General features: G+C 44.8%; 2 protein-coding genes and 1 long non-coding RNA gene across 8 annotated transcripts; 1 reads left to right on the plus strand and 2 right to left on the minus strand.

The window, feature by feature from the left end:
• Positions 1 to 6,670: 6,670 nt before the first annotated feature.
• On the minus strand, positions 6,671 to 72,709 carry LOC116335503 (arf-GAP with Rho-GAP domain, ANK repeat and PH domain-containing protein 3-like). Of its 6 annotated transcripts, none has more exons than XR_005610397.1 (12): positions 72,463 to 72,709; positions 61,392 to 61,539; positions 45,310 to 45,446; positions 44,940 to 45,022; positions 44,293 to 44,328; positions 44,088 to 44,151; positions 43,874 to 44,011; positions 43,735 to 43,773; positions 43,441 to 43,610; positions 13,618 to 13,745; positions 10,658 to 10,778; positions 6,671 to 6,762 (listed from the first exon to the last, which is right to left on the minus strand). XR_005610397.1 is itself a non-coding variant. In XM_039607391.1 (12 exons), the coding sequence occupies exons 1-11, from the start codon at positions 72,607 to 72,609 to the stop codon at positions 10,689 to 10,691; spliced, it is 1,116 nt and encodes a 371-aa protein (XP_039463325.1). In that variant the 5' UTR covers positions 72,610 to 72,709; the 3' UTR covers positions 6,671 to 6,762; positions 10,658 to 10,688. The 6 variants fall into 6 exon arrangements, 3 of the variants coding, with proteins under 3 accessions (XP_039463325.1, XP_039463324.1, XP_039463326.1); XM_039607391.1 differs by having other exon boundaries at positions 13,682 to 13,745; XM_039607390.1 differs by having other exon boundaries at positions 13,682 to 13,750.
• Positions 72,710 to 79,249: 6,540 nt separating this feature from the next.
• LOC120436173 (vicilin-like seed storage protein At2g18540) lies at positions 79,250 to 83,658 on the plus strand. Its single transcript, XM_039606638.1, has 2 exons — positions 79,250 to 81,003; positions 83,202 to 83,658. The coding sequence occupies exon 1, from the start codon at positions 79,266 to 79,268 to the stop codon at positions 80,367 to 80,369; it is 1,104 nt and encodes a 367-aa protein (XP_039462572.1). The 5' UTR covers positions 79,250 to 79,265; the 3' UTR covers positions 80,370 to 81,003; positions 83,202 to 83,658.
• Positions 83,659 to 83,733: 75 nt separating this feature from the next.
• LOC120436502 lies at positions 83,734 to 95,468 on the minus strand. Its single transcript, XR_005610502.1, has 8 exons — positions 95,341 to 95,468; positions 90,854 to 90,915; positions 90,147 to 90,194; positions 88,488 to 88,549; positions 87,761 to 87,808; positions 86,097 to 86,158; positions 85,371 to 85,418; positions 83,734 to 83,777 (listed from the first exon to the last, which is right to left on the minus strand). It is a non-coding gene; the product is annotated as an uncharacterized LOC120436502 (long non-coding RNA).
• Positions 95,469 to 144,179: the final 48,711 nt, after the last annotated feature.

Consider the following 144,179-nt stretch of genomic DNA (forward strand, 5'->3'; position numbering starts at 1 on the left):
GACGGTTGTTCTCCGTTGTCAATAAACTCATCGTTTGATTGCACTTTTCTGGGCCTCCGTCGTTTGTTGTCTGGTCTACAGTTGATCGATCTCGCTTCAACAGCTTCTTATTAATGGCAAGAAAGTGAAATTGCAATAATCTGAAAATACAGATTTATTCTTTCAAGTGAATCTATTGATCTCATTGATCATTCCATTAATCACTCTACTTCCTACATTCTACTAGAGTATTTTGCCTGATGTACAGTTCAAGCTGCACCTTTTTAGTCTCATATTGAGTCTTGAGGCAGGTACTGTACTCAGCTTCAGCTCCTCTCTCTTTATGGCTGCTCTCGGTTTATACTAAATTTATTGTCTCATTGGCTTTGTGACTCTGGTTTTGACTTTAAATCAGTGCAGAAGAAACTTGTTACTCAGTGCCAGCAGGAGTGAAATTTGCTGATACGAGTCAAGAGGTACAAGAAACGAGTTTGTGTCAGAACCATGAGGGAGCCTGGAGTGACTGGAGCCTTCCTTTGTACTTCCTCCAGCTGTTACACATCATTTTAATGTTTACATGGTTAAATATGATCTGTAATCTTGGAGTCATTTTTGACCAGGATATGTGCTTCAAAGTGCACATTAAACAAATACGTAGGACAGCTTTCTTACATTTGTGTAATATCTCTAAAATTAGAAACATCCTGCCTCAGAGTAATACTGAAAAGCTTGTTTATGCATTTATTACTTAATGCTTCAATTACTTCTCTTGTAATTTATTATGATCAGGCTGGCTTAAAAACTGTCTGATTATCCATTCACAAAGAATAAATCACATTTTCTAAATCCTTTCCAACTTCGCTGCTCCATTATATATACATTATATCCTGTCACCTGTCAATCTGTTGGACACTTCCTGTAAATTTAGACGACTCCACTTAAACTTGTAACTGATGATCATACAATGTAAACAGATATTCCCTCAGCTGAATGTATGGTTGTGTTGCTAACTTTGAAGAAATGGAAATGCTAATTTGAATGTATAGAAAAAGATCATCCATCCATTAATCCATCAACACACCCTCCATCTGTTAAATGTACTAAATCAGCATTGTCAGCTTCAGTCTTTTCACAGTTTTCAGCTTTCAGGTTGGTTTCTTTGTTTTTAAGATGAGGCGTACAGTTGGGGCTGGATTAGCTGAGCTTGAATCCTCCCTTATTTTGCTGAAGCTGCTCGAGGCTTCCCATGATGCACTGAGTATTTGGTCTTTATTAAACTCGTTTCACTCTGTCTGTTCAACCATGCTTTCCATGTGTTCCAAAATAACATTTTTGTTATTTTGAAACAAAGTTTCAATAATTTATGTATTTATTTTTACTGTGGACCACTTGCTTAAACAAGAAAAAAATGTAGTGTAAAGTCAAGTCAAGTCAAGTCAAAGTTTATTTCTATAGCACATTTAAAAGACTAGTGTACATCAAAGTGCTTCACAATAAAACCGCAATGCAGGCAGAACAAAGAACAAATTACAATTATACTTAAAATTGCATTTACATGGTGTAGTGCAGGCCGAATGAAAGTCAAACTAATTTGTTTCAAAAGCTAAGTTAAACAAGTGCATTTTTAAACGGGATTTGAACGATTTCATTGATTCTGATGTACGGATTTTGACTTGGAGATTATTCCAAAGTGAAAAATATCTAATCTAATTAATTAATTGGTGTAATATGAATGGGAGAGGTCTCTATCAGTGGGGAAATCTGATAAAACTTTAAAATACAGTTATAAGTCCAAAATCTGTGCCCTCCTTCATATATTGATATATTCTAAAGCCATCAAGTGGGCCATATTGGAGTCTTTGCCAGGCCGATTCTGGGCCCAAAGGCCTTAAGTTTGCAACCCCTGACCTACGTGCTTGAAGTACACCCACATCATCTCAAAGCTGGACGTAGATACGGTGACATCATAATCTGGTTTCTGACGTCTCATTTTGAAGCCTCGAGATTTTCACCATCACTACTTTCAAGCAACCGGATGAACATAAATACAGAGTTAACGTCGGAGTGCTGCAGTTTAAAGGGTATACATCAGAGGTAGGGAACATCCGGCCCGGAGATCATTTCTGTCGGACCGCAAAGGAATAGAATGTTTATATTTTATAAATACACTTATAGCATGAATAAATAAAAAGTTCATGAAAAAAAATATCGACAGCTGTTGAGTTAGTTAATATGTACGCCCTCATTTGTCATCTGTCACGACGCTCTTCTGAGTTTGGTTGCTCAACAAGCAGCTTTCACACAACCACAGGCGGACAGAGAGAATATCACCCATGCAGGTTTTGTGGTGAGTGCGTTAATAGCCAAGAAACTGAAACCTCATGAAGAAGTAGAGTTTGTGAAGGAGTCCTCGGAGCTGCCGCAGAGCTGCTCGCCCCCGACAAAGTGCAATTATTTCAAAGCGTGAGTGTCATAGTCCCGGGTGTTTCCCAGTCGTGACAGTCAGCTTGTCTCGAAGAACTGTGTCAGACAGGATTACTGATATGGCACAAGATACTGGAAAAACACGGAAGGACACTGCAAGAAACTTTTTTGTGCATGGGATTACGGGCGACTGTGGAACGAAGGAGGAGTTGCTGTCTTTGCAAGCTATGCACGGCACTACTAAAGGTGAAGATTTGTTTGAACAAGTTGTTGTGGCCATGAACAAATTTGAACTGCCATTTGAAAAGTCGAGTGGGCTCGCCACTGATGGAGCACCCACAATGGCTGGCGCGCAGAAAGGATTGACTGCATTAGTCAAAAAGAAACGAGCCATCTGAGTCTGGATGCAAGTGATTTAGTTGTATGCCACTGCGTCACACATCAAAGAGTCTGTGTGCACATTCGTGTCCAAGACAAACAAAAGCAGAGGGCTGAACAACCGTCTGTTCAAGGAGCTACTCAGTGAGCTCGAGTCAGAGTACAGCCATCTGGTTTATCACTGTGAAGTGCAACGGCTGAGTTGTGCAGATATGCTTGCACGGTTTTATACACTGTGGGAAGAAGTCAGGCACTTCATGAGGGGAAACCTGTCATTGAGCTCATTGATGGCAAGTATCTCAGTGATCTGGCTTCATGGTGGACATCACCAAGCACATGTCAGAGCTAAACATCAAGCTGCAAGGTCCCAACCGGCTCATCAACTCTCTGCTTTCAAATGTGGAACCATTTGAAGTGAAGTTAAGGCTGTGGCAAGGACAACTGGAAAAGGGAAACACTGTACACTTTCCCACCCTGCGAGAGCAAAAGCCTGACGTTACATCTGAATATGCCAGTGAGTGTGCAAAACTCATTCACGCAGGAGAGGTTTCAAGCTGTGAAGAATATCCAAAAGGAACTGAACATGTTCGCTACGCGGTTTAATGTGTAACCATCTGATGTGTCAGACACTTTCCAAATGGAAATAATTGGGCTGCAAAACAACCACGAGCTCAAAGCTAAGTACAACATCCTCTCTCTGCTGGACTTTCACAAACTGTATGTTCATGCCAAGGATTTTCCCATCCTGAGGACACCTGCCCTGAAATTTGCATCTCTGTTTGGGACAACGTGCCACTTTGAACAGTTCTTTTCAAAACTGACTCTTGCAAAAAGCCGCTTCTGCTCAAGACTAACTCACCCAAACTTGGAAAAGCAGTTCCGAGCATCATCATCATCATCATCGTCATCATCATCACAGCCAGCTGACATCACACAAAAGAAACAGTTCCAGCCATCTCATTAGGTGAGTCTGACGAGCAGAAATGCAGCAGTCATGAGGCTTAGTAACACAGTAGTTATAGACTTTTCTTTTTGGAATTCCTAGGTATGTGTTCAGAGAACTATATAAAACTTGGCCCTTCATATGAAAAAGCTTCCTCACCCCTGGTATACATGAACCTGTCGTGTCAAACTGCTCTGCCTAGCGAACTGTTAACCAGGACATAAAGAGCGTAAGCACCTGTAACCTTCTATATTACTAGATGTGTCGATGTGCAGAATATTGGCAGTATGAATGTATTCATGAGGATGTTGAGTGAATGAATAGTGTGTTAACCAGACTTCTTTAGTGCACAGACAGCCTGCAGAATGCAGCCGCACTGAACTCTTACGCTTGTGTTTGTGTGTTTGTAGCGCTAATGAGCTACTAAAATAAGTTATTTCAAACTTATGCACAACTCAAAGTGCTTTTGTGTCCAAGTGAAATGTTGGCGGCATTTCTGAGGTGATTCATGTATAATGGATTGCATTTATATAGTGCTTTTCAAGGCACCCAAAGCGCTTTACAATTCCACTATTCATTGACTCTCACCTTCACACACTGGTGGAGGCAAGCTACAGTCGTAGCCACAGCTGCCCTGGGGCAGACTGACAGAAGCGAGGCTGCCATATCGCGCCATCAGCCCCACTGGCCAACACCAGTAGGTGGTAGGGTAAAGTGTCTTGCCCAAGGACAGAACGACCAGGACAGAGGGCCCGGGGATTGAACCGGCGACCTTCCCAAACCTCTGAGCCATGGTCGCCAATGTAGTGGGCAACATGACCAAAATGGAGAAGTGTTAACTTTGATGGAGATACACCGACTCAGAGGTGTTGAAGCCAAAATTCCAGGTGGAATTGTCACAGCATGCCAATCATTAATCAAACTAATTACAGGATACATGGAAAATTTTGCTAATGATAAAGTGCACTATTTAAGGAAAATGTTCAACTGTGGACCCAACAACAGGTAGCACTGATGAGAGTGAAGTTGAAGCAATGGCAATGGTGGAAAACAATCTGTTTAGCTGAAAGATACATGTCGAGAGAAATAGGGGAGCTCTGCAGGGTGAAATTAGCAGGGTGTGTCAAAGAAACAGAACATGGCTAAGTCAGCTGACAGCTCCATAAAATGTGTTTCCTACAGCAGCAAACAGGCTTCAAGAAGTAAGGAGAAGTTTCAAGATCTGTGGGCCAGTCAGCCTCTTGTGTAAAGGACACAGTGATGCTGAAGTCATAGAGGCTGTGGTCAGTTCAGTCAGCCCAGGTTTCAGTATTCCTGACATGCGTGAGATAAAATGTGACCTCATTCCCCCTTAGTTAAAGGAAATAATGAAAGCGCATCAAAAATCTCCTGACTTAACTCTTTGTGCTTGCATTGGGATGGCTCTCAGGAAGGGATCAGTGCAGCACTGTACCACTGACAGTGAGGAAAGCTGCTCATCATTGATTATGGGTCAAGAACTGCTCCAAAATCTAATCACCACCTCCATTCCTGAAAAGCAGGCAATTTATGAAAGATTTTGAGAATATATGTATATATGTATTCTGCCCGTTCCATTATTTCCATTAGTTCCAATAATTTATGAACCCTGTCTGTGTCTATCCTATGAATTCTAGCCAAAAGCACCTGAGAACATTCACATGATGGGGTGAGCAACCAGTGTGCAGAGCGCAGCGATGAAGACGGAGAGGAACAAGTTTCAAGGAAGAGGAAATCGCTTCTGACCCTCCAGGTGACTGCACACAGATAAACTGAGACATATGTGAAGCATACAGTGGGTCTGTGCGATGGTTTATTGGGTAGAAACAGGCTCTAAACCACGGCTGTTTTATACTATTATATTTGGCCTCCGAAATAAGTTAAGTTTTACAGCTTTCCTAGTGATAAAAACCTCCTTTATTGTCATTCATGCTACTGTTGGGATTAAATTATTTGAAGTGCCTCAATTCTATGCTTTGGATTAACTAAAATGCCATATAACCATATAGTGTAGCCCTGAAAAATAAAGGCATCAGACCATGTGTCCTTGGGGGGTAGAAAGCTGCAGACTCTCGCTCACGCTTGCCTGGGAAAATGTAGATAAGAGGGGACCATCTCTAGTGGAAAGTTACTGAGACACTGTTGTTTAGAGTAGAATGAGAGAGCTTCTGTAATAAAACTGTCAGGAGCACACCACCATTTTGAGATCCACGGCAGCGTGTCATGCAGGACGCATCTCCCTTCTACAAGTAATAAAGTGTTAAATGGTCTACTGAGCAGTGTTTTGTCTTCCATCAGATGCCTCTGAGGAATCAAAAAAACACGGTGAAGTGTTGATATTTAACACTACACAAAGTCATCAAGCAAATAACAATTAAATGACAGAAAAGTTTTTACTACAGAAATTTCTGTTTTTTACGACTACAGTTTAAAAAACGAAAGGAAAAACTGTCCAGTCTGGGCAGTGAGCTGTCAGGGATTTGTTTCTGTAATTTTACACATTTATTTCTTACGATTTAAGTACAAAGAGTCGTGCCAACAGATTTCTGTCTTTGTCACAGCAGCTTTTTCTTTATCATGTAGAAAAACAGTTAAATATGTCACTTCTTTACACTGACAGAAAGGGGAGTTTCATTGGTCCAGCCCACTGAAGTTTAAAGTGGGCTATATGTGGCCCGCCATGTAAAATGAGTCTAAATCTTCATGGTCTGAGAGATGTAGCCCACAAGAATGACTGAGGAATCAGGGCTGGACTGGGAGGAAATCGGCCCTGGAATTTTTGGTCTAGGTGGCCGATCATGATCACTCCAAAGAAAGAAAGAAATGCATAAAAAATCAAATCAACAGTGGTGTCAGAAAGTGTCACACTGTTCAGATCATCACATTTAAATATTACACAACAACAACACAAGTAAACACAAAATGCACTTTCTAAATGAAAATGTTTATTATTAAGATAAATTAACTGTGGTGTGTCACAGACCAGAAGATCCTCAGAAGCCAGACATCATGCCGGCATCCTAAGAAAATCAGACACAAATGAATTGAGATCTGTCAGTGTGGAAAAGGTTATAAAGCCATGTCTAAAGCTATGGGACTCCACCAAACCACAGTGAGAGCCATTATCCACAAATGGAAAACATGGAAACAGTGGTGAAGCTTCCTAGAAGCAGCTGGCCGTCCAGCCACGACGCATCCAAGAGGTCACCAAACAGCCCAGAACGAAGAGCTGCACGACCCACTCGTCTCAGTTAAGGTTCATCACAAGGGGGAAGTAACAAAGTACAAATACTTTGTACTTCTACTGTACTAAAGTATAACTTTAAGGTATCTGTACTTTACTGGAGTACTTTTTACTTTTCCTCAATACATTTTAAACACATGTCTGTAATTTGGACTGCTTACATTTTCTCGTTACTTTTGGTTTAACACATTTGCAGGGAGTTATTGTTTTTGTCACTCTGAGCCTTCAGTCCTCTTTGAAATAATCACCAGGGGACGTCACATACAAAGAGATGACGTGTGCCATAGTAAAGGGTCCAAGTGGGCCGCTGTGTGGTTTTGGTTTTTTGGCACAGCTGGTTGCTGGGGTTAGGGTTAGGGGGGTAACCCTAACCCTAACCCTTGCTGATTTCAGTTGTGTAAATCTACAAAGAGCCACTATAGCTGATTTTAGGGTTCCCCCACCTGCTAAATCACACTGTAAGATGGAAACCCTGCTGAGCAAAAGGAACAAAGGCTGCTCTCAGTTTTGCCAGAAAACATCTCGATGATCCCCGAGACTTTTGGGAAAATACTCTGTGGCCTGTTGAACTGTCTCTGCTGCTCGTCTGCAGAAGTGACGAGTATCTCAGCCACACACACAGTTAGCCTTTCGTTCTCATTCAGATTGTATCATTGACTTTAGGATCTGTTGTTTGATCTTTTCCTTCCATCTTTCCTGGTTTATTTCTCACCGATCTCACTTGCTACAGTGACTACAATAAAAACATCCCATTTGTGGAACAGCATATATGTGTCTGATCACTCTGCACTGCATGCTCAACACAAATCTCACCGCCAGAAAGGACCTCAGTCACAAAGAGAAAACCTCAACACATAATATATACAATACATAAATCCCAGCTGTCATAATGTGCACCAAAAAGGGATTAATACTGTTTTTTCTCAGTCCTTACAGCGCTTTCTGTCACTTAGAGCCAGTTAATGTCTCCAGACCAGCCCTAAAGCAGTGCTCCCTGATCTCTGAAAATGAATCCACTGTGAGTGTGTGAACAAATGTCATTGTCTTTAAGCCCCACAGATACAATCATAGTCTAACTGTACAATGCAATGTAGTCCAAATAATCCAGCACATATACAGCAGTTAAGAAAAGAGACAGAGGGGTCAGTGAGCAGGAACCTTTAACAATGCTACATTTTAGGTTTTATCTTTTACCAGATTCACACTCTTATTTTCTGTGTTCATGTATTTTAAATGAAATTAAAGCTAATTATAGCTTAATGGCAAGAAAATGAAAGTGGAATGTGCTAAAAATAGAGAATTATCCTTTTAAGTAAATCTAAATATTTTCATTCCTCTGTCTAAAAGAAGCTTCATCTCCTCTCTCTGTTTATACCAACTCTACTGTCTGACTGGCTTTTGGAGACTCAGATTTGAAGCCAAACAGAAAAATAGATATTGTTTCTACTGAATGTTTTCTAACAGTAAATATTTTTCTAACATTTGTTTCCAGTTTCCGTCCTTCCATGTGTTGTCCCTTAATCTGAACTGGAACCAAATGAAGCAGAGTGTAATCACCTCCTACGAGCCATCCTGTCACAGTGAGTGGAAGCTACAGTATCATATACTGGCTCTTTGTGATTTACAATGTGAGCTCTTCATGGTGGCCTAAACAAACTGTGTGCATGCTCTTGTTGTTAAAGGGAATCATCCTGCAAAGCCACAAGTCAGCGTCACCTCTGTTTCCTGCTTGTCCAAAGTGAACAGTCATGAAAAGATCAATTCATATTCATCAATTCAATTCATACAGCAGTGAAGTGCAGTGGAAGCAGCAGGATCAGTCATGGATGCACAAGTTTGTTTGTTTTGTGGAACCACAGGGGAGTCTGGAGTGACTGGAGCCCCACTGGATCATCACCAGTAGGAAGAAAATAAAAACAACCATGTGGAACATTTTTGTAGAATTGTTGCAAATTTTCCAGCACACACTGGATGTGATCTGGGAATGTAGTTTCTTGCAACGTGTACTCAGATATTTATGCAATACTTATGTAAGAATGCTGTTTGTTGACTTCAGCTCAGCATTCAGTACAGTTATTCCCTCCAAGCTGGTCACCAAACTTGTGGATCTTGGACTCAGCAACTCCATCTGTACCTGGATCATGGACTTTCTGACCAACAGACCCCAGCATGTTAGGCCAGGCCATAACTGCTCTACCACCATCACACTCACACTGGCACTTCACAGGGCTGTGTGCTGAGACCATTCCTCTATGACTGCAGACCTAGGGTACGGATCCAACTCCATCATCAAGTCTGCAGATGACACCGCGGTGACTGTCTCATCAGTGACAACGATGAGACTGGCTACAGGGAAGACGTAAAGCACCTAGCTGTGTGGTGCTGACAATAACCTGCTCCTGAATACCAGCAAAACCAAAGACCTCATTGTGGACTTCAGGAGGGAGAAGCGAGATACCCGTGTCCCCATCTACATAAATGGCACAGCTGTTGAACGGGTCTCCAGCTTCAAGTTCTAGGGGACCCACATCTTTGAGAATCTGTCCTGGTCAACTAACACCTCCAGCCTGGTCAAGAAGGCCCATCAGCGCCTTTTTTTCTTTAGGATACTGAAGAAGAACCACCTGTCTACTGACATACTGGTTAACTTCTACCGCTGTGCGATAGAGAGCATCCTGACCAACTGTGTCACAGTCTGGTATGGGAACTGCTCTGTTGCTGACCGCAAGGCACTGCAGCGGGTGGTGAAAGCCGGCCAAGGCATCACAGGGACTCCACTTCCTGCCATTGAGGATGTCCACAAGAAGAGATGTCTACGCCGAGCACGCATCATTCTCAGGGACTCCTCTCATCCTGCCTCCAGCTCCTGTCCTCCAGAAGGCGCTACAGGAGCCTTCAAACTAAAACCAGCAGGTTTAGGAACAGCTTCTTCCCCACAGCTGTCACCCTACTGAACTCAGTCCCCCGCACGTTTCCATCCACACTCACTGAACCCTTCTACACTCCTCCTCCCAGTGACCGTGATCATTTCATTCTCAACCTTCACCATATGCTCACATTGGTTACTGCTATAGTTTTAGGACACTGACAGAGTATAGTCTCTGTTATAGTGTCTATTATAGTCTGTTCAGAGAGCTATGCTTCCACTGCTGTAGATATAGTCATAGCACTCTGTAGATCTGTTTAACTCACACTGATATATCTGTATATATGTAGCACATCTGTATATTTGTTCATGGTACACCTGTATATCTGCCCGTCTGTACAGCAATATAGAACATCTATATGCTATACATTTGTCTGAACTTCAGCTGTATATTTGGTCTCTCTGTTCATAACTATTTCACCATTCTGTATATATCAGTACATCTGTATATTTGCTCTTATTGCACTTACTGATTAGATGCAAACTGTATTTTGTTACCCTGTATTTAGACATGTGTAATGACAGTAAAGTTGAATTCTAAATGCTATCCTAAACATTTAAACAAAAGCAGCTACACAGCTACAGGAGTTTTTAGAAGTGATTTTTAGAAGGCCAGTAAAGAGAGCATGGAGACAGATGGAGGATGCCAAATCCACTGAATCTACACACTTCCTGTTTCCACCTCATCCTTCCGGTGCTCTACTATACTCTCTGCTCTCTCTACCACAACTGCCTTTGAACTTGCCTGGGCCAGGTCTGAGTCCAGCTTTGCCAGGTCACATGACACAGGGGTGTGCTCTGATGTCAGCAGGCAGGTCAGTGGAGCCCTCTGGTGATGGATATATGGCAGTGAAACAGGAGGAGGCCTGAGAACAGACAGCAGACTTAACCAGCAGGACAAAGTAGCATGTAGTACTTGAAGGACTCATCACAGCCAATCAGTTCTCAGGAAAATGGAACATCACATAAATGTTTCTCTTCTTTGATTTTCATCAATATATTTCCTTTGATATATCTTCTGTCAATATTTATTGCTTATTAGAAGCTCATAGGCAGTTCCTGTCACTCTACAATAAAATACTGTAAAGGCTGCCCTCTCTGCCCTCCCACTAGCTGACCTAACTGACACAAGTAAACCATGCTAAGATACCCTACAAGGACTAAGGTTCTTGGCCACATACATATAGATTTGCGTGGCTGTAGAAATCCATGCCATGAAGCTCCCAGTGCACATTTTTGATGCTTCTGTCTGTGGCAGAGGAGGTTTGGAGCTCTGCAGAGCCTTGGTGACTTTTACTGACTGTGCACCCCTACCCATTTATTATGAACAAACAGCACAACTGTTTGTGCTTTTTTCTATATTACACATGCATGATTTAGATTTATACTTATGTGGCAAAAACAATTTTGAAAACACTGGAAAGACCTCAAGACATTTTTTATTTTGCTTTCTATGCTAATAGGCTGATGGTGTATATTTTACCCTGGGTGTGTTTAATAAAATTAAAAGTGTTGCTCACACACATAAAGAACATTAAGGTTAAGTAAAGATTAAGTAAAGGATAGAGCCCAGAACATGATATTTTGAACCAACTTTGAATAATTAAGGGAACAATAGATGAACACAGTAGATTATTGAGGTGTAGCAGAGAGAGGCGTTTTGTTTTCTATCCTTTACAGGAGAAGATTCCAGAACCACAGCGACCACAGGGGTGGCGAGAATCCAGGAAGCCTCAGACCAACCGGAACCAACCAGAAAAAGAAGCGCAGAGCACAGAGAAGCACAGTTCCAGAAAATGTGTTGTTTAGGAGACTAAAAGCTTGTTAGATACAGGTTAAATGTGACCATAAAATAATAAGGAGTAATGATAGGGACTTTAGTAATAGTTTGCAGGATTTCTATGTTATGTAAATTGCCCACACACAGTGTTCAGGCCGGATGTGCGCTACCCGTTAAAGGGGGCGAAGAAACCAGGCCTAAGTTTTAAAGAGGAAACAGGTTAACTTTATAGAGGCTGTTTCCAAAGAGTGACAAAAGTAATGTAGGCCCGTTTACCAGAAAAAGTTAATTATATTTGATTGGATTCTACCGTGAGCAGTGAGGGAAGTCAGAAGTGGGTTTAAACTGGGATTCTACTTAAAAAGTAGTTTACAGCCCAGCGCAAACATGAGGTGCTGTCTAAGAGCTTGATCTTTGTTATATTTTAGCTATTATTGTCACATGAAAGTAAAACTTAATGGGATAAATTAGGAATTATGTTGTGTTTCTTGGGGAAACACAAAAAGGGGGTGAACTGTCATGTAATTAATATATATTCTTAATGCTTATTTTCTGTTTATATTGTTTTATAGAGCCCAGTGTAGGAAAACGCCCTTGTGAGTTAGAATGTAGGCCAAAAGTCACAGAGTAGACTGCACGTCTTGTGCAGAGAACAGGAAGTTTCAGTGCACAGGCATATTAATAAATCAGACACAGAAAAGAGGAACTTGTTCCATATAAGGGTTTGTTTGTATCGAAACTATGGGTGACGTGTTGAAAAATATATATAGCGAGACAGGCTCCTGATGCCCCAGACGTGAGCTGGCGTTTCCATGTGTGCTCAGTCTCCATTTTCCGGAAAATGTAAAATTAAAGATCATTTTTTGAGTTAGACCATTCGGAGCCGTGTCTCTCTTTGCTGAAAAGAATACAAAGAACTGGAATTTAATAAAACAAAAATTCCCACCAAGGCTTTTCAGTGTGAAATTTAGTATGTAGAAAAAATACCTGTGCCAGGTTGTCTCCATCTAGTGGTGAACATGGCCTTACCACTACATCAGGTGAGTTTTTCTCTGTGCACAGTAACACAAAACTGTGTCGCTGTGGCTCAGGTGGTAGAGCAGATCAGCTTCTGATTGGAAGGTTGGTGGTTTGATCCTTGGCTTTCCTAGTCTGCATGCCAAATATCCTTGGGCAAGATACTAACCCCAAGTTGCCCTCTGATGCGTTCATCGGAGTATGAATGTAGTTTAGTTTGCACTTGAGTTTAGAAGTGCTTGTATGAGTGGGTGTGAATGAGGCATGTTGTATAGCGCTTTGAGTACTCCGGGAGAGTAGAAAAGCGCTATGTAAGAATCAGTCCATTTACAAAACTCATTTAACAATGCAAACTATTTAAAAAATGATGTAGGCAGATCAAGACAATGTTACAGATTCAGTAAGAACGGAAGTTTATCGCAATCCTTCAAATATGCAGGGCGTCACACTAACACAGCTGCTTATGTCCAGCATCGCTCTGTTATTATCAATTTGATTCAAAATGTGTCCAGCTTAATGTCTTAAACTAAACTGGCATTAAAGTTTCAATGAACTAAAGTGGTCCCCCTGAGTCAGCACCCAGATAGCTCGTATCTTTGAAAAATGTGGCCATAAATACGAGCGCTGCTAGGATCTTAAAACACTGGGACTACATCCAGATCTGAAATCTTTGGAAGTTTCACTCAGTAACAGCACCTTTTTAATATTATTGACTATATTTTATAGTCACATTTATATAAAAAGTCAAACATTATACGTTAGCTAAAGGTTGAAGTCACAGAATTATACTGAACAATCAATGCAATTTGAGTTCTTCTTGTTTGTATTATATATTTGATTTATTGTAAGCAGTGGGAGTAAAACCTAAAGAAAAAATAGTAAAAATATGAATGAATCTCTGCTCTTACAGCTTTTATTGTGCCATAATGTCTCCTTTGAAACTGTCCTCTTGCTCGTCTTTTGGATGCTCACCTCTTCTTCACCTTTCCTGTTCCTTTCACCAAACTGCTGCACTCTTGTTCTCTGCTCTCGCCTCCTGTTCTGGTTAGAATTAGAAAGCAGTCAGCATGTGCCAAACAAACTCCCCCCAAATCGATCATGTTTGATATGATGATGAGGTTTTTAACATCTTATTTATCAAATTATTTAATACACTGTACCAATCAATTATTAAACAAATATCATGCCATAAGAGCTAAATGGCCATCAAAGAAAATCCTTAATGCCTAATACAGGACAGGCCAACATTTAATGCAGCCACAGATGGACATCAGTCAGCTTTCTGCACTTTCCATCTGATCACATCTGTCCTCAAAGTCATGTCACTTCCTCTTTGGTTCATTTATGTTTACTTTTAAATTTGCAGTTAAAATAACTTTAGTGACATGGTGCACAAATTATTTGCTGTGGACTGCTGGCTTATCTTGGTTACTTAAGTTAGTATTTTTAAAGGTGCAGTCAGTCATTTTTTAGGTTATTTGATAGAAAAAAAGGATCTTGTACTCATAAACAAACACAGAATAGTAGATAACAATGAGACATTTTTAAACGTGTCACTGGTCACTGCTTAATTCCTCATTATTTAAGCATTACTCATCCTTAGGATGTCATTTATAAATACAGATATACATTCTTAGAAAGAACCACTTCTGAGCCTGATCTCCTTACTCCAAGGAGCTTTTCTGAGTTATCATTGTGCCAGAGGAGGAGGGCATCCACTACTTCTTTCATTTCACCTGAGTTCACCTGTGGGAAAGCACAGGGCCCAATCCCCTGAATATTTATTTGAATTCAGGAGTACTAGGGAACTAATCTTGGGTGATTACTGACTTATCTGACTAAAGCCAATGAACCAGAGAAATTCTAAACTCTTAAACATCCCAGGGATATCTGAACTTACGTCTGCACCTTCAGACTCCAGATATGAAGGATCATACCTGTTTTACCTCCAGCGTTGTGCCAAAAAGTCTGACAAAAACTGATTTCCAATGTCTTCACTTATATTGGTAAATAGACTTTAGTGAGCATGATTCACAAAAGGGTATATATCAAATTTAATAACGACCCATTTTTTCAAGTATATTTATAACTCTGTGTTATTGTAACTACATTAAAACCAACCCAGTCCTTTTGGGACACTTAAAATATGTTTACAAAACTATTATTATATTTGTTGCAATTTCTGCTGTCCTCTTGGCCAGACTGCTCTTTAAAAGAGCCATTTTAATGTCAAATGAATGAATAAGAAGTAAAAATCACTGCCAAAAACTGATTGCAGCTTCTACCTTGTGACAGGAATGTTATTTGTGGCACAAGATAACTCAATATCACTCATGAGGGATACATTTGACATGTTTCACATATTATAGACCAAAAAGTTGTCTATAGCAGTTTAAATATGATCAACTGGTTTTTGACAAATACCAGAAATTAGTTTATGGCAGATATGACTTTCTGACACAACAACAACAAACAATGTCGGACTCTGTAGTTTTCTCTGGTCCCCTCCCCAATCAGACCAGGAGTGACATGTTTAGCCGCATGTTCTCCTTAAATTGCTGGCTGTCTGAGTGGTGTCCCAGAAACGATGTGGGCTTCATAGATAATTGGCAAACCTTCTGGAGGAAACCTGGTCTTGTTAGGAGAGACGGCATCCATCCCACTTTGGATGGAGCAGCTCTCATTTCTAGAAATATGGACCAATTTATTAAACTCCCCAAAATATGACTATCCAGAGTTGGGACCAGGAAGCAGAGTTGCAGTCTTACACGCCTCTCTGCAGCTTCTCTCCTCCTGGTACCCCCCCCCCAAAAACCCATCTCCATAGAGACTGTGTCAGCTCCCAAACAGACAAAAACAAACTAAAAACCAGCAATAAACAACTTAAACATAAAAATCACAAAGAAAGAACAATACAGTATCCACATCTGAACCAAAGAGTAAAACAGTGAAATGTGGATTATTAAATATTAGGTCTCTCTCCTCCAAGTCTCTGTTAGTATATGACTTAATAATTGATCAACAAATCGATTTACTCTGCCTTACAGAAACCTGGTTGCAGCAGGATGAGTATGTTAGTTTAAATGAATCAACACCCCGAGTCATTCTAACTACCAGAAATCCCAAGCACAGGCCGAGGGGCGGTGTGGCAGCAATTTTTCACACCAGCCTATTAATTAACGAAAGACCAAGACAGACTTTTAATTCATTTGAAAGCCTGATGCTTAGCCTCGTCCACCCCAGCTGTAAAACTCAGAAACCAGTCTTACTTGTTATCATCTATCGTCCACCTGGGCCTTACACAGAGTTTCTCTCTGATTTCTCAGACTTTTATCTGATTTAGTGCTCAGCTCAGATAAAATAATTATTGTGGGTGATTTTAACATCCATGTAGATGCTAAAATGACAGCCTCAACATCGCATTTAATCTGTTATTAGACTCAATTGGCTTCTCTCAGAATGTAAAAGAACCCACCCACCACTTTAATCACACTCTAGATCTTGTTTTAACATATGGCATAGAAACTGAACATTTAACAGTGTTTCCTGAAAACCCTCTGCTGTCTGATCATTTCCTGATAACATTTACATTTACAATAATTGATTACACAGCAGTGGAGAGTAGACTTTATCAAAGTAGATGTCTTTCTGAAAGTGCTGTAACTAAGTTTAAGAATATAATCCACCCACTGTTATCATCTTCAATGCCCTGTACCAACACAGAGCAGAGCAGCTACCTGAACGCTACTCCAACAGAGGTTGATTATCTTGTTAATAATTTTACCTTCTCACTACGTACGACTCTGGATACTGTAGCTCCTGTGAAAACTAAGGCCTCAAATCAGAAGTACCTGACTCCGTGGTATAATTCTCAAACACGTAGCCTAAAGCAGATAACTCGTAAGCTGGAGAGGAAATGGCGTCACAAATTTAGAGGATCATCATTTAGCCTGGAGAAATAGTTTGCTGCTTTATAAGAAAGCCCTCCGCAAAGCCAGAACATCTTACTATTCATCACTGATTGAAGAAAATAAGAACAACCCCAGGTTTCTCTTCAGCACTGTAGCCAGGCTGACAAACAGTCAGAGCTCTACTGAGCCAACAATCCCTTTAACGTTAACTAGTAATGACTTCATGAACTTCTTCACAAATAAAATTTTTATCATTAGAGAAAAAATTACCAATAATCATCCCACAGATGTAATATTATCTACAGCTACTTTTAGTACCATCGATGTTAAGTTAGACTCTTTTCTCCAATTGATCTTTCTGAGTTAACTTCAATAATTAATTCCTCCAAACCATCAACGTGTCTTTTAGACCCCATTCCTACAAAACTGCTCAAAGAAGTCCTGCCATTAATTAATTCTTCAATCTTAAGTATGATCAACCTATCTCTAATAATCGGCTATGTACCACAGGCCTTCAAGGTGGCTGTAGTTAAACCTTTACTCAAAAAGCATCTCTAGACCCAGCAGTCTTAGCTAATTACAGGCCAATTTCCAACCTTCCTTTTATATCAAAAATCCTTGAAAGAGTAGTTGTCAAACAGCTAACAGATCATCTGCAGAGGAATGGCTTATTTGAAGAGTTTCAGTCAGGTTTCAGAGCTCATCACAGCACAGAAACAGCTTTAGTGAAGGTTACAAATGATCTTCTTATGGCCTCTGACAGTGGACTCATCTCTGTGCTTGTCCTGCTAGACCTCAGTGCTGCATTCGATACTGTTGACCATAATATCCTATTAGAGCGATTAGAACATGCTGTAGGTATTACAGGTACTGCACTGCAGTGGTTTGTATCATATCTATCTAATAGACTCCAATTTGTTCATGTAAATGGAGAGCCCTCTTCACACACTAGGGTCAATTATGATGTTCCACAGGGTTCAGTGCTAGGACCAATTCTATTTACATTATACATGCTTCCCTTAGGCAGCATCATTAGAAGACATAGCATACATTTTCACTGCTATGCAGATGACACGCAGCTCTATCTATCCATGAAGCCAGGTAACACACACCAATTAGTTAAACTGCAGGAATGTCTTAAAGACATAAAGACCTGGATGTCCGCTAACTTTCTGCTTCTTAATTCAGATAAAACTGAGGTTATTGTACTCAGCCCTGAAAATCTTAGAAATATGGTATCTAACCAGATTCTTACTCTGGATGGCATTACCTTGGCCTCCAGTAACACTGTGAGGAACCTTGAGTCATTTTTGACCAGGACATGTCCTTCAATGCACATATTAAACAAATATGTAAGACTGCTTTCTTCCATTTGCGCAACAACATCTAAAATTAGAAATATCCTGTCTCAGAGTGATGCTGAAAAACTAGTTCATGCATTTATTACTTCCAGGCTGGACTACTGTAATTCTTTATTATCAGGATGTCCTAAAACTCCCTGAAAAGTCTTCAGCTAATCCAAAATGCTGCAGCAAGAGTCCTGACAGGGACTAGAAAGAGAGAGCAGATTTCTCCTGTTTTGGCTTCCTTCATTGGCTTCCTGTTAAATCCAGAATTGAATTCAAAATCCTGCTCCTCACATACAAGGTCTTAAATAATCAGGCCCCATCTTATCTTAATGACCTTGTAGTACCATATCACCCTATTAGAGCACTTCGCTCTCGCTCTGCAGGCCTACTTGTTGTTCCTAGAGTATTTAAAAGTAGAATGGGAGGCAGAGCCTTCAGTTTTCAGGCCCCTCTTCTGTGGAACCAGCTTCCAGTTTGGATTCGGGAGACAGACACTATCTCTACTTTCAAGATTAGGCTTAAAACTTTCCTTTTGCTAAAGCATATAGTTAGGGCTGGACCAGGTGACCCTGAATCCTCCCTTAGTTATGCTGCAATAGACGTGAGGCTGCCGGGATTCCCATGATGCATTGAGTTTTTCCTTTCCAGCCACTCACTATGTGTTAATAGACCCTCTGCATCGAATCATATCTGTTATTAATTTCTGTCTCTCTTCCACAGCATGTCATTCATCCTGTTTTCCTTCTTCACCCCAACCGGTCGCAGCAGATGGCCGCCCCTCCCTGAGCCTGGTTCTGCCGGAGGTTTCTTCCTGTTAAAAGGGAGTTTTTCCTTCCCACTGTCGCCAAAGTGCTTGCTCATAGGGGGTCATATGATATGATTGTTGGGGTTTCTCTGTATTTATTATTGTGCGATCTATTGTACAATATAAAGCGCCTTGAGGCGACTTTTGTTGTGATTTGGCGCTATATAAATAAAATTGAATTGAATTGAATTGAACACCGGCTAACTGACAAGACCTAGTTATAAACTAATATTACAGTTGAATATTATTGCACCTAACCTTAGGCTCCAGTATTCTAAAACTCACACTTCCCCTCAGATAAACAATATGATTATGTAACCAATATGTCAGCTTACCAAAGAACAGAGGACAATTTATTCAGGATGTGATGGCACTTTACCACCTGTGTCCAACATATCATACAAATTTCTGGACTGGAGCACGTACATCCTTAAAAACTCCAGGACTTCATCACAGCCTCTCTCACATCCGCTTTACTTAAATAACACTGGGTGAATATGTTTGTAGCAGGATAAAATTAGGGTCCCTTACATGAATGGGATTTAAACAGGGAGAAAGAAGAAAAACATTGGCATCAGTTACCAACACATCACTTAATATCAAATTGAGACTCACTTTTGTTTAACCCTGGAATATGTGAACATATGACTTATTGAGTCCTTTCTCAGTCCATGGGTTGTAAAAGTGCAACATCCTCCATCCATAGTAAGAGAAAGTGTCTGTGGCAATAACCAAAATGTCTCCATACAGCCTTTGTGAATAAGAAAATAGCTGGCCAAGAAAATATATATTAAAAAAAAAATTTAAAAAAATGTATAGAGCTAAATATGAAACGTGTCTGTGAGTCCTTCAGTCCAAATACTCGAGGTCGAGAAGAATATGTAGCAGCCGCTGATCCCTCAGTGGCACCAGTAAGACGGCAGGACAGCAGGGCTAATTCCACAGCAGAAAAGTCTCCTCCACTGCTAGCAGGAGAATGAAACATGAGTATTTTAAAGGTACTGCGTGTACAGATATCACCGCTGGCTCACAAAAGCTTGCTCTGACACAGCTACAGACCATGTGTGCTCATAGCCCCTAAACAACAACAGTGCAGTCTGCTAGTTCAAATGCACAACATGAATGACAACTTACTGTACACTGAACACACATTGCTCACTGAGTTAGGTCCTTCTTGCACCTTTTTAAAAACACATCCCTTTAGCTTACATCTTAAAAGTAGTGCAAGCCATATGGGTTTATATTCCAAACAGTGACACACGAACTTGATCACCGAAGTCCGCTTAACATGGCTGCTAATTTTCAAGCTTACTAGCTTATTCACGATTAGCACACTAATAATCATCATTAACCACACATCATAACATAACCAAACGATAACATATAGAAAGAAACAATGTACGTATAAAACACCAATTCTTACCTAGCAGGAGAATAAATGTACAGATGTCACTGCTGGCTCACATGAGCTACCTCTGAGAACCGCCACAGTTGACTGTCGCGAAAGAGTCGTAAATCAGCGGCATTGTAAAACTTAAACTTTTTCCAGGGCATGTTAAAAACAAAACACCAAACAGATGTACTGAATATTAAACGGTATCAAACGACTAAATTAATACAGGGTTACAATTACATTCTACCATCGTCACATCGAGAGTTTATTCATTAATCATCAGAGTTCAACAATGTTACATCCAGTTGAAAGCAGCTTCACTAACGCCAGCCAAAACAGGCTAACAGTATATAAGAGCACAAAAACAGCCGTGCTTATCAACAGCTCGACATATCCTCAACAACTCACCTCAGTATGGCTGCCATCGGTCACCTGTCAACCTCTTCCATAAAATGAACTCTTACGCGGTACACTATACACATATACAGTATATTGATTTTATTTGGATTTAGAGTTTAACCTGAAATCTTCTGTTGCTGAGCAGCAGAGCTCCAAAGCGTCCCCCTGTAAACATGGTTACGCAGAGGCGTTAGTGTTCCAACTGTGACGTCACAGAAGAGAACCTGTGTCAAACTGATACCTGGATGAGCCTGCAACGTTTATTGGCACTTCTCTGCTGAGATCCGGAGTACGAATCCCTGGCGCCCAGGAATAAGATGAGTTGCTGTGTTTTTCACGGGGAAAACTAATTAACATGGAATAACGTCAGTCTTAGATGGAAAAAAAAAAAGATGCAAGCAAAAGAGGACAGCAGATTGAGAAGAGATTTCTTCAAACGGTAAGGAGCTTCTACCAAGTGACATAGTTGGACTCATTATCGGGCATACCGGCATTTGCCCGGTGAGCCGATGGTCATTTTTCTTTTTTATGGGCCGATGGGGTTTTTTTTGGTTGTTGTTGTTGTTGTTGTTATTTGTTTTTTTCGTAACGGTATAAACGCTGAAAGGTGGTGGATTGGCCAGATGCTGGGAGATGTGTAAAAATAACTCAATTGTTTGGTAGTGGCTATTGCGGAGCTTTCACAAATTGAGTAACATTAGCAAGTGGTGGAGGCCAGCAGGTGCAACAGGCAATCACTTTTTGGCACAACAACGGAAAGGGGAGGCAGGGGGAGGAGAGACCCGAGGCGGCCGCAGGTGTCGGTCCCAGTATCAGGGGAAATGAACTTCAGGTGAGAACTTATGACCTGCAGTCTATCTGGGTCAGATATAAACCAAATTTAAGTGTAGTTTATTTTCCTTATGCTGACTTTTTACAGTCAGTTACACCAGGGCTGGACTGGGACAAAAAATCGGCCCGGGCATTTTGACTGGAGACCGGCCCACCAGGTATTATAGGAAAAACCATAAAGCCTTTGAATGAAAACAAACGCTGTTGTCACAGTGATGTACACTGTCCTGTTGGTATATATGTATCAATCTAATAAACTACACCATCCTCCCTATTCTGGTATTCTAAACAATACTTAGCTGAAACCCAAAGACTGCTTGGTCAAGTTAACCTCCTGAACTATCTACAACACATGGTGGAAACCTGAAATTAAGACAGAGAAGACTAGAGGTGAGACATGATCATAACTAGTGTGATCCCACCCCCCCAATTAGAGTCCAGGCCTGGGCAGAAGAAGTTGAAGCCTGGGCCTGGACACGCGATGGTGAAGGAGAGAAAGAGTGATCGCCGCCACAATTAGAGTCCGGGCCTGGGCAGAAGAAGTTGAAGCCTGGGCCTGGACACGCAATGGTGAACGAGAGAAAGAGTGATCCCGCCCCCCAATTAGAGTCCGGGCCTGGGCAGAAGAAGTTGAAGCCTGAACCTGGACACGCGATGGTGAAGGAGAGAAAGAGTGATCCCGCCCCCCAATTAGAGTCCGGGTCTGGGCAGAAAAAATTGAAGCCTGGGCCTGGACACGCGATGGTGAAGGAGAGACAGAGAGATCCCCGCCCCCCTAATTAGAGTCCGGGCCTGGGCAGAAGAAGTTGAAGCCTGGGCCTGGACACGCGATGGTGAAGGAGAGACAGAGTGATCCCACCCCCCCAATTAGAGTCCAGGCCTGGGCAGAAGAAATTGAAGCCTGGGCCTGGACACGCGATGGTGAAGGAGAGACAGAGTGATCCCACCCCCCCAATTAGAGTCCGGGCCTGGGCAGAAGAAATTGAAGCCTGGGCCTGGACACGCGATGGTGAAGGAGAGACAGAGTGATCCCACCCCCCCAATTAGAGTCCAGGTCTGGGCAGAAGAAATGGAAGCCTGGGCCTGGACACGTGATGGTGAAGGAGAGACAGAATGATTCCACCCGATGGTGAAGGAGATACAGAGTGATCCCACCCCTCCAATTAGAGTCCGGGCCTGGGCAGAAGAAATTGAAGCCTGGGCCTGGACACGCTGATGGTGAAGGAGAAAGAGTGATCCCCCCCCAATTAGAGTCCGGGTCTGGGCAGAAAAAAAATTGAAGCCTGGGCCTGGACACGCGATGGTGAAGGAGAGACAGAGTGATCCCGCCCCCTAATTAGAGTCCGGGCCTGGGCAGAAGAAGTTGAAGCCTGGGCCTGGACACGCGCGATGGTGAAGGAGAGACAGAGTGATCCCACCCCCAATTAGAGTCCAGGCCTGGGCAGAAGAAATTGAAGCCTGGGCCTCGACACGCGATGGTGAAGGAGAGACAGAGTGATCCCCGCCCCCCTAATTAGAGTCCGGGCCTGGGCAGAAGAAGTTGAAGCCTGGGCCTGGACACGCGATGGTGAAGGAGAGACAGAGTGATCCCACCCCCAAGTAGAGTCCAGGCCTGGGCAGAAGAAATTGAAGCCTGGGCCTGGACACGCGATGGTGAAGGAGAGACAGAGTGATCCCACCCCCCCAATTAGAGTCCGGGCCTGGGCAGAAGAAATTGAAGCCTGGGCCTGGACACGCTGATGGTGAAGGAGAGAAAGAGTGATCCCGCCCCAATTAGAGTCCGGGTCTGGGCAGAAGAAATTGAAGCCTGGGCCTGGACACGCGCTGGTGGTGAAGGAGGGACAGAGTGATCCCACCCCCAATTAGAGTCCGGGCCTGGGCAGAAGAAATTGAAGCCTGGGCCTGGACACGCGATGGTGAAGGAGAGACAGAGTGATCCCACCCCCAATTAGAGTCCAGGTCTGGGCAGAAGAAATGGAAGCCTGGGCCTGGACACGTGATGGTGAAGGAGAGACAGAATGATTCCACCCGATGGTGAAGGAGAGAAAGAGTGATCCCGCCCCCAATTAGAGTCCGGGCCTGGGCAGAAGAAGTTGAAGCCTGGGCCTGGACACGCTGATGGTGAAGGAGAGAAAGAGTGATCCCACCACCCAATTAGAGTCCGGGTTTGGGCAGAAGAAATTGAAGCCTGGGCCTGGACACGCGATGGTGAAGGAGAGACAGAGTGATCCCGCCCCCCAATTAGAGTCCGGGCCTGGGCAGAAGAAATTGAAGCCTGGGCCTGGACACGCTGATGGTGAAGGAGAGACAGAGTGATCCCACCGGATGGTTAAGGAGAGACAGAGTGATCCCACCCCCAATTAGAGTCCGGGCCTGGGCAGAAGAAATTGAAGCCTGGGCCTGGACACGCTGATGGTGAAGGAGAGACAGAGTGATCCCGCCACAATTAGAGTCGGGCCTGGGCAGAAGAAATGGAAGCCTGGGCCTGGACACGCTGATGGTGAAGGAGAGACAGAGTGATCCCACCCGATGGTGGAGGAGATACAGAGTGATCCCACCCGATGGTGAAGGAGAGACAGAGTGATCCCACCCCCCCAGTTAGAGTCCGGGCCTGGGCAGAAGAAATTGAAGCCTGGGCCTGGACACGCGATGGTGAAGGAGAGACAGAGTGATCCCACCCGATGGTGAAGGAGATACAGAGTGATCCCATCCGATGGTGAAGGAGAGAAAGAGTGATCCCGCCCCCACCAGAGTCCAGGCCTGGGCAGAAGAAATTGAAGCCTGGGCCTGGACACGCGATGGTGAAGGAGAGAAAGAGTGATCCCGCCCCCAATTAGAGTCCGGGTCTGGGCAGAAGAAATTGAAGCCTGGGCCTGGACACGCTGATGGTGAAGGAGAGACAGAGTGATCCCGCCCCCTAATTAGAGTCCGGGCCTGGGCAGAAGAAGTTGAAGCCTGGACCTGGACACGCAATGGTGAAGGAGAAAGAGTGATCCCGCCCCCAATTAGAGTTCGGGTCTGGGCAGAAGAAGTTGAAGCCTGGGCCTGGACACGCGATGGTGAAGAGAGAGAGAGTGATCCCACCCCAATTATAGTCCGGGCCTGGGCAGAAGAAATTGAAGCCTGGGCCTGGACACGCGATGGTGAAGGAGGGACAGAGTGATTCCACCCCCAATTAGAGTCCGGACCTGGGCAGAAGAAATTGAAGCCTGGGCCTGGACACGCGATGGTGAAGGAGAGACAGAGTGATCCCACCCCCCCAATTAGAGTCCAGGTCTGGGCAGAAGAAATGGAAGCCTGGGCCTGGACACGTGATGGTGAAGGAGAGACAGAATGATCCCACCCGATGGTGAAGGAGATACAGAGTGATCCCACCCCCCCAATTAGAGTCCGGGCCTGGGCAGAAGTAATTGAAGCCTGGGCCTGGACACTCGATGGTGAAGGAGAGAAAGAGTGATCCCACCCCCCAATTAGAGTCCGGGTTTGGGCAGAAAAAATTGAAGCCTGGGCCTGGACACGCGATGGTGAACGGGAGACAGAGTGATCCCACGCGATGGTGAAGGAGAGACAGAGTGATCCCACCCGATGGTGAAGGAGATACAGAGTGATCCCACCCGATGGTGAAGGAGAGAAAGAGTGATCCCGCCCCCCAATTAGAGTCCGGGCCTGGGCAGAAGAAATTGAAGCCTGGGCCTGGTCACGCGATGTTGAAGGAGAGAGAGAGTGATCGCCGCCACAATTAGAGTCCGGGTTTGGGCAGAAGAAATTGAAGCCTGGGCCTGGACACGCGATGGTGAAGGAGAGAAAGAGTGATCCCACCCCCTAATTAGAGTCCGGGTTTGGGCAGAAGAAATTGAAGCCTGGGCCTGGACACGCGATGGTGAAGGAGAGAAAGAGTGATCCCGCCCCCAATTAGAGTCCGGGCCTGGGCAGAAGAAATTGAATCTTGGGCCTGGACACGCGATGTTGAAAGAGAGAGAGTGATCCCGCCACAATTGGGAGTCCAGGCCTGGGCAGAAGAAATTGAAGCCTGGGCCTGGACACGCTGATGGTGAACGAGAGACAGAGTGATCCCACCCGATGGTGAAGGAGAGAAAGAGTAATCCCGCCGCCCCAATTAGAGTCCAGGCCTGGGCAGAAGAAATTGAAGCCTGGGCCTGGACACTCGATGGTGAAGAGAGAGAGAGTGATCGCCGCCACAATTAGAGTCCGGGCCTGGGCAGAAGAAGTTGAAGACTGGGCCTGGACACGCTGATGGTGAAGGAGAGAAAGAGTGATCCCACCCCCAATTAGAGTCCGGGTTTGGGCAGAAAAATTGAAGCCTGGGCCTGGACACGCGATGGTGAACGGAAGACAGAGTGATCCCACGCGATGGTGAAGGAGAGACAGAGTGATCCCACCCGATGGTGAAGGAGATACAGAGTGATCCCACCCGATGGTGAAGGAGAGAAAGAGTGATCCCGCCCCCCAATTAGAGTCCGGGCCTGGGCAGAAGAAATTGAAGCCTGGGCCTGGTCACGCGATGTTGAAGGAGAGAGAGAGTGATCCCCGCCACAATTAGAGTCCAGGCCTGGGCAGAAGAAATTGAAGCCTCGGCCTGGACACGCGATGGTGAAGGAGAGAGAGAGTGATCGCCGCCACAATTAGAGTCCGGGTTTGGGCAGAAGAAATTGAAGCCTGGGCCTGGACACGCGATGGTGAAGGAGAGAAAGAGTGATCCCACCCCTAATTAGAGTCCGGGTTTGGGCAGAAGAAATTGAAGCCTGGGCCTGGACACGCGATGGTGAAGGAGAGAAAGAGTGATCCCGCCCCAATGGGAGTCCGGGCCTGGGCAGAAGAAATTGAATCTTGGGCCTGGACACGCGATGTTGAAAAGAGAGAGAGTGATCCCCGCCACAATTGGAGTCCAGGCCTGGGCAGAAGAAATTGAAGCCTGGGCCTGACACGCGATGGTGAACGAGAGACAGAGTGATCCCACCCGATGGTGAAGGAGAGACAGAGTGATCCCACCCGATGGTGAAGGAGAGAAAGAGTAATCCTGCCGCCTCAATTAGAGTCCAGGCCTGGGCAGAAGAAATTGAAGCCTGGGCCAGGACACACGCGATGGTGAAGGAGAGACAGAGTAATCCCGCCCCCAATTGGGAGTCCAGGCCTGGGCAGAAGAAATTGAAGCCTGGGCCTGGACACTCGATGGTGAAGGAGAGAGAGAGTGATCGCCGCCACAATTAGAGTCCGGGCCTGGGCAGAAGAAGTTGAAGACTGGGCCTGGACACGCGATGGTGAAGGAGAGAAAGAGTGATCCCACCCCCCAATTAGAGTCCGGGTTTGGGCAGAAAAAATTGAAGCCTGGGCCTGGACACGCGATGGTGAACGGGAGACAGAGTGATCCCACGCGATGGTGAAGGAGAGACAGAGTGATCCCACCCGATGGTGAAGGAGATACAGAGTGATCCCACCCGATGGTGAAGGAGAGAAAGAGTGATCCCGCCCCCCAATTAGAGTCCGGGCCTGGGCAGAAGAAATTGAAGCCTGGGCCTGGTCACGCGATGTTGAAGGAGAGAGAGAGTGATCCCCGCCACAATTAGAGTCCAGGCCTGGGCAGAAGAAATTGAAGCCTCGGCCTGGACACGCGATGGTGAAGGAGAGAGAGAGTGATCGCCGCCACAATTAGAGTCCGGGTTTGGGCAGAAGAAATTGAAGCCTGGGCCTGGACACGCAATGGTGAAGGAGAGAAAGAGTGATCCCACCCCCTAATTAGAGTCCGGGTTTGGGCAGAAGAAATTGAAGCCTGGGCCTGGACACGCGATGGTGAAGGAGAGAAAGAGTGATCCCGCCCCCCAATTAGAGTCCGGGCCTGGGCAGAAGAAATTGAATCTTGGGCCTGGACACGCGATGTTGAAAGAGAGAGAGTGATCCCGCCACAATTGGGAGTCCAGGCCTGGGCAGAAGAAATTGAAGCCTGGGCCTGGACACGCTGATGGTGAACGAGAGACAGAGTGATCCCACCCGATGGTGAAGGAGAGACAGAGTGATCCCACCCGATGGTGAAGGAGAGAAAGAGTAATCCTGCCGCCCCAATTAGAGTCCAGGCCTGGGCAGAAGAAATTGAAGCCTGGGCCAGGACACGCGATGGTGAAGGAGAGACAGAGTAATCCCGCCCCCCCAATTAGAGTCCAGGCCTGGGCAGAAGAAATTGAAGCCTGGGCCTGGACACGGGATGTTAAAAGAGAGAGAGAGTGATCCCCGCCACAATTAGAGTCCGGACCTGGGCAGAAGAAATTGAAGCCTGGGCCTGGACACGCAATGGTGAAGGAGAGAAAGAGTGATCCTGCCTCCCAATTAGAGTCCGGGCCTGGGCAGAAGAAGTTGAAACCTGGGCCTGAACACGCGATGGTGAAGGAGATACAGAGTGATCCCACCCGATGGTGAAGGAGAGACAGAGTGATCACACCCCCCAATTAGAGTCCAGGCCTGGGTAGAAGAAATTGAAGCCTGGGCCTGGACACGCGATGGTGAAGGAGAGAAAGAGTAATCCCGCCCCCAATTAGAGTCCAGGCCTGGGCAGAAGAAATTGAAGCCTGGGCCTGGACACGCGATGGTGAGGGAGAGACAGAGAAATCCCGCCCCCCCAATTAGAGTCCAGGCCTGGGCAGAAGAAATTGAAGCCTGGGCCTGGACACGCGATGGTGAAGGAGGGACAGAGTGATCCCACCCCCCAATTAGAGTCCGGGCTTGGGCAGAAGAAATTGAAGCCTGGGCCTGGACACGCGATGGTGAGGGAGAGAAAGAGTGATCCCACCCGCTGGTGAAGGAGAGACAGAGTGATCCCACCCGATGGTGAAGGAGAGACAGAGTGATCCCACCCCCCCAATTAGAGTCCGGGCCTGGGCAGAAGAAATTGAAGCCTGGGCCTGGACACGCGATGGTGAAGGAGAGAGAGAGTGATCGCCGCCACAATTAGAGTCCGGGCCTGGGCAGAAGAAATTGAAGCCTGGGCCTGTACACGCGATGGTGAAGGAGAGAGAGAGTGATCCCACCCGATGGCGAAGGAGATACAGAGTGATCCCAGCCCCCCAATTAGAGTCCGGGCCTGAGCAGAAGAAATTGAAGCCTGGGCCTGGACACGCGATGGTGAAGGAGAGAGAGAGTGATCGCCGCCACAATTAGAGTCCGGGCCTGGGCAGAAGAAATTGAAGCCTGGGCCTGGACACGCGATGGTGAAGGAGAGACAGAGTGATCCCACCCGATGGCGAAGGAGATACAGAGTGATCCCACCCCCCCCAATTAGAGTCCGGACCTGGGCAGAAGAAATTGAAGCCTGGGCCTGGACACGCGATGGTGAAGGAGAGACAGAGTGATCCCACCCCCCCAATTAGAGTCCAGGCCTGGGCAGAAGAAATTGAAGCCTGGGCCTCGACACGCGATGGTGAAGGAGAGACAGAGTGATCCCCGCCCCCTAATTAGAGTCCGGGCCTGGGCAGAAGAAGTTGAAGCCTGGGCCTGGACACGCGATGGTGAAGGAGAGACAGAGTGATCCCACCCCCAAGTAGAGTCCAGGCCTGGGCAGAAGAAATTGAAGCCTGGGCCTGGACACGCGATGGTGAAGGAGAGACAGAGTGATCCCACCCCCCCAATTAGAGTCCGGGCCTGGGCAGAAGAAATTGAAGCCTGGGCCTGGACACGCGATGGTGAAGGAGAGAAAGAGTGATCCCGCCCCCCAATTAGAGTCCGGGTCTGGGCAGAAGAAATTGAAGCCTGGGCCTGGACACGCGTTGGTGAAGGAGGGACAGAGTGATCCCACCCCCCCAATTAGAGTCCGGGCCTGGGCAGAAGAAATTGAAGCCTGGGCCTGGACACGCGATGGTGAAGGAGAGACAGAGTGATCCCACCCCCCCAATTAGAGTCCAGGTCTGGGCAGAAGAAATGGAAGCCTGGGCCTGGACACGTGATGGTGAAGGAGAGACAGAATGATTCCACCCGATGGTGAAGGAGAGAAAGAGTGATCCCGCCCCCCAATTAGAGTCCGGGCCTGGGCAGAAGAAGTTGAAGCCTGGGCCTGGACACGCGATGGTGAAGGAGAGAAAGAGTGATCCCACCACCCAATTAGAGTCCGGGTTTGGGCAGAAGAAATTGAAGCCTGGGCCTGGACACGCGATGGTGAAGGAGAAAAAGAGTGATCCCACCCGATGGTGAAGGAGAGAAAGAGTGATCCCGCCCCCCAATTAGAGTCCGGGCCTGGGCAGAAGAAATTGAAGCCTGGGCCTGGACACGCGATGGTGAAGGAGAGACAGAGTGATCCCACCGGATGGTTAAGGAGAGACAGAGTGATCCCACCCCCCCCAATTAGAGTCCGGGCCTGGGCAGAAGAAATTGAAGCCTGGGCCTGGACACGCGATGGTGAAGGAGAGACAGAGTGATCCCCGCCACAATTAGAGTCCGGGCCTGGGCAGAAGAAATGGAAGCCTGGGCCTGGACACGCGATGGTGAAGGAGAGACAGAGTGATCCCACCCGATGGTGGAGGAGATACAGAGTGATCCCACCCGATGGTGAAGGAGAGACAGAGTGATCCCACCCCCAGTTAGAGTCGGGCCTGGGCAGAAGAAATTGAAGCCTGGGCCTGGACACGCGATGGTGAAGGAGAGACAGAGTGATCCCACCCGATGGTGAAGGAGATACAGAGTGATCCCATCCGATGGTGAAGGAGAGAAAGAGTGATCCCGCCCCCCCAATTAGAGTCCAGGCCTGGGCAGAAGAAATTGAAGCCTGGGCCTGGACACGCGATGGTGAAGGAGAGAAAGAGTGATCCCGCCCCCCAATTAGAGTCCGGGTCTGGGCAGAAGAAATTGAAGCCTGGGCCTGGACACGCGATGGTGAAGGAGAGACAGAGTGATCCCCGCCCCCCTAATTAGAGTCCGGGCCTGGGCAGAAGAAGTTGAAGCCTGGACCTGGACACGCAATGGTGAAGGAGAGAAAGAGTGATCCCGCCCCCCAATTAGAGTTCGGGTCTGGGCAGAAGAAGTTGAAGCCTGGGCCTGGACACGCGATGGTGAAGGAGAGAGAGAGTGATCCCACCCCCCAATTATAGTCCGGGCCTGGGCAGAAGAAATTGAAGCCTGGGCCTGGACACGCGATGGTGAAGGAGGGACAGAGTGATTCCACCCCCCCAATTAGAGTCCGGACCTGGGCAGAAGAAATTGAAGCCTGGGCCTGGACACGCGATGGTGAAGGGAGACAGAGTGATCCCACCCCCAATTAGAGTCCAGGTCTGGGCAGAAGAAATGGAAGCCTGGGCCTGGACACGTGATGGTGAAGGAGAGACAGAATGATCCCACCCGATGGTGAAGGAGATACAGAGTGATCCCACCCCCCCAATTAGAGTCCGGGCCTGGGCAGAAGTAATTGAAGCCTGGGCCTGGACACTCGATGGTGAAGGAGAGAAAGAGTGATCCCACCCCCAATTAGAGTCCGGGTTTGGGCAGAAAAATTGAAGCCTGGGCCTGGACACGCGATGGTGAACGGGAGACAGAGTGATCCCACGCGATGGTGAAGGAGAGACAGAGTGATCCCACCCGATGGTGAAGGAGATACAGAGTGATCCCACCCGATGGTGAAGGAGAGAAAGAGTGATCCCGCCCCCAATTAGAGTCCGGGCCTGGGCAGAAGAAATTGAAGCCTGGGCCTGGTCACGCTGATGTTGAAGGAGAGAGAGTGATCGCCGCCACAATTAGAGTCCGGGTTTGGGCAGAAGAAATTGAAGCCTGGGCCTGGACACGCGATGGTGAAGGAGAGAAAGAGTGATCCCACCCCCTAATTAGAGTCCGGGTTTGGGCAGAAGAAATTGAAGCCTGGGCCTGGACACGCGATGGTGAAGGAGAGAAAGAGTGATCCCGCCCCCCAATTAGAGTCCGGGCCTGGGCAGAAGAAATTGAATCTTGGGCCTGGACACGCGATGTTGAAAGAGAGAGAGAGTGATCCCCGCCACAATTAGAGTCCAGGCCTGGGCAGAAGAAATTGAAGCCTGGGCCTGGACACGCGATGGTGAACGAGAGACAGAGTGATCCCACCCGATGGTGAAGGAGAGAAAGAGTAATCCCGCCGCCCCAATTAGAGTCCAGGCCTGGGCAGAAGAAATTGAAGCCTGGGCCTGGACACTCGATGGTGAAGGAGAGAGAGAGTGATCGCCGCCACAATTAGAGTCCGGGCCTGGGCAGAAGAAGTTGAAGACTGGGCCTGGACACGCGATGGTGAAGGAGAAAGAGTGATCCCACCCCAATTAGAGTCCGGGTTTGGGCAGAAAAAATTGAAGCCTGGGCCTGGACACGCGATGGTGAACGGAAGACAGAGTGATCCCACGCGATGGTGAAGGAGAGACAGAGTGATCCCACCCGATGGTGAAGGAGATACAGAGTGATCCCACCCGATGGTGAAGGAGAGAAAGAGTGATCCCGCCCCAATTAGAGTCCGGGCCTGGGCAGAAGAAATTGAAGCCTGGGCCTGGTCACGCGATGTTGAAGGAGAGAGAGTGATCCCGCCACAATTGGAGTCCAGGCCTGGGCAGAAGAAATTGAAGCCTCGGCCTGGACACGCTGATGGTGAAGGAGAGAGAGTGATCGCCGCCACAATTAGAGTCCGGGTTTGGGCAGAAGAAATTGAAGCCTGGGCCTGGACACGCGATGGTGAAGGAGAGAAAGAGTGATCCCACCCCTAATTAGAGTCCGGGTTTGGGCAGAAGAAATTGAAGCCTGGGCCTGGACACGCGATGGTGAAGGAGAGAAAGAGTGATCCCGCCCCCAATTAGAGTCCGGGCCTGGGCAGAAGAAATTGAATCTTGGGCCTGGACACGCGATGTTGAAAGAGAGAGAGAGTGATCCCCGCCACAATTAGAGTCCAGGCCTGGGCAGAAGAAATTGAAGCCTGGGCCTGGACACGCGATGGTGAACGAGAGACAGAGTGATCCCACCCGATGGTGAAGGAGAGACAGAGTGATCCCACCCGATGGTGAAGGAGAGAAAGAGTAATCCTGCCGCCCCAATTAGAGTCCAGGCCTGGGCAGAAGAAATTGAAGCCTGGGCCAGGACACGCGATGGTGAAGGAGAGACAGAGTAATCCCGCCCCCCCAATTAGAGTCCAGGCCTGGGCAGAAGAAATTGAAGCCTGGGCCTGGACACTCGATGGTGAAGGAGAGAGAGAGTGATCGCCGCCACAATTAGAGTCCGGGCCTGGGCAGAAGAAGTTGAAGACTGGGCCTGGACACGCGATGGTGAAGGAGAGAAAGAGTGATCCCACCCCCCAATTAGAGTCCGGGTTTGGGCAGAAAAAATTGAAGCCTGGGCCTGGACACGCGATGGTGAACGGGAGACAGAGTGATCCCACGCGATGGTGAAGGAGAGACAGAGTGATCCCACCCGATGGTGAAGGAGATACAGAGTGATCCCACCCGATGGTGAAGGAGAGAAAGAGTGATCCCGCCCCAATTAGAGTCCGGGCCTGGGCAGAAGAAATTGAAGCCTGGGCCTGGTCACGCGATGTTGAAGGAGAGAGAGTGATCCCGCCACAATTAGAGTCCAGGCCTGGGCAGAAGAAATTGAAGCCTCGGCCTGGACACGCGATGGTGAAGAGAGAGAGTGATCGCCGCCACAATTAGAGTCGGGTTTGGGCAGAAGAAATTGAAGCCTGGGCCTGGACACGCAATGGTGAAGGAGAAAGAGTGATCCCACCCCTAATTAGAGTCCGGGTTTGGGCAGAAGAAATTGAAGCCTGGGCCTGGACACGCGATGGTGAAGGAGAGAAAGAGTGATCCCGCCCCCCAATTAGAGTCCGGGCCTGGGCAGAAGAAATTGAATCTTGGGCCTGGACACGCGATGTTGAAAGAGAGAGAGAGTGATCCCCGCCACAATTAGAGTCCAGGCCTGGGCAGAAGAAATTGAAGCCTGGGCCTGGACACGCGATGGTGAACGAGAGACAGAGTGATCCCACCCGATGGTGAAGGAGAGACAGAGTGATCCCACCCGATGGTGAAGGAGAGAAAGAGTAATCCTGCCGCCCCAATTAGAGTCCAGGCCTGGGCAGAAGAAATTGAAGCCTGGGCCAGGACACGCGATGGTGAAGGAGAGACAGAGTAATCCCGCCCCCAATTAGAGTCCAGGCCTGGGCAGAAGAAATTGAAGCCTGGGCCTGGACACGGATGTTAAAAGAGAGAGAGAGTGATCCCGCCACAATTAGAGTCCGGACCTGGGCAGAAGAAATTGAAGCCTGGGCCTGGACACGCAATGGTGAAGGAGAGAAAGAGTGATCCTGCCTCCCATTAGAGTCCGGGCCTGGGCAGAAGAAGTTGAAACCTGGGCCTGAACACGCGATGGTGAAGGAGATACAGAGTGATCCCACCCGATGGTGAAGGAGAGACAGAGTGATCACACCCCAATTAGAGTCCAGGCCTGGGTAGAAGAAATTGAAGCCTGGGCCTGGACACGCGATGGTGAAGGAGAGAAAGAGTAATCCCGCCCCCAAATTAGAGTCCAGGCCTGGGCAGAAGAAATTGAAGCCTGGGCCTGGACACGCGATGGTGAGGGAGAGACAGAGAAATCCCGCCCCCAATTTAGAGTCCAGGCCTGGGCAGAAGAAATTGAAGCCTGGGCCTGGACACGCGATGGTGAAGGAGGGACAGAGTGATCCCACCCCAATTAGAGTCCGGGCTTGGGCAGAAGAAATTGAAGCCTGGGCCTGGACACGCTGATGGTGAGGGAGAGAAAGAGTGATCCCACCCGCTGGTGAAGGAGAGACAGAGTGATCCCACCCGATGGTGAAGGAGAGACAGAGTGATCCCACCCCCAATTAGAGTCCGGGCCTGGGCAGAAGAAATTGAAGCCTGGGCCTGGACACGCTGATGGTGAAGGAGAGAGAGTGATCGCCGCCACAATTAGAGTCCGGGCCTGGGCAGAAGAAATTGAAGCCTGGGCCTGTACACGCGATGGTGAAGGGAGAGAGAGTGATCCCACCCGATGGCGAAGGAGATACAGAGTGATCCCAGCCCCCAATTAGAGTCCGGGCCTGAGCAGAAGAAATTGAAGCCTGGGCCTGGACACGCGATGGTGAAGGAGAGAGAGAGTGATCGCCGCCACAATTAGAGTCCGGGCCTGGGCAGAAGAAATTGAAGCCTGGGCCTGGACACGCGATGGTGAAGGAGAGACAGAGTGATCCCACCCGATGGCGAAGGAGATACAGAGTGATCCCACCCCCAATTAGAGTCCGGACCTGGGCAGAAGAAATTGAAGCCTGGGCCTGGACGCGATGGTGAAGGAGAGACAGAGTGATCCCACCCCCAATTAGAGTCAAGGCCTGGGCAGAAGAAATGGAAGCCTGGGCCTGGACACGCGATGGTGAAGGAGATACAGAGTGATCCCACCCGATGGTGAAGGAGTGACAGAGTGATCCCACCCCCCCAATTAGAGTCCGGGCCTGGGCAGAAGAAAGTGAAGCCTGGGCCTTGACACGCCATGGTGAAGGAGAGACAGAGTGATCCCACCCCCCCAATTAGAGTCCGGGCCTGGGCAGAAGAAGTTAAAGCCTGGGCCTGGACACGCGATGGTGAAAGAGGGACAGAGTGATCCCACCCCCCAATTAGAGTCCGGGCTTGGGCAGAAGAAATTGAAGCCTGGGCCTGGACACGCGATGGTGAAGGAGAGAAAGAGAGATCCCACCCCTCAATTAGAGTCCGGGCTTGGGCAGAACAAATTGAAGCCTGGGCCTGGACACGCGATGTTGAAGGAGAGAGAGAGTGATCCCCGCCACAATTAGAGTCCGGGCCTGGACAGAAGAAATTGAAGCCTGGGCCTGGACACGCGATGGTGAAGGAGAGACAGAGTGATCCCACCCCCCCAATTAGAGTCCGGGCCTGGGCAGAAGAAATTGAAGCCTGGGCCTGGACACGCGATGGTGAAGGAGAGACAGAGTGATCCCACCCGATGGAGATGGAGAGACAGAGTGATCCCACCCGATGGTGAAGGAGAGACAGAGTGATCACACCCCCCCAATGAGAGTCCGGGCCTGGGCAGAAGAAATTGAAGCCTGGGCCTGGACACGCGATGGTGAAGGAGAGACAATGTGATCCCACTCCCCCAATTAGAGTCCGGGCCTGGGCAGAAGAAATTGAAGCCTGGGCCAGGACACGCGATGGTGAAGGAGAGAAAGAGTGATCCCGCCCCCCAATTAGAGTCCGGGCCTGGGCAGAAGAAATTGAAGCCTGGGCCTGGACACGCGATGGTGAAGGAGATACAGAGTGATCCCCGCCACAATTAGAGTCCAGGCCTGGGCAGAAGAAATTGAAGCCTGGGCCTGGACACGCGATGGTGAAGGAGAGACAGAGTGATCCCACCCAATGGTGAAGGAGATACAGAGTGATCCCACCCGATGGTGAAGGAGAGACAGAGTGATCCCACCCCCCCAATTAGAGTCAAGGCCTGGGCAGAAGAAATTGAAGCCTGGGCCTGGACACGCTGGTGGTGAAGGAGAGACAGAGTGATCCCACCCCCAATTAGAGTCCGGGCCTGGGCAGAAGAAATTGAAGCCTGGGCCTGGACACGCGATGGTGAAGGAGAGAAAGAGTGATCCCGCCCCCCAATTAGAGTCCGGGCCTGGGCAGAAGCAATTGAAGCCTGGGCCTGGACACGCGATGGTGAAGGAGAGAAAGAGTGATCCCACCCGATGGTGAAGGAGATACAGAGTGATCCCACCCCCCCAATTAGAGTCCGGGCCTGGGCAGAAGAAATTGCAGCCTGGGTTAGGGTTAGGGGGTTAGGGTTAGGGGTTGGAAACTGACTCCTACCCCTTCTTTCGAAGGCAGGAGGACGTGCACGGTCCATCCCCCAGGTGACCCGCTGCTGCTGGAAGTTGGACCGCCCAGGACGCCGCTGGCGCCTCCCACGACGGACCACCGTCCACCCATCCTGATCATCAAAAAAAGCCATCGAGCCCGATGGACTTTTTAATGTGTTGTTGTTTTGTTTATTTATGTAGTGTATTGCTTTTGTTGTTGTGGTGTCGCCTTTGTTATATATTAATAATGTCGCCTTTGGTATATAAGTAATCAAAAATTAAAAGTGATAATGAATAAAATAAAATAAAATGAAATAAAAGTTTTGTTGTGTTTGTGTTTTTAATTAGTTTTGTATTTATGAATTAAAAATAAAATGAATTAAATGAAATTAAATGAAATCAAATTTCAATTTGTGCCGCCGCGACGTTTCGGCCCTGAAAAGGGCCTTCTTCAGGCTGTGGCACAAAAAACAAGCAAAACAAACTTGTGTGTGTTTGTCTAGTCTCTGCGATGTTGCTCCTTCTGTGTCTCAAGGCGAAATGCCCTCTCTCTGTGTGTCAGCTCCTTTTATGCCCTCTGTTCCAGTTAGATTTTTCGATTCGTCTTTTTTTATCTGAATTTCCTTCCTATGTAAATAGCCCTTTCCCAATGATTTTAAAAATTGCTTTCTTCATGAATTATAATATTTCACACTATGTACTCAATTACTGTAGGCCCAAATTATTTTTATATGTAATATTTAAGGTCCAATTTAATATGAAATTTTTAATATTAATTTTTAATCCCAATGTTTATGTTAAATGTTATTACACTTTAAATTTTAACTTATAAATTTTCAGACCCCCAAATCATGTATGCCCCTTGTGTTTATACTACAAATATGAAATTTTTAATCCCATAATACCGTAAATTATTAAAATTAATTTATGAATTCAATCAATACCCCCATGAATTTTATGATATCCTCCCCAATGTTATCAACCTTATTAAGTATTCCAATTGATGACCCCTTGTAAATATTGGACCCCTCCCTCTCCCTATCCTCCCAATAAGGGTTAGGATGGGGGGGTGGGGTAAAATGGGGTAGGGGGGAGAAGGTTAGGGTTAGGGCCGGGGGTGGGGGTGTGGTTAGGGTTAGGGCCAGATGTAAGGGTGGGGTTGTGGTTAGGGCCAGTCGTCATGGTAGGGCTGTCATAAAGATATATGGTTGGGGCTCAGATCGGGGATGGGGTTCCACGCAAGGTGGAATGGTTAAGGTTAGGGCCTAAGTTCAGGTCAGGGGCCGGTAAGACAGGAAGTCCCGCCCGATCACGCCAAACCCGGCCATCCCAATCCACTAATCATCGTCCCCCCATCAATCTAGTCCGTCCATATCCAATTCACCGAAATCTAATGTTTAACCCATCTGGTTCTTTAGTATCCAACCAATAAATCCATCTTCTCTCAACCTTCTTTCTCTCCCAATCCGTCCATAGGGCATTCCTTTCCAAACCAGCAACTCTCAGAGACTTATAGCTATGATTAATAAAGTGTTCCACTAATGGAGTTTGCCTTTCTTTATGATTTTTAATATTATAACGATGTTGTGTCATCCTCAATGAAATCGAATTCTTAGTCTCTCCTACATATTGTATACCACATTTCACACAAAAGATCAAATATACGCAATTTGTGGATTGTGGCGTGAATTTCTGCCGTACAGGAAAAATTGTCTTCTTGACCCTGTTTTTGACAAAGGTCAAGGAACAGAAAGTGCCGAACAACACTGTTGGCTTCAAAAATTGCTGACTCGTCAGCCTTGCTCTGACCAAGTAGTCTTTTAAGTTTTTATTTCTCCTGTACGCCGAAATCACTGTCCTATTTGGCAAAACTCCAGTGTTTATCATTAAAGAATCGAAGTTTTCTTTCAGCTTCTTATGCATTTGAACATTAAATAACGAATAAGTGGTTATAAGTGGGATACGGTCCCCTTCCAATGCTTCTTTCTGGTCCAAAAAGGATCTCAAGCACTGTCTTAAAAATTGACGAGAGTATCCTCTCTTTCTCAAAGCGACAAACAATTCCTTGACTGCTTCCTTGAAGTCGTCCTGTCTCGTGCAAATCCTATGAAATCGAAGTAATTGAGCCTTTACGATACCTCTATACGTATGACGGGGGTGGAAACTAGTTTTGTACAATAGTGCATGTGTGTCAGTCTTTTTAAAGAATACTTTTATATCTAACTTATTATGTACTTCGAAATTTGGTCCTTTATACACCGTAGTGTCCAAAAAATCAATTTTTTTATCATCCAATTCATACTTACATTGTATCGACCAATCATGTGCATTTAAAGTCCTAATAAATTCTTCAAAATCAGGTTTTGAATATGGCCACACCCCCCATATGTCATCGAGGTACCGTAAATAATGGAGAGGCTTCTTCGGGCACTTCTCCAAGGCCTCCGCCTCCCACTTAGCCATAAAAATATTCGCATAAGCGGGCGCAAACCGTTTCCCCATTGCCGTCCCTTTAATCTGCAGATAAAAGTCTCCATCAAACTCAAAATCATTACGTCTAAGATTAATCTCCAGAAGTTCTAAGATCTCTTTATCCGGTCTCTTGGCATCCGGATACTTCTGAAATATCTCTCTTACCGCCTGCAATCCCGCTGCAATGTCTATGTTAGTGTATAGACTATCAATATCAATACTAAAAAGAAAAGAGTCAGCTGGGATTGTCAGGGATCTAACCAAATCAATGAAATAATAACTATCCTTAACATAGGACGGATGCCTAATAGAAAGCGGATTCAAATAAAAATCAATAAACTCCGCGGTCTGGTAGGTCTCGCTACCGCAGTCAGAGACAATGGGTCTGCCTGGCGGGATTTCATGGGGAACTGTCCACTTTTCAGGTTCTTTGTGGATTTTAGGCAAAATGTAGAACCTTCTGGGCCTTGGTTGCCCCTCTCCTTTGAGGTATGAACTCTGTTTTTTATTTATTACCCTTTTATTATAAAGGTCATCTAAAATCCTACTCACCACAGGAACCGTCTGTAAATAAATTGGCTCTTTTAACTTTTTATAATAAATACTATCTGACAACTGTCTTTTAACCTCTGTCACATACTGCTCTCTAGACAATATCACCACTGCGCTCCCCTTATCAGCTGGCTTAATGACAATAGTCCTGTTGCCCATCAACTCTCTCAAGGCTTTCACCTCTGCCACTGATAAGTTCGGAGCTTTTTTAACAACTTTGAACCCGGAATCTAACATGTTTTTATCCTTATCAACTAATAAACCAATCTCAGGTGGCAGCTTGTCTAGTGGCGGTTCCCAAGTAGATGTACCCACAAATGGTGGAATCGCTCTGTTCTGTGAGTCTTTGAAGTAGGCCGCCAATTTGATACGCCTATGGTAGTTCTGAACATCCAATTGAAGTGTTGTCTTCTGATTTTTGTGAAGTCCAATCATTGGCACGAAAGACAGGCCTCTGTTTAACAAAGCAGACTGTGCCCTCGTAAGGGTGAAGTTTTTGGCCAGATTGACCACATTTTGTGACACAAGGGGCTGGAGCCCCTTCTGCCCCCCCTGAGCCAGGCTTAAGGGGACCTCAAGTTTAAAAACGAGACCCAGTGTCTAAACATGGCTCTCGCTGTAGTCCTGGTCCAATGGATGTCATCCCTCTCTGTCCCGAAATCGTTCTCTGACAACTTGGGGATGAAAGGCAAATTCCTAGAAATGTAGGCGTTCATGGTCGTGAGTGTCTGGATTTCCTCCCTGCTCAAGCCTGAGGAAAAATTAATGAGAGGAATCCAGATTTCCGAGAAAGGGAACCGGTTCTTCGCTGCTCTGACGGCCCCTAACATCTGCTTGATCGCTGTTTCTTTTGCACCTTGATTCTTGTTATTCAACCCGAACGCCAAGACCACCTTCTCTACATTGGAATGAATGGTGGCCTTTCTAACCAGTGCTTGAGCATGTCGGAAGTTGGCCCCGGGAAAGCTGTCTATCTGCAGGTCCGGCAACACATGTGCGGGAAACCTTGCAAGATTCGAGTCCCCCAGGAAAACCCACTTTTTCCGAATGCTCAGCCCCCAATCAATCATCTTTCTCTCCGTGTGAATATGCCGTTTAACAGAATAGTATTGCTTTGGGGTTGAAGTCAGGTTCCGCTGCTCAGATGAACTATCCATGCCCAGGCTCCTCCCTGCATCATCCCGTGCATTAGCAGGAGACCCTGGATCCTCCCTTGACCTCTGTGAGGTAGGTACTAAGATGGGTGTTCTGTCCTGTCTAACCTCATCCTCTCTCTCTTCCAGCAGGGAATCACGTGGACTCTCCCCTACGACCAGAGCTGGCTGTGAACCCTGACCACCCTCGTGTGAAGAATCAAGCTCCTCTAACTCCAACAGAAAATTGGACTCAGGAATCACACAACCCTGTCTTGCACCCCTGGTACGAGGCGGTCTCTGCTGCAAAGGAGAAGCCGGCCGGGCTTCCTCCTGTACCTGAGCTTCCTGCTGGATTGCCTGACTCGGAGCTGGTGTCCAGTAGGATCTCTCTTCTGTCATTGTCCCCATATCCTGCCGCAATTCTGCAGGCCTGAGGACTTGGACCGAAACCCGCTGCTTCAGGGGTTGAGGGTCTGTCTGTTGAGCCATCTCAACTGTCCCTGGAGGAGCCCGTGCTTCCTCATGCACAGAACCCCTCTCCACGTCCTCTGTTGCCTCCCTGCCAGCCGGCTGAGGCACCCTTTCCGTAGCTGTGGCCGCGCATGCCGTCACCAGGGCCTCTGCGTGGTCCAGCACTTCTTGTGTGATGTGGGGTAGGTCTCTACGAGCTCTCCTCACGGCCATCTGGAAACATTCTTTCCAGTCCAGACTCATCTCCTCGGCCAACTCTCCCCTCATCACATCAATCTGCTTGGAGTAGTGCTCCTCCAAAATCATGAGGGTAGTGTACCCCCAATTCTTAGCATTGCCCAGGATCAAGTCCAGCGTTTCAGGTGTTGGCAAGGCTGGCTTGATCATGGAGGCCAAGTTCTCCACCATACGGACAATCATCCGCGGTTCCTCTCTCCCGTCCTTGGGAGTCACATTCTGAAGGTGATGCACCAATCTGATCACCGTGTGCAGCTTGCGAACCAATTGCAGCTTTTCCTGGTCCATTGGTTCCTGTTGCTGCTGCCATCTTGGCTGCGGTCTCCACTGGCGTCCCCAGTTTAATCTGGGTCTCCGGTAGTAGGAAGCAGTCACTCTCGGTTCATCTTGAGGTCGTCCTCGGCGAACCACATCAGCATAGGATCGGGCTGGAGGACCAGAGCCACGGAATCGAGAACCCGAGGGAGGCACAGGCCGATTAGGGATTGGAAACTGACTCCTCCCCCCTCTTTCGAAGGCAGGAGGACGTGCACGGTCCATCCCCCAGGTGACCCGCTGCTGCTGGAAGTTGGACCGCCCAGGACGCCGCTGGCGCCTCCCACGACGGACCACCGTCCACCCATCCTGATCATCAAAAAAAGCCATCGAGCCCGATGGACTTTTTAATGTGTTGTTGTTTTGTTTATTTATGTAGTGTATTGCTTTTGTTGTTGTGGTGTCGCCTTTGTTATATATTAATAATGTCGCCTTTGGTATATAAGTAATCAAAAATTAAAAGTGATAATGAATAAAATAAAATAAAATGAAATAAAAGTTTTGTTGTGTTTGTGTTTTTAATTAGTTTTGTATTTATGAATTAAAAATAAAATGAATTAAATGAAATTAAATGAAATCAAATTTCAATTTGTGCCGCCGCGACGTTTCGGCCCTGAAAAGGGCCTTCTTCAGGCTGTGGCACAAAAAACACTAGTCTAGTCTCTGCGATGTTGCTCCTTCTGTGTCTCAAGGCGAAATGCCCTCTCTCTGTGTGTCAGCTCCTTTTATGCCCTCTGTTCCAGTTAGATTTTTCGTTCGTCTTTTTTATCTGAATTTCCTTCCTATGTAAATAGCCCTTTCCCAATGATTTTAAAAATTGCTTTCTTCATGAATTATAATATTTCACACTATGTACTCAATTACTGTAGGCCCAAATTATTTTTATATGTAATATTTAAGGTCCAATTTAATATGAAATTTTTAATATTAATTTTTAATCCCAATGTTTATGTTAAATGTTATTACACTTTAAATTTTAACTTATAAATTTTCAGACCCCCAAATCATGTATGCCCCTTGTGTTTATACTACAAATATGAAATTTTTAATCCCATAATACCGTAAATTATTAAAATTAATTTATGAATTCAATCAATACCCCCATGAATTTTATGATATCCTCCCCAATGTTATCAACCTTATTAAGTATTCCAATTGATGACCCCTTGTAAATATTGGACCCCTCCCTCTCCCTATCCTCCCAATAAGGGTTAGGATGGGGGGGTGGGATATGGAAAAGGACTGGGGCCCCAGCAAAGCTGGAAACCCACAAGTGCACGGTCCTTCGTGGAATGGGGGATGGTGCCCCCACCAACACAATTGTTCCAAAAATTGCCCAACACGGGGGTTAAGTAGGCCATGAATTTTAAATTGAGCTCATCGCGACGTTTCGGCGCTTTGTACGCCTTCCTCAGGCTGGAGCTCAAATGAATTTTTAATTTTTAAATGTCCCTCTCTGGGTTTTATCTTGTTTGTTATCTCTCTGTTTGTAATAAAGTTTTTATCCCTTGTCTTTGTGTCCCGTGTGGTCTTTTATCCCCTTGTAGGCAGGCTTTTTAAGTGGCATTTATTTATTTATTTATATCCTTTGTGGATTTTTAATTCTTTCTGAGTGCCGATGAATTTGGGGGTTAAGTATGTTTAGGGTTAGAGAGAAGGGGAGTGGTTATGTTTAGGGCAAGACCCTGGGCCAGGTTCCTCTCCTTCTGCCTACCCAACAAAAATTATTTTATTAAATTTAAAATGTACCCAATTGGGGTTTACTGTGTGGCCAACAGGCATCGCGGGGCCCCTTCGCTGAGGGGTTCAGCCCCAAGCAGGAAGGACCACCTCCTCACACACAGGCATCACGGATCTCTTCCGGGGACCAATTTCCAATCTTAGGTCTCGCCAATAGGCATCACGGGTCCCGTTCCAAGACCAATTTCCCATCCTAGGTCTCACCCATGTGTGGATTGGGGAACTCCCTAATCAGGAGACCGACCCCTGAGCGACCAGGGTCCGACTTCCGGTACGTGGTCTCACCTGGTGGTGAGACCACGTCTCACCTGAAGTGGTCTGGCACTTCCTGGGTCTCTGCAATGCTGCTGGACAGGAAGCTGGTCTCCAGAGACTTCAGGACCTGCAGGCCGAAGTCGCCGACCTCCTCGTAGAGCGGCTCAGGCAGGTCAGGAGACTCTGAGCGCTCCTCGAACGAGTCCTGCTGGACCTTCATGGGCTGGAGACACACACGAGACACACCAGAACACAGAGAGATGGGATCGGTCCCAAGGTTAAACCCCGCCCCCCCAGCGTTTACTACAGGCTCACGAGTGAGACGAGAGGAAGTACAGAGTACTTACAAAGTACATGGAGAGAGTTCTCCGGTCGTGTAGTTTCCTCTGCAGGGGAAGACAAAGTACAGATGACGAGTTTGTGCATTTGACCTGTGACAGTTTACTGAGCATGTTTGAGAAAAAGCTGAGAGAGTTGGACTCTAACCAGCGTCTGATTGGCTGACAGCATGCTGCTGTTGCTCTCGTCTCCTCTGATGGAGACGAGCGGCATCGTTCCGAACTTCTGCTTGGAGATGTCAGAGGAGGAGTGGCGGCGCAGCGCCGGAGGACCTGGGTCATCGTTCTGCAACAGAAGCACATTCATGATGGCCAGCACAGGAGCGACGGCTGATCCCAGACCAGCGTGCAGGTAAACGTACCTGAGCTCTGAGAAGGCTCGTGATCCAATCCCACAGCTCGGCCTCGCTGCTGCAGCACAGGTACCTGGTGGAGGGGAGGGGCAGATACTTTTGATGTCATGCAAGACTGAAACGCTCAGAGCTTTTATTTGAATGCACGACGTCAAACATCAGCTGCTGCAGGTGAGTGTGACACTGAGGAGGACAGGTGAGCCCTGATACTTACAGCTGGTGTTTGTCTGACATCACTGTGAAGCCCCACCTGCACAGGAAACACAAGCCATCAGATAATGGCCATCAGATAATGGCCATCAGCCTTTGACGCTCACTGCTCAGTTCAGACCGCAGGAGTGTGTGTGTGTGTGTGTGTGTGTGTGTGTGAGTGTGTATGTGAGTGTTCTTGTCTAGCTATCTTTGTGAGGACTTAAATCTGCATTCTACTATACTTGTGAGAACTGACAGTCACTTGTGAGGACACACACACCAGTCCTCACAAGTTTGAACAATTAGGTTATGGTTAGGTTTAGGGTAAGGGTTAGGCATTCATTTTTAATGGTTAGGGTAACGGGCTAGGGAAACTATTATGTCGATGAAGATCTTCACTAAGAAAGCTGAACGGGCTTGTGTGTGTGTGTGTATGTGTGTGAACAGGTTCTTACTATACTGGTGGGGACCAACAGCCCAGGGTTGAAGGCATTTTTTCACACTCAAAATGTGGTTTTGGTGTGAGGGTTACGTTTGAGTTAGTTTTAGGTGTAGGGTCAGTGTTAGTCATTCATTTTTGATGGTTAGGGTAAGCAGCTTGGGAAAGCATTATATCAATGGGATGTCCCCACGAGGATAGCAAACCAGACGTGTGTGTGTGTGTGTTACCTGGTTGGAGCCTTCAGCTTCTTGCGGATGCCGATGTAGATCTTTAAGGATTTCAGAGCCCACTCCTTCTCAGGTTTGATGCTCTGCAGACACAGATGGAGAGACTTTTGTTTTTTACTGTTCTTTTACTGAGATTTGCTGGTTTTCTGTTCTTATTTTGGTTTTTAATGTTTTCCCAGGTATTACTCGTCTTCTTGTTCTCCAGTATGCGCCTTTCTCTCCTTTTTGTACACATTCCTCCTGTTTGTTAGTTATTCAGCCACAGTTGGTGTGGAGCGCCCACAGTTTCGTTGTCCATGTACAATGACATCTAATATATTCTATTCTTTTTTAACTGTTTGTTTTACTGCTGTCTACTGTTCCCGACTACCTTCTTGTCTTTGAGCAGCAGCAGTTTGTGGTCTCGAATCTGGAACGTTCTCTCCTGGAACCTGGTCCCCTGAAGGAGCTTCGGAGGCTCCTCGCGACACCTCAGCAGACCCACCTTCATGATCTCGCTCTTATAGGCTGACAGGCACACACAGGTGGACACGTTAGCCATTAATACAACATCAGAGGCTTATTATCGCACAGCTCAATTCAATTCAATTCAATTTTATTTATATAGCGCCAAATCACAACAAAAGTCGCCTCAAGGCGCTTCATAGGTACAGAGAAAAACCCAACAATCATATGACCCCCTATCAGCAAGCACTTTGGCGACAGTGGGAAGGAAAACTCCCTTTAACAGGAAGAAACCTCCGGTAGAACCAGGCTCAGGGAGGGCGGGGCCATCTGCTGTGATTGGTTGGGGTGAGAGAAGGAAGACAGGATAAAGACATGCTGTGGAAGAGAGACAGAGATTAATAACAGATATGATTCGATGCAGAGAGGTCTATTAACACATAGTGAGTGAGAAAGGTGACTGGAAAGGAAAAACTCAATGCATCATGGGAATCCCCGGCAGCCTACGTCTATTGCAGCATAACTAAGGGAGGATTCAGAGTCACCTGGTCCAGCCCTAACTATATGCTTTAGCAAAAAGGAAAGTTTGAAGCCTAATCTTGAAAGTAGAGATAGTGTCTGTCTCCCAAATCCAAACTGGAAGCTGGTTCCACAGAAGAGGGGCCTGAAAACTGAAGGCTCTGCCTCCCATTCTACTTTTAAATACTCTAGGAACAACAAGTAGGCCTGCAGAGCGAGAGCGAAGTGCTCTAATAGGGTGATATGGTACTACAAGGTCATTAAGATAAGATGAGGCCTGATTATTTAAGACCTTGAATGTGAGGAGCAGGATTTTGAATTCTGGATTTAACAGGAAGCCAGTGAAGGGAAGCCAAAACAGGAGAAATCTGCTCTCTCTTTCTAGTCCCTGTCAGGACTCTTGCTGCAGCATTTTGGATCAGCTGAAGGCTTTTCAGTGAGTTTTTAGGACATCCTGATAATAATGAATTACAGTAGTCCAGCCTGGAAGTAATAAATGCATGAACTCGTTTTTCAGCATCACTCTGAGACAGGATATTTCTAATTTTAGAGATGTTGCGCAAATGGAAGAAAGCAGTCTTACATATTTGTTTAATATGTGCGTTGAAGGACATGTCCTGGTCAAAAATGACTCAAGGTTCCTCACAGCATTACTGGAGGCCAAGGTAATGCCATCCAGAGTAAGAATCTGCTTAGATACCATATTTCTAAGATTTTCAGGGCCGAGTACAATAACCTCAGTTTGATCTGAATTAAGAAGCAGAAAGTTAGCGGCCATCCAGGTCTTTATGTCTTTAAGACATTCCTGCAGTTTAACTAATTGGTGTGTGTTACCTGGCTTCATGGACAGATAGAGCTGCGTGTCATCTGCATAGTAGTGAAAATGTATGCTATGTCTTCTAATGATGCTGCCTAAGGGAAGCATGTATAATGTAAACAGAATTGGTCCTAGCACTGAACCCTGTGGAACACCATAATTGACCTTAGTGTGTGAAGAGGACTCTCCATTTACATGTACAAATTGGAGTCTATTAGATAGATATGATACAAACCACTGCAGTGCAGTACCTGTAATACCTACAGCATGTTCTAATCGCTCTAATAGGATATTATGGTCAACAGTATCGAACGCAGCACTGAGGTCTAGCAGGACAAGCACAGAGATGAGTCCACTGTCAGAGGCCATAAGAAGATCATCTGTAACCTTCACTAAAGGTTACCTGACTGAAACTCTTCAAATAAGCCATTCCTCTGCAGATGATCTGTTAGCTGTTTGACAACTACTCTTTCAAGGATGTTTGATATGAAAGGAAGGTTGGAGATTGGCCTATAATTAGCTAAGACAGCTCGGTCTAGAGATGCTTTTTAAGTAAAGGTTTAACTACAGCCACCTTGAAGGCCTGTGGTACATAGCCGATTATTAGAGATAGGTTGATCATATTTAAGATTGAAGCATTAATTAATGGCAAGACTTCTTTGAGCAGTTTTGTAGGAATGGGGTCTAAAAGACACGTTGATGGTTTGGAGGAATTAATTATTGAAGTTAACTCAGAAAGATCAATTGGAGAAAAAGAGTCTAACTTAACATCGATGGTACTAAAAGTAGCTGTAGATAATGTTACATCTGTGGGATGATTATTGATAATTTTTTCTCTAATGATAAAAATTTTATTTGTGAAGAAGTTCATGAAGTCATTACTAGTTAACGTTAAAGGGATGGTTGGCTCAGTAGAGCTCTGACTGTTTGTCAGCCTGGCTACAGTGCTGAAGAGAAACCTGGGGTTGTTCTTATTTTCTTCAATCAGTGACGAATAGTAAGATGTTCTGGCTTTGCGGAGGGCTTTCTTATAAAGCAGCAAACTATTTCTCCAGGCTAAATGATGATCCTCTAAATTTGTGACGCCATTTCCTCTCCAGCTTACGAGTTATCTGCTTTAGGCAACGTGTTTGAGAATTATACCACGGAGTCAGGTACTTCGGATTTGAGGCCTTAGTTTTCACAGGAGCTACAGTATCCAGAGTCGCATACGTAGTGAGGAGGTAAAATTATTAACAAGATAATCGACCTCTGTTGGAGTAGCGTTCAGATAGCTGCTCTGCTCTATGTTGGTACAGGGCATTGAAGATGATAACAGTGGGTGGATTATATTCTTAAACTTAGTTACAGCACTTTCAGAAAGACATCTACTGTGATAAAGTCTACTCTCCACTGCTGTGTAATCAATTATTGTAAATGTAAATGTTATCAGGAAATGATCAGACAGCAGAGGGTTTTCAGGAAACACTGTTAAATGTTCAGTTTCTATGCCATATGTTAAAACAAGCTCTAGAGTGTGATTAAAGTGGTGGGTGGGTTCTTTTACATTTTGAGAGAAGCCAATTGAGTCTAATAACAGATTAAATGCAATGTTGAGGCTGTCATTTTTAGCATCTACATGGATGTTAAAATCACCCACAATAATTATTTTATCTGAGCTGAGCACTAAATCAGATAAAAAGTCTGAGAAATCAGAGAGAAACTCTGTGTAAGGCCCAGGTGGACGATAGATGATAACAAGTAAGACTGGTTTCTGACTTTTAAAGCTCGGGTGGACGAGGCTCAGCATCAGGCTTTCAAATGAATTAAAAGTCTGTCTTGGTCTTTGGTTGATTAATAGGCTGGTGTGAAAAATTGCTGCCACACCGTCCCCTCGGCCTGTGCTTCGAGATTTCTGGTAGTTAGAATGACTCGGGGGCTCGCTTGGCCACTTCGGGGATGGGGTGCCCTCGGCCTCTCGGCCTGGGGCTCGGTCACTCAGGCACAGCTGGCTGCCGGCGGAGCTCACGGGCACGTCACTGCAACCCCCCCCTGGCTTCTGCTCCGCGGCTGCTGAGTGACCCCTCATCTGGGACTCTCCTCAGCTCTTTCTGGGATAGTGGCGCGGCTGCCCCTCTGTTGGTCTTCCTTGGTCTCTTGTGTTCTGGGGGCCTCTGGATGTCTGGAGTTTTGATCTCCTCCATACCTGCTTCATGCCCTGGAGGACCACTGGATGGAGATGGAGAGGACCTCTACATGCCCTACATGGTGAGCTTGGCGGTGAGCACCTTCAACAGCTGCATCGACCCGTTCATTTTCTACTACGTGTCCACGGAGTTCAGGCAAAAGGCCAAGAGCACTCTGTGCTGCCACTGTGATTCTGAGGATAAAACATACTCTCTGGTCAAGAATGTGTCATCTTTATCGTCAGGCCCAAGGTCAAAGGTCACCCTGCTGTCCATGTCCAGTCGACAGAGGCCACCTGAGATGCCATGCAGCTCCCAGGAGAACAGAGTAACGGACACCTGACTGCAGACTGTCACGCAAATGTCTTCAAATTGTTGGACTGCTCCTTTAAATGGGGAGCTACAGTATATTGATCTCTTATTGGCTCTGGTCACGTCAGCTGATGTCACATGTTAATGATTTGTTTTTTCACTAGGACCAATTCTGTTTACATTATACATGCTTCCCTTAGGCAGTATCATTAGAAGACATAGCATAAATTTTCACTAGTGATGCGCGAATCATGAACGAATCGTTCAATACTCGAGAATCACTTTACTGACTCATGAATCATGATTCACAAGCCCAACTGACTCACTGACTCATCCCTGTTGCTGTTAGCAGCAATATATCAAGCTTATAATTAAAATTGTGGAGAAAAACACAACATCCAGTATCTTAACAAAAACATTTCTGCTCTGAACTGGAAGAAAAAACCCTGAGTAGAATTCAATTCAATTCAATTCAATTTTATTTATATAGCGCCAAATCACAACAGAAGTCGCCTCAAGGTGCTTTATATTGTACAGGAGCTCGCACAATAATACATACAGAGAAAAACCCAACAATCATATGACCCCCTATGAGCAAGCACTTTGGCGACAGTGGGAAGGAAAAACTCCCTTTTAACAGGAAGAAACCTCCAGCAGAACCAGGCTCAGGGAGGGACGGGGCCATCTGCTGCGACCGGTTGGGGTGAGAGAAGAAAAACAGGATAAAGACATGCTGTGGAAGAGAGACAGAGATTAATAACAGATATAAGCTCACATCAAGACAATAGCTCCTCGGTTCACAGTAGCATCGCTCTGCTAACATGCTAACAGCACATTTGAGCTACTCACCCCCTCCCTCCTGTTGTTTGATCTTTTCTCCTATATATATATATACATAGCAACTCACTAACAATGTATCAGTCTATGGCCACTTGTAAAACATTTTTAGCCAGGACATCATTAATTAGTGGGTTTTATGAGTATGTTATATCCAAATGTCTATCTCATTATCATCTTCTTCATTCTGTGGTAGGGTGATGTTGCATCTCTGAGTTGTCTAAGTGTGTTCAGAGCATCAGTCATGTTCGATGACTGTAAATATGTGTGTGAATGCCAGAGTCTCCACAGACTACTAAAGATCAAACTTCTATCTATCTGCAACTAATTATAAAACCCTAAGCATATAAGTAGATATCTGTAAACATAAATGACAATCAACAATACAAATCTAACATTCTCCCCTTTGGCAGTTATGCTAGAAAAGTCCCTAGTTATGAATACCTCATGTCTGGTAGTGTTAATGCAACCATTTTTATACTCAGCATATGTAAACGTACACAGTTTCACAAATGTATTAGCAGTTACCCAATTTCTCATTGATCTCATTCAATGGTAAACTGCATCCTGCAAGCAAACAAATGAATTGTTAATGGTCAAAAAGAAATTAACATTTTCAAGATCACTCCAGCTTGGTGGTGCTCCTCTGCAAGACATGTAAATCGCACGTCTCTCTGCAGAGTGGTTTAAGTTCTGCAGGGTGCCATAAATGTCTCTTCCAGTTGTTTCCATCACTGTTCATAGGACCAGAGTCCAAATGTATGTAGAATAGACATTCAAACATACCAGTTGAGTTTGTTGTTTGTCAACATGGGTCTCAGCTATCTTCAAAGCTGTAGACCTCGTCAACACTTGAGTTTTGTGGCCTCTACCAACCCCCATCACCTCACTTCAGGCCTCTGTCCTGTGGGGGATACATATGACTCCTCCATTGTCCATCCTCTGCAGGAAAAACCCTCTGTGGAAAGGGTGCTGGATCCAGTTATCTTACTGCTGTTATGATCCCAGCAGTCTTCAGTGTGCCAACGTATGCACAGTATAGTGACACAGCATTGGGTGATGTTCACTGGAAACTGCTGTCATCACCACCATAGCTTCTGGTTCCTGTGCTTTTCACAGAATCACGATGTCATCCTTGGACTCCCCCTGCGCTGTCGTTGGAGCTTGGCACGCTCCCCTCATCCTTCAGGTGCCCATCTGTTGTCTACAATCTCCTCTGTTGGCCTCTGGAAAGCCCCCTTGGCACAGCTCTCATTCCAACGCAGCTTCATGGTCCTTGCTGTGGCTGTGGAATCTGATCTCATGATGGGCCCCAAACAGCTCGACCTTTGACCTCAACCACTGCCTGGGCTGTCAGCTCTGCTTGGAATGGGTTCTCGCTTCTCACTGGGCCTCTGAAGATTTCTCAGGAGATTCCTTTCAGCAATACTCTGACTGCTGCTGCTAGGAGGAAAAACTCCTACTTGGAAAGCATGTCAATCATCATCAAACCACATTCTTTAGTTCAGTGAGCTTCATTTATGGACCATCAAAGCCTCAGCTGAACATGGATGCCCCACTTTACATAGGTTTAATACCCGTAGATGAACTGTTAAGCACACAAAAATCATAAAAACATAGTTTAGAAAACATAGAAAAGATAGTTTCATGTAACTCTTTAACTCTGGACCCCTCCTCTTGACGCATGGACACTCCGATGAGTCAACTCATCCAACCTAGATTCCTGTCTGAAAGAAAAAGATTAGCTAGATCATGTCCCAGGCACCCTCAGGGCTTCACCTCCTCTGGAGTAGCTCCGTAACCCTGCAATAAAAGATGTTAGTGTGTTTTGCATATTAAGTTTGCTTAAAACCCCAGCTCCGCCAGGAGCCTGCATACACACCATCATGGCCTGGAAAACAAGATCTGGAAGTAAAATCAAACTTCACACTTATAAACAATTGTATCATAAGAGTAATAGAGCACTCTTAGAAAAATAAACATTGCAACACACATGGACAATCCTGGAGGTCAGGCAGAAGTTGACAGGTTCCAGAGGTGCTATAAAAAGGCCATAAAGTTACCCATCCATATCTGTGGACAGAAGTGACACAAGTTTCAACACAGGGAATGATTCACATGTTATCCACATCGTCAAAGTAACCTTCACATTTTCCCAACAACACAGTGTAACAGCATCACCAACTCATAACCTGTAAACACAGTTTTCCTCACACATAAACCCAGAAATCCTGTAGTAGAAAACATCAACCAGCTATCCTGGTATAAATCACATGAAGAATTGTAATGCTGTAGAAATGTTAGCGCTGCGCAGGTGTACACACTTTGTCACAGTTACCTCTGTGAGCAACACAAGGTAGTGAATAACACCCCTGGTAGATGCACAGACACAGAAAGTGACATTTAAAAGGTTAAATCATCATGCAACCTCGATGTTGTTGTCATCTTTCTGCTCCTGTAAAAAAGAAACACACATAGATTCATCTGCACCTTTGTCAGGTGGGGGTTAACTTCGCACAGTGATGTCAGTCAGTCAGTTTTATTTCTCTTCCACTCATTCATTCATCCTTTCTTTGCTGACAGTGGAAACTGTCATTGGATTTCGTTTCCACTTCTCAGCAAAATGACGTCATTTCAAAAAGAAAAAGAAGAATTTTTTAGATCGGATTATCTCGCTGAATCCTTTTTTGGGTAGGGACCTATTTTCTAATTGTCCCATATAAGTGGCTTTCTCCAGAGCCCATTGTAATCTTTTGGAGAAACTCACTTGCAACAATTTTCTCGACGACGCGTCGTATAGCGCTTCTGTTCTAATCGTGCAGATCTGCTTCAAACGAGGTCATCAAACAAACTTTCAGTGCACTGTGAAAGTATCAAAATAAAAAGGCCTCGTTAAGTCATGACACACACTTCTCATCTCAGGAGGGTAAATCATACCATTAGCATGGTTCATCATACCATCATACTAATTGGCAGGCTCAACTTCACAACAAAAGAAAAATCATCAGCTAGATTAATTCAAAACCAAACCAACCATTAGCCGCACAACACACAACATAAGCCTCATGTCTCATTAGCTATGAATTTTAATCCCCAGGACTGTACTTTTCACTCATTTAGGCCACAGATTTTATTTAGTTTTCCTTTTTCCCCGTCATCATAAAACATGTGACATGTCGTCATGCATTTCACAAAAGACGTTTGTTCTTATATATTCAGAGTTGTGTATCTGGGTGCAAGATTCACTCACACATCACAACAGGAAACTCAGTGTTTAGAGTCTCCACTCTAACAAACTCCAACACATCCCATTCACTCGTGCTAGAATTCAGCCACCTTTACTTAATCTAAGAACCATCAACTAATTTGCATATCAGCTATTAACCCACTAAGCTGACAGGACAACAGAAATGCATGTTCAAAATATTATCACAAAAATAGAATTTCCCTCATACAGTAAATTACTTGTGCTGCACCAGTCAAGCAGAAAGCATCTCCCAATTTACTATATTACCAACTAAATTTATTGTCTGATCACTGGTTGATCTGTTTTTTCCCACAAAATTAAACTGTTGTCCTGCAACCTAGAGAGTTAACTGTCAGCATTGGATAAATTCAGCATTTGATAACAAGTGTCTGCTAAATTGACTCTATTTTAGCACTGATGAGAGATAACAAGCTGATCTTCATTGCATGTGTGTTTGTGTTATTAGGCAGGTTTAATCGATGTCTGTGGAGCTGCATCTCCAGCAGGGCATGTTCTTAAAGCTGCCTTTCCTACACACTTCTCTGCTATTATTTGATCATTTTCAACTAATGTGCTATGAGTCCACTGATTTTTTTTCTTTTCATCACACGAGGTGACTTGGACAAGATGATAAACAGACTCACATGCTTAAGATGGTGTCTAATCTTCATGAGCTCTCTTGTGTTTGTGTTAGTAGGGTTAATGCATGTTCTGCTTGTGTGTGTGATTTTGTATATGTTTCTTTTCGCAGTGTTTCAGACTCCTTCACAACTTTCCACTTAAGCAGTCAGTTTTCTTTTCCCCAGGCTGGCTAACCCAAATTTTGATTTCCCACATTAAACACCAGCTTTCCTCTGTGTTCTCACCTGCTCTCACTCTGTTGTCCTCTCCCACTTCAACAGTCCAATAGCCGGCAGTTCTTCTTCAGCTTTGTCCTGTGTTCCACTGTCTCTTCTTGCCATTTTCTCCAAAAGCGGCAAATGTCAAACTCCAACAGTCTCCTCAGTTCTCCTCAAAAGTCCTTTTCACAAGCACAATGAAGTTGCAGCTTGTTGGAAACAGTGTCATTCATCCAGTCAGTCAGGATGATGGTTTACTCTTCTTCTCTGATGCTGTTTGTCCACACTGCTGCTGCTTGCTGGGTCTCTTTGCTCAGGACTTTGCTGCTGTCTCTTCATCTGCCATGTTATTGCTCTTGGAACTGCATTCTTTGTCTTCAGGGAGGAGTGAGAGCTCACTTGTGAGGATGAGGGACACATGGAGCTGTAAATAAGTTAGCCAAAAACTTGGCCCGAATGTTCCCAATGATGTTAAACTATAATTTCCTTCTGACTGCTGCATATGGGAAATTGATCCGGGTCTGCTCCTCACCTGCAAGTGACACACTGAGACATTTTGATCATTGTTCTCATTGCTTAACCGACACACAGAACTCTCTCTCTATTTTTTGTGAACTCTCCTTTCTTAAAAGTAGAAAATGAGATTGTAGTTGTTCTTGGCTGATAAACTCAAAACCTTTTTCCCTATGTATATTTCTCATCTACAATGTAGATTTTTCTCCTTCTTACTCTCTCTCTCTCTTTTTTTTTTTTTTTACACTAGCTGGTGACCTGCAGAATCACCACTCTCACAATGGGAGACAATTACGTTTTGTTTTCTGTTTTGGATTCTTTTCAGTATTTATTTCTGCTTGGAGGGTTTCTTTTAATTTAGTCAATGCGGAGGGGCTACATTTTCCCTCCCATGTGGGGCATTTAGTTCTTTTCTCTTGATTTCTCCATCTACATGCACTAATTTGTCCGGCGCCTGGACATTTTTTCTCTAACCACTGCTCGTCAGCAGTGAGTTTTGAAGCTTCGTTACCCATTTTAATCCTTTACAACTACACAACTGCGGCACCTTCTCTGGTACGAGAATCGAGAGAGGTAGTTGACACGGCCTTCTACTTTCAAGCTATTCTTGAAAGCGGTGTCATCTTTATGTGATGCCTCCTTATTGTGCTGTAAAATCAACTTATTCCATCATCACAAAAACAAAACAATAAATACCTTTATGCGCGCGCTAACTTTACCCACTACGGGGAGCTACCAGTCCCAGACGAGCTCTATCTTTATTTTAACCCACTACGGGGAGCTACCAGTCTCAGACGAGCTCTATCTTTATTTTAAATGCTACCAGCCTTCTTCAGGCGAGCTTACACGATTTTACGCAACGTGTCTCAGAGTGTTAATATTCACCTGCTTGTTAATTCACTGCCGGTCTCTCAGGTCCACCTCATTGACCCCCACCGTCGTGGACCACTTCTAAGAACGCTGGCCAGAACCCGAATTCACGTCTCTGGTCTTTTATCCTGTACCTAGACAGGAGCTGTCGACAGACTTCAGCGCGGGCTTCTCACGACGTCAGGACTCGATGAGGTTTTCCCGTAGGATCACACAAAAGTGTTATGTTAATCCGGCTCGAAGGACCAAAAAAATGTCAGGAGTTTTCCTGTAATGCAACTCAGATTGGAATAAGTGACACTCAGACAGGTTTTACAAATTAACGTGCACGGGAGAGAACTGGACAGGCGCCGTTCCTTCGCTTGACCTCAGTTGCTCTCATCCGTTCCCCCGTAACACTGCTCTTTTATTGTGGTTACATGAATATGCATAGTTTCATTAAACATATGACGTATACCTTGTGTGTGTGTGTGTATGTGTAGCAGTGTTGGGTAAGTTACTTTAAATTAGTAACTTAGTTACATTACTAGTTACTTCTCTAAAAAAGTAACTCAGTTACTTCAAGTTACTCGTTACTTTCAGAGTAACTAGTTACTAGGGAAAGTAACTTTGGTTTTACTCAGAATTCTCTTGTTAATGTGTTGCTTCCGTAACTGGATACCCAGCAAGAGTGCCAGTCTTCTAGCTTGCTTACTTGCCACAAGTGCACTGTGCCACCTACCAATAGAAAGGAAAAAATAATGTGCACATTTCCACGAGAGAAATCCCACGCCTGGACCGTCGTTGACCGCCGCCATGATTCTAGCCTGCTTTTACATCCAACACAAAAACTGCAGTCGTGGTGCTTTTGATTGTACTCAGAACTTGGAAATTCTGCCTTCTGAATAGGAAGATGTAGGTAACACCAGACTGCAGATGAGCTGCATACAGAGCTGGACTGGGACAAAAAAATCGTCCCGGGCATTTTGACTAGAGACCGGCCCACCATTATAGGAAAAATCATAAAGACTTTGAATGAAAACAAACACTGTTGTGACAGTGATGTACACTGTTCTGATGGTATATATGTATCAATCTATCAATCGTTTGTTGTAAGACTCAGATAATTATTTTTTTTAAAAGCGAGACATTTTAAATGAAAATAATAAAGAAAAGTATTTCCTTGTGCCCCCTTTCCCTGTTAATGCCCTACCTGGCCCCTGGCAACACTTTGCTAGATCCGCCCCTGCACAGTTACCAGCTGTCAGCTATGTAGAAAAGGATCCTGGTGTTATTTGTCTCTCAGAAACAGTTCATAACTTCCCTTCAACTCATTCATGTCACCTAAAAGGTAAACCTGTTTCTCCATCACCTGTTCAGCTCTGATGATTCAGTAAGGACATCTCCAGGTTTCATCTTCATGTTTCCCTCTCACCAGATAACCAAACCGATATCATGACCAGCAGCTTTACAGCTGTGGCTCCAGCAAACATCAGCTGATACTAGAAATTAATATTAAATAAATTCTAACAACAGCTGATCAAGCTTAAACGTGCTGCTGTTGTTTAACGCGACATCCGCTGGTTTCCTCTTTCTGGCGCAAAGTGGGCGATAAATAAACAAGAGAGAAAAGCCGATCAGCTGATCATTGATCAGTTTCGTGATTGAAGTAGAAACAGGAGAGGAGAGAATGAGAGAAGAAGAGGCAGCTGTGCAGCTTCAGCTTTGTGTCTTTTTCATTGTAGCTGAAGTCCGGGACAAACTGTGTTCCTTTTCACCTCAGTGCGAAACGCGTAATATTTTCTCTGAATACCAGACGATTCTGTTTTTTACGGGGACGGTTGGCAACTCTAATAATTAACCGTATGAACAAAATAAAGTTCAACATCAGTAACATAGCACCCACCCAGCTGTATAGAAACTCCGTCATGCTAGCTAGCACGCAGTGTACGAAAAAGTCATCATACCGAAAATAAACTCCACCTAAACTTGGTTTATATCTGACCCAGATAGACTGCAGGTCATAACTTCTTACCTGAAGTTCAGTTCACCTGACACGCGGACCGGCGGCCGCCGGGTCTCTCCTCTTGCCTCCCTTTTCCTTCATCCACCTGCTGGCTTCCACCACTTGCTAATGTTATTGAATCTGTGGAAGCTCGCGATATCCACCACACTAAGTAACGAGTAACGAGCCTATCTAAATCCCAGTAACGAGTAACGCGTTCCTGGTTTTGGCATAATAACTAGTTACCGTGCTCGTTACCACAATAATAACGTAGTTACTGTAACGCGTTACTTAATAACGCGTTAGTCCCAACACTGATGTGTAGTGAGATATGATCCCGTGAAGACTCCCCAAAGCTGGTGCCAGGAGTCTAGCGGTCCATCTAAACAAAACAAAACAGATACAGAGTAGGTGTCCTCCTATACCATAAATCAGTAAGAGAAGGTACAACCTCTCTCATGCTCCCAGGATGTGTGTGTGAAAGTCAGAGAGCTCTGGAATGCACACAAAGCTTGCACAACATAACTTCTCTAGTAAAAAAGTTCACTATGACATCATTAGCACAATAGAGACTGAGTAAAGTTTTAGATGCTCCAAATCTGACATTTACACATGAAGGAATCAATATGGCAGATTTAATGGGATCAGGGGAACCTCATAATTGTGCTAAGAAAGCAGAACTTGAAGGGAAAGTCAGGGAAGATTTAAAAGCAGAACCTATCCCTGGAGCTGAGGATTGGTTCATAGATGGCTGCTGTCATCGTGATGAAGAAGGATCGAAAGCAGGCTATGCTATAGTCTGCAAACAAGGAACTGACTTTGAGCATCAGTGGAAGAAGCCACGCTGGATGGGTCCTTACGAGGTCATTGCCAGAACAACTACAGCAGTTCAACTAAAAGGGAAAGGTGATACCTGGTATCATTGGTCGCAGTGTGCGCCAGCACATGAGAGTTTGGTAGAGGAAAACTCCTCTACACCCAACACAAGTGGTAACGAGCCGAGGCAGAATAAATCCTCTCACCTGTGCAACGGGCCAACCAGTAGTCCACCTGGGAGGCCGAAGAAAAAAGAGGAGAAGCGCAGAAGGTCGCCACGCCAGCAGAAAGGAGCAGTGACAAGTTGAGGACTTCACAAAAGCAGGGGAGTTTCATTCCAGGATACAAAGTTTATATAACATGATGCAAACACACGAATCAGAGACACGTAATGAGAAGAAACTTATTAAAATGTTCCTTACAACTACATGTTTATTGTATACAATGATATTGACTATGGCTGTGTTGTTTATTGTCTATATTTTGCAGGGCACTCCGGACCACTTGTCTGAACACGGAGGCCAGTCCAGCCCAGCACTTCCTGAGACTGTAGTTGCCAAAACGGGATCGGTAAAAAGACAAAAGCGCGAGGTGTCAGGTAAAGGTGATGAGTGTCTCAGCATGAATAATGGCATAGAGTTGAACTATGTTAAAGGGTCTACCAGCTCATTCATGTTTGATTTGTGTGACGTCATTAAGTGTACAGGAGCCAGTAGTAGCTGGAGAGTGTCAAGAGGAGAAATGTTTTGTTGCTATTGTTTGCTGCTATTTTTATAATCATCATTATCATTTCATTATTAAGAGTGATGTTGCATTCAGATGTTCAAATATATTGGTATTATATCAGTCTTTATTACAGGTCCAGTTATAACCACTTCAAACTGTTAAGTTGAATTTATAATCTTAAATGTTTCTGTGTAGACTGCAGGGACAGGAAGTTACATGTGTTTGAAGTGGCAGGCTTTGCAAAAGTGAAACTGAAAGCAGAGTCTGAGTGTAAGCCAAGAGTAGGGTGTTTTATTTTGCATTAATATCTTTGATTAAGCTTTAAGTAGTTGTATTAGATTGAAACATTTGTTTTATATATTTTACATGTAAGTCATTACACACAGGATGGCCTTAACCTGGTTGCCTAAGTTGAGGTCAACTAAGGTTCAGAGAGCACATGCAAACTCTGCACGCACAGACAGACGAGACATACACACACAGAGTTTCAGTTGTGCTGGCCTTCTGTCTAGTGGAAAGGTTACAAGGTGTAGCTGATGAAGTGAAGGGTGAAACAAAGGGCAGCAGAAGCTGACACATACACACATATTAGATAGACTCCTTTGAGTAGGTAATCATGTTTTGCTTGCATCTGCAAAGTGGGGGTGCGTACATGTTAGTCTGTTCCAGGAAGTACACCAGATGTCCCAGAGATAAGCGACAGCGAAGACAAGCTGAGGGGAAGCACCGAGCCGAAGACGATGTTCTGTGGACTGTGTTCAAAGTTAACTGAACGGTTGTGGTTTTGGAGTGACGTATGCTTTGTTTGAGTCTGCCTGACAACAGAAACCCTATAAAGCCTTTGTCTGACTATTGTAAGGTAGTTCGATGCTGAAATCTGCACAGCGTTCGGACTCCGCGCGCGTGTATTCTTCTTATGGCCTCTGACAGTGGACTCATCTCTGTGCTTGTCCTGCTAGACCTCAGTGCAGCGTTCGATACTGTTGACCATAATATCCTATTAGAGCGATTAGAACATGCTGTAGGTATTACAGGTACTGCACTGCAGTGGTTTGTATCATATCTATCTAATAGACTCCAATTTGTACATGTAAATGGAGAGTCCTCTTCACACACTAAGGTCAATTATGGTGTTCCACAGGGTTCAGTGCTAGGACCAATTCTATTTACATTATACATGCTTCCCTTAGGCAGCATCATTAGAAGACATAGCATAAATTTTCACTGCTATGCAGATGACACGCAGCTCTATCTATCCATGAAGCCAGGTATCACAGACCAATGAGTTAAACTGCAGGAATGTCTTAAAGACATAAAGACCTGGATGGCCGCTAACTTTCTGCTTCTTAATTCAGATCAAACTGAGGTTATTGTACTCGGCCCTGAAAATCTTAGAAATATGGTATCTAAGCAGATTCTTACTCTGGATGGCATTACCTTGGCCTCCAGTAATGCTGTGAGGAACCTTGGAGTCATTTTTGACCAGGACATGTCCTTCAATGCACATATTAAACAAATATGTAAGACTGCTTTCTTCCATTTGTGCAACATCTCTAAAATTAGAAACATCCTGTCTCAGAGTGATGCTGAAAAACTAGTTCATGCATTTATTACTTCCAGGCTGGACTACTGTAATTCATTATTATCAGGATGTCCTAAAAACTCACTGAAAAGCCTGACAGACACTCTCTCTACTTTTAAGATTAGGCTTCAAACTTTCCTTTTTGCTAAAGCATATAGTTAGGGCTGGACCAGGTGACTCTGAATCCTCCCTTAGTTATGCTGCTGTAGGCTGCTGGGGGATTCCCATGATGCACTGGGTGTTTCGTCTTCACTCACTATGTGTTAATAGACCTCTGTGCTGAATCATACTTGTTATTCATCTCTGCCTCCCTTCCCCTAAAAGGGAGTTTTTCCTTCCCACTGTCGCCAAAGTGCTTTCTCGCAGGGGGTCATATGATTGTTGGGTTTTTCTCTGTATGTATTATTGTAGGGTCTACCTTACAACATAAAGCACCTTAAGGCGACTGGCTACCCAGCAGCCACAGTGCAGAAGCCACAGGGGGCTGGGGTGACGTGCCAACATCGCACCGAGCCACAGGCCCAGAGGCCCGAGGTCCCCCCATCCCCCGGAAAGGGCCCAACCGAGTGTCTTTTATACCTGTCATTTCAGTGTAATGTTAAATCACATCACTGGGTCTCCCTACTTCCACTTACACAACATCAGTTGCTACTCCCTCTTATTCCCTTCGGTCTTTGTCCACCATTCACCTTATTGTTCCCTCTGCCTGTCTCACCATTCTGGTGCTGTGCTGAAGTGTTTTATGGCGTGTATTACATCACCGCTCAGTAAAGGAACTAACAGGAGTAATATCCCACGTCTGCGTTGACCGTCAGCCTGCCGATGTCATACGTATCGATCATGTTGGTGTCCCACTTCTTCCGGTAGCTGGTGTCATGGAGGACGTCGTACAATGTCTCTGCTGTCACGTCCTTACAGACTATCCTCATCTGAGACACAGAAAGAGAGAGGGAGAGAGTCAAGCAGAGGTTAGGACCGATCACGCTCAACTCTAACCACCAGTTTCCATGCTGGTGTACTGTGACATTTAGGTGTGCCATGGGATTTTATTACTGCAACTGCATGAAATGTTAGAAACATACATGTGTTTGGATTGTAGGAGGAAGCCGGAGAACCCAGAGGGAACCCAGAGTGATGACTCCTAAGAAAAAAGTTCATGACTTTGAGTCACCTGGTGTCCAGGTTTTCACTGGTAGTGCTATCTTTAAGGGGAGGGTGTGATGACCCATGAAACAGCAGGTGTGCTGTGTTCTACAGGAGCTGATTGGAATCCTGCATGAGTTTCTTCAGTGGAACAGCCTGTCTTGGAGATTCTTTACACCCTTTAGTGCTTCCCAGCACAGGATAATCCCGTAGTCACAGGAGCACACTGATGATGAAGAAGGGAGGTCTAGCTCACGATTAAGGAAGCAAATACAATACAATCGTATTCCCTTGCCATTAATATTCAAGGCTAATGCAGTCTGAGGAGTAAATGAACTGCATTTGAATGTCACACATTTATGTGACTTCAGGGATGCATGTCTAATTGCATTCACAGAGACTCACAGATCTTTTAGCTCATAAACTTCTTAAACACTTTAAACTTGATTTTAATCCTGTTGGTTGAATTTTAGACTCTTTAACTAACAGATCTCCATGTGTGAGAGTCAGCATCTGTTTTTCTAATCAGCGGAATTCTTCTATTGGTTCACTACAGGGATGTTGTCTCTCTCCCCTACCATATATTTTGTACACTAATGATTGTCGTAGCACACAGGCTAACAGGCATTGTAAGCCTCCTCCATGGTGAACAGTAAAATGGTAAATGGCCTGTATTTATATAGCGCTTTAATAGTCCCTAAGGACCCCAAAGCGCTTTACATATCCAGTCATTCACCCATTCACACACTGGTGATGGCAAGCTACATTGTAGCCACAGCCACCCTGGGGCGCACTGACAGAGGCGAGGCTGCCAGACACTGGCGCCACCGGGCCCTCTGACCACCACCAGTAGGCAACGGGTGAAGTGTCTTGCCCAAGGACACAACGACCGAGACTGTCCAAGCCGGGGCTCGAACCGGTAACCTTCCGATTACAAGGCGAACGCCCAACTCTTAAGCCACGATCGCCCCAGTAGTAAAGGGTGCAGCCATTGATGGTGGTGGATAGTTGTATTTGGGGATTGGTCTTGATAAGCCTTTGTCCTTTGAGTCACATCTTGCTGTTCCAACAATAATTTTACTTTTTACTGAGATTGAGAGTTTTTAACATTTCATTTGAAATGACCATTTATTTAAAAAAGCTTTGTTTAGTATCATTGCCTGGTTACAGTAATCTGTCCTTGACCAACCAGACCAGACTTGGTAACCTGGCAGGGCTCTAGAGTGCGACCAATTTTTTCAATAGTGTGACTAAAAAGAAAAATCCTAGGTCGCACCGGTGCGCTGAAAGTGTCCGTGTGGTCAACAACAGACACACATTATGCTTCCACACAAAGACGTAACACAGAGCAGACCCGACGCATCAGAATCAACTTTGTCTTTCTCGGCTTTCTCACCCGACAGCCCGTAGACGGACACGCCGTCGGGACTCTGCGCTGTGTTTCTGTCTTTTTTGCGCTCGAGTCTGAGCTACAGGTTTTGTCTCTCTCCAACCAAAATTCACTGAACCAGCAGCAAAGGAAGCGGCAAACTACACTTCACATTTGATCAATGTCGTCATGAATTCCCTCTGACTTTTGCTGTTTTGCTTCTACCACAATAAAAATCACACTTCATGCACAGCTCCCTCTCTCTCTCTCCCTCTCTGTACTTCAAGAACAGTTTCCCGTCTCAAATCTCTGTTTTCTGCATTATCCATTCGCTTATTACCCACCAGTCTACCGTTGTTTACAGCGCTGTCGGCCGCTGTCTTTTTCTTTTCTTTTTTGTTTTACTTAAATGACCTCGGACAAGAAAGCCTAATTTCTGCTGTTCAATACTGAAGAAATGTAAACTTTTTAAAATTATGCAATATTGCAGAATATTTTTAAGGTTATCTGCTATAAAAAGTCAGGCCAGGAAAATCTTCATGTTTTTCTGTGTTTTATTCTCACTTACTTTGACACAAAGGCATCTGCTGTGATGTTCACAATTCTGATGAAGTCTCACATGTATCAGTACTGATAAAAGATCAGAATTATAACATTTCTGACTGTCTGAGGCAAAATTGAATCGAATCAAATCGGGACCTTGTGAATCGGAATTCAGCCTAATGAGCAGCCTAGGCCCGACAGAAGTGGATGCAGCTGTGGGTAAAAAGAAAAGATGAAAAGAACTATTGATAGCTTTTTTGTTAAGTTGAGGCCTGATCCATCTGAAATTCATAGCCAGTGCTCTGACATGGAGCCATCAATCTTTGAATGCTGAAAAAGCAGTGTATCCAGACAACACAATAAATGCCCAAGTGTCCCCTCTCCCCACTGTCTTTCAGCAGCAGGCAGCAGCAAACAGGTCGTCAGAGGAGCCAAGATGATGATTAAGTTTGTCATTGTCTACAATATTGCCAAAGAGTGCCAACGAACTTTAAGCACAAGCACAAGATTGTTAGTTAATCATTTACAAATGAATACTGTCTGTGTGGACTGCAATCCCCCCCCCCAAAAAAGTGCATATGTAAAACTGCCGTTTTAAGTGATGCAGTTGAAAAATTTGGGTGCGCCTAACTTTTGTGCTGGTGCGCCTAAGAAAAAAAGTTAGGCGCACCAGTACAACTGTGGCAAAAAGTTAGTCTAGAGCCCTGCCTGGTTAGTAAGGTCTCAGGTCCAGCTTCTGGACTCTTATAAACAGACGGGTACTGAGGAAGGAAACCTCTGTCATGTCTGTCTGAAGAGAGGATGGTCTGAACATCCTCTCTTCAGACGAAACCACAGACAGTGTCTTTTGTACCTGCTGCTGTTATGATGGTTATCAACGCTGACCTATAAGCGTTGTTGCCATCACTATTGCACTTTGTTACTGATAAAACTTGGGCTGTTTTTTGTTTTATTTTTAAATGTTTGTGTTGTTTGATGTGTGGACATGCTGCAAATCAGTTTCCCATTGGGGACAATAAAGTTACCAATTAGCAGTCTGACAGACTGTCTTAGGACAATTGGCAAACAATTTTCTGCAGGTTAATGCAGACGAGACTGAGTGTTTCATTAAGCCCCAAATTAGACAACATCCTGGTTCTTTCTCATTGACGGTGAAAGATGCTGCTCACAATCTTGATCTTTGATTTTTGATGCACATGAAGTCTGTGACCCGCTCTTGCTTTTCCACTTAAGAAATGTCGCTAAACTCAGAACTGCTGTCTCCAAAGGTGAATTGGAGATGGTTGTTCATGCCTTCATCTCCTCCCAATTAAAATATTTTGATGCTCCTTTGTCCCGTCTGTCAAAGACTTCTATAAATTACCTTCAAGCTGTTGAAAATGCTGCAGCAACACTTTTAACTCACTCATAAATTCTCACTTCATTGTTAAAGTCTTTGCACTGGTTTCCAGTTTGGTTTGGATACCAGTTTAAACTCTCACTCTTATTTTGACTGCCTTACAAGCGGCTTCATTTAAATGGAAGCCGCTGGTTCTTTTGGCATTATGATATTGGCAAATCACAACAGCGCTGCGTGCTGTAAGGTCAACACCCTACAATAATCCGCCTCATTCAGAGCTCTCGTGTGGTTTCCTGTTGGGTCTTTTCTGGATAAACCAAAGTGAACTGTTAGCAGAGGAAACACCTGATCAGGTGTTGTTCAGAGGCACCTCAGCAGCTAACCTGAGCAGCTTCACTTTCTCTGCTCTGACCTTATCAGGTGTTCTCAGGTTTCAGTGCTTTTGCATCCGGTTTTATCTCTTTGAACTCATCCAGGCTCAGACCATCTTCAAACTCGGACATCAGTCATCCTAAAAGGAGCTTCACAAGGATCTGTCTCAGGTCCTCTGCTCTTTTATAGTTAGACATTTAACATCTGCTCCATTTCTACTCTGATGACACAAAAGATCATCTTCAGCTTCCTTATTTCAGCAGCTTCACCAGCTCAGACCAAGGTTTCTAACAAAGCTCAGCTCAGGTTTGAAGATTTCATCGTTCCCACAAAATCTCCAAACAAACTAATCATGTGTTCTTATCTAACACAGTCGACCAATATTATCAGCCCAAGATTTTATTCCTTCCACAGTGACAGAAACTTCATCTGTCAGTGAGGATAATCCCTGATAATCTGAAGGCTGTGATTGGCTCTGATTCTCTGTAATAACCAGACTGTAGTCGTCTTCATTCTCCCCCATGAGGTTACCTGCTGTATTGAGTTTTTCAGTCCATCAGGGTCGTATTTGCAGTCCTGGTGTTTTGTTGGACCTGATGAGTTTCTGCATCACGTGTGAGACAAACAGAGCTACAGGAGATCACCATCTAATCCAAACCAGCTCCTCTCTCTGCCTGAAACAAACTGAACGATTTGAACATTAATCAGACAGACACCCGCCGCCTCCCCCTGTGAATGATTATGTGGAGCAGGTTATTATTAATGTGGAGCTGACCGTTCATGTGGACCACAGGAAGTTTCTCTGTACCGTTTCCAGCTCTGCTGCTTTGGTCACTGTTTGCATCGTTGTTGCAGCGCAGCCTGAACGATGACAAACCAAAATGTTCATGTAAAATATTCTCAGCCAGGAAAAACCAGACTGTAATTCCCCCCTGTAGGCATGGAGAGATCTGAGCTCCAGATTTCCACCTGTCAGAGTTTCACAGTGGTCATGTGAGATGGTTTGTTACTGTAGGACGTCACTTTTTTCCACTGCTGTAATCGTGCTGGAGCGGCAGTCATTGATATGGTGATGGCGAGCGCTGTAAACTCTCCGTGTAACTCAATCAGCGAGACTCCGCTCCCTGTTAATCATTTATAAAGTCCGGAGTGCCGAGGCTTTGTGTCCGTCACTCAGTCCATCTCTCCTGCAGAAAACCTTTCAGCTCACTCAGGAGCTGAGCCAGGGTCTTCACAGCACATTGGAGACGACGAGGAGAGGTTCGTTTCCTTCAGATGAACTAAAGACACCACAGTTTAAAAGACCCGCATGTCCCCCTCCCCAAAGTTGTCCACTCACCCGCACGTCCCCCTCCCCCCCGAGGTTGTGCACACGTCCCCCTCCCCCCATCATCTCCAGCTTTCATCAGCAGGGCGAGGTCATTTATGGTGCTGGAGAGTTTCATTTACTCTTTTCAGCCTTCAGCAGCAAGAGATGTGACTCGCAAATGGCAGAGACTCCACAGCCAGTCACATGAGATGACAGAAATCACCTGAACAGGTAAAACAGCTGTGTCAGTGCCCAGAATTGCCACAGTGTCCTTCAGCTGGTGATAAAAGGAGTATCACATCCCCCAACTCCCACAGAGATGGACATGAGGAAGCAGCTCTCATGTTTTTGACTGGGCCACGCACACAGCTTACATGGAACCAGTAACCAGTAAGAATGTCCATGTTTGAATCCACATGTGCTAGGAAGTCGAATGTTTTTAATCTTGGTTTTGTGGTTTTCACGTCACGGGAAGCCGTGACTGTGAGGTAAATCAGCAGGTGATCATGTGACCTGTTTGGTCGCTGGCTCCATCAGCAGCTCTGAATTAGTCATGAGGCAGAAGAAGAAGCAGAAGAAATGCCTCGCTGCTTTTCAAAGAGTTCATGAATTATTTACACTCCTCCTCGCACTCACACTTCCTCCCGTCTGCTCAGAGACTTTCTGTGATTGGTCTTGGTTCACCAGAGAAAAGAACACAGTTGATATTTGGTATAAATAAGCTCACCATCAACAAGTGGTTGTATGTTATATTGGACAAACTGACCAATATTGTCAAAGGAAAGGCAGACAAGTTTGAAATTGTATGAAGACCTTTATTGGATTTCCTGAAATACAACAATGCATAATTCAATTTAAATGATTGGACTGCATCTTTTTTCCCCTTGTCTGAACGTGTGGGGGTCCCATTTCACTGCAGGGCAACCTGCATGTGACGAATAAAGCTTTGATTGATTGATTGATTGATTGATTGATTGATTGCTCACTCAGGGTGAGAATTTAAAATGTTGGAAATGTCAATGAAAAAATTTAAAATTAAGGGATTTCAAAAAATAAATAAATTATGGTGTTCCACAGGGTTCAGTGCTAGGACCAATTCTGTTTACATTATACATGCTTCCCTTAGGCAGCATCATTAGAAGACATAGCATAAATTTTCACTGCTATGCAGATGACACGCAGCTCTATCTATCCATGAAGCCAGGTAACACACACCAATTAGTTACACTGCAGGAATGTCTTAAAGACATAAAGATCTGGATGGCCGCTAACTTTCCTGCGTCTGTGTACTGATATTCAGTATTACAAATTATTATCAAGATGTCCTAAAAACTCCCTGAAAAGCCTTCAGCTGATCCATAATGCTGCAGCAAGAGTCCTGACAGGGACTAGAAAGAGAGAGCAGATTTCTCCTGTTTTGGCTTCCCTTCATTGGCTTCCTGTTAAATCCAGAATTGAATTCAAAATCCTGCTCCTCACATACAAGGTCTTAAATAATCAGGCCCCATCTTATCTCTCGCTCTGCAGGCTTACTTGTTGTTCCTAGAGTATTTAAAAGTAGAATGGGAGGCAGAGCCTTCAGTTTTCAGGCCCCTCTTCTGTGGAACCAGCTTCCAGTTTGGATTCAGGAGACAGACACTATCTCTACTTTCAAGATTAGGCTTAAAACTTTCCTTTTTGCTAAAGTTTAACGGCTGGTTCTCCCTGAGCCTGGTGCTGCCAGAAGTTTTTTCCTCCTTTTCCGTCCCACTGTCACCAAAGCAATCATGGGTGGTTTCTTTGTGTAATTGTAGGGTTTTGACCTTACAATATAAGAGACAACTGTTGTTGTGATTTGGCGCTATACAAGTAAAACTGAATTGAACTGAACTGTTTCTCTCCACTTTCAGTTTTTCATCAATTAGAAAATAAACACAACTAAAATTCTGATTAAGATAAAATAACCTTTATTAGTCCCACATGTGGGAAATTTGTTTTGTTACAGCAGAAAGTGGACAGTGCAAAGTTATATAGCAAAAATTAGAGAACAGTGAAAGACAATAAGAATAAGATACTGTACACAGCTGTACAGTATAGAATAAAATAAAATAGGATAAAAATAGAATACAAATGCTTTATACAACTGAGTAAAAATACAACGATGCCAGAAAAGATTATTGCACATGTGTGGATGTGTTTGATCAGTTGAAGGGAGGAAAGACCTGTGAAATCTCTCCGTCCCACACCGTGGGTGCTGCAGTCTCCCACTGAAGGAGCTGCTCAGTGCTGTCAGAGTCTCATGCATGAGGTGGGAGATGTTGTCCAACAGGGATGACAGTTTAGCCACCATTCTCCTGTCACTCACCACCTCCACTGGGTCCAGAGGGCATCCCAGAACAGAGCTGGACCTTCTGATCAGCCTGTTCAGTCTCTTCCTGTCCCCAGCAGAGATGCTGCTGCCCCAGCAGACCACACCATAGAAGATGGCTGAGGCCACCACAGAGTCATAGAAGGTCTTCAGGAGTGGGCCCTCCACTCCAAACGACCTGAGTCTCCGCAGCAGGTACAGCCTGCTCTGCCCTTTCCTGCAGAGGGCGTCTGAGTTATGAGTCCAGTCCAGTTTGTTGTTCAGATGAACACCAAGGTACCTGTAGCTGTCCACAGCCTCGATGTCCATACCTTGGATGTTCAGTGGTTGCAGTGGAGGATGTTTGTGCCTGTGGAAGTCTACCACCAGCTCCTTGGTTTTACTGGCATTGATCTGGAGGTAGTTCAGCTGGCACCAGTCCACAAAGTCTTGAGTCAGTCCCCTGTACTCCTTGTCGTCCCCATCAGTGATGAGGCCGACTATTGCAGAGTCATCAGAGAACTTCTGCAGGAAGCACTGGGTGGAGTTGTGGGAGAAGTCTGCAGTGTAGATGGTGAAGAGGAACAGAGCCAGAACCGTTCCCCGTGGGGCCCCCGTACTGCAGACGACCCTGTCCGACACACAGCCTTGAGTCCTCACATACTTAAATCTAAATCACAAAAGCAATCAATGTACTGTTTTTGGTTGTTTTTTTTTTGCTTTTCCTTTTCAGAACTGAAATGAAAAACTAAAAAAATAAATATAGTTATTAAAAACTAAAACAAATCAAACTAATAAATACAGCAACCCAAATGTATATTTTACCCTTTCCCCCTGATTCTGAAATAAAACTCTCGGTCTGTCAGGACTGAACCTGCTGCACCATCTGTAAAGTCTGTCCTGTCTGATAGAGCCCGTCTGCACAGAAGTGTGTGAGTGAAAGCAGGTCAAACCAATCGACTCCTCCTTCTTGAGTGTGCAGTTTCCTCGGACAATTAGTTTCCACCTGGAGGCCAAACGTATCACCTTTAAACCTTCACAACTCAACAGGAACAAACCTATCATCAGACACATGAAAGGAGGCCTGAAAACGCTGTGGGATGAAGTGGCAGAGGACAGCGCATGGTGGGAAAGGTGTTCTCAGAACAGGATGTCAGCGGCGTGTCCTGTGTGAAAACGAAGCTCTGAAATAACAAGTTTACACAGATGAGAGAGAGGAGGAACACCAAACAGACCTGTGCTGTGTTTACACACCGCCTGCCTACAGCTGGCTGCCTAACAGTCTCTCTCACACACACCTGACCTGTACACCTGGATGGAAACTTTGAGAGCAGGTCAAACACGCCCAAACAGTGAAAACGTGCATGCATGGATATTTAAAAACCTGTGTTTGGTAGCCTTGAGCATGTGCAGTGGACGTTTAATTACAGCTGTTTAGTAACTCATCACGTCACGTTAACATCATCACTGAGCAGTCTGATGCATAAACGTGACCTAACCCCTCATACTGGATCCAGTTCAAACTGGAGATGTTTGCTGGGAATGAGTGAACAGCCTCATTCAACACGGGTTTATGATGTAACCTATGCAAACAGCTGACGCTGACGGCATTTGGCTGGTGTGCCTCTGTCTCTCCGCGGCTCCACTGCCAAACCACTAACTGCTGTTGGAGTTTCTCTCAGAGTCAATTTCAAAAATGGCGGCAGGAGAAGAAAAAGCCAGAAACACACAGGCTAAATCAACTGCACCAAACAAACCAATCACAGTTGCTGTGAGCCACGTGTGGTTAGATGTCAAGGAGGTGCATGTAACTTATGGCGTGGGGTCTCAGGAAGAATCTCCTTCTCCAGCAAGCTATCAGACTTTCCCACTGCAGAAATCCTCAAATTTAGAGTCGCTCTGACTGAAGCCGAGACCTTTGGTTTCACTCGTCACTGTCCCCATGCTGCATCAGCTGCTCCAGCCTGAGGTAGGGATTCAAACCTTCAGTGGGTCGCTGTAACATCAGAGTTCTGTCCCACCCACCCTCACAGAAGTGACTGAGCAAAGCTTTAACCTCCCTCCTTCACACTTTGTGCCTTTAACTTTATGGAAAATGTTCTTTGTGTATTTGAAAACAAACCTTCAGGTGTAACTGCATCCATCAGAGTGATCCAGCTGTACACCATGGATCTGGGCTCAAAACTGATTCAGTTGTATCACTCGTATCGATGTTGATTCAGCAGAGAGCTCAGCATCATCAGCATTCAGCTGCACGTTGAAGCAGCTGTGAGGTCAGCAGCCTTCTGAGGAAGCCACCGTGCTTCACCTTTATTCATATAGCGCCAAATCACAGCATAAAGACCTGGAAGCTTCATGTTGTAAAAGAAAGACCCTACAAAGGACCTCTGACTGTCCTCAGCACCAGTTTGAGGCTACGAGCGGTTTAACAGGCTGAAAGATGAAGGTTACTCCGAGGATCGAAAGAGCCTGTTAGAAACTCTGACTGTAAAAATACTTAAACATGAAAAAAATGCTCGAGTTTGGAGTCTTAAAGCACCAAACAAAACTGCACACACTCCATAAAGTGAATGTAGGCAGTCAGGGGCCCACCGCGGCGTCCAGGATCCGCCCCCTTAGATCAAACAGTGGCTCCAAAGATCTGATTGGTCGTCAATAAGCTGAAACTGGCCGAGCAGGTTCGGGAAGAGAGCCGGTTAAATGTTTGCAGAGCTGCTGCCTCCAGGTACAGGTGACATCTGTCAGGTGGGCAGAGTCACACATGAACCGTAACAGGAGTTCTGATGAAGCAGGCCTGTTAACCCTTCTTTGACAGCTGGCACTTTAATGAGGCTGCCGCCCTGTGACAGTTGTAGATTTCACCTGTTTGTACCAAAGTAACACAGATTTACAGGTTACACCACTTCCAGGAACTTTCAGGTGTTTATACTGAGCAACTTCCTGTTTCCGCCTTAAAGATAAATAAGTAAAAGTCGTCAATCAATTGATCAGTGATCAGATTTCACTGATGATTCGATGGATTGATGGATGTGTTTCTGTAATTACAGTCCGAGTACCTCATTTATTGCAGTAACAGTACTCTGTGAGTACTCTAAATGTGACATCATCTGATTATTACTTCAGATCAGCTTCAGCATCAAATCTTTGTGAGTCACCATGGTGATGCGAAAAACCTCCAAAATAAAGCAACCAATCAAACTTTCTGAAGAGATGATGACACATGATCAAACCCAGTAGTTAGTGACTAACCAACTAACCAACCCACCGATTAACCGACCATCTGCGCTAGCCTGTGCAGTTCTCAGAGGAAACTTTCACCATAATATAAGCCTCCAGAGTAACTCTGGGATGAAGTAGTGGAGTAAATGTACTCATTTACTTTGACTATTGTTTTTATTGTGAAGGAGCGCGGTCCTTTCGCAGTAAAAGCGTCAGCGGTGACGCGGCTCACCTTGAGCTTCTGCACGGTGCTGCTGTCCTCCTCGCGCCCCCACACCGTCACCCCTCCCTTGCTGTAGCGGCTGGTCCAGCCCTCCGTGCTCAGGCACTGCTCTCTGAACGAACAGAAGTCCGAATCGTCCGGGATTTGCACCGGCATCTCTGATCAGCTGCCCACCGACCTTTGCGCCTCACTGTGCCTGCACGCCGCCCTCACACCACCAACAGGTAACTGCTGTCCCGGTGGGGGGATGTGAGCGGCAGCGCCCGATGATGCGGCTTTTATCTGACCCAGCGCACAGATAGGACGGAGAGCAAGAGGTCCCACTCTGCTGCTCAAACACTACAATACCCACAAAGCTCGGCGAAGGTGGGGCCTATTGAGCACCTGCTGGACAGGTGAAGCCACAGTCGAAGGAGTCCAGGTGGAAGGTTCACCAATGAGATGGAGGACAGAAACACCAACGGGAGATGCACAAATACGAATTTTACACGGACACAAAGACACCGAGAAGCTATAAACCAACAAAAAGAGGTAAACACACGAACACACACACACACATACAGCTGGCATCCGATGGGTGTGGCAGTGTGAAATCTCCATGGTGCAGCGAGGAGCTGCAGGAATCAGAGCGGAGGGAGTCATCTGTCTTCGCGCACCACCTTTGAGGCCCTGCAGCGTGCTGCCTTCACGTTCCTTTGGAAATGTGAGCTTCCCCGGCTGCAGAGAGCTACCTGAATCTCTCTCATCTGATCTCCGCTCATTCGTTTCGATTAAAAACACAAGTCAGCGTTTCCACCTGTCACCTGGTACAGCAGATAGACAGTGAGACGGTGTAGTTTGGTAGAAAGAAAATAGTTCCTACATAAAACTGTTTGCCCTGACCTCCTGATGGAGCTGCTGAGGTTTCAGTATATATTTTTGGGAGTCAGCTCCATCACGCTGAAGTAAAGGCAGGCATCTCTGAAAGGTGGAGAGACTGAATATGTCTGAGCGCTTCCTTTAATGCTGACTGTTTGATTTCCAGAGGCTCTTGAAGGCATCGGTAACTGATACCTGTTCTCCAGGTGAAGCAGTGGGCGGAGCAAAGTGTGTGTGAGTCAGATCAGGTGTTATTTTCCATCATGTAACTGAGTCTGTGATGAAGGTCAGAGAGGAGGAGGAGGAGAAGTAAAGCATGATGAACGTCAGAGTGTCATGTTCAGGTGCTGTCTGATCTGTTAGTGAAACAGATTATCTGGATAAGTGAGTGCGCCCCCTGCTGCCAGTGCACCGAAACCTGCAGGACTCGGCTCCAACCTTTAACTTCTGCACTTTCGTTTTCCAGTTCAGGGGTCGTTTCCACGGTAACAAACTCAGTGCAGGGCTGTCTCTAAAAATGCTTCTTTTAGGTTCCCTGTGCTGTCTCAAGCTGCTGTGCTTTGTGCTGTACAAACTAAAGCTGCATGTGATCTGTGTGGTGCTGCAATAAATGCGAATTAATGCCAATTAAATATTGTTCAGATATTAATGTTCCTGTTAACAATGAGATTTCATACTTAGGTACAATTCTAAATATTAACAAAGACGAGGCTTATTAAACTTCAACCCTATAATCGAAAAAACCATTTTAATCAGTGATCATGAAGGATCAGTCTCTGAGAGGCAGAGAGCATCGCCAGGTGAGCTTATCCTGCCGTGGCTTTATAGGTGGGAATGAATCACCGACTCTTCAGCTTTGGAAGAATCAAACTCATTATGTAAAGAAATCTTCAATAATGAACTCTTATGAGAACACTGCTCTTAACTTTCTTTCTTTCTCCTTTCTAAACGACACATTTAAGGTTGGCTGGATTCAACAATTATGCAGGTTTCTACAAGTATGTGTGATGTCATCCTCTTCATATCCTTTCTAAAATCGCAGGCTTAAACTAATGTCTTGTTTGTAATTATGATGTTGACAAAATGTATTTTAAGCTCTCAGGTTTTCATCGTCAGGTTCGCAAAAATCACAATTCTGTGTTCTGAAACACTCCTTGTGATAGACCGACTGTTATAGACAGTTATATGTTTAATTATCAAGAATTAAAGAACACCTCGTCACCTTACTGTAACTCCTGGGAACATGTCTTTGGTGCGTCTCATCTAAAATCAGTGTTTCATCACGGGCCCAGACTGGATCAGCACCCTCCTGCTCTCACGCCTGCTCTGCTGTAGGTGAAGAGGTCAGAGCTCTGTTCCTGGGGTATCCTGTTTCTAACCATATACAGTCTTCTGTTGGAATCACCTCATCTTTAAACATGTCCACAGGTGTGTCCTACCAAAGGTGTCCTAAAAACACTCGTGATGTCACACACGAGTCTGTTCATTTATTTTAGCCGTGCTCACACTTCACACATTTTTATAAAAGAGATGCTATAAAACGTGATTCTCAGTGGTTTTGGAACGGCGTCTTATCTGGACCACATCAGGACAACAGCATAAACTCGTCTCTATCATCTGAACAGAGACCCATGTCCTCACTGTCATGATGGAAATGCACAACTATACTGACACTATCAAACTTTCCTCTGATCATAAAGCAGTTCAGACGTTATTAATCTGCTCTCAGTTCAACATTCAAACGGGTACTTGATACAAAGCTTTGCTTTTTTCTCCTTCTTCGTCATTTTGGAACTATTTTCCTTCTTCTGTGTTTAAGTTTGGTACTGTATATGTGTTATGTAATCATTGTGCTACTGCTCTTGTAGTTTTGTCAAATACAGTTGTTTTTTTTTAAAAGTGTGCTGGGTCTGGGTAAAGGTTAAAGGTTAGTATGTGGGTGTGTCACATGCTTCAGAGCTGCAGACTTCACACTTAGGCTGTGTCCCAATTCAGGGGCCGTTTCTCAATTCTCAAGTACGCGAGTACGTACTCGCCGAGAACGCACAGGAGTACGTACCCGCCGAGAACGCGAGCACGGACTCGCGATTTGTACAATTGGAACACCTGCGTACGTGATGATGTCACAGGTCCGGAGTTTTTACTGCCGTCCCCTCTTAATGTAACTGTGAGTAACATGTTATGAAGCTTAACTGTAATCACAGCCAAACCGGTTTACTCAGGAACAAATAAAACACTGAAATAAACCAAACATTAACATTTAGAAGTGATCTAAGTGACTTATATATCATGTTTAACCTCAGTAGTGAAACCTCTATTAATAAAAATAGTGTACATGTACATACGTGTACATACCTTAATAAAAACAAGCAGGTGAGATGTTAGAACGCTTTTATTTCTATTCTAGTGGACACTCAATACTATAGACAGCTGCTGGGGTTTCTTTAACCTGAGTAGTGAGAAGTCCGCGAGCGGAGGGGGGGGGTTGAAAACGATGTGCCGGGAGTCTGCTGTTGAGTTTTGGACGAAATGCATTCTGGGATATTTAGCTGTACCACACCGATGCATGCTCGATAAAACGGGCGGAGCGAGAACACATCCGGGACTTTTTCGCGTTCTCGGCTTGATGCGTACTTCGAATTGGAACAGTACTTGGTCTCCGACTGATGACGTAACACGAGTACACGAGAACGCAAGTACGCACAAGTACGCATATTGAGGCTGTGTCCCAATTCAGGGTATGCACGCTTGAAGTACGCATTTCAAGTGCGAGTACGTCACCGCCACGCGACGATGGCTGTCCCAATTCAAAGTGTACTTCAAATGCATACTATATGCTTTAGCAAAAAGGAAAGTTTTAAGCCTAATCTTGAAAGTAGAGATGGTGTCTGTCTCCTGAATCTAAACTGGAAGCTGGTTCCACAGAAGAGGGGCCTGAAAACTGAAGGCTCTGCCTCCCATTCTACTTTTAAATACTCTAGGAACAACAAGTAGGCCTGCAGTGTGAGAGCGAAGTGCTCTAATAGGGTGATATGGTACTACAAGGTGAATGTGGAGATGTTATATTGGTTTCACTGGTAAAAACAAATAATTGAAATGGGTATATATTTGGTTTTTGTTAAGTTGCCTAATAATTCTGCACTCCCTGTATAAATGACATGGATTCTACATTGTAACTGATGTGATTGTTCTATAAAGTGGTTTTAATAAAAAAAAAAAAGGCAAAAATTAGTTTGTTTCTTTATTCAACTTTTGAACAGTGGGACTCAGTCTGTACATATTCAGTAAATGCAAATTATTTACATGGCAGTGCACTACAGGCATAAATCTAGATCCCTAGATAAAACATTATGGGTCATTCCCACGACCCACAGCTTTACTGTGTTCCAGCAAAGTATCCAATAGCACGGCTCCTTTTACCTGGCAACACGGATGGTCTATTTATGTTTTGATCAAGAGCCTTTTTTTGGGCAGCTGAAGAGGAGAAGTCCATCTTATGGCCAACCTCTGGCTGTATCTTGGTCATATTACCCAGCAAAACCCAGCATGCAGGTTAATCTGTAACAGTCCTTGTGCCACGGATCCTCACTGTTGCTAAACAGAGGAGCAGCGACATGGCTGCAGGTCTCCACGACTCCGGCCATACAGGTGCAGTGGGCGGCTTCAACCTTCCCTGGCTGCAATGCTGGTTCATTCAGTCTTTGAAAGTGCAGTACGTGAAACACACACAAAGTTCATTTAAAGACAAGAACTAATGAGCCAAGGCCGACATAAATGTGTTTGTTACATGTTTAGAAAGTTAGCGCATACATGTAATTTTTCATTTTTTTTATGTATCCATCTATGGAACGCTCTCTCAGAAACCTGCCTGCAGAAAATGAACCTGTAAAAATTAATTCCTGATCCATCAGAAGTGTAAGTGGGTCAGTCAGAGTTGCTAAGAAAGCCCTCCGTAAAGCCAGAACATCTTACTATTCGTCACTGATTGAAGACAATAAGAACAAGCCCAGGTTTCTCTTCAGCACTGTCCAACCATCCCTTTAACGTTAACTAGTAATGACTTCATTAATTTCTTCACAAATAAAATTTTTATCATTACAGAAAAAATTACCAATAATCATCCCACAGATGTAATATTATCTACAGCTACTTTTAGTACCATTGATGCTAAGTTAGACTCTTTTTCTCCAACTGATCAATAATTAATACCTCCAAACCATCAACGTGTCTTTTAGACCCCATTCCTACAAAACTGCTCAAAGAAGTCCTGCCATTAATTAATGCTTCAATCTTAAATATGATCAACCTATCCTATCTCTAATAATCGGCTATGTACCACAGGCCTTCAAGCTGGCTGTAGTTAAACCTTTACTTAAAAAGCATCTCTAGACCCAGCTGTCTTAGCTGGCCAATCTTCTTGATACATGTTCAATCATCCAGTAAAGTAAATCTCCAAAAGTTGAATTTGTTCATCTGGATGTAGCGTTTTGTGGCAGGTGACTTCTTCAGTCTCAGCTGACTGCAGGTTTCCCCAACCTTATAAACAGTACATTTGCATAATGACTGAAACCAGCCCACGGAAGGAACAACGGGCTGGGAGGTCAGTTCTTTAATCATAATTATGCAAATTCTCATGACCAAAACCCACTGATCAATGGCCATGAGTACCATTCACAGAGAGTTGGGGACGACTGTCAGACGGCGGCGGTCAAAGACTGTCGGACGGCGGCGGTCAGAGACGGCAGCGGTCAGAGACTGTCAAGACTGCGGCAGTCAGAGACTGTCAGACTGTGGCGGTCAAAGACGGCGGCGGTCAGAGACTGTCGGACTGCGGCGGACAGACTGCGGCGGTCAGAGACGGCGGCGGTCAGAGACTGTCGGACTGCGGCGGACAGAGACGGCGGCAGTCAGAGACAGTCAGTCTGCGGAGGTCAAAGACGGCGGCGGTCAGAGACTGTCAGACTGCGGCGGTCAGAGACTGTCGGACTGCGGCGGTCAGAGACGGCGGCGGTCAGAGACGGTGGCAGTCAGAGACAGTCAGTCTGCGGAGGTCAAAGACGGCGGCGGTCAGAGACAGTCAGACTGCAGCGGTCAGATACGGCGGCGGTCAAAGACTGTCGGACTGCGGCGGTCAGAGACGGCGGCCGAAGGCGGCCGAAGACGGTCAAAGACTGACAAAGATGGCGGCGGTCAAAGACTGTCGGACTGCGGCGGTCAGAGACGGCGGCGGTCAAAGACTGTCGGACTGCGGCGGTCAGAGATGGCGGCGGTCAAAGACTGTAAGAAACGGTGGCTGTCAGAGACGGTGGAGGTCAGAGATTGTCAGAGACGGCGGCGGTTAGAGACGGCGGCGGTCAAAGACTGTCAGACTGCGGCGGTCAGAGACGGCGGCGGTCAGAGACTGTCAGACTGCGGAGGTGAAAGACGGCGGCGGTTAAAGACGGCGGCCGTCAAAGACTGTAAGAAACGGTGGCTGTCAGAGACGGCGGCGGTCAAAGACTGTCGGACTGCGGCGGTCAGAGACGGCGGCGGTCAGAGACAGTCAGACTGCGGCGGTCAGAGACGGCGGAGGTCAAAGACTGTCAGACTGCGGCGGTCAGAGACGGCGGCGGACAGAGACTGTCAGACTGCGGAGGTCAGAGATGGCGGCGGACAGAGACTGTCAGACTGCGGCAGTCATAGACTGTCAGACTGCGGCGGTCAGAGACGGTGGCGGTCAGAGACGGCGGCCGAAGGCGGTCAAAGACGGTCAAAGACTGACAAAGACGGCGGCGGTCAAAGACTGTCGGACTGCGGCGGTCAGAGACGGCGGCGGTCAAAGACTGTCGGACTGCGGCGGTCAGAGACGGCGGCGGTCAAAGACAGTCAGTCTGCGGAGGTGAAAGATGGCGGCGGTTAAAGACGGCGGCGGTCTGAGAGTGTCAGACTGCGGCGGTCAGAGATGGCGACGGTAAATGACTGTCAGAGATGGTGGAGGTCAGAGATTGTCAGAGACGGCGGCGTTAGAGACTGTCAAGACTGCGGCAGTTAAAGACGGCGGCGGTCAGAGACGGCGGCGGTCTGAGACTGTCAGACTGCGGTGGTCAGAGACGGCGGCGGTCAGAGATGGCGGCGGTCAGAGACGGTGGAGGTCAGAGATTGTCAAAGACGGCGGCGGTCAGAGAGTGTCGGACTGCGGAGGTCAGAGACGGCGGCGGACAGAGACTGTCAGACTGCGGCGGTCAGAGACTCCGGTGGTCAAAGACGTCGGCGGTCAGAGACTGTCGGACTGCGGTGGTCAGAGACGTCGGCGGTCAAAGACTGTCAGACTGCGGCGGTCAGAGACGGCGGCGGTCAGAGACTGTCGGACTGCGGCGGTCAGAGACTGTAAGAAACGGTGGCTGTCAGAGACGGCAGCGGTCAAAGACTGTCAGACTGCGGACAGAGACTGTCAGACGGCGGCAGTCAGAGACTGCGGCGGTCAGAGACTGTCAGACTGTGGCGGTCAAAGACGGCGGCGGTCAAAGACTGTCAGACGGCGGCGGTCAGAGACGGCGGCGGTCAGAGACTGTCGGACTGCGGCGGTCAGAGACTGTAAGAAACGGTGGCTGTCAGAGACGGTGGAGGTCAGAGATTGTCAGAGACGGCGGCGGTTAGAGACGGCGGCGGTCAAAGACTGTCGGACTGCGGCGGTCAGAGACAGTCAGTCTGCGGAGGTGAAAGACGGCGGCGGTCAGAGACGGCGGCGGTCAGAGACAGTCAGACTGCGGCGGTCAGAGACGGCGGAGGTCAAAGACTGTCAGACTGCGGCGGTCAGAGACGGCGGCGGACAGAGACTGTCAGACTGCGGAGGTCAGAGACGGCGGCGGACAGAGACTGTCAGACGGCGGCGGACAGAGACTGTCAGACTGCGGCGGTCAGAGACGGTGGCGGTCAGAGACTGTCGGACGGCGGCGGTCAGAGACGGCGGCCGAAGGCGGCCGAAGACGGTCAAAGACGGTCAAAGACTGACAAAGACGGCGGCGGTCAAAGACTGTCGGACTGCGGCGGTCAGAGATGGCGGCGGTCAAAGACTGTAAGAAACGGTGGCTGTCAGAGACGGTGGAGGTCAGAGATTGTCAGAGACAGCGGCGGTTAGAGACGGCGGCGGTCAAAGACTGTCAGACTGCGGCAGTCAGAGACGGCGGCGGTCAAAGACTGTCGGACTGCGGCGGTCAGAGACGGCGGCGGTCAAAGACAGTCAGTCTGCGGAGGTGAAAGACGGCGGCGGTTAAAGACGGCGGCGGTCTGAGAGTGTCAGACTGCGGCGGTCAGAGATGGCGACGGTAAATGACTGTCAGAGATGGTGGAGGTCAGAGATTGTCAGAGACGGCGGCGTTAGAGACTGTCAAGACTGCGGCAGTTAAAGACGGCGGCGGTCAGAGACGGCGGCGGTCTGAGACTGTCAGACTGCGGTGGTCAGAGACGGCGGTGGTCAGAGACGGCGGCGGTCAGAGACTGTCGTACTGCGGAGGTCAGAGACGGCGGCGGTCAGAGACAGTCAGACTGCGGCGGTCAGAGACGGAGGCGGTCAGAGACAGTCGGACTGCGGCGGTCAGTGCTCTAATAGGTACTACAAGGTCATTAAGATAAGATGGGGCCTGATTCTTTAAGACCTTGTATATGAGGAGCAGGATTTTGAATTCTAGATTTAACAGGGGGATTTTACATGAGGTTGTTCATCATCAGAGTCTGTGTTGATAACTAAAAGAAAACAAAGAGAAAGTCAGAGACTCCTCTGAGTGAGAGAACTTCTTTTGTCGCAGGCTTGTTAAAGCGGGCACGCTGCAGACGCGTCAACGCGGGCCCGCTGCAGACGCGTCAACGCGGGCCCGCTGGAAAGGCGTCAACGCGGGCCCGCTGGAGACACAAGCGCACCTCCAGTTTGACTCCAGCGACCCCGGGATCGCTGGAGGGTCACTGGAGGCTCGCTGGAGCTGTGTCAACGCGGGCCCGCTGGAGAGGCGCATCATCGCGGGCCCGCTGGAGAGGCGTCATCGCGGGCTCGCTGGAGAGGCATCAATGCGGGCTCGTTGGAGAGGCACAAGCGCACCTCCAGTTTGACTCCAACGATCCCCAACGATCCCGGGCTCGCTGGAGGCTCGCTGGAGGTTCACTGGAGGCTCGCTGAATGTGCGCTAACGCGGGCACGCTGGAGATGCGAGTGCAGAGAAAGAAAATTCTACCCCCCTCGTCCTCTCTCCAGATGCATGCCTCTATCTTCTTGTGACTTCACGGCAAGACTACTCCTCCTGCAAGCATGAAAAACCATTGATCAGGATTATTGATCAGCTCATTCATTACAGAAACAGTAAAAAGTTCCAGTTTGTTTAGATTTGCTGCTTTTCTTCATTGCTCAGTTTCGCCCCCGGTGTCTGGGATACTCAGTTTTGCAGTTAGTGTCTGCTAAACAATAATGATCCATATTATAATTGAACTTAGAGCTGGGCAATAGAAGGATAACGATATATATTCTTGAAATAACTTTTCTCGATGGAAAAATTTTACTATTGCGATAGGCCTCATCTCGCTTGTCCTCTTGAAAAAAAAAAAAAAAAAAAAAAGAACAGCCAATCCAAATTAAGTAGCGCCGCAGCGCCACGTCACGTGACTTGTTACGTGCAGCACAAGTGCCAAAGGCGCACATATGTATTTGTTTGGGAAGCAGCCAGCCGGGCCGCCCGGGTAATGAAGGAAATGAGTTTGCCGACTAGAGAAAAATCAACCGAGAGCGTGAGCGAAGGTTACCGACGAAAAAAACCCAATGAGGGTTCCAATTCCAGATTGTCGAATGGAAGTTCAGTAGTGTGAAGGTATTTCGGCTATTTCAAGTTTGACAAAAACTGTAAATTGTGCCAAAAGCAAGTCTGGAAATACAATAAAGCAGTGCATGCTCAATCTCTGACTGAAAGCGGTAAGTCGACATTCGGCTTTTGTCAGACTAAAGTCACCGTTGAAACTGTTTGAAAAGCTAAGCTATACAACAAGGAGAGGTTGAGAATTTCCTTTTAGTTCTCAGTTTATTTGATATTGACAAAAGTTAGTCAATTTTGTCTGTTCTTCTGAAAAACGAACTAAGATTTATTTTTAGAATTAATATTTTGTTTCTAAGTGGAATTGACAATTTAGTAGTCTGTTTTGTTTGTCCTATTTTGGAATAGTTTGTGTAGTTTGCAATATTTGCCTTTATTTATCTGAAAAAGTCTCATGTTTAAATTAAAACAAGCTGCTAATTATTTCACATTTTACTTGTGAGCAACGGCACATTTAAATTATACAAATATAGTTACTTGGCTTATATCGTGATATATATCGTTATCGACTGAAATGAAAAAAATCATATCGTGATATGAAAAAATTTTATATCGCCCAGCTCTAATTGAACTACAAACATATTTGAGCATAATCAAATGTGTTCAGTCAGGGTATACGGTCAGTTATATTAGAGCAGCCAACGTGGTTCTAGATTATTCTTTTTGAATCATACTGTAGGAATACAAATCTCAAAGTTCAAGGATGAAATAATAATTTAAGTGTATGTCAGCAGAAATGTGCTCTCTCTTGTCTCTCTTTGGATTAACTGAAGGCTTTTCAGGGAGTTTTTAGGACATCCTGATAATAATGAATCACAGTAGTCCAGCCTGGAAGTAATAAATGCATCAACTAGTTTTTCAGCATCACTCTAAGACAGGATATTTCTAACTTTAGAAATGTTGCACAAAGAAAGCAGTCTTACATATTTGTTTAATATGTGCAGGAGGCATGTCCCTAACCAGGACATGTCCTGGTTAAAAAAAGATTAATCTTCTCACACACAGACACAAAAACACACTTAACATTAAAATATTCCATACCTGGTACTTTTACATGAGGTTGTTCATCATCAGAGTCTGTGTTGATAACTAAAAGAAAACAAAGAGAAAGTCAGAGACTCCTCTGAGTGAGAGAACTTCTTTTGTCGCAGGCTTGTTAAAGCGGGCCCGCTGCAGACGCGTCAACGCGGGCCCGCTGGAAAGGCGTCAACGCGGGCCCGCTGGAGACACAAGCGCACCTCCAGTTTGACTCCAGCGACCCCGGGATCGCTGGAGGGTCACTGGAGGCTCGCTGGAGCTGTGTCAACGCGGGCCCGCTGGAGGCGCATCATCGCGGGCCCGCTGGAGAGGCGTCATCGCGGGCTCGCTGGAGAGGCGTCATCGCGGATACGCTGGAGAGGCGTCATCGCGGATACGCTGGAGAGGCACAAGCGCACCTCCAGTTTGACTCCAACGATCCCCAACGATCCCGGGCTCGCTGGAGGCTCGCTGGAGGTTCACTGGAGGCTCGCTGAATGTGCGCTAACGCTGGCACGCTGGAGATGCGAGTGCAGAGAAAGAAAATTCTACCCCCTCGTCCCTCTCTCCAGATGCATGCCTCTATCTTCTTGTGACTTCACGGCAAGACTACTCCTCCTGCAAGCATGAAAACCATTGATCAGGATTATTGATCAGCTCATTCATTACAGAAACAGTAAAAAGTTCCAGTTTGTTTAGATTTGCTGCTTTTCTTCATTGCTCAGTTTCGCCCCCGGTGTCTGGGATACTCAGTTTTGCAGTTAGTGTCTGCTAAACAATAATGATCCATATTATAATTGAACTTAGAGCTGGGCAATAGAAGGATAATGATATATATTGCGAAATAACTTTTCTCGATGGAAAAATTTTACTATTGCGATAGGCCTCATCTCGCTTGTCCTCTTGAAAAAAAAAAAAAAAAAAAAAGAACAGCCAATCCAAATTAAGTAGCGCCGCAGCGTCCGTCACGTGACTTGTTACGTGCAGCACAAGTGCCAAGGCGCACATATGTATTTGTTTGGGAAGCAGCCAGCCGGGCCGCCCGGGTAATGAAGGAAATGAGTTTGCCGACTAGAGAAAAATCAACCGAGAGCGTGGCGAAGGTTACCGACAAAAAAAAACCCAATGAGGGTTCCAATTCCAGATTGTCGAATGGAAGTTCAGTAGTGTGAAGGTATTTCGGCTATTTCAAGTTTGACAAAAACTGTAAATTGTGCCAAAAGCAAGTCTGGAAATACAATAAAGCAGTGCATGCTCAATCTCTGACTGAAAGCGGTAAGTCGACATTCGGCTTTTGTCAGACTAAAGTCACCGTTGAAACTGTTTGAAAAGCTAAGCTATACAACAAGGAGAGGTTGAGAATTTCCTTTTAGTTCTCAGTTTATTTGATATTGACAAAAGTTAGTCAATTTTGTCTGTTCTTCTGAAAAACGAACTAAGATTTATTTTAGAATTAATATTTTGTTTCTAAGTGGAATTGACAATTTAGTAGTCTGTTTTGTTTGTCCTATTTTGGAATAGTTTGTGTAGTTTGCAATATTTGCCTTTATTTATCTGAAAAAGTCTCATGTTTAAATTAAAACAAGCTGCTAATTATTTCACATTTTACTTGTGAGCAACGGCACATTTAAATTATACAAATATAGTTACTTGGCTTATATCGTGATATATATCGTTATCGACTGAAATGAAAAAAATCATATCGTGATATGAAAAAATTTTATATCGCCCAGCTCTAATTGAACTACAAACATATTTGAGCATAATCAAATGTGTTCAGTCAGGGTATACGGTCAGTTATATTAGAGCAGCCAACGTGGTTCTAGATTATTCTTTTGAATCATACTGTAGGGAATACAAATCTCAAAGTTCAAGGATGAAATAATAATTTAAGTGTATGTCAGCAGAAATGTGCTCTCTCTTGTCTCTCTTTGGATTAACTGAAGGCTTTTCAGGGAGTTTTAGGACATCCTGATAATAATGAATCACAGTAGTCCAGCCTGGAAGTAATAAATGCATCAACTAGTTTTTCAGCATCACTCTAAGACAGGATATTTCTAACTTTAGAAATGTTGCACAAAGAAAGCAGTCTTACATATTTGTTTAATATGTGCAGGAGGCATGTCCCTAACCAGGACATGTCCTGGTTAAAAAGATTAATCTTCTCACACACAGACACAAAAACACACTTAACATTAAAATATTCCATACCTGGTACTTTTACATGAGGTTGTTCATCATCAGAGTCTGTGTTGATAACTAAAAGAAAACAAAGAGAAAGTCAGAGACTCCTCTGAGTGAGAGAACTTCTTTTGTCGCAGGCTTGTTAAAAAGCGGGCACGCTGCAGACGCTGGCGTCGCGGGCACGCTGCAGGCGCGTCAACGCAAGCCCGCTGGAAAAGCGTCAACGCGGGCCCGCTGGAGAGGCGTCAACGCGGGCCCGCTGGAGAGGCGCCAACGCGGGCCCGCTGGACACAAGCGCACCTCAGTTTGACTCCAGCGACCCGGGATCGCTGGAGGGTCACTGGAGGCTCGCTGGAGCTGTGTCAACGCGGGCCCGCTGGAGGCGCATCATCGCGGGCCCGCTGGAGAGGCGTCATCGCGGGCCCGCTGGAGAGGCGTCATCGCGGGCTCGCTGGAGAGGCGTCATCGCGGGCTCGCTGGAGAGGCGTCATCGCGGGCTCGCTGGAGAGGCGTCATCGCGGGCTCGCTGGAGGCGCCATCGCGGGCTCGCTGGAGAGGCGCCATCGCGGATACGCTGGAGAGGCATCAATGCGGGCTCGCTGGAGGCACAAGCGCACCTCCAGTTTGACTCCAACGATCCCCAACGATCCGGGCTCGCTGGAGGCTCGCTGGAGGTTCACTGAGGCTCGCTGAATGTGCGCTTAACGCTGGCACGCTGGAGATGCGAGTGCAGAGAAAGAAAATTCTACCCACCTCGTCCTCTCTCCAGATGCATGCCTCTATCTTCTTGTGACTTCACGGCAAGACTACTCCTCCTGCAAGCATGAAAAACCATTGATCAGGATTATTGATCAGCTCATTCATTACAGAAACAGTAAAAAGTTCCAGTTTGTTTAGATTTGCTGCTTTTCTTCATTGCTCAGTTTCGCCCCCGGTGTCTGGGATACTCAGTTTTGCAGTTAGTGTCTGCTAAACAATAATGATCCATATTATAATTGAACTTAGAGCTGGGCAATAGAAGGATAACGATATATATATTGAAATAACTTTTCTCGATGGAAAAATTTTACTATTGCGATAGGCCTCATCTCGCTTGTCCTCTTGAAAAAAAAAAAAAAAAAAAAAAAAGAACAGCCAATCCAAATTAAGTAGCGCCGCAGCGTCACGTCACGTGACTTGTTACGTGCAGCACAAGTGCCAAGGCGCACATATGTATTTGTTTGGGAAGCAGCCAGCCGGGCCGCCCGGGTAATGAAGGAAATGAGTTTGCCGACTAGAGAAAAATCAACCGAGAGCGTGAGCGAAGGTTACCCACAAAAAAAAAACCCAATGAGGGTTCCAATTCCAGATTGTCGAATGGAAGTTCAGTAGTGTGAAGGTATTTCGGCTATTTCAAGTTTGACAAAAACTGTAAATTGTGCCAAAAGCAAGTCTGGAAATACAATAAAGCAGTGCATGCTCAATCTCTGACTGAAAGCGGTAAGTCGACATTCGGCTTTTGTCAGACTAAAGTCACCGTTGAAACTGTTTGAAAAGCTAAGCTATACAACAAGGAGAGGTTGAGAATTTCCTTTTTAGTTCTCAGTTTATTTGATATTGACAAAAGTTAGTCAATTTTGTCTGTTCTTCTGAAAAACGAACTAAGATTTATTTTTAGAATTAATATTTTGTTTCTAAGTGGAATTGACAATTTAGTAGTCTGTTTTGTTTGTCCTATTTTGGAATAGTTTGTGTAGTTTGCAATATTTGCCTTTATTTATCTGAAAAAGTCTCATGTTTAAATTAAAACAAGCTGCTAATTATTTCACATTTTACTTGTGAGCAACGGCACATTTAAATTATACAAATATAGTTACTTGGCTTATATCGTGATATATATCGTTATCGACTGAAATGAAAAAAATCATATCGTGATATGAAAAAATTTTATATCGCCCAGCTCTAATTGAACTACAAACATATTTGAGCATAATCAAATGTGTTCAGTCAGGGTATACGGTCAGTTATATTAGAGCAGCCAACGTGGTTCTAGATTATTCTTTTTGAATCATACTGTAGGGAATACAAATCTCAAAGTTCAAGGATGAAATAATAATTTAAGTGTATGTCAGCAGAAATGTGCTCTCTCTTGTCTCTCTTTGGATTAACTGAAGGCTTTTCAGGGAGTTTTTAGGACATCCTGATAATAATGAATCACAGTAGTCCAGCCTGGAAGTAATAAATGCATCAACTAGTTTTTCAGCATCACTCTAAGACAGGATATTTCTAACTTTAGAAATGTTGCACAAAGAAAGCAGTCTTACATATTTGTTTAATATGTGCAGGAGGCATGTCCTAACCAGGACATGTCCTGGTTAAAAAGATTAATCTTCTCACACACAGACACAAAACACACTTAACATTAAAATATTCCATACCTGGTACTTTTACATGAGGTTGTTCATCATCAGAGTCTGTGTTGATAACTAAAAGAAAACAAAGAGAAAGTCAGAGACTCCTCTGAGTGAGAGAACTTCTTTTGTCGCAGGCTTGTTAAAGCGGGCACGCTGCAGACGCGTCAACGCGGGCCCGCTGGAGAGGCGTCAACGCGGGCCCGCTGGAGAGGCGTCAACGCGGGCCCGCTGGAGAGGCGTCAACGCGGGCCCCGCTGGAGAGGCGTCGCGGGCCCGCTGGAGACACAAGCGCACCTCAGTTTGACTCCAGCGACCCGGGATCGCTGGAGGGTCACTGGAGGCTCGCTGGAGCTGTGTCAACGCGGGCCCGCTGAGGCGCATCGCCGCGCGGGCCCGCTGGAGAGGCGTCATCGCGGGCCCGCTGGAGAGGCGTCATCGCGGGCTCGCTGGAGGCGCGTCATCGCGGGCTCGCTGGAGGCGCGTCATCGCGGGCTCGCTGGAGGCGCGTCATCGCGGGCTCGCTGGAGAGGCGTCATCGCGGGCTCGCTGGAGAGGCGTCATCGCGGATACGCTGGAGAGGCATCAATGCGGGCTCGCTGAGAGGCACAAGCGCACCTCCAGTTTGACTCCAACGATCCCCAACGATCCCGGGCTCGCTGGAGGCTCGCTGGAGGTTCACTGAGGCTCGCTGAATGTGCGCTAACGCGGGCACGCTGGAGATGCGAGTGCAGAGAAAGAAAATTCTACCCACCTCGTCCTCTCTCCAGATGCATGCCTCTATCTTCTTGTGACTTCATGGCAAGACTACTCCTCCTGCAAGCATGAAAAACCATTGATCAGGATTATTGATCAGCTCATTCATTACAGAAACAGTAAAAAGTTCCAGTTTGTTTAGATTTGCTGCTTTTCTTCATTGCTCAGTTTCGCCCCGGTGTCTGGGATACTCAGTTTTGCAGTTAGTGTCTGCTAAACAATAATGATCCATATTATAATTGAACTTAGAGCTGGGCAATAGAAGGATAACGATATATATTGCGAAATAACTTTTTCTCGATGGAAAAATTTTACTATTGCGATAGGCCTCATCTCGCTTGTCCTCTTGAAAAAAAAAAAAAAAAAAAAGAACAGCCAATCCAAATTAAGTAGCGCCGCAGCGTCACGTCACGTGACTTGTTACGTGCAGCACAAGTGCCAAGGCGCACATATGTATTTGTTTGGGAAGCAGCCAGCCGGGCCGCCCGGGTAATGAAGGAAATGAGTTTGCCGACTAGAGAAAAATCAACCGAGAGCGTGAGCGAAGGTTACCGACGAAAAAAACCCAATGAGGGTTCCAATTCCAGATTGTCGAATGGAAGTTCAGTAGTGTGAAGGTATTTCGGCTATTTCAAGTTTGACAAAAACTGTAAATTGTGCCAAAAGCAAGTCTGGAAATACAATAAAGCAGTGCATGCTCAATCTCTGACTGAAAGCGGTAAGTCGACATTCGGCTTTTGTCAGACTAAAGTCACCGTTGAAACTGTTTGAAAAGCTAAGCTATACAACAAGGAGAGGTTGAGAATTTCCTTTTAGTTCTCAGTTTATTTGATATTGACAAAAGTTAGTCAATTTTGTCTGTTCTTCTGTAAAACGAACTAAGATTTATTTTTAGAATTAATATTTTGTTTCTAAGTGGAATTGACAATTTAGTAGTCTGTTTTGTTTGTCCTATTTTGGAATAGTTTGTGTAGTTTGCAATATTTGCCTTTATTTATCTGAAAAAGTCTCATGTTTAAATTAAAACAAGCTGCTAATTATTTCACATTTTACTTGTGAGCAACGGCACATTTAAATTATACAAATATAGTTACTTGGCTTATATCGTGATATATATCGTTATCGACTGAAATGAAAAAAATCATATCGTGATATGAAAAAAATTTTATATCGCCCAGCTCTAATTGAACTACAAACATATTTGAGCATAATCAAATGTGTTCAGTCAGGGTATACGGTCAGTTATATTAGAGCAGCCAACGTGGTTCTAGATTATTCTTTTTGAATCATACTGTAGGGAATACAAATCTCAAAGTTCAAGGATGAAATAATAATTTAAGTGTATGTCAGCAGAAATGTGCTCTCTTGTCTCTCTTTGGATTAACTGAAGGCTTTTCAGGGAGTTTTAGGACATCCTGATAATAATGAATCACAGTAGTCCAGCCTGGAAGTAATAAATGCATCAACTAGTTTTTCAGCATCACTCTAAGACAGGATATTTCTAACTTTAGAAATGTTGCACAAAGAAAGCAGTCTTACATATTTGTTTAATATGTGCAGGAGGCATGTCCCTAACCAGGACATGTCCTGGTTAAAAAAAGATTAATCTTCTCACACACAGACACAAAAACACACTTAACATTAAAATATTCCATACCTGGTACTTTTACATGAGGTTGTTCATCATCAGAGTCTGTGTTGATAACTAAAAGAAAACAAAGAGAAAGTCAGAGACTCCTCTGAGTGAGAGAACTTCTTTTGTCGCAGGCTTGTTAAAGCGGGCACGCTGCAGACGCGTCAACGCGGGCACGCTGCAGACGCGTCAACGCGGGCCCGCTGGAGAGGCGTCAACGCGGGCCCGCTGGAGAGGCGTCAACGCGGGCCCGCTGGAGAGGCGTCAACGCGGGCCCGCTGGAGACACAAGCGCACCTCCAGTTTGACTCCAGCGACCCCGGGATCGCTGGAGGGTCACTGGAGGCTCGCTGGAGCTGTGTCAACGCGGGCCCGCTGGAGGCGCATCATCGCGGGCCCGCTGGAGAGGCGTCATCGCGGGCCCGCTGGAGAGGCGTCATCGCGGGCTCGCTGGAGAGGCGTCATCGCGGGCTCGCTGGAGGCGCGTCATCGCGGGCTCGCTGGAGAGGCGTCATCGCGGGCTCGCTGGAGAGGCGTCATCGCGGATACGCTGGAGAGGCATCAATGCGGGCTCGCTGGAGAGGCACAAGCGCACCTCCAGTTTGACTCCAACGATCCCCAACGATCCCGGGCTCGCTGGAGGCTCGCTGGAGGTTCACTGGAGGCTCGCTGAATGTGCGCTAACGCGGGCACGCTGGAGATGCGAGTGCAGAGAAAGAAAATTCTACCCACCTCGTCCTCTCTCCAGATGCATGCCTCTATCTTCTTGTGACTTCACGGCAAGACTACTCCTCCTGCAAGCATGAAAAACCATTGATCAGGATTATTGATCAGCTCATTCATTACAGAAACAGTAAAAAGTTCCAGTTTGTTTAGATTTGCTGCTTTTCTTCATTGCTCAGTTTCGCCCCCGGTGTCTGGGATACTCAGTTTTGCAGTTAGTGTCTGCTAAACAATAATGATCCATATTATAATTGAACTTAGAGCTGGGCAATAGAAGGATAACGATATATATTGCGAAATAACTTTTTCTCGATGGAAAAATTTTACTATTGCGATAGGCCTCATCTCGCTTGTCCTCTTGAAAAAAAAAAAAAAAAGAACAGCCAATCCAAATTAAGTAGGCGCGCAGCGCCGTCACGTGACTTGTTACGTGCAGCACAAGTGCCAAGGCGCACATATGTATTTGTTTGGGAAGCAGCCAGCCAGGCCGCCCGGGTAATGAAGGAAATGAGTTTGCCGACTAGAGAAAAATCAACCGAGAGCGTGAGCGAAGGTTACCGACGAAAAAAACCCAATGAGGGTTCCAATTCCAGATTGTCGAATGGAAGTTCAGTAGTGTGAAGGTATTTCGGCTATTTCAAGTTTGACAAAACTGTAAATTGTGCCAAAAGCAAGTCTGGAAATACAATAAAGCAGTGCATGCTCAATCTCTGACTGAAAGCGGTAAGTCGACATTCGGCTTTTGTCAGACTAAAGTCACCGTTGAAACTGTTTGAAAAGCTAAGCTATACAACAAGGAGAGGTTGAGAATTTCCTTTTAGTTCTCAGTTTATTTGATATTGACAAAAGTTAGTCAATTTTGTCTGTTCTTCTGTAAAACGAACTAAGATTTATTTTTAGAATTAATATTTTGTTTCTAAGTGGAATTGACAATTTAGTAGTCTGTTTTGTTTGTCCTATTTTGGAATAGTTTGTGTAGTTTGCAATATTTGCCTTTATTTATCTGAAAAAGTCTCATGTTTAAATTAAAACAAGCTGCTAATTATTTCACATTTTACTTGTGAGCAACGGCACATTTAAATTATACAAATATAGTTACTTGGCTTATATCGTGATATATATCGTTATCGACTGAAATGAAAAAAATCATATCGTGATATGAAAAATTTTTATATCGCCCAGCTCTAATTGAACTACAAACATATTTGAGCATAATCAAATGTGTTCAGTCAGGGTATACGGTCAGTTATATTAGAGCAGCCAACGTGGTTCTAGATTATTCTTTTTGAATCATACTGTAGGGAATACAAATCTCAAAGTTCAAGGATGAAATAATAATTTAACTGTATGTCAGCAAAATTAAAAGCAGCAAGTTACCACAAGTCGTTTTATAATTCAGAGCTAAGAACAACCTGATATTTTCTAAATGAGTTGTTCTAACCAGATCCTTACTCTAGATGGCATTATCTTGGCCTCCAGTAATACTGTGAGGAACCTTGGAGTCATATACAGGGAGTGCAGAATTATTAGGCAAATGAGTATTTTGTCCACATCATCCTCTTCATGCATGTTGTCTTACTCCAAGCTGTATAGGCTCGAAAGCATATTAGGTGATGCATATATCAGGTGTGCATAATTATTAGAGAACTTCCTTTCCTTTGGCAAAATGAAGGACTTGACAGGCTCAGAAAAGTCAACAATAGTGAGATATCTTGCAGAGGGACGCAGCAGTCTTAAAATTGCAAAGCTTCTGAAGCGTGATCATCGAACAATCAAGCGTTTCATTCAAAATAGTCAACAGGGTCGGAAGAAGTGTGTGGAAAAACCAAGGCGCAAAATAACTGCCCATGACCTGAGAAAAGTCAAGCTAGTGATGGACAAATGAAGCTTTCTGGAAGCATTGAAGCTTGTATTGAAAAACGGTTCATTACTCGAAGCTTTTCAACAGTCCTCTCTGGTGACATCTGGTGGCCAAAAATATGAAGAGCAGCTTGAATCCACAAAATAAAACCAACTCCTTCATAATGATAGCCCACTCTACAGAGTGGAACTCTGTCTCATATTGGGCTGCTGTTGTGTTGCTTTGAACGTGTATTTTTTGGTGTTAAAAAATGTAGTTTATTTGTTTAATAAATAATTTTGACCAGTAAACTTTCTTTGTTTGAACATGCATTTTGAAAAAAATACCACGTTACATATAACATACATATAATAATGCACATTATGCAGTATGCTTCTGCTGTGAGGTCCTGCCTCCATTTACTTATGCATTTAATCTCTAGACGGGTATATTTATAAATAATATTATATTAGGGAAATTTTCCTATACATATTTTTGACCTGGGGGTAGAATTGATTGTGAAATGGAAATGGAAAATGCTTATGAACTTGCAAATTAAAAACATGATGCATTTAATTTATTTTTGAGTAGTTTTTTTTCCAAGTACATCTATGCTGTATGTTAATAAAAGTGCCTGTGTGACATCTGGGACACAGCTTTGACTAAGAACTCTCTTTTTGTTCTTACTTTATGGCTTAAAAAAAATTATCGAGATATATATCTTATATCGCCATCCAGCTAAAAAATATCGAGATATGAATTTTGGGTCATATCGCCCAGCTCTAGGCTGGAGTGCAGAAAAACTGGTAGAGATGCAGTTATGGCTCCACAAACTGTCAACTAAAGAGAATAAATAAATTAAATTGCTGCACATTTTGTAGACTAACATTTTAAGATTATTTTTTTAAATAAAATACATTAAACATTAAATGTTACGAGTCAAATGGAAGTTATTTAATGATATTTATATTATGAAAAGCAGATTTTTCACATTTTAAGTTTTTCCCATTTTCAGATAAAATACAGACCCACAAAACAAAAGCAAACAGCCAGAACACAAAGCTGGAAAACCCACCCGATTGACCAGAATCAACTCAAAATACTCCCACACAACAGAACCAAATCTCTCAGTAGAATGATCAGTGGTTTGCTATCTGTCACCATCAAGACACTCCACAAATCCCGCAAATGATTCACTTCGTGCGTAATGAAGCAAACGAAGCAAGCCTCAACACAGTTCTTCTGAACCAGTGTGTTGTTTTTTTCGACACACGCTCCGGAGCGTCAGCTTCAAGCGGGCCATCACTAAGTCACTAAGTTTGGCCATATTTCAGAGCTGCAACATCACTGGAGTGCCCAAAAGCACAAGGTGTGCAATACTCAGAGACATGGCCAAGGTAAGAAAGGCTGAAAGACGACCACCACTGAACAAGACACACAAGCTGAAACGTCAAGACTGGGCCAAGAAATATCTCAAGACTGATTTTTCTAAGGTTTTATGGACCAGATGGATGGGCCCGTGGCTGGATTGGTAAAGGGCAGAGAGCTCCAGTCTGACTGGTTTGGGCTGGTATCATCAAAGATGAACTTGTGGGGCCTTTTCGGGCTTTGAGGACTGCCAGTTTCTGGAAGACACCACCTTCAAGCAGTGGTACAGGAAGAAGTCTGCATCCTTCAAGAAAAACATGATTTTTCCAAGTACTCCACAGCGTGGCTGGCAAGAAAGGGTATAAAAGAGAAACCGACTGCACGGTCATATTAGACTGCAGCTCAGCTGTGACTGAAAAGTTTCTGAAATGTTCACCATTACAAGGAGGGAAAACAGTACACCTCTCTGAACAGTGTCTGGGAGGCTGTGGTTGCTGCTGCACGCAATGTTGATGGTGAACAGATCAAAACACTGACAGAATCCATGGATGGCAGGCTTTTGAGTGTCCTTGCAAAGAAAGGTGGCTATATTGGTTGCTGATTTGTTTTTGTTTTGTTTATATTGGTTTCACTGGTAAAAATAAATAATTGAAATGGGTATATATTTGTTTTTTGTTGTAAAGCTAAAAACAAACTAAAAACTACTTCCAAAAACATTCAGCTTTGATATTAATGAGTTTTTTGGGTTCATTGAGAACATGGTTGTTGTTCAATAATAAAATTATTCCTCAAAAGTACAACTTGCCTAATAATTCTGCACTCCCTGTATTAAACAACACTTGCGCACCATCTCCAAAATTAGAAATATCCTGTCTCAGAGTGATGCTGAAAAACTAGTTCATGCATTCTGAGAACCAGTTTGGCCTTGAGACCAGGAGGCCTGGTTTCGAATCTAGCTCATGACAAACTTTTCACACGTGTTCTTTTGTATACGTTATCTTTTTGTATGCTGTTCAATAAACTTCATTTAAAAGAAATAAAAATAAAGAATAAAAAGCTAGTTCAATTCCGGTTTTTGCGTGACATCACACTCTAATCAGGAAATCAGCTCAGGTGCTGATTGCTGTCAGCAGATTAAACTCCAACAAGTCAGCAGGTCCCATGCATACGGCTCTCCCAACATGACAGTGCCGTATAGTATTCACTACTGACGTTTCAACTTGTTGCTATAAATTAAACTGACTCCCAAAATTCAGCCCATGTTGCTCAGGGAGAATGAAAAACTTACCAGTTAACCTGACGGAGGTGGCGACCCGCAGCTAATGTGCATGGTGGTGAAGTCTGGAAAATTATCTTCCTGGTACTGCTTAATGGGCAAGCAAAACTCTTGGCACAGAAATTCCATGGAGCTCAGCGAACAGGTAGAACAACGAGATGGACGACCTTCTTCTTCTTTATATTGGCGGTTCGCAAACAGCAAAATGGTGCATTACCGCCGCCAACTGACGTGGAGTGTGAACTGAAATGTCAAAAAAATCCTTCAAATCCTCCCAAACACCCTCCCTTTCACTTCTCTAGTTCCTGTGGTGTGTCCAGCGGGGTGGCACAGGCCACCCCCCCAACCAGACTGGCCACCCCAGGTGCCACCCCAAAGCGAAAACAATAAAAGTCAATGAAATATCAAATATACGATTACGTTTTCACAGTGAAGCTTAGATATCTGAGTGTAAGTGAATGCAGCATCGGCTTCTGCGCTATGAGCCTCATGTTAGCAAAGGTAGGAGAGCCAGCTGGACTGGCCATCGGGCATACCGGGCATTTGCCAGTGGGCTGATGACTTTTTTTTTTTTTTTGTAACGGCATGAACAATGAGAGGTGGTGGATGTGTAAAAATAACTCGGTTGTTTGGTGGTGGCTATGGTGTAGCTTCCACAGATTCAGTAACATTAGCAAGTGGTGGAGGCCAGCTGGTGCATGACAGAAACGGGAGGCAGGAGGAGAGACCCGAGGCAGCCGCCAGTCCGAGTGTCAGGTGAACTGAACTTCAGGTAAGAAGTTATGACCTGCAGTCTATCTGGGTCAGATATAAACCAAGTTTACAGCTACTGATAGTGAACTTTATTTTATTCAACGGCTCCTTAAAAAATGGAATGGTCCCTCATTCAGAGAAAATATTACACGTTTCATATTGAGCTAGAGAGACAAAGTTTGTCCCGTACTTTAGCTAGAATTAAAAAAAGACACAAAGCTGGAGTTATTCTGTGTCTTTGCTGCACAGCTGCCTCTTCTCCTCTGATTCTCTCCCCCTCCCTCTCCTGTTGCTACTTCAATCATGAAACTGATCAATGATCAGCTGATCGGCTTTTCTCTCTCGTTTATTTCTCGCCCACTTTGCGCCAGAAAGAGGAAACCAGCGGATGTCGCGTTAAACAACAGCAGCACGTTTAAGCTTGATCAGCTGTTGTTAGAATTGATTTAATATTAATTTCTAGTATCAGCTGATGTTTGCTGGAGCCACAGCTGTAAAAGCTGCTGGTCATGATGTCGGTTTGGATATGTGGTGAGAGGGAAACATGCAGATGAAACCAGGAGATGTCCTTACTGAATCATCAGAGCTGAACAGGTGATGGAGAAACGGGTTTACCTTTTAGGTGACATGAATGAGTTGAAGGGAAGTTATGAGCTGTTTCTGAGAGACAAATAACACCAGGATCTTTTTCTAGCAAAGTTATGCCAGGGGGCCAGGTAGGGCATTAACAGGGAGAAGGGGGGCACAAAGAAATACTTTATTACTGTTATTAAATAACTATCTGAATCTTGCGAACAAAGTTTTTATCTGACATAAAATTTATAGAAATCATACATATACCAACAAGACAGTGTACATCACTGTCACAACAGCGTTTGTTTTCATTCAAAGGCTTTATGGCTTTAATACCTGGTGGGCCGGTCTGTAGTCAAAATGCCTGATTTTTTGTCCCAGTCCAGCCCTGCAGGTTAATACTGTCAGCTGACTGTATTTCATCATCAGCCAGTGTTGTTCTTTATACATCAATATTACCAAAGTTTACCATAAGGCAGCATAGAAAGTATTTACTTGCTTTCAGGTTTCATTCAAATGTTAGTCTTTTCATTTGTTTCCCCACTTTTTCCCTGTTTCAAAATCAAACCAGTTTGTGAGAAGATTATCTTCTTTTTTTAATAGGCAGATAAAGTTTTGCATTGGCATTGGCTAATTTGCCAATTGTATGTTAAAAATGTTCGTATTTTAATATTCAAAAATGTTTTTGCCCAAAACATATGTGCACTACATGTCAGTAAAAATACTATGCAAATATTGCTGTCCTTGAATGCTGAGTAAACACTGACAGAGCACTGATTGTATCTCTTGTACTTCATCAGCGCAGTATCTAAAAATTTTGCACCGTAGTGGTTAAAACCTCATTCTAATAAGAGTTAAAAGCGCATATTGAATTATGGTTATGGTTAACAGTTGGTAGAATTTTTTTTTTAACATTATCTGCAAATTACATCTGCCACCCTTCTCCAAATCTGTGCCCCTACCTGGCCCCCCCAACAAAATAAATCAACCAAGTCCAGTTTGACCTTCGTATCACTGAGCTTTTTGATCAACTGTCTTCTTTTAGCATCATATTTCTGACAATGTTCTGTTGTTTCTTCTTCTCTATTGCAGTCACACTTTCCTGTATGGTGTTTTCCTATTTAAAAACAACATGCTATTCAAACCAGTGTGTGCAAAACCAGCAACTACAAAACAAACAAATATGTGAAGAGCAGCTTGAATGCACAAAATAAAAATGAACTGCTTCATTAGGACTGCCTGGAGTTCGGTTTGTGTTGCGTTGACCTGAAAAAATTGTCATGTTGTCATGCTTTTCATGTTTTTGTCTTCAGGCCAAAGTGAAGAGCAGGTGCCTCTGTCGACGGAGAACCCTCGCTACGTCACGCAGGTGGGTGTAGCTGCGTTGACTGCCATTTCCTATGCGTTACCATCTTTGACCGCCGCCGTCTTTGACCATATTCGACCGCCGTCTCTGACCGCCGCCGTCTCTGACAGTCATTTACCGCCGCCATCTCTGACCGCCGCAGTCTGACAGTCTTTGACCGCCGCCGTCTCTGACCGCCGCAGTCCGACAGTCTTTGACCGCCGCCGTCTTTGTCAGTCTTTGACCGTCTTCGGCCGCCTTCGGCCGCCGTCTCTGACCGCCGCAGTCCGACAGTCTTTGACCGCCGCCGTCTCTGACCACCGCAGTCCGACAGTCTCTGACCGCCGCCATCTCTGACCGCCGCAGTGTGACCGCCGCAGTCTGACAGTCTCTGTCCGCCGCCGTCTCTGACCGCCGCAGTCTGACAGTGTCTGACCGCTGCCGTCTTTGACCTCCGCAGACTGACTGTCTCTGACCGCCGCCATCTTTGACCGCCGCAGTCTTGACAGTCTCTGACCGCTGCCGTCTCTAACCGTCTTTGTCAGTCTCCTTACGCCGCCGTCTTTGACCGTCTACGGCCGCCTTCGGCCGCCGTCTCTGACCGCCGCCGTCTTTGACAATCTCTGACCTCCACCGTCTCTGACAGCCGCCGTTTCTGACAGTCTCTGTCCGCCGCAGTCCGACAGTCTCAGACCGCCGCCGTCTTTGACCTCCGCAGACTGACTGTCTCTGACTGCCGCCGTCTCTGACCACCGCAGTCTGACAGTCTCAGACCGCCGCCGTCTTGACAGTCTCTGACCGCTGCTGTCTCTAACGCCGCCGTCTCTGACAATCTCTGACCTCCGCCGTCTCTGACCGCCGCAGTCTGACAGTCTCTGACCGCCGCCGTCTTTGACCTCCACAGACTGACTGTCTCTGACCACCGCCGTCTTTGACCGTCAGAAAACGTCCATGTGGCTCACATGCAACGATTTTTGCACTTTACAGACAATGAACCAGAAAGAGAGCACGTCATATTTGGAGCAAGTACAGGAAATCAACGCATTGAAAGATGGTGGCTAATCTTACGAAGCGCAGAAAATGAGGAAGACGACTTGTTGGAAGATGATTCCCTGTCACAATGCTCTGATATTGTTTCACAAGAAGACCATCAGCAGTCGTATTCCTTAGAAGATATAAACCGCTTTTTGGATGAGACATTTGGCATGCAGTCTGTGGAAGTCACTGACTTTTTTCCAGATGTTGATCTTTTATAAAATCTGTTCTGAAAATAAGAAGAGTTGTTGGTTATGAACAATTGAGCAAACAGAAAAGATTCCGTCTTAAAAGATCCTGACTAAGTTGAGGAGGAAAAACAAGGAAAAACTCCTTTAAAAGCATAGTAAAATGTTTGGAGCACTGTGGGTGTCTTTCCGGAAGTGTCTCACTGTCTTTTGTCTTTTTCTCCTCCTCTTCGCTCTGTCTTATATGGCAAGCTTTGAGAGTAGGTACACTTAACATTAATGGGGGTAGGGATAGGCAAAGGCGGTGCAGTCTTAGTGGAGCTTAGCAAGAACAAACACATTGATGTGTTCTTTTTACAGGAAACACATAGTACTATAGATAATGAGACAGAATGGGGAATGAGTTGGAGTGGGCAGGCTTTCTTAAGTCATGGTGCAGGTGCAGGTGTAGCAATTTTATTTTCTAGGCACCTTCAACTGTCACATGTTTCTATCTGTGAGATAGAGCAGGAAGGGCACAGGTAGTAAAAGCAACCTTTGGCTTTATTTCGTAAAATTAATGATGAGTTATCAAAATTAAATAGTGGTTCAATAATAGTGGTGGGAAGGGACTGAATTGCACGACCCACCCTTCGGTTGACAGAAACACAGGAGAGCCTCACCCACCTTCGGGCTCACTTTTGTCTACAATCATTCTTCAGAATGATTTGACTGATGTGTGGAGAAAGCTCCATCCCACAGCCAGACAGTAAACATATGTAAAAGTTTCTGAGAGCAATGTAAAGGCAGCTAGGCTTGATAGATTATATATCAACCAGATGTATAATAATAGACTGGTTAAAGCAGAGATTTCACCTGTTGGTTTTTCTGATCATCATTTAGTGACTGCAGATATTTCTTTATTGATGCATTCTAACATCTGTTCGCACTGGCACTTTAACGTGCAGCTGATTCATGACAAAGAGTTCTGTCGCTGACCATATTAGATGGTAAGTCCTGTGTTTAAAAGGATTGTAGCGATTCAGTGCATTCCAAAAGCAATAAGAATTGTTTTTATTTTTGGAATGACGTAATATTGCATGCGCGGTTTTCTACTATCAGCAATGACTGGTTCAAATGCATGTGACTGGACTGATGATGTGGACTGCAGTTTTGGCTGATTTGAGTTTTTTTTTTTTTTTTTTAGGATTAGTCACTTCTCATGCCTAAAAAAACAAAGGGTGGATGTATGTGGTTTGTTTGCTTGTTTTGCAGGAGCAGGAGGACGACGGAGACCAGAGGAGGGAGACTGTAGGTTCACATGAGCGCGTGTGGGCCCTGCAGATTTAACCCTTTAGCTGCCACTTTTCTGCGTTATTGATTTTGTGTGAAGGAAGCTGTTTTATTGGCTGCCCGTTGGTTACAGTATCACAGTGTATTGTTGGAAAATGCTACAGTGGGGAAATGTGTATTCAATGTGAAACACATAATGTGTTGAGACCAGTTTCACGTCTTCCACAGAAAAGGAGGACACATTCCACAGCACCTGTGGAATGTGTTGATCCAGACCTGACCTCCGGACGCTCCACTGCTAATGTTTGTTTTCTGAGGCTTTTTGTGGGGGATTCGGCACAGACACAGACAGGCATGAGTGAAGATGAAGCAGGATGTGCAGTGAACACAGAACATCTTAGTGTTGGGCTCATTATCATATCACTGTTGAGCTCATAGTGTGAAAACAAGTGAGTGACCTTGCTTAAGAAAAGTCACTGGTTACAGTAGTTTTGATTAAACACATGGGATGATTCATGATTTAGCCAAATTATGGACACGGTAATGTTTTAATGATCTGGGGAAATAAACTGCACATGGCACACTTGTGTCTGTGGTGTTGGATGCCTTATTGCTTACCCTACAGTTGTTTGCAAGTTTGTATTAACTCACAGATTTTGTTATCTAGGTAATTGTGGTGTGGCCGATGGCTCCAGGCAGAGCCAAGAGTTAGACACACTTAACATGACATTAATACTGATTTTATTCTCTAACAGTTTTACAGGCCTGGAGTGAAGCTCCAGAGGAGAATTTCTGATGTCGGTTGAGAAATTATATTGCTAATCTTTTTCTTTTTCTTCTCCTAATTCTAGTGAGTTGATTCATGGGAGAGACCATGTGTCAAACAGGAGGGATTCCAGGTTTAACATGAAAACAATGTTTTCCATGATTTTACTGTTATTTGTGTGATTAATAGTTAATGTATTCAGTTATTCAAGCTCTGCGTGTTGATGATGGTTGATACCTTTTCAAATGGTTAGAAGTTTTAAAAAGTTTAAAAAGGCCAGCCATATGTGGCCTTTTTTTCCATATGTGCCACGTGTCTGTTCGTAGCCACGGCCCCAAGCACTATTCTCCACTGGAGATCCGCACTTTTCATGTTTCTCTATGGGAGGTTTGTACAGGGACCTCCAGCTACCCCTCGGAGATGACCCCGGAGCCAACACACCTGACCACTTCGACTCCAGAACACCAGCCAACAATCCCCTGTTCAGCACCTTTACAGCCACCTCATATATAGCCTTCTTCGAAACCGCTGACAGGTCACCCAGAACAGGTGTTCGAAAGGTAAATGGCCTGTATTTATATAGCGCTTTTTAATAGTCCCTAAGGACACCAAAGCGCTTTACATATCCAGTCATCCACCCATTCACACACTGGTGATGGCAAGCTACATTGTAGCCACAGCCACCCTGGGGCGCACTGACAGAGGCGAGGCTGCCGGACACTGGCGCCACCGGGCCCTCTGACCACCACCAGTAGGCAACGGTGGTGGTCAGACACAAGGACACAACGACCGAGACTGTCCAAGCCGGGCTCGAACCGGCAACCTTCCGATTCAAGGGAACTCCACCCTAACTCCCAACTCTTGAGCCACGATCGCCACAAATGGTAAATGGTAAATGGCCTGTATTTATATAGCGCTTTTATGGTCCCTAAGGACCCCAAAGCGCTTTACATATCCAGTCATTTACCCATTCACACACACATTCACACACTTTCACACACACATTCACACAAAGGAAAGAAGAGAGCCTCCCTCCTCATCCTGCTCCCCAACTGTGGCACAAACAGACAGTGAAGGAAAGTCAGCTGAACTTGGTTGACCACCTGCAGAGCGAGTCCCCAGGGCAGCCCTTACAAGTCCAGGAAGAACACCCATGACTTCTTCCACCAGCTTCTCCAGAAAGCGCAGAGACCTGATCCCAGTCTCCTGAGCCAACTTGGCAGCCGTTTTCCACTGCCCTGCTGTCCTCAGGCCCGCCAGCTTGGTAAGACCAGCATTTACGAGGAACCTCTGCACACTAGCAGTGCTAAGCATCCTACTTGGCACCAAGGGATTTTAAAAACGAGGCTCCTCACCAACATCACCATAAAATTGAGAACAGTCTCTCTGCACTTTAAAAACAGTCTTCCAAGCAGTCAAAACAGACTGGTAAAAAACAGAGGTCTGCGAAAGGTCCATGCCAGTTAAGTCTGTGAAGCAGCGTAGATGCTGTCTTGAACCAGGGTGGTTGTTGTCTTTGATAAAGATAACGCTGTGCTGTCTGAAGACGGAACGCTGTGATACGGCGGCGAAGGTCAATCAAACCCTGAACCCCCTCTGACACAGCACAGCAGACCTGATCCAGTGAAACCCTCCCCAAAAGAAATTAACCAGTCTTTTTTTGTATCTCCTTGAGAAGAGAGGCTGGAGGCTCAACAACAGTGGCACGGTGCCAGAGTACAGAAGCGGCCAAGTTGTTAACAAGTCCCAAGTCCATCGAGACAACCGGGCAGCAATTTTTTCAACAACACCCTCCCAGTTCTTCCCCCGAAAAGCATCAGTTTCCAAAAACACTCCCAAACATTTCAGTCCCTCCCTGTTCCACTGTAATTCTGCCGGTAACATCAACCCACCCTCCCAAAATGAAACCTTCACACTTTGACCAGTTAACCTTCGTGGAGGGTGCTCGCTCATATAAGTCCAGTGTCTGTCTGAGTGTTTTAATATCACTTTGACTGGTTATAAAACTGTAACATCATCAGCATAAGCTGACAATTGTACTGGACTCCTGCTTCTTCAAAGGTAAAACCTGAGAGTCCCTGTCTAAGATGGTGTAAAAGGGGTTCAATGGCCAGCGTATACAACATACCAGAAAGAGGCCGACTTAACCCTCCCCCCACCTTTAACATGACAGCAGCGTTTGAATACAACAATTTAATCCAAGAAATTAAAATGTTCTAAAGTTTGAAACAAATAGTGGTGATCAACTCTATCAAAAGCTTTTTCTTGATCCAGAGACAAAACCCCACATCCAAGTCCTTGAGCTTTGCCAGATCAATAATGTCTCGAATCAAAAACAAGTTGTCCATAATAGTCCTTTCAAAATGTTAGAAAGACATTTTGCAAGAATCTTGTAGTCCGCACAAAGCAAAGAGACAGGCCTCCAATTTTTGAGCAAGCCCAGGTCCCCTTTCTTTGGCAGTAAAGTAAAAACTGCCCTCGTGCAACTTGTTGGCAAGATCCCAGTGGTCATACAGAATGTGAAAACCTCATGAACATCCTCTCCTAGCAGCAACCAGAATTTCTGGTAAAATTCCACAGGAAGACCATCAACTCCTGATGACCGACCACCGTTGAGTTGTTGAACCGCTGAAGACATCTCCTCAAAAGAAATAGCAGACTCCAACACAGCCGAGTCAGCCTCATCCCACCAGCATCTTCGTCACACATTCAGGGTCACATGTGTCAGCACTAAAGAGGCTGGCATAAAAGTCAATGGCGAGCTTCCTCATTTCTACTGAGTCAGATGTCACCGTCCCATTTGGAAGCCTTAGGTGCAACATTTGGTGTGACTCTCAAGCCTTTTCTCCAACTTAAAAAGAACCTTGTTGGGGCATCTATTTCTTTAATAGTAGAAATCCGAGTCCTTTGCTCTTTCGTAAAGAAACTTTCCCAAAGCCTTCCTCCTACTGTCCCAGGTACTATTTGTATTAACAGTCCTACTTATAAACTCAGTCCTCAAAGCAGTCCTTAACAGTGGCCGTTGCATGTGATGTGTATTGTTGACAAAAAAGCTCAATCTGTGTTGTTGTGGGATTTCTCTTTAGTGTCTTGATGAAATGCTTTCATGTTACTTAGTTTAGTAGGTCTGGTTCACACCTCATTCACGCCGGGAAACAGACGGTGAGAAACTGGTGAATGTCTCCCAGGAGACTGAAGCCAGGAGACGGAAGCTCACACAGGAAGACTTGACCCCAGAGTGGGGGAGATTCACACAGGTGATAGAGAGTCTTTCTGTTTAGAGCCAAGGTGTGAACTGCAACTTCTGAAGAAGAGCAATTTGGATTGTAATGATTTTAATAACTACAGACCTGTATCCAACTTACCATTTTTAAGTAAAATTTTAGAAAAACTTGTTTTTACTCAGATTAATGACTTTTTGAATGATAGACAGATCGTGGAGATATTTCAGTCTGGATTTAGGGTGAACCACAGCACAGAGACCGCTCTCCTAAAGGTTTTAAATGATCTTAGATGTAACTGGGACGCCCAAAAGCTCTCAGTCCTGGTGCTACTGGATCTAAGCGCAGCCTTTGATACAGTAGACCACGCTATTCTTTTAAACACATGGTGGGCCTCTCTGGTGCTGTACACAACTGGTTCACTTCCTATCTCTCAGACAGAACTTTTATGGTGAGTATGGATACATGCTCCTCTAAGATGCCTGCTTTTCACCATGTAAAGCACTTTGTGCTATATTTTTTGCATGAAAAGTGCTTTATAAATAAAGATTGGTTGGTTGGTTGGTTGGAAATAAAGTGTTGGGTTTTAACTGCTCATCGTGTCTGCAGGCTCTGTTAAGAAATTTCCACAACGGTGTTTTCCCCACCTCCCACCACTGAGCCAAATTGCAAAAGTCAGCCAGAAGTCAGAAAAAGCTCGACAGAACTCTTTGTCATGAATCAGCTGCACGTTAAAGTGCCAGTGCGAACAGATGTTAGAATGCATCAATAAAGAAATATCTGCAGTCACTAAATGATGATCAGAAAAACCAACAGGTGAAATCTCTGCTTTAACCAGTCTATTATTATACATCTGGTTGATATATAATCTATCAAGCCTAGCTGCCTTTACATTGCTCTCAGAAACTTTTACATATGTTTACTGTCTGGCTGTGGGATGGAGCTTTCTCCACACATCAGTCAAATCATTCTGAAGAATGATTGTAGACAAAAGTGAGCCCGAAGGTGGGTGAGGCTCTCCTGTGTTTCTGTCAACCGAAGGGTGGGTCGTGCAATTCCAGTCCCTTCCCACCACTATTATTGAACCACTATTTAATTTTGATAACTCATCATTAATTTTACGAAATAAAGCCAAAGGTTGCTTTTACTACCTGTGCCCTTCCCTGCTCTATCTCACAGATAGAAACATGTGACAGTTGAAGGTGCCTAGAAAATAAAATTGCTACACCTGCACCTGCACCATGACTTAAGAAAGCCTGCCCACTCCAACTCATTCCCCATTCTGTCTCATTATCTATAGTACTATGTGTTTCCTGTAAAAAGAACACATCAATGTGTTTGTTCTTGCTAAGCTCCACTAAGACTGCACGCCTTTGCCTATCCCTACCCCCATTAATGTTAAGTGTACCTACTCTCAAGCTTGCCATATAAGACAGAGCGAAGAGGAGGAGAAAAAGACAAAAGACAGTGAGACACTTCCGGAAAGACACCCACAGTGCTCCAAACATTTTACTATGCTTTTAAAGGAGTTTTTCCTTGTTTTTCCCTCCTCAACTTAGTCAGGATCTTTTTAAGACGGAATCTTTTCTGTTTGCTCAATTGTTCATAACCAACAACTCTTCTTATTTTCAGAACAGATTTTATAAAAAGATCAACATCTGGAAAAAAGTCAGTGACTTCCACAGACTGCATGCCAAATGTCTCATCCAAAAAGCGGTTTATATCTTCTAAGGAATACGACTGCTGATGGTCTTCTTGTGAAACAATATCAGAGCATTGTGACAGGGAATCATCTTCCAACAAGTCGTCTTCCTCATTTTCTGCGCTTCGTAAGATTAGCCACCATCTTTCAATGCGTTGATTTCCTGTACTTGCTCCAAATATGACGTGCTCTCTTTCTGGTTCATTGTCTGTAAAGTGCAAAAATCGTTGCATGTGAGCCACATGGACGTTTTCTGTTCCTAGATCTAATCTCACTTGATCAGGGCAACCACCATGATCAAGATCGATTTATGGATGTTGTTTTGACTCTCTTATCTTCTTTCTAGCCCAAACCTGTTCTCCATCTCTGTTAGATGATCACCACTGCCTTCTATATTTCTCCAAACACAACACAAACCTCCCTATTTCATTAATTATTTGTTTGTGTGATTTACTTACTTTCCTCTAATTATTTAAGGCCTGGGTTTTATCCCAGCTATGTATTATTATTAGAATTAGTTTATAGTTGTCATTCTTACTGTTATTAGTTTGGATATGTTACAATTTAGTAACAAAACAAAACAAAAACAAAACTGAAGTAATAGTCTTTGGAGCCAAAGAAAAATGATTACAGGTCACCAGAGAACTTCAATCTATACACCTAAAAACCACCAACCAGGCGAGAAATTTGGGTGTAGTGATGGATGCAGACCTAAACTTAGAAAAACACATTAAGACAGTAACAAAATCAGCTTACTATCACCTCAAGAATATTTCAAGGATAAACGATCTGATATCTCAACAGGACCTGGAAAAACTAGTCCATGCATTCATCTTTAGTAGGCTTGATTACTGTAACAGCATCTTTACAGGTCTACCTAAAAAATCAGTCAGACAACTACAGCTCATTCAGAACTCTGCTGCTTGAGTCCTCACTAAGACCAAAAAAGTGGACCACATCAGTCCAGCTCTGAGGTCTTTACACTGGCTGCCTGTCCGTCAGAGGATAGACTTTAAAGTTCTGATGCTGGTCTATGAAGCTCTGAATGGTTTAGGACCAAAATACATCAGTGACCTCCTGACCCAGTACGAACCTTCCAGATCCCTCAGGTCATCTGGATCCAGTTTTTTATCAGTTCCCTGAGTCAGAACCAAACACGGAGAAGCTGCATTCAGCTTTTATGCTCCATATTATTTTATTGTATTTTATTGCATTCCAGTGTTTTCTAATTTCTGCTACATAACTTTGCACTTTTGCTGTAACAAAACAAATTTCCCACCTGTGGGACTAATAAAGGCCATCTTATCTTATCTTATATATCTGGAACAAACTCCCAGAAAGCCTCAGATCAGCTGAAACACTCAGTTTATCTAAATCCAGGTTGAAGACTCACCTATTCTCAGCTGCATTTGAATAAAACACCAAACCCACACAGTTTTACTTTTGAGCTTAAATTTCAAAACTTAAATTCTAACTACTGATTTTATCTACTGTTCCTTCCTTTTTTTCTTTCAATTTTAAATCATGCTTTTTGTTTTTTAATGTCTCTGTAAAGCACTTTGAATCACCTTGTTGTTGAATTGTGCTATATAAATAAACTTGCCTTGCCTTGCCTAAACAGCCAAGCAGTTTTGCATGAAGAAGTTCGGTGTGTTTTTGAGTTAAGGTGGTCATTGGTGTGACGTTTCTAATCATTTTACAAATGATATGCATTCACACGACTCTCCGAACATCACATACTCTTTTCAGAGTCCTGAGCCTCAGTCAAAGCAAACTTTGCAGCTACTTGAATAATAATTATTTGTACTTTGTGTACATTTTCTCAGGGCAGCGAGACTGTTTTTCTAGCACGTCAGTTGCTGGTGCGTAAGTGCATTAGGTCCTCATTGTCTGAGTAAACATAAGAATAAGAACAATTGTGGTTTCTTTTGACATGTGTGTAACTTAGACACATTGTTTGACACCCTAAAGGTAGGATTTTGGATTCATGACATTTCATTGTGGGATTTTGATAGGCCTCAAACATGCTGGAAGCACCTGGGGAATGAGGTTGTTCTTCCAGAGTTAAATGTGGTTGTTTCGGTTTCCCAATAGGCATCACTGATATGGGGATAGTAAGGGTAATTGTAAATGCCTTTGAGATGTTGTGAACTGTTTAAATGGGTCTACAACAGTGAAAAGTGCATAGATAGAGGCAAGATCGATTACTCTGTAAAATTTAGCTCAGGAGTGTGTGATGTTTGAGGCATGTGTGCCTCAATCCCTAACACCACTGGGGATGAGGGTGCTTTTACTGAAACAGTTAATAAATTGGAAAACATGACTATATGGATTTAATGATAAAGTGAAGTAATATGTCTCACACTAGACACAACTAGTACACAATGGTTCAGTAGTTGGAAAAGAAATCTCCATGTTTGTTTTAATGTGATTCTAATGGGGTTGTATCCAAACGGTGGAATTTCTTTTCTCATGTATTAACCACATATTTTAACCATATGACTTTAGTATAGTAAGAGCACTCCTGTCACTAGTTTGTATGCATGTGGAATGTGATCATAAGTGGGGCCCAGTTTTATTGCACCTTCACAGCAGACTCATTTTCCTCTTGAGGGCTCTGGACATCCTGTTGCAGAGGAGGTGACGGTTGGTCGGGACTGTTCCTAGATGGAAGAGATAAGGATCTGCTAATAATTGATCTGCTGTGGAATGTTCTTTGTTTAAGAGTGTCTCTGTATATGAGATGTAAGGCGGTGGCCACAATTCAGAGATGGTCCTAGTGTTTCACTGGGATGCCCTCTCCACAGTGCAACCCACTTCAAATCAAGCTCACTGGGTGTGATGCAAGTTATTGTTAAATTTTCCACAACAATGACATGGTATGATTTTCTCACCCAATAAAGCAATATTTCATATATCAGTCTACTCTTCATTTCATCAGGAACAGTTATCACAGCTCGTACATTTTGCTTTACACACAGCATGAGCTAATTGTTATTTACTAGCTAAACTTAAAATGACTGTTCAGTACAGAAATGAAGCCCAAGAATCATGATTTTACCATCCCGTGGTCTCAGCCTCAAATATTTATCAATCACACAAAGCTCTTGTAGAAACAAACAAATGAACAAAATATGTTCCCCTTCATTTCTGTTAAACAAAGCTGTGTGCCACATTTCCAGCAGTTAGTATCATGGTTGCTAGGCAACCTTGGTGGCGTGACGGAGGCAAGACAGTCACCTCAATCGGGCTACAGCCTAGCTGTGTCCCAAAACCTAGGCCGCATCCTTCAGGTTGAAAATGACATTATCAGTATTTATGTTATTTTAAAAGTTATTCAGCAGAGACTGTTTGGGATATAATGTGTCACATATAGCCCTTCTGGATGATATCCTACAAGTTTGAACCAGAAATATTGTTTCTGTCACAAGTTATAGGCCACAATCATTTTTGGTAGCCCTAAAACGGCATGTTCTTAGCCATTATTCTGAACAAACAAGAACATGGTGGTACTGGCACAATATGATTAAACTCCCCATTTTCATTTACTACACAAGGGAATAAAAGCCTGGTATATAATCATGTAAGGGAAAAGTATTCCGAGCATGTGAAAATATGTACTCAAAGTGGTTAGAAAATTAATTTAAAAAAAAAAAGAAAGTGTGTGTCTTGCATTTGTTATTCCAGAAAGAAGTTTGAGTCAAAGGAGTGTCTAAAATTACTGCAGTGAGGCAGTTCTTCAAACTAAGATGCAACCTAAAACACTTGTTTCAAATAGAAAAGTCAATATATATTAGTCACCACACAGGGTTTAACCTGAATGATTTCTCATTCCTAACTTATGTTGGCTTCATTCAAATACTCGTTGTGGCAATTTGGGGACGAGATTCATATTAATCAGACTCACAGACCAGCAGAGTTTAAAATTTACGCTTTTATTTTTTTTTTTTTTTTTTTAAAAGCGGCAGTCCCGGCAGGAGCACATCATCTTTGCCATGGTCGTCACGTGTTCGATAAATCCTGAAAAGTTTTCGAATGCGACGACCATGGCGTGGGGTCCATGGGAGGTTCCTATAAAAGTGAGCAAACAGAAGAGAAGAAACAAAATGCATGAGTGGAAGTAAGCATCAGTGGCTTTCAAATAAAACCCTATAAATACCAACCCCTTCCTCTTTCAAAGGAGTCTCCAAACTTACTGCGAGACATTCCCATTACATTTGGCCCACATTCCCTGTCAAAAGCACCTCCAATCCCACAGTCCATCTCTGACAATGCACGAGATGAAACAACCAGACATGCAGCTAAATGTGAAACTGTTCCACGCTTGTTCTGGAGTGCTGAGTAGGTTTCCAAAACGTCCTTACCATTCATTCTGCCCATCCTTAAAGACGTTAACACAGAGGGCACAATGTACAGATAAACTTCTCCTTACAAAATAAATCCCATTGAATAGTGTTTCTCTTTGAATACTCTGTGATGGAGCACAAAACTGCTGCTACAGTTTCACATTGTTGTTCAAAAGTAGGAACAGTCATGTTTCGTGATTTTGGAAGGAATCACATTCTGTCTGGAAAGACCAAATGTAGGTCGACTGAAAGTTTTACTACATGCCGCCTCCTCTCATCAGGCCTCCCATGTTGCCCAAGCCCATAACTACAGGGAAAGCATGACAATGAGCCTCTCATTCCACTGCCGTCTTTCAGTCAACGGATTAAAAATGCATCAGTTACTTTGTTCAGTTTCACGACTGTGCAGTTAGGTACCTCCAGGACAAGAAAAGACATTAAACTCTCCAAACCTTCAATGTACGCTTTTATTCTAGAACATACTCACGGGGAAGAGCAGCTGCTCCTGGTGGTCGCTCACCAGCGTGAGACTCTTCATTCTGTGAAAATAAAAGTAATACTCATGTCATACAGCTCTAATGTACAGTAAAGACTAAGCAGTGTGACCTGCATTGTTCTGTTGAACAGCAGCTGTCCATTGAACATTGCTTTGAAATCATTAAGGAAAACAGACATCTTGAACCAAGTCACTATAATAGCACGTTTCACAGTTTCTCCCCTCTGCAGCCTGTTACTTTCAGGGGTTGGCCACTGAGTGACATCACTATACACAATCGGTTCAACGTTCATCACTGTCAGTTGGCAGTAGAGCATTGGTCACATCCCTGTGCTTCCAACAATAGGCAGATAATCCCCAGTGACAGAGGATTCCCAAAGTTTTCCAGCAGTTCTATGGAATGAGTTTTATTTATCAACCATCTAGCAGCCTTGTTACAACCTCTTGCAGACCGCGTTTCTGTATCTGAACAATGGCCAGCATAGTAAATAAGGAAACCAAAGCTAGTGTGTCTCAGCTTGTTCCTATGCTTCCTTTGCTTTACTAAACTATGGTCAACTATGACAAAACCCCACAACACAAAAACCCATAAGCATGAATCGAACAGATGAGAGAGAAACCTGGAGAAACCTGAAGACAGACTGAATAGTAGGGCTAACACACAGAAGGCAGGAAAGTGGAAACACCTGGGGAGACACAGCTGACACCTATCAGGATGACACCACAGGGGACGTAAAAGAACAAACAAAACACATTGAAAGCCTAGTTTCCATGTCCAAAATAAAACAGAAAACATGGAGCTGTAGACATAACACAACCTTGACATGAAATGACACATAACCACAGAGACATGGATGAAACTAAAACCAGAATAAAACTAATCAAAAGCAACGCATCAGGAGGTGGATACCACACGAGTCCATAACCAAACATTTCTCACCCTCTGCCAGCTGCAAACAAATGCAACCTCCTCAGAGTGCTGTGACTCATTTACTCAAACCCTTAACAAAAAGAAAGGCAGTAGGCCCTGTTCAGAGAAACTAAATAATTTAAAAAAACAAAAAACAAAGGTGCAGATAAAACAAAAAAACTGGCTTCTTTTTTCCACAATAACCGTGTTTTATCACGTCAAAAACATGAGAATGAGTCAATCCCTAAGCCTGATACCTGACCTTTCTCTTTCCTCTGGGCTTTGAGGGCCTGCCATTTAACATCATACAGGATGTTACTTACAGAAAGGCGAGCTCTCTTGGTGACGCGGCGACCACCACGTGTCTTCTGCTTTCTCTTCTTCCTGCGGGCAAAGTTTAGAAAACTTTCTAAGCATACTTTGACAAGCTTTTAGAAGACTTGGAAAACTTTATTGCACTGCCATGTCAATTACATCTTCCATTTTTACGATTCTATATCATGTCATTTTTGAGCATGAAGATCAGAAAGCCCCTAGGGCATTTATCAATAGCAGTCTGCTATCTGCAATGCAGCCACTTAACTAGGCCTCTTCCTGGATACAGTGGGCCCGTGCTTCATTAAAGTAATGACAAAGAAAAAAAAAAGATACAAAGTGACCAAACAGAAAGTGAAATGTGTCCACTTTCTGTTGCAACAAAGCAATACTACATGTACTTCTTATCCCTAACAGAAACACAGTAATGTATAACACAGGATCGCATTCAGTAAATAGACGGGCCCCAAACGCACACCGTCCATTCCTCACAGAACCTTAATGAATGGATTTACCCCTGCTGGTGCTGCTCCTCCATGGATCGGCTCCCATGGGGAAGCTCCTGCCGGGACGCCTCCGATGGGGAGGCCTCGGGAGTGGCCCACACCTGCTCTACCTCAGGTGTGGCGGCCGCCGCCGCCGCCACCGCCACCGCCACCACCTCCTCCTCCTCCTCCGCCGCCGTTCCTTTAGACATATTTATTTTTTTTATTTTTTTATTTTTTTTTTTAAGAGTACAATCAGAACATCAACAGAGCATAACACAAGGCTTAAATACACTGAGGGATAACGAGGGAAATGAGAGACATGAGGGACACACAGCTGGGAGAAATCAGACTTAACGAGACAGGGGAAGTAAAAATAGACACACTGACAAGAGACACGGAACTTCAAAGTAAAACAGGAAACACACCATCTGAACTCTAGACATGAAAGCTTAAATGAGACTGGGGAGACAGAAAGGCACAAAGAAAGCACAACATGGAACACAGGAAGCCATATAACAGCACCTAAGAACTAAAACCATAATAGCTATAACCAATGTTCCCTCTAATATTTCACGTGTCTGAGCGAACACACAAACTCCCTGAGCGTCCCTTGGACCACTGTGAGCGACATCAGACGTGTGCACTGTGGTCACGCCAGCATCTAATCCATCCAAGTTACATGGTTTATTAAAATAATCAAATTACAGCATTTACATTTATGTTCGACTACTTTTAATTAAGTACTTTAGCCCAGTTATATTGAAAATTAAAAAAAATCTAGTCATTGACCTGTGTAGTATGTTAACACTATTGGGAGTAAAAATAACTTGAACTCTAATTTCGAAAACACAGCTTTCTTTTTTTAAAATTTTTTTTTGGACCAAGTCCAGAACCGTTGGTGCTATCGACATGGGGTCTTCACCAGGGTGTCCGGAGGGCCCCAAAACCCCCCGCTAGACACCACTTTCATCCCTCTACCACGCTTACTTTTCCACTTATTCCAGTTTTATTCGGTCGACTACTTGATACCCCCTAACCCTATCCTATCCTTTAAACCTCGTCATGCCTGCAGTGGGCCACGGGGAGACAAAACACAGAGCACTGAAATTCAAATTTTGCCCTGCAGGCCAACTTAGTGTGTGTGTCTGTGCGTGTGTGTGTCTGTGTGTCTGTGTCTGTGTGTCTGTGTGTGTGTGTGTGTGGTGTCTCTGTGTCTGTGTGTGACACAGAGAGAGAGAGAGAGACACTTGCTGTGCTTTTTAAAACCAAACACTCAAACAAACCAAAGAGAATGACAGAGGCAGAAAGACACTGCATTGTTTGTGGCAACCGATGATGTCTTGCTCTCCAATTGTAAGCTGCGTCTTGAAGGCATGTGTGTGGACGAGGAGATGACAGGAAGAGGAATGTTAAGAGAAAACTCAGGAGGCAAGAAACACAGACTCAGCGCTTTTTACATGTACATGGGCGATGCCCGACACAGTCTCCACACAGCAACGTGTACAAGACGTGTCACGGAGGATCGCGCCGAGGCATCTGTGTGTTCTTTATTATATAGGCAAAAGCTTGTATCATATTCTTAGGCGGAGCATACAAAGTATGAAAACAACTCCCAATATGGAGACTTAAGATATGGAGACTGAAGATACGTGAGTTCGGTGAGTTCGTTGGCCATATCTATACGTGGCCTTGAACATTTCTACTTTCATTTGTGCAGCTTCCTCCCTATGGTTTCAATCATAGTCCTCATGTCATACACACACACTAAGTTTAAATGAAGCTAAACACTATGAGAGTACAGACAGTAATAGAAGAATGCAAGTTTCCTTTAACAATATCCCTCCTGTTTTAGCAAATTTAAACTGTATATGAATCACACAGGTTTTATCAGAACATGACCACTTGCATTTTGCATTTTCAGTCTAGTCATCATTATGTGTGTTCAGATCAGTATTTATCCACACTTTTTCATCATCATCATCATCGCCGTCGTCCTCCGGAGGTACATTTACATATGCTGCAATCGAATGGTTAAGCATCCTAGAGATCATTTCTCTGATACATGGGATAATACATGTGATGAAAATAAGAAACAATAATAAAAGCATTCCAACAAATATCAGGCCTTTAATCAACAGGGCCTTCCAGGATCCGCTCATCAGCCAGCCCATCCGGTCTGGTTTGCTAGCGGTCCAATCTGCTACCCGTGCTTGTTGAACATTTTTAAGTGCATCAGTCATGTTGCTAGAATGTACATTATCTGGAATGTAAGTACAACAAGTGGTGTTAAACGGAACACATAGCCCGCCTTTTTCCGCCAAAGAATATCTAAAGCGACCCTGTGTTGCATTACTGAAATTCTGAGTGCATCTATCTCTTCATTCTGCGCTTTATTTATTTTGCAAGAAGCATTCAAAAACAAACCGAAACGATAGTCTAATGTTTCTAAGCGTAATGTGTTCTTTGCTGTTCCCACCCAGGGGAAAAGGGCCAAAAGTACTTTGGTTCCAGTGGACCAGTGTTTAAATTCTTCAGGCACATCACTACCCCATACTGCGTCAGTCACTTTGAAGGTGTGGTCAGAGATGAGAATCGGTGTAGCTGCCTTTAAAAACACCATGTCTCTGTCGCTGCAATTTCCTGTTAGTGCTTTAAACATGATACACATACAAGAGCAAGTGTGGCGAGGAACAGCTTCTTCATGTCGACCTGGCGCACCTGACCCCTCTGATAAGTAGACTAAAGGCAAGAAAAAAAAGGCGGGATATACCCGATCAGCCCTTCCTTCACCTATTAGATTACCAGAGAGTAGGGGCGTCGCGTCTCTAGTTCAGGCTGTCACTCACTTTTTACAGTGGCTTTGGTGGATCCACGATGGGCGCTCTGCTATCTTGCAAGCAGTGGGGGTCACAATCAGGACTTGGTACGGCCCTTTCCACCTCGGCTCACTCCAAGACTTCCTGTTCAGCTCTCGGACCAGGATCCAGTCACCAGGTTGTAGCCTGCAAGAGATTGGAGACACATCGTCTGGCAGTTTATTGTTCAATACTATTTCCTTGTTCTGAAAAAGTTGGGCCATCCAGTCGGCTATCGTCATTTCTCTGGCAGACTTCAAAAGTGGTTCACTAGTTATTGGTAAAGGGAAGGGTCTCCCGTGTATTATCTCAAAAGGTGACATAGGGCCACTTCCCTTTGATATTCTCATCCAAAGTTTCACTAAGGATAAACATTCTGGCCACGGTTTCTTAGTGTCTTCCATTACTTTTCTTAACCTTTGTTTAATTGTACCGTTATTTCTTTCTACCTAGAACTTGTGATACATTTTCTATGACTTCATTCACGAAGTGTGTGCCATTATCTGATCGGATCAAACTTGGGATGCCATAAGTTGGAATGAAGTGATTACATAGACACACTTTCGCTTTCTTTACTGGGTATATTTCTGGCCATTTAGAGAACACATCAACAATGACCAATGCATATTTTGATCCTTGGCATTCATTCAGTTCTATGAAATCCATGTGAATGGTGTGAAAAGGATGTGGCGGAGTAGGGAAATGACCTCTTTTGGTCTTAAGCTCCCTTGAGCGTTATGTTTTGACATATCATGCACGTTCTTATGAATTCTTTTGCTGAATTTTCAAAATTAATCGCGTACTAGAGACATCATCCCTCCAGTTGACAGATGCGTCGAGCCATGTGTCACTAATGCTGCGATTTTCATTATATCATCTGTGTCTAACTGTGCTCCATGTTTCAACCATTGCTTCTGTTCTGTCTGGTGTGCGGTTTTCTGTTCACTTTTTAATACTTCAAGTGGTATGTTTTTAATTTCTGTCATAGCTAATGCATGCATCTTCTGTTGTGCTGCTAATTTAGCGGTTTGGTCTGCAAAATTGTTTCCTCGTGTTATATGTGTGTCATCCTTTTGATGTGCTGCACATTTACACAATGCTAGTTGTTTCGGCAATAGTACTGCTAATAAGAGTTTCTTTAATAGTTCAGCATGTTGTACTGGCGTTCCGCTTGAGGTCACCATTCCTCTGTTGCTCCATATCTTAGCAAAATGATGTACTGCTGAGAAAACATATTGACTGTCTGTATGAATGTTTATACTTTTGTCTTTATGTAACTCGCATGCTCTTATTACTGCTATAAGTTCTGCACTCTGAGCGGAGTGCGCAGATGATAGTGGCTTTGCTTCTATCACCTCAGTCTCTGTGGTTACTGCATATCCTACTTTGTTTTTCCCATCAACACCTTTAGACGCAGAACCATCTACAAAGATGTCTGTATAATCTATTTGTGGCATGCTATAAATATATCAACACGTGGTTTCGTTTCCTCATTTAACTTGTTTATGCAACAGTGTGACTTTCCGTCAAGTTCACTCGGCAATAAAGTGCCAGGGTTCAACTGACCGCAACGCACAATTTCTATGTTAGATTGGGATAACAATACGCCTACATAGGACAGTTGTCGAGCATGTGTTACAAATGGCAACTGTCCTTGCAGGAGTATAGAAGCTACTGCGTGTGGCACTCGTAGTATAAGCTTGTGTCCTAGCACTATATCAGAACATTTTTGAACGGCCTCTGCTGCGGCTGCACAGGCTTGCACACAAGTTGGCAATGCTGCAGCTACAGGGTCTGCTTTCATGTAGCCTGTGTAGGAATGTTTAGCTTATTTTAGAGTTTAGACATGTAGGAATGTTTAGTTTCCTTTAGAGTTTAGAAATGTGTTAATATAGAATGTAGAATTATGGTAGAGACACTGACACTGCCCTGGATATAAATAAAGGCCTGACTGTGTCATGAACTTAGGAGTAGATCTTAGGAGACCCTCCCCAGTTGAACTGTGAAAGTAAGACAAAGAGGAGTTAATGCTGAGTGGAAATTCCCCAGAGGATACCTGTGTGGGGGTCTCAACATTTGTAACTTGATAACTGTGGTTTGGAGGGGAGATGGTATTTATGGCCCCTAGGAAGAGACACACACCCACAGTGTTTTAACTGTTACTCACACATCCACATGCACACTCACTCACGAGCACTCACATAGACACAGACACAGAGTTTGCAGCACACATGGGGATTTATGATGGGGTCGCTCCTATAAAGCTGGGTGGAACTAACAAAGGGGTGAAGATTGTTTCAGAGGGACACCGGCCTCGTCTTCCCTTCTAGAAGTGCATGCTTAAATGAAGATAAATAAAGAATAAGGAATGAGTAAAGATTAAGATGAATAAAGTTCTTGTAAAATGACTACTGGGTCGGTGCATCTCTGAAGGCCGAGGAATAATAAAGAACCGGGTAAAACTGATTTCCCAACACCTGCATTTCCATCTACACTGAGATAAAACGGTTTGTCATAATCAGGCAGAGCGAGAACAACATTTGTTTGTAAAATAGCTTTCAACTGTTCAAATGCTTTTACAGTTTCGGGTGTCCAAGTTATTTTATCCTTTAACGCTAGATTTTTTCCGTAAATCAAATTTTGTAAAGGCTGTGCATATAATGCAAACTCTGGAATCCATGCTCTACAAAAATTAGACAACCCTAGAAAGCTCATCATCTGCTGTTTTGTTTCTGGCTGTGGTGCATTCTGTATTGCTTCTTTCCTTTTGTTTAACAGCTGTTTTCCTTCCCTGACAGTGTATGTCCCAAATACACAACTGATGGGCTCCACAGTTGTAATTTGGTCATAGACACTTTGTGTCCCTCCTGTGCTAGATGTCTAAGCACTGCAAGAGTGTTTTGTTTACAATCTTCCTGTGTGTGTCCTGTTATCAAAATGTCATCCACATACAGTAGGTACATGTTGACATCGATTTTTCCAGTGCTTCTGCATACAGAGTCGGGCTGTTCTGAAACCCTTGTGGCAGGCGTGTGTAGGTGTATTTCTGACCCTCATATGTGAATCCAAACAGGTCTTGTGAGTCTGGATGCAGAGGCACTGAGAAAAAGGCATTAGATAGGTCTATCACTGAGAACCATTGTTCTTTTGGTGTTATCTGGTTCAAAATAGTGTGTGGATTTGCAACAACTGGTGGAATTGTTTCAGTGATTTCATTAATAGCTCTAAGATCATGCACCCGACCTATACTTTCCTGTGTTTGCTTTTTTCACTGGAAATATAGGTGTGTTGCATGTTGTTGTTTTGCTCTGGGTTAAGATTCCTGCCTTCAACATGTCAGCTATTACAGATCTAATACCTTCTCGCTGTTGTGGGCTCAGGGGTATTGTGGCTTAATAGGTCTGAAAGATGAGATTGTTTTCACTTTAACAGGTTCTTGGTTTTTAATTAGACCGACATCTGTGGCATTTCGGGACCACAGGGTCGATGGAAGAGTTTTTAGTTCTTCCTCTTCCTCTTTTGTAAGAGCGACAGTAGTAATATAGCTACAGCTTTTTGCTTTTTGCCTCTACTCCCTCTCCTCCTGACAGGACGTTGAACACGCTGCTCCTGACAGAGATCTCGCAGCAGACATGGAGCAGCTGTTTCACAGCTTCCTTACAGACAGGCTGATGCACGAAAACACGTTGGATATCTGTGCTCATCCTTCACGTGTCTCCCTGCAGCTCCCTCACAGCAGCCTTTCTCCTGGTGCATTCTGGGAGTCTTCGGTGCTGGAAGGCGCGAGGAGGCTGCAGCATTTATGTCGAATGCTGGAGGACAAGCTCAACGCGGATGCCCAGGTTAGTGTTCAGATCGGCTTTCATTCATTTATACAGCAGCAAACCACCTCAGGGCGCTTTACACTGTAAGCTACAGAGCACTATGGGTGACAGTGGACCACTCAGCTGACCTCAGACATGTTTGCTTTGAGCTGATTGGTTACTGCTGAGAGGTCAGAGTAAAAAATATAACAGTGATTTTATCATCCAGTAAACATCCTTTTCGAATATTTAACCACACCGACGCCACGGTGTCACACCAACGCTCCCAGTCTGAGCTTCAGTTTCCTGAGATTGTCGGTGTTCGGTGGGCGGAGTTTGCTGTGTGAGCTTGAGCATCGTTCGCCACCTGTATTTCCTGTTCTGCCGCGTGTTTCGTGTGAACTGGTTCAGCTGCTGGTCCCAGTAAAGATCTGATGTTCCAGTCACGTCACATTTAGCTGGAGGTTACAATACAAGGTTCTGGCTGAAGAATGTGGCGAATCATCATCATATGTCATTCGCGGGCGATAACGAGTCAGAGACGAGGGGGCGCTGTGAATGTGCCACTTCTGGTTCTGCAACTTTGCAGCTGCAGAACCAGAAGTGTCTCCTTCTGAGTCATTGTTTTCATTTCTGAACACCTTCCAGGTAAATTTGAACATGTCTGAGTAATTCAGCAGCCCGGGCCCTCTCTGAGATCTGGCGTCTGCTCGCGTCTGAAGCAGCTAACGGATAAGCACGGCTCTGGAAAGATCTTCCAGGTGATGAGCACGGTCGTGGGCACCTGGGACCTGGACCTGAACTTGACTAAGGGCGAGCTGGTGGCGGTGATCAGCGAGGCCGACAGCCGTGGAGACAGAAGGAGGTGGCTGGTCGATGCAGGAGGTGAGACTTCAGGTTTTATGACGTTTGCACTAAAACCTGAGAGGAAGAACTGTGGCGCCATCTGCTGGCAAGCCGCTGTTATTACAACTGAAACAGACGAGCAGCCAATGGGATCGCTGTGTGAGGGCACACCGGGTTGGTCTGACACTGTGAACAAATAAATGTTAAACTATATTTACGTCTTCACGCGGGGAAGCGAGGCTACGCTGCTGCCTCGAAACTCATTCGCTATCACCAGCCAACAACCCGCCCCCTCACCACACCCGAGCCTGGCAGAAACGTGACCGCACGCAGAAGACACTCCTACAGCCCGGCAGGCAATGCCCCACTGCCCATGAGTCAGCCCTGCTTCCAGGTAATTGAATTCCTCTGCACTGGACTGTCCAGGGAGGCGGAGGCCGCGTGCTGTCCATCAGCGCAGGACTGCAGGGTGATCATCCAGCTGCAGTCAGAATAATAAGTCGCCCCGAGATAATAAGAACAGACTGAACTAATTAAATAACATGTCCTTATCTTGGACAACATCCTCCTCTCCACCTTGACAGCGTCCAGCTCCACCTGTTACTGGCCGTCCCAGCATGCAGCGGCACAGAGGACGGCTCTGGTCACGACAGTAAGACTGAATTTGTTGTTGTGCACAGCAAATGCGACGCTGTCACATCCTCGTAGGCGTTGATACGCTGCTTGATGGAGCGTAACAGTAATGTGACACAGAGCGGCTCTACCTGAGCAGGTGATTTAAAGACAGGCAGCTGTCAGTGTTTACAGTGTTTGGCCCACCCAGTAACAGCCTTCACGTGGATCTGACTCGGTCACACGCTGTGGGCTCCTACGACACGCTGCTGATGCTCCAACACAGCATCCAAGGAAGCTTCACGTTTTCATTCAGTGTTTGCACACGTTTGTAGTGATCAGTAAGAATGACAGATGCAATCCTGTTCCACCCACAGCCCGTGGGTATTCTGTGAGGCGTTCATGGAAAGATCTGCTTTGTGCCAGTGCATGCACACGTCTCCAGCAGCAGGCCTGTGTCCACCTGTCCTCACACGCTGTCCTTCTGTCTCTCAAACCTACGGTTTTTATACCATCATCAGCTGATTGTTTCTTAAACGGTGGAAGAAGATGTGTTCTGTGCTACCCTCATCTTACACGTGACGACGTGTGCTCGGAGTACTTCTTCTTGTCTTCGTGTTGATGCGTCGCACTTCTCTGAGCGTAATTCAGTGCAAAATAAGCGTCGAGCTGCAGTGTGTGCAGCAGAAGTCTCCTCAGCATCTCTCCTCGTCCTCGTGCTGAAGTGAAGGCGTGTCGTCTGCAGACGCTGTCGTGGTCGTTGATGTTACAGTCGCAGCGCCGCTGCTGTTGAGCACGGTTCGTTAGAAAAAGCCGGGTCGGGTGGTAGTAACGACCCCACGCTGGTGTTTACAGCCGAGTGTGTGTGTGTGTGTGTGTGTGTGTGTGTGTGTGGGCTGATGACACACTGATGTGTGTAATGCTGCTATATCAGCCTCTGCAGCTGGAAACATCTGCGACTCGCAGTGTCGTTCTGACCATTTAAACGCCGTCAGGGAAGACGCTGTCGCTTCCTGCCTCTGTTTCCTGTGTGCAGTCTGCAGGTATGAAAGGAGCGACTGAGTGGAGCTTAATCACAGATTGACTCTGTAACGCTGATGATGTTTGGTCCTCCTGACAGCCAGGACGGTGTGGAGGCGGAGACCGTTAAATGCTGCTTTTTTTAATGTTTCCAGGTTGTGGGCGCCACGACTTCACGGCCAGATCCAAACACGAAGTTTCCTTCTGGGCGGAGAACCCGTTCGTGTCCTGGAGCCTCACGACAAACGAGGGAGCCGAGTGGAGCCTGGTGGAGGTCAGAGGTCAGAGAGGCTACGTGCCCTCCAACTACCTGGCAATCATGCCCGTGGGAGCGGGGCTGCCCCCGAACCCTGGCTTCTTCCTTTAGGGGGTGGAAACTGCAGCTGGTGTCGATGAGAGGATGGATGGAAGAGCCTCCCGGGATCAGCTGTTTACAGTCTCAGTGTTAATCCTGCCACTTTATCCTGTTTACGACTGGAAGTGTAAAGTTTCTCCTGTGACGTTTCCTGCTTCCGCTTCCTGTGCAGCGTACACAGGAGCGAAGCTTCAGGAGCAGCAAATGAAGTTTACTGACTTTAGCTTTAATAATGAAGGTTTACTGGTCTGCAGTGATCTCCAAGAATCATCCAAGAACGCTCTTCAAAGATGGCGTCTGTAACGCCATGTAGCTCTGACGGCGTGTCACCTCAAACAGCCTGAACGTTTGGACGACGTTCGGTGTGCGGCGATGACACAAAGCTGTTTTTAAGATGAAGGACGATTTTCATGGCTGCTGTACGGTGAAGCGCTCATTTCCCATGAACCTCAGAGTGATGCTGCATACATGCAGGGTGTGAGCTCTCTCAAGCTAACTGTAACGTGTGTGTGTGTGTGTGTGTGTGTGAACCCTCTTCACCTGCAGCAGAGCTGACGGGTACACGGCACTCTCATCATCTCAGACTGAGTAATGTGATGTGAATGTGACACGTCTCCGAGGCCGAGGAAGAACAAGACTCAGCAGGAGGAGGAGGAGCTGGGAGAGGGGCGAAGGACAGCGGCAGTTTCTGCTTTGCCTATGAGCGGATTTAAATTTTGTTGTGCTTTGAATCCAGAGTTTTACGTAGGAGTGAAATGGGTCAGGACAGAATAACCTCCTCCTGCATTCACCTTCACCTGACGATGCTTGTTGCTATGGATACGGCTCAGGGAGTGCGGGTCACGTCTGTGGCGTTTGCTCGGCCGGACTAAAGCTGCAGCAGCATTTCTTGATTCCCGCGCACTTTTGGGTCAGAATCATTTGAAAGCATCTCTGAGCCTCCTGATTGGCTCTCAGGTCATAGACAGGAAGCTGAGCTCCAGTAGTTTTGCAGATAACAGCAGCTTGAACGTTTGAGCACCACAGACTCTCTCCTGGCCTCCTCCTGTGGGGCTGAGCAGCCTCAGCTGCTGTGAGGGTGGAGCAGAGGGAGGGAGGCCGGGAGTCAGAGCTGCTCAGCTGTTCCCATCAGGCTGAACGTCAGGAGGAGGAGGAGGAGGAGGAGGAGGAGGATGCTTCTCTCCTAAAATACCAGATGTCCTCAGGTTAGTCAGATAGACTGAAACCTCAGCCTGAGAACATTTACCTGATTTCCCCTCCTCAGAGCCCGGTTTAGGATGAGGGGAGCGGTTCATTCCTCAGTTATTTTGGGAAGTTTTAATCCCACAGACGTGCAGATGAAGCTGCAGCGTTCCTTATGTGGAGGAAGTAGATATTTGAACCCATACACACACGGAAACCACAGAGGGAACATTTCTGGCTTTTTCTGTCTGATCAGAAACCAGGTCAGCATCTTCCTCGCATGCTGTTTTTACATTGTCCATAACTCTAAATGATAAGTGCCATACCACCATAAAATCAGGTCTTTTACATCAAAAACAATCCACAAAAAAATTATAATTGTGACCATACACTTGTGGGCGTCACACACTCCCCAACAAAAAAGAAAATGGCTCCTGACATTTAACCTTTTACCCTATAAAACTCATTATACTCATTATTCAAACAATTCAAATCACATCCCCTTCCCACATATCCACATTCCTTGTGTACTAACAGTTATAATATACAGGGAAGGTGTGCACAGTGAGATGTTGGAATGCGATATGGCACTAGGGGGAAGTAAGGTAACAGGGGATATGGTGGCATGGTGTAGTGTGTTGTGTTTGGTGACTCGTGCACTTCAGCACAACTGACTGATGGATGCAACCGGAGAGAGGGTTGGCCAAGGGTGTCATATGTGAAATGTGTAGCAGGTCGTCGTTCTCTAGTAGACCTTCTTAGAACTGATTCATTTGTCGGCGGGGTCACATTGGGTGTATGCCGTGCCCTTTCTGAAAGCGGCAGCCCAACTTCTCCTCCGTTGACTGTGAAAGGCACTTCGGTGACTCCTGATTCCCGTACCATCTCATGTTCCTCCTCTCCCTTGTCATTGTCAAGTTCAGTGCTTTGGTGTCCACCATCTTGTTCCATTCCTGTTTCCCTCAATTCATCTCTTGCTCCCCCAATACTGTTGCCTGTGTGAGGTGCTCCACAGTTGACAAGTGAACTCAGCTGTTCCCCTTGAGGGTCCAACAGTATGGTTAGAGGTATGTAGAGCACCTCTCTTGTTCCATTCCTCAAATCATACCTCAACTCATAATACATTGAACTCTCATCATCATCAGAGCTTGTGTCAGAGTGAGGTTGTTCTCTTTTGAGCTGGTTTTGGTTTCTTTTCTTGACAGCAGATGACCTGTCCCCCTCATTTACAGCAGGCAAGTCCACAGGAAGCTCATTGACAAGATGCAATAGATTGCGATGCAGAACTCTTTTCCCATTTGCCTCAGGCCACTCTGTAGACTGGGCTGTCATTGATCTGTTCCTTCACCACATAAATGGTGTTCTCCCAGTAGGTGCCAGGACCACCCCTCTCAGTCAGGTTCGAACTAGTACTCTGTCACCAGGTTTGAGTACCACTCCTTTCAGGAGTGTTTCTTCCCACGATCACTTGACTTTTGGCTGTTTTCAGATGCAATCCTGTAAGCTTCAGTCATTCGTTCTTTCCATTTCTCAGCATAACCTCTTGCAGTTTGTGGTTCTCCATCAGTAACCAACTTGAACAGGAGGTCTCACGGGCATTCGTGGATGTCGACCAAAAGCAGAAAGAATGAGTAACCCGTTGTTTCATGGCGCGTGCAATTGTATGCATGAACCATCTGTGGGAGAAAAGCCGATCAGCTTATTCCAATTTTATTCGGTCGACTACTTGCTATTACCCCCTAAACCTATCCTATCCTTTAAACCTCGTCATGCCTGCAGTGGGCCACCGGAGGGAGACAAAACACAGAGCACTGAAATTCAAATTTTGCCCTGCAGGCCAACTTAGTGTGTCTGTGCGTGTGTGTGTCTGTGTGTCTGTGTCTGTGTGTGTGTCTGTGTGTGTGTGTGTGTGTCTGTGTGTGTGTCTGTGTGTGTGTGTGTGGTGTCTGTGTGTCTGTGTGTCTGTCTGTGTGTCTGGTGTCTGTGTGTGTGTCTGTGTGTCTGTCTGTGTGTCTGTGTCTGTGTGTCTGGTGTCTGTGTGTCTGTCTGTGTGTCTGTGTGTCTGTGTGTGTGTGACTGTGTGACACAGAGAGAGAGAGAGAGAGAGAGAGGGAGACAAATCACAAAGCACTGAAATTCAAATTTTGTCCTGTCCTGCACCGCTGACCGCTGCCGTCTCTGACCGCCGCCGTCTCTGACCGCTGCAGTCTTACAGTCTCTGACCGCCGCCGTCTTTGACAGTCACTGTCCGCCGCCATCTCTGACCGCCACCGTCTTCGGCCGCCGTCTGTGTCCGTCGCCGTCTCTGACCGCCACCGTCTTCGACAGTCTCTGTCCGCCGCCATCTCTAACCGTCGCTGTCTTTGACCGCCGTAGTCTGACAGTCTCTGATCGCCGCCGTCTCTGACCGCCGCAGTCTGACAGTCTTTGACCGGTGTGTGTGTGTGTGTGTGTGTATGTTTCTCTGGTGAAATTCAGTATGGTTCCGTTAATGTACAATCCTTAATATGTTTTATGTGTGTGTGTGTCGGCGGAGGGGGGGGCGCCAGAGGGAGCCCAGGGCACCAAACAGGCTAGGACCGCCACTGGGTGGCATCGTTCTGATCCCATATGGGAGCAGCCAGTCACTCACTGACTAACACTGCAAAACAGAATTGTTAAAGTATTAATTTTAATTTCAATTCAGGTTAGATCTTTTTTTTGTGCGCAACACAGATTTTCTGTGCACAGAGACCGTGCCAGCACGTGCGCAGCTTAGAGGGAACATTGGCTATAACTAATCCTAGGGTAATTGAATAAACCTTTATTATCCCACGGATGAGAAATTGTGTTGTTACAGAGCTCTTACAGCAAGGGAAAATAAAATATAAAAGGAAGACATTTACTGTATGAAGGAAATTCTCTTTTGTGATGATATTTTGAACATGCATCTCTGTTGTCCTGACAGCTTAGTGGGTTATGAGCTGATATGCAAATTAGTTGATTGTTACTAGATCAGGGAAAGATGACTGGATTATAAAACAAGTGAATAAGATGTATCAGAGGGTTGAGTTTCCTGTTTGTGATGTATGGGTGAAGCTTGCATCCAGATATACTCTGATTACTGAGAACAAACTTGTTTTGTGAAATACATGATGACATGTTACACGTTTACTTTTGGAGGAAAAAAAGGAGAAAGGCTAAATGAAATGATTGGGTCTGTGAAAATGAAAAATAAGTGAAAGAAGCACAGACCTGGGGAAGAAATTCACATTTCAGTGATAAAACATTGCTATGAAGTGTTTAGGAAGGGTTTAATGGAACTGTGCAGCTGCTAATAAAAAGGGGGGACATTTCTGTGTATTTAGCAGGTGGATCTATGTTGGTTGGCACCAGACTTTCCAGAATTGTGTGATATTCTGGGGCACTTGCGGGCAACCAGTAAATATGATGTGGGGAGAATGAACAAAGTTAGTGACTCTTAAGTCAGATTTTGGGATTTTGTGTTTTTGTTTTGTTTTGTTTTTTTACACTTAGGCCATGTCTGATACCACACATGTCTAATATGTGTTTTTGTAACAGTGCACTTAGGGAACAAAACTGCCAGGTATCATCCCCCTGGGGGTGATATTTTGTGTGTTGATGATTTAATAATCAGGTCTCTTTAAGCAGACTGGAAGTAAAAGCGCTACAAAATACCGGTAAGCTTCTCCAAATCACAATGGCATAGGAGAAGTACATCTACCTAGGACGCTGACCATATTAGATGGTAAGTCCTGTGTTTAAAAGGATTGTAGCGATTCAGTGCATTCCAAAAGCAATAAGAATTGTTTTTATTTTTGGAATGACGTAATATTGCATCTTGTGTTTTCTACTATCAGCAATGACTGGTTCAAATGCATGTGACTGGACTGATGATGTGGACTGCAGTTTTGGCTGATTTGAGTTTTTTTTTTTTTTTTTTAGGATTAGTCACTTCTCATGCCTAAAAAAACAAAGGGTGGATGTATGTGGTTTGTTTGCTTGTTTTTGCAGGAGCAGGAGGACGACGGAGACCAGAGGAGGGGAGACTGTAGGTTCACATGAGCGCGTGTGGGCCCTGCAGATTTAACCCTTTAGCTGCCACTTTTCTGCGTTATTGATTTTGTGTGAAGGAAGCTGTTTTATTGGCTGCCCGTTGGTTACAGTATCACAGTGTATTGTTGGAAAATGCTACAGTGGGGAAATGTGTATTCAATGTGAAACACATAATGTGTTGAGACCAGTTTCACGTCTTCCACAGAAAAGGAGGACACATTCCACAGCACCTGTGGAATGTGTTGATCCAGACCTGACCTCCGGACGCTCCACTGCTAATGTTTGTTTTCTGAGGGTTTTTGTGGGGGATTCGGCACAGACACAGACAGACATGAGTGAAGATGAAGCAGGATGTGCAGTGAACACAGAACATCTTAGTGTTGGGCTCATTATCATATCACTGTTGAGCTCATAGTGTGAAAACAAGTGAGTGACCTTGCTTAAGAAAAGTCACTGGTTACAGTAGTTTTGATTAAACACATGGGATGATTCATGATTTAGGCAAATTATGGACACGGTAATGTTTTAATGATCTGGGGAAATAAACTGCACATGGCACACTTGTGCCTGTGGTGTTGGATGCCTTATTGCTTACCCTACAGTTGTTTGCAAGTTTGTATTAACTCACAGATTTTGTTATCTAGGTAATTGTGGTGTGGCCGATGGCTCCAGGCAGAGCCAAGAGTTAGACACACTTAACATGACATTAATACTGATTTTATTCTCTAACAGTTGATGATGAGATGAGATAGCCTTTATTTGTCAGTTGCAGGTCTTTTTTGCCCGCAACCGAGATGACAGACCTTGCCGACCGTACATACATTACACAACATCACATTGGGAAGACAGGTCAGGCTAGGTAGCGAGGAAAAAACATCGAAATGTGTAACACAAAAGGATAATACAGGAATGGACAGATATCAACACACCATAGCACAATAAAACACAGACGAGCAACATGGGAAAGAGTTCCAGTGTGTACATCTGATCTGGGACCGCTGCAATTGTTCGACTGCGCCTCCAGCTGACCCGATGTCCACATCAGAGGGGAGGTAAGCGTTGGAGGTGGCGTTGGATCCGGGGTAGGGAGGGTGATGCGTCGGTGAGTGCTTATCAGTATCAGTATATGTATGTGTGTGCGTGTCCAGAGTTCAGCTGAGACAGTGTCCTTCGCCCTGCCAGGCTAAGTAAACAGTCTACCAGCCAACCCAGGTGGCCTTGCATGGGATGGGAAGGAACAGTCTCAACATAGTCGTTATCAGGGATTGTTTTGATCGGCTCCAGCCTTGAGCCGCAGCTGGCGCCGGAGGGTAGCCAGATTATGATAGCAATTGTCTTCCAACCAACTCATGAGAATTTCGATCTGTTTCTTTTAGCACTCCGACACTGGTCCCTCCATCATCCGTTGGATAGCTGCGAGTTTTTCCATGATGTTATTTACCTTCGAATCCGAGATCTTGTCACTCTTTTGCTCACAGAGCAGATTCTGAGACCTCGCGACCACAGCCAACTGATCCGTGATGTATTCCAACTTCATGGAAGTTTTACAGGCCTGGAGTGAAGCTCCAGAGGAGAATTTCTGATGTCGGTTGAGAAATTATATTGCTAATCTTTTTCTTTTTCTTCTCCTAATTCTAGTGAGTTGATTCATGGGAGAGACCATGTGTCAAACAGGAGGGATTCCAGGTTTAACATGAAAACAATGTTTTCCATGATTTTACTGTTATTTGTGTGATTAATAGTTAATGTATTCAGTTATTCAAGCTCTGCGTGTTGATGATGGTTGATACCTTTTCAAATGGTTAGAAGTTTTAAAAAGTTTAAAAAGGCCAGCCATATGTGGCCTTTTTTTCCATATGTGCCACGTGTCTGTTCGTAGCCACGGCCCCAAGCACTATTCTCCACTGGAGATCCGCACTGCGTTTCTCTATGGGAGGTTTGTACAGGGACCTCCAGCTACCCCTCGGAGATGACCCCGGAGCCAACACACCTGACCACTTCGACTCCAGAACACCAGCCAACAATCCCTGTTCAGCACCTTTACAGCCACCTCATATATAGCCTTCTTCGAAACCGCTGACAGGTCACCCAGAACAGGTGTTCGAAAGGTAAATGGCCTGTATTTATATAGCGCTTTTTAATAGTCCCTAAGGACACCAAAGCGCTTTACATATCCAGTCATCCACCCATTCACACACTGGTGATGGCAAGCTACATTGTAGCCACAGCCACCCTGGGGCGCACTGACAGAGGCGAGGCTGCCGGACACTGGCGCCACCGGGCCCTCTGACCACCATCAGTAGGCAACGGTGGTGGTCAGACACAAGGACACAACGACCGAGACTGTCCAAGCCGGGGCTCGAACCGGCAACCTTCCGATTCCAAGGGGAACTCCACCCTAACTCCCAACTCTTGAGCCACGATCGCCACGAATGGTAAATGGTAAATGGCCTGTATTTATATAGCGCTTTTATGGTCCCTAAGGACCCCAAAGCGCTTTACATATCCAGTCATTTACCCATTCACACACACATTCACACACTTTCACACACACATTCACACAAAGGAAAGAAGAGAGCCTCCCTCCTCATCCTGCTCCCCAACTGTGGCACAAACAGACAGTGAAGGAAAGTCAGCTGAACTTGGTTGACCACCTGCAGAGCGAGTCCCCAGGGCAGCCCTTACAAGTCCAGGAAGAACACCCATGACTTCTTCCACCAGCTTCTCCAGAAAGCGCAGAGACCTGATCCCAGTCTCCTGAGCCAACTTGGCAGCCGTTTTCCACTGCCCTGCTGTCCTCAGGCCCGCCAGCTTGGTAAGACCAGCATTTACGAGGAACCTCTGCACACTAGCAGTGCTAAGCATCCTACTTGGCACCAAGGGATTTTAAAACGAGGCTCCTCACCAACATCACCATAAAATTGAGAACAGTCTCTCTGCACTTTAAAAACAGTCTTCCAAGCAGTCAAAACAGACTGGTAAAAAACAGAGGTCTGCGAAAGGTCCATGCCAGTTAAGTCTGTGAAGCAGCATAGATGGGTGGTTGTTGTCTTTGATAAAGATAACGCTGTGCTGTCTGAAGACGGAACGCTGTGATACGGCTGCGAAGGTCAATCAAACCCTGAACCCCCTCTGACACAGCACAGCAGACCTGATCCAGTGAAACCCTCCCCAAAAGAAATTAACCAGTCTTTTTTTGTATCTCCTTGAGAAGAGAGGCTGGAGGCTCAACAACAGTTGCACGGTGCCAGAGTACAGAAGCGGCCAAGTTGTTAACAAGTCCCAAGTCCATCGAGACAACCGGGCAGCAATTTTTTCAACAACACCCTCCCAGTTCTTCCCCCGAAAAGCATCAGTTTCCAAAAACACTCCCAAACATTTCAGTCCCTCCCTGTTCCACTGTAATTCTGCCGGTAACACTGGCTCCTCTTCATCAACCCACCCTCCCAAAATGAAACCTTCACACTTTGACCAGTTAACCTTCGTGGAGGGTGCTCGCTCATATAAGTCCAGTGTCTGTCTGAGTGTTTTAATATCACTTTGACTGGTTATAAAAACTGTAACATCATCAGCATAAGCTGACAATTGTACTGGACTCCCTGCTTCTTCAAAGGTAAAACCTGAGAGTCCCTGTCTAAGATGGTGTAAAAGGGGTTCAATGGCCAGCGTATACAACATACCAGAAAGAGGCCGACTTAACCCTCCCCCCACCTTTAACATGACAGCAGCGTTTGAATACAACAATTTAATCCAAGAAATTAAAATGTTCTAAAGTTTGAAACAAATAGTGGTGATCAACTCTATCAAAAGCTTTTTCTTGATCCAGAGACAAAACCCCCACATCCAAGTCCTTGAGCTTTGCCAGATCAATAATGTCTCGAATCAAAAACAAGTTGTCCATAATAGTCCTTTCAAAATGTTAGAAAGACATTTTGCAAGAATCTTGTAGTCCGCACAAAGCAAAGAGACAGGCCTCCAATTTTTGAGCAAGCCCAGGTCCCCTTTCTTTGGCAGTAAAGTAAAACTGCCCTCGTGCAACTTGTTGGCAAGATCCCAGTGGTCATACAGAATGTGAAAACCTCATGAACATCCTCTCCTAGCAGCAACCAGAATTTCTGGTAAAATTCCACAGGAAGACCATCAACTCCTGATGACCGACCACCGTTGAGTTGTTGAACCGCTGAAGACATCTCCTCAAAAGAAATAGCAGACTCCAACACAGCCGAGTCAGCCTCATCCCACCAGCATCTTCGTCACACATTCAGGGTCACATGTGTCAGCACTAAAGAGGCTGGCATAAAAGTCAATGGCGAGCTTCCTCATTTCTACTGAGTCAGATGTCACCGTCCCATTTGGAAGCCTTAGGTGCAACATTTGGTGTGACTCTCGAAGCCTTTTCTCCAACTTAAAAAAGAACCTTGTTGGGGCATCTATTTCTTTAATAGTAGAAATCCGAGTCCTTTGCTCTTTCGTAAAGAAACTTTCCCAAAGCCTTCCTCCTACTGTCCCAGGTACTATTTGTATTAACAGTCCTACTTATAAACTCAGTCCTCAAAGCAGTCCTTAACAGTGGCCGTTGCATGTGATGTGTATTGTTGACAAAAAAGCTCAATCTGTGTTGTTGTGGGATTTCTCTTTAGTGTCTTGATGAAATGCTTTCATGTTACTTAGTTTAGTAGGTCTGGTTCACACCTCATTCACGCCGGGAAACAGACGGTGAGAAACTGGTGAATGTCTCCCAGGAGACTGAAGCCAGGAGACGGAAGCTCACACAGGAAGACTTGACCCCAGAGTGGGGAGATTCACACAGGTGATAGAGAGTCTTTCTGTTTAGAGCCAAGGTGTGAACTGCAACTTCTGAAGAAGAGCAATTTGGATTGTAATGATTTTAATAACTACAGACCTGTATCCAACTTACCATTTTTAAGTAAAATTTTAGAAAAAAACTTGTTTTACTCAGATTAATGACTTTTTGAATGATAGACAGATCGTGGAGATATTTCAGTCTGGATTTAGGGTGAACCACAGCACAGAGACCGCTCTCCTAAAGGTTTTAAATGATCTTAGATGTAACTGGGACGCCCAAAAGCTCTCAGTCCTGGTGCTACTGGATCTAAGCGCAGCCTTTGATACAGTAGACCACGCTATTCTTTTAAACACATGGTGGGCCTCTCTGGTGCTGTACACAACTGGTTCACTTCCTATCTCTCAGACAGAACTTTTATGGTGAGTATGGATACATGCTCCTCTAAGATGCCTGCTTTTCACCATGTAAAGCACTTTGTGCTATATTTTTTGCATGAAAAGTGCTTTATAAATAAAGATTGGTTGGTTGGTTGGTTGGTTGGAAATAAAGTGTTGGGTTTTAACTGCTCATCGTGTCTGCAGGCTCTGTTAAGAAATTTCCACAACGGTGTTTTCCCCACCTCCCACCACTGAGCCAAATTGCAAAAGTCAGCCAGAAGTCAGAAAAAGCTCGACAGAACTCTTTGTCATGAATCAGCTGCACGTTAAAGTGCCAGTGCGAACAGATGTTAGAATGCATCAATAAAGAAATATCTGCAGTCACTAAATGATGATCAGAAAAACCAACAGGTGAAATCTCTGCTTTAACCAGTCTATTATTATACATCTGGTTGATATATAATCTATCAAGCCTAGCTGCCTTTACATTGCTCTCAGAAACTTTTACATATGTTTACTGTCTGGCTGTGGGATGGAGCTTTCTCCACACATCAGTCAAATCATTCTGAAGAATGATTGTAGACAAAAGTGAGCCCGAAGGTGGGTGAGGCTCTCCTGTGTTTCTGTCAACCGAAGGGTGGGTCGTGCAATTCCAGTCCCTTCCCACCACTATTATTGAACCACTATTTAATTTTGATAACTCATCATTAATTTTACGAAATAAAGCCAAAGGTTGCTTTTACTACCTGTGCCCTTCCCTGCTCTATCTCACAGATAGAAACATGTGACAGTTGAAGGTGCCTAGAAAATAAAATTGCTACACCTGCACCTGCACCATGACTTAAGAAAGCCTGCCCACTCCAACTCATTCCCCATTCTGTCTCATTATCTATAGTACTATGTGTTTCCTGTAAAAGAACACATCAATGTGTTTGTTCTTGCTAAGCTCCACTAAGACTGCACGCCTTTGCCTATCCCTACCCCCATTAATGTTAAGTGTACCTACTCTCAAGCTTGCCATATAAGACAGAGCGAAGAGGAGGAGAAAAAGACAAAAGACAGTGAGACACTTCCGGAAAGACACCCACAGTGCTCCAAACATTTTACTATGCTTTTAAAGGAGTTTTTCCTTGTTTTCCCTCCTCAACTTAGTCAGGATCTTTTAAGACGGAATCTTTTCTGTTTGCTCAATTGTTCATAACCAACAACTCTTCTTATTTTCAGAACAGATTTTATAAAAGATCAACATCTGGAAAAAAGTCAGTGACTTCCACAGACTGCATGCCAAATGTCTCATCCAAAAGCGGTTTATATCTTCTAAGGAATACGACTGCTGATGGTCTTCTTGTGAAACAATATCAGAGCATTGTGACAGGGAATCATCTTCCAACAAGTCGTCTTCCTCATTTTCTGCGCTTCGTAAGATTAGCCACCATCTTTCAATGCGTTGATTTCCTGTACTTGCTCCAAATATGACGTGCTCTCTTTCTGGTTCATTGTCTGTAAAGTGCAAAAATCGTTGCATGTGAGCCACATGGACGTTTTCTGTTCCTAGATCTAATCTCACTTGATCAGGGCAACCACCATGATCAAGATCGATTTATGGATGTTGTTTTGACTCTCTTATCTTCTTTCTAGCCCAAACCTGTTCTCCATCTCTGTTAGATGATCACCACTGCCTTCTATATTTCTCCAAACACAACACAAACCTCCCTATTTCATTAATTATTTGTTTGTGTGATTTACTTACTTTCCTCTAATTATTTAAGGCCTGGGTTTTATCCCAGCTATGTATTATTATTAGAATTAGTTTATAGTTGTCATTCTTACTGTTATTAGTTTGGATATGTTACAATTTAGTAACAAAACAAAACAAAAACAAAACTGAAGTAATAGTCTTTGGAGCCAAAGAAAAATGATTACAGGTCACCAGAGAACTTCAATCTATACACCTAAAAACCACCAACCAGGCGAGAAATTTGGGTGTAGTGATGGATGCAGACCTAAACTTAGAAAAACACATTAAGACAATAACAAAATCAGCTTACTATCACCTCAAGAATATTTCAAGGATAAACGATCTGATATCTCAACAGGACCTGGAAAAACTAGTCCATGCATTCATCTTTAGTAGGCTTGATTACTGTAACAGCATCTTTACAGGTCTACCTAAAAATCAGTCAGACAACTACAGCTCATTCAGAACTCTGCTGCTCGAGTCCTCACTAAGACCAAAAAGTGGACCACATCAGTCCAGCTCTGAGGTCTTTACACTGGCTGCCTGTCCGTCAGAGGATAGACTTTAAAGTTCTGATGCTGGTCTATGAAGCTCTGAATGGTTTAGGACCAAAATACATCAGTGACCTCCTGACCCAGTACGAACCTTCCAGATCCCTCAGGTCATCTGGATCCAGTTTTTTATCAGTTCCCTGAGTCAGAACCAAACACGGAGAAGCTGCATTCAGCTTTTATGCTCCATATATCTGGAACAAACTCCCAGAAAGCCTCAGATCAGCTGAAACACTCAGTTTATCTAAATCCAGGTTGAAGACTCACCTATTCTCAGCTGCATTTGAATAAAACACCAAACCCACACAGTTTTACTTTTGAGCTTAAATTTCAAAACTTAAATTCTAACTACTGATTTTATCTACTGTTCCTTCCTTTTTTTCTTTCAATTTTAAATCATGCTTTTTGTTTTTTAATGTCTCTGTAAAGCACTTTGAATCACCTTGTTGTTGAATTGTGCTATATAAATAAACTTGCCTTGCCTTGCCTAAACAGCCAAGCAGTTTTGCATGAAGAAGTTCGGTGTGTTTTTGAGTTAAGGTGGTCATTGGTGTGACGTTTCTAATCATTTTACAAATGATATGCATTCACACGACTCTCCGAACATCACATACTCTTTTCAGAGTCCTGAGCCTCAGTCAAAGCAAACTTTGCAGCTACTTGAATAATAATTATTTGTACTTTGTGTACATTTTCTCAGGGCAGCGAGACTGTTTTTCTAGCACGTCAGTTGCTGGTGCGTAAGTGCATTAGGTCCTCATTGTCTGAGTAAACATAAGAATAAGAACAATTGTGGTTTCTTTTGACATGTGTGTAACTTAGACACATTGTTTGACACCCTAAAGGTAGGATTTTGGATTCATGACATTTCATTGTGGGATTTTGATAGGCCTCAAACATGCTGGAAGCACCTGGGGAATGAGGTTGTTCTTCCAGAGTTAAATGTGGTTGTTTCGGTTTCCCAATAGGCATCACTGATATGGGGATAGTAAGGGTAATTGTAAATGCCTTTGAGATGTTGTGAACTGTTTAAATGGGTCTACAACAGTGAAAAGTGCATAGATAGAGGCAAGATCGATTACTCTGTAAAATTTAGCTCAGGGTGTGTGATGTTTGAGGCATGTGTGCCTCAATCCCTAACACCACTGGGGATGAGGGTGCTTTTACTGAAACAGTTAATAAATTGGAAAACATGACTATATGGATTTAATGATAAAGTGAAGTAATATGTCTCACACTAGACACAACTAGTACACAATGGTTCAGTAGTTGGAAAAGAAATCTCCATGTTTGTTTTAATGTGATTCTAATGGGGTTGTATCCAAACGGTGGAATTTCTTTTCTCATGTATTAACCACATATTTTAACCATATGACTTTAGTATAGTAAGAGCACTCCTGTCACTAGTTTGTATGCATGTGGAATGTGATCATAAGTGGGGCCCAGTTTTATTGCACCTTCACAGCAGACTCATTTTCCTCTTGAGGGCTCTGGACATCCTGTTGCAGAGGAGGTGACGGTTGGTCGGGACTGTTCCTAGATGGAAGAGATAAGGATCTGCTAATAATTGATCTGCTGTGGAATGTTCTTTGTTTAAGAGTGTCTCTGTATATGAGATGTAAGGGCGGTGGCCACAATTCAGAGATGGTCCTAGTGTTTCACTGGGATGCCCTCTCCACAGTGCAACCCACTTCAAATCAAGCTCACTGGGTGTGATGCAAGTTATTGTTAAATTTTCCACAACAATGACATGGTATGATTTTCTCACCCAATAAAGCAATATTTCATATATCAGTCTACTCTTCATTTCATCAGGAACAGTTATCACAGCTCGTACATTTTGCTTTACACACAGCATGAGCTAATTGTTATTTACTAGCTAAACTTAAAATGACTGTTCAGTACAGAAATGAAGCCCAAGAATCATGATTTTACCATCCCGTGGTCTCAGCCTCAAATATTTATCAATCACACAAAGCTCTTGTAGAAACAAACAAATGAACAAAATATGTTCCCCTTCATTTCTGTTAAACAAAGCTGTGTGCCACATTTCCAGCAGTTAGTATCATGGTTGCTAGGCAACCTTGGTGGCGTGACGGAGGCAAGACCGTCACCTCAATCGGGCTACAGCCTAGCTGTGTCCCAAAACCTAGGCCGCATCCTTCAGGTTGAAAATGACATTATCAGTATTTATGTTATTTTAAAAGTTATTCAGCAGAGACTGTTTGGGATATAATGTGTCACATATAGCCCTTCTGGATGATATCCTACAAGTTTGAACCAGAAATATTGTTTCTGTCACAAGTTATAGGCCACAATCATTTTTGGTAGCCCTAAAACGGCATGTTCTTAGCCATTATTCTGAACAAACAAGAACATGGTGGTACTGGCACAATATGATTAAACTCCCCATTTTCATTTACTACACAAGGGAATAAAAGCCTGGTATATAATCATGTAAGGGAAAAGTATTCCGAGCATGTGAAAATATGTACTCAAAGTGGTTAGAAAATTAATTTTAAAAAAAAGAAAAAGTGTGTGTCTTGCATTTGTTATTCCAGAAAGAAGTTTGAGTCAAAGGAGTGTCTAAAATTACTGCAGTGAGGCAGTTCTTCAAACTAAGATGCAACCTAAAACATTTGTTTCAAATAGAAAAGTCAATATATATTAGTCACCACACAGGGTTTAACCTGAATGATTTCTCATTCCTAACTTATGTTGGCTTCATTCAAATACTCGTTGTGGCAATTTGGGGACGAGATTCATATTAATCAGACTCACAGACCAGCAGAGTTTAAAATTTACGCTTTTTTTTTTTTTTTTTTTTTTTTTTAAAAGCGGCAGTCCCGGCAGGAGCACATCATCTTTGCCATGGTCGTCGTCGCATTCGAAAACTTTTCAGGATTTATCGAACATGTGACGACCATGGCAGGTTCCTATAAAAGTGAGCAAACAGAAGAGAAGAAACAAAATGCATGAGTGGAAGTAAGCATCAGTGGCTTTCAAATAAAACCCTATAAATACCAACCCCTTCCTCTTTCAAAGGAGTCTCCAAACTTACTGCGAGACATTCCCATTACATTTGGCCCACATTCCCTGTCAAAAGCACCTCCAATCCCACAGTCCATCTCTGACAATGCACGAGATGAAACAACCAGACATGCAGCTAAATGTGAAACTGTTCCACGCTTGTTCTGGAGTGCTGAGTAGGTTTCCAAAACGTCCTTACCATTCATTCTGCCCATCCTTAAAGACGTTAACACAGAGGGCACAATGTACAGATAAACTTCTCCTTACAAAATAAATCCCATTGAATAGTGTTTCTCTTTGAATACTCTGTGATGGAGCACAAAACTGCTGCTACAGTTTCACATTGTTGTTCAAAAGTAGGAACAGTCATGTTTCGTGATTTTGGAAGGAATCACATTCTGTCTGGAAAGACCAAATGTAGGTCGACTGAAAGTTTTACTACATGCCGCCTCCTCTCATCAGGCCTCCCATGTTGCCCAAGCCCATAACTACAGGAAAGCATGACAATGAGCCTCTCATTCCACTGCCGTCTTTCAGTCAACGGATTAAAAATGCATCAGTTACTTTGTTCAGTTTCACGACTGTGCAGTTAGGTACCTCCAGGACAAGAAAAGACATTAAACTCTCCAAACCTTCAATGTACGCTTTTATTCTAGAACATACTCACGGGGAAGAGCAGCTGCTCCTGGTGGTCGCTCACCAGCGTGAGACTCTTCATTCTGTGAAAATAAAAGTAATACTCATGTCATACAGCTCTAATGTACAGTAAAGACTAAGCAGTGTGACCTGCATTGTTCTGTTGAACAGCAGCTGTCCATTGAACATTGCTTTGAAATCATTAAGGAAAACAGACATCTTGAACCAAGTCACTATAATAGCACGTTTCACAGTTTCTCCCCTCTGCAGCCTGTTACTTTCAGGGGTTGGCCACTGAGTGACATCACTATACACAATCGGTTCAGCGTTCATCACTGTCAGTTGGCAGTAGAGCATTGGTCACATCCCTGTGCTTCCAACAATAGGCAGATAATCCCCAGTGACAGAGGATTCCCAAAGTTTTCCAGCAGTTCTACGTTTCTGTATCTGAACAATGGCCAGCATAGTAAATAAGGAAACCAAAGCTAGTGTGTCTCAGCTTGTTCCTATGCTTCCTTTGCTTTACTAAACTATGGTCAACTATGACAAAACCCCACAACACAAAAACCCATAAGCATGAATCGAACAGATGAGAGAGAAACCTGGAGAAACCTGAAGACAGACTGAATAGTAGGGCTAACACACACAGAAGGCAGGAAAGTGGAAACACCTGGGGAGACACAGCTGACACCTATCAGGATGACACCACAGGGGACGTAAAAAAACAAACAAAACACATTGAAAGCCTAGTTTCCATGTCCAAAATAAAACAGAAAACATGGAGCTGTAGACATAACACAACCTTGACAACATGAACACAACACAGACATGAAATGACACATAACCACAGAGACATGGATGAAACCAAAACCAGAATAAAACTAATCAAAAGCAACGCATCAGGAGGTGGCGAGTCCATAACCAAACATTTCTCACCCTCTGCCAGCTGCAAACAAATGCAACCTCCTCAGAGTGCTGTGACTCATTTACTCAAACCCTTAACAAAAAGAAAGGCAGTAGGCCCTGTTCAGAGAAACTAAATAATTTAAAAAACAAAAACAAAGGTGCAGATAAAACAAAAAACTGGCTTTTTTTTCCAATAACCGTGTTTTATCACGTCAAAAACATGAGAATGAGTCAATCCCTAAGCCTGATACCTGACCTTTCTCTTTCCTCTGGGCTTTGAGGGCCTGCCATTTAACATCATACAGGATGTTACTTACAGAAAGGCGAGCTCTCTTGGTGACGCGGCGACCACCACGTGTCTTCTGCTTTCTCTTCTTCCTGCGGGCAAAGTTTAGAAAACTTTCTAAGCATACTTTGACAAGCTTTTTGAGCATGAAGATCAGAAAGCCCCTGGGGCATTTATCAATAGCAGTCTGCTATCTGCAATGCAGCCACTTAACTAGGCCTCTTCCTGGATACAGTGGGCCAGTGCTTCATTAAAGTAATGACAAAGAAAAAAAAAGATACAAAGTGACCAAACAGAAAGTGAAATGTGTCCACTTTCTGTTGCAACAAAGCAATACTACATGTACTTCTTATCCCTAACAGAAACACAGTAATGTATAACACAGGATCGCATTCAGTAAATAGACGGGCCCCAAACGCACACCGTCCATTCCTCACAGAACCTTAATGAATGGATTTACCCCTGCTGGTGCTGCTCCTCCATGGATCGGCTCCCATGGGGAAGCTCCTGCCGGGACGCCTCCGATGGGGAGGCCTCGGGAGTAGCCCACACCTGCTCTACCTCAGGTGTGGCGGCGCGCCGCCGCCGCCGCCGCCGCCGCCGCCGCCTCCTCCTCCTCCTCCTCCTCCTCCTCCTCCTCCTCCTCCCTTTAGTTCCTTTAGACATATTTTTTTTTTTTTTTTTTTTTTTTTAAGAGTACAATCAGAACACCAACAGAGCATAACACAAGGCTTAAATACACTGAGGGATAACGAGGGAAATGAGAGACATGAGGGACACACAGCTGGGAGAAATCAGACTTAACGAGACAGGGGAAGTAAAAATAGACACACTGACAAGAGACACGGAACTTCAAAGTAAAACAGGAAACACACCATCTGAACTCTAGACATGAAAGCTTAAATGAGACTGGGGAGACAGAAAGGCACAAAGAAAGCACAACATGGAACACAGGAAGCCATATAACAGCACCTAAGAACTAAAACCATAATAGCTATAACCAATGTTCCCTCTAATATTTCACGTGTCTGAGCGAACACACAAACTCCCTGAGCGTCCCTTGGACCACTGTGAGCGACATCAGACGTGTGCACTGTGGTCACGCCAGCATCTAATCCATCCAAGTTACATGGTTTATTAAAATAATCAAATTACAGCATTTACATTTATGTTCAACTACTTTTAATTAAGTACTTTAGCCCAGTTATATTGAAAATTAAAAAAAATCTAGTCATTGACCTGTGTAGTATGTTAACACTATTGGGAGTAAACATAACTTGAACTCTAATTTCGAAAACACAGCTTTCTTTTTTTAAAAATTTTTTTTGGACCAAGTCCAGAACCGTTGGTGCTATCGACATGGGGTCTTCACCAGGGTGTCCGGAGGGCCCCAAAACCCCCCGCTAGACACCACTTTCATCCCTCTACCACGCTTACTTTTCCACTTATTCCAGTTTTATTCGGTCGACTACTTGATACCCCCTAACCCTATCCTATCCTTTAAACCTCGTCATGCCTGCAGTGGGCCACCGGAGGGAGACAAAACACAGAGCACTGAAATTCTAATTTTGCCCTGCAGGCCAACTTAGTGTGTCTGTGCGTGTGTGTGTCTGTGTGTCTGTGTCTGTGTGTCTGTGTGTGTGTCTGTGTGGGTGTCTGTGTGTCTGTGTGTGACACAGAGAGAGAGAGAGAGACACTTGCTGTGCTTTTAAAAACCAAACACTCAAACAAACCAAAGAGAATGACAGAGGCAGAAAGACACTGCATTGTTTGTGGCAACCGATGATGTCTTGCTCTCCAATTGTAAGCTGCGTCTTGAAGGCATGTGTGTGGACGAGGAGATGACAGGAAGAGGAATGTTAAGAGAAAACTCAGGAGGCAAGAAACACAGACTCAGCGCTTTTTACATGTACATGGGCGATGCCCCGACACAGTCTCCACACAGCAACGTGTACAAGACGTGTCACGGAGGATCCGCGCCGAGGCATCTGTGTGTTCTTTATTATATAGGCAAAAGCTTGTATCATATTCTTAGGCGGAGCATACAAAGTATGAAAAACAACTCCCAATATGGAGACTTAAGATATGGAGACTGAAGATACGTGAGTTCGGTGAGTTCGTTGGCCATATCTATACGTGGCCTTGAACATTTCTACTTTCATTTGTGCAGCTTCCTCCCTATGGTTTCAATCATAGTCCTCATGTCATACACACACACTAAGTTTAAATGAAGCTAAACACTATGAGAGTACAGACAGTAATAGAAGAATGCAAGTTTCCTTTAACAATATCCCTCCTGTTTTAGCAAATTTAAACTGTATATGAATCACACAGGTTTTATCAGAACATGACCACTTGCATTTTGCATTTTCAGTCTAGTCATCATTATGTGTGTTCAGATCAGTATTTATCCACACTTTTATCATCATCATCATCGTCGTCGTCCTCCGGAGGTACATTTACATATGCTGCAATCGAATGGTTAAGCATCCTAGAGATCATTTCTCTGATACATGGGATAATACATGTGATGAAAATAAGAAACAATAATAAAAGCATTCCAACAAATATCAGGCCTTTAATCAACAGGGCCTTCCAGGATCCGCTCATCAGCCAGCCCATCCGGTCTGGTTTGCTAGCGGTCCAATCTGCTACCCGTGCTTGTTGAACATTTTTAAGTGCATCAGTCATGTTGCTAGAATGTACATTATCTGGAATGTAAGTACAACAAGTGGTGTTAAACGGAACACATAGCCCGCCTTTTTCCGCCAAAAGAATATCTAAGGCGACCCTGTGTTGCATTACTGAAATTCTGAGTGCATCTATCTCTTCATTCTGCGCTTTATTTATTTTGCAAGAAGCATTCAAAAACAAACCGAAACGATAGTCTAATGTTTCTAAGCGTAATGTGTTCTTTGCTGTTCCCACCCAGGGAAAAGGGCCAAAAGTACTTTGGTTCCAGTGGACCAGTGTTTAAATTCTTCAGGCACATCACTACCCCATACTGCGTCAGTCACTTTGAAGGTGTGGTCAGAGATGAGAATCGGTGTAGCTGCCTTTAAAAACACCATGTCTCTGTCGCTGCAATTTCCTGTTAGTGCTTTAAACATGATACACATACAAGAGCAAGTGTGGCGAGGAACAGCTTCTTCATGTCGACCTGGCGCACCTGACCCCTCTGATAAGTAGACTAAAGGCAAGAAGAAAAAGGCGGGATATACCCGATCAGCCCTTCCTTCACCTATTAGATTACCAGAGAGTAGGGGCGTCGGCGTCTCTAGTTCAGGCTGTCACTCACTTTTTTACAGTGGCTTTGGTGGATCCACGATGGGCGCTCTGCTATCTTGCAAGCAGTGGGGGTCACAATCAGGACTTGGTACGGCCCTTTCCACCTCGGCTCACTCCAAGACTTCCTGTTCAGCTCTCGGACCAGGATCCAGTCACCAGGTTGTAGCCTGCAAGAGATTGGAGACACATCGTCTGGCAGTTTATTGTTCAATACTATTTCCTGTTCTGAAAAAGTTGGGCCATCCAGTCGGCTATCGTCATTTCTCTGGCAGACTTCAAAAGTGGTTCACTAGTTATTGGTAAAGGGAAGGGTCTCCCGTGTATTATCTCAAAAGGTGACATAGGGCCACTTCCCTTTGATATTCTCATCCAAAGTTTCACTAAGGATAAACATTCTGGCCACGGTTTCTTAGTGTCTTCCATTACTTTTCTTAACCTTTGTTTAATTGTACCGTTATTTCTTTCTACCTAGAACTTGTGATACATTTTCTATGACTTCATTCACGAAGTGTGTGCCATTATCTGATCGGATCAAACTTGGGATGCCATAAGTTGGAATGAAGTGATTACATAGACACTTTCGCTTTCTTTACTGGGTATATTTCTGGCCATTTAGAGAACACATCAACAATGACCAATGCATATTTTGATCCTTGGCATTCATTCAGTTCTATGAAATCCATGTGAATGGTGTGAAAAGGATGTGGCGGAGTAGGAAATGACCTCTTTTGGTCTTAAGCTCCCTTGAGCGTTATGTTTTTGACATATCATGCACGTTCTTATGAATTCTTTTGCTGAATTTTCAAAATTAATCGCGTACTAGAGACATCATCCTCCAGTTGACAGATGCGTCGAGCCATGTGTCACTAATGCTGCGATTTTCATTATATCATCTGTGTCTAACTGTGCTCCATGTTTCAACCATTGCTTCTGTTCTGTCTGGTGTGCGGTTTTCTGTTCACTTTTAATACTTCAAGTGGTATGTTTTAATTTCTGTCATAGCTAATGCATGCATCTTCTGTTGTGCTGCTAATTTAGCGGTTTGGTCTGCAAAATTGTTTCCTCGTGTTATATGTGTGTCATCCTTTTGATG

The sequence above is a fragment of the Oreochromis aureus genome, linkage group 23 (assembly GCF_013358895.1).
Source record: "Oreochromis aureus strain Israel breed Guangdong linkage group 23, ZZ_aureus, whole genome shotgun sequence".
NCBI lineage: Eukaryota > Metazoa > Chordata > Actinopteri > Cichliformes > Cichlidae > Oreochromis > Oreochromis aureus.

Excerpts from the sequence above, each read along its gene's own strand:
- LOC116335503 (XM_039607390.1), bottom strand. The coding sequence starts at position 72,609 with ATGCCGGTGCAAATCCCGGACGATTCGGACTTCTGTTCGTTCAGAGAG. Across the intron at positions 45,023-45,309 it reads TGCTGCTCAAAGACAAGAAG|AGCATCAAACCTGAGAAGGA; the intron begins GTAGTCGGGAAC and ends CTGTGTCTGCAG. Across the intron at positions 44,152-44,292 it reads ATGTCAGACAAACACCAGCT|GTACCTGTGCTGCAGCAGCG; the intron begins GTAAGTATCAGG and ends CCCCTCCACCAG.
- LOC120436173 (XM_039606638.1), top strand. The coding sequence starts at position 79,266 with ATGACTGTCAGAGATGGTGGAGGTCAGAGATTGTCAGAGACGGCGGCG.